Source organism: Nesoenas mayeri (assembly GCF_963082525.1).
Source record: "Nesoenas mayeri genome assembly, chromosome: 2".
Classification (NCBI taxonomy): domain Eukaryota; kingdom Metazoa; phylum Chordata; class Aves; order Columbiformes; family Columbidae; genus Nesoenas; species Nesoenas mayeri.
In genome coordinates, this window is record NC_137543.1 from 98669473 (window position 1) to 98813651 (window position 144179).

Genomic DNA, 144179 nt, shown 5'->3' on the forward strand with positions numbered 1-144179 from the left:
TAGGCGCCACGACACGCTCAGCGCGCCTTCGCTAGCCACCCGCGTCAAAGCCCCGTACGTGCTCCACTCCGGGCACCGCCACCAAGGCTTTCACCGGCCGGACCCTCACCCGGCCCGGGAGCGGACTGAGGGACCCCCGGGAGGGGATGCGCAGGATGTTTTTCTTTTCCGAAACAAACACGGGGGAACAGGGTGTGAAAACTCCATGAGGACGAAGCAACTGCCCTTCAAATTCGCAGCCGGCCGTTATAACGGACTACCGCTACGAGCAGGCTGAACTGCCTGCGCCCCGCTTTCCCGCGGAGACTACGAGAGGCGACAGCTCAGGCGCCGGCGATGGCGAGAAACGGCGGCTCCCCTCTCCCTGCCCGCAGGGCCCGGCCAGCGCCCGCTCCGCCCCCGGCCGTTGGCGGCGGCCCCGCCCCGCCGAGCGCCCCCTGCGGCCCGGCGGCCGGCACGGCGGGGCGGCGGCCGGCGTGCGCGGAGCGGAGCGGTGCGGTGCGGTGCGGTGCGGCGCGGTGCGCGAGGGGTGCGCGCAGGTGTGCGCGGGCTGCGGGTGGTCGGAAGCCGGGGGGGGGGATGCAGCATGGCCGAGCCGCCCGGCGCCCCGCACCGCACCACCGGCTCCACCTTGCTACACCCGCTGAGCGAGCTGCTGGGCATCCCGCTGGACCAGGTGAGGCTGCCCGCCGGGGCGGGGGGTTGTCGCATGTGTGCTGAGGCGGCGGGTCTCCTGGGAGCGAGTGGGCTTCTCTGTCAGTGACCCGAACAGCCCGTCGCTGTCACGCCTCGCGTCTGCCAGCGGGCCCGGGAGGTGCATCGCGGAGGCATCGTCCCCCGCGGAAAACTTTGGGGTAGAAACGGGTTTCGGCGCAGGGAAAGCGCTCGGCGGGGTCGGGTTGAGCCGTGCAGCTGTGGCGAGCCGGCGGGTTGATGTACAGCGAAAGCCCTTTATTTTTCCCGGCAATACCCGGCGCTTTCCGTGCTCTTGCGAAAAGTCGCTACTGCTGCTGGATGCTGTAAGTCACGATGTTGAGCTAACTGCGGCAAAGTTTGAAATGCTTCAGTAGTTCAAGTGCTCGCCCACCTCTGCTCATCGGCTTGGGAACATGCACAGTGCAGGAAGGTGGATGCAATGTGTTGTCCAGAAAAATCATTGCATCAGGAGGCACTGCTTTTGTGGCTACAGATCTGTCACAGAAGTCTTTTCTGGCACAGAAGTTTCTTTCAGCCTGGTACAGGTGCTTGATGGAACTGGCAAAGCGCATGTATGGAGGTACGTGAAATGCACAGGCATGCATGTGAGAAAGTGGTCTTACCGGCGAACAAATTTGTGTAAAATGCTTAACAGCATACCATACCTTTAGCAGCAGTATTGTCTGGTTGTTTATAGGCTCCTAGTTAAACTGATTCCCAGCAGGCAGAAAATGTCGCTTCCCCACCTCCACCTTTTATTGTCTCTCAAGCCTGCGTGCACCTGCTGCCTTCCTGCATTCTTTCAGCAACAAGGAAGTTAGATCTGGAACTTTTTGATGACCAAAAAAAGCCTCCACCAAACTCAACTAGGAGGCTGAGCTGTGCTTTAAGAAAACAGGGTGGCAGAGATGTGCTGGTAAAAATCAACAGAACATTGAGATTTATTTGCTCTCTTCTGTTTGCAGAGTGGCTGGCACTATGTGTCATTTTTTACTACTGTTTGTTTTTGAAGTTTAGTAAGAAATATACTATTTTAAATCTTAAACTCCTACATCTAACCATGTCAGTTTTCCCTTTTTTAACAGAAAACAGTTTTTGATGCAAAAAAAGAGAGACCTATTGCTCAACACTAAAACAGTCAAACAATAAAGGCCTAATATAAGCTAGTACTATAATTTAGGAGAAGGTGCATGAATAGCAATAGCTTCTTTTTTGAGGTATTCTGTGCCACGATTGATGAATATGGGAACACCAAAGAAACCAGGAATAGCGAATGTTTAATGTTCCAGCTTGTTTGTGACAGTATGGTACACGTATGGTATTAGGCTGATTGGGTGACCAAACAATGAATACGTGACAGACTACACTTTTTCTTTCTAAAACTTGTCCTTCTGTTCAGCCAAGGTGATACAAATACAAATTCTCCCCATGCTCTTCCAGGCCTGAGGATGCTTCGCTGAGTCTGGTTATGTGCTGTGTTTGTCCCAGGGTCCTGGTCTCATGGGTGCTGATGGTGGGGACCTATGTACCTGGTGGTTTGCATCTTGAGCTCACACCAGTAAGCAGGGGAGGTGATGTAGCTGTGTGAGCAGGTATACAGGCATAGGTGCTGTCCCTGCAAATGACCCTGCTGGCTCCAGCAGCACAGAGCCCCCTTGCTGGGGTTCCTCACAGAATTGCAGCATAGTTGTTCTGAAATGCAGCTTTCCTCAGCTGAAAATTGCCCTCCTCCCCCAGGATACTGCTTAATTATCCCTGTGAGATTATTCTATCAATCATTTAAAAAATTCTCCCTCACTCCTCTTGCTGCACGGCAATGTGCCAGACCATGACGAGCACCAGAGATTTCTGCTGCCCTGAAGTAGGAAATAACCAGATCACTACATGCAAACGTTGTGCCACCACCATTGTCTCAAATCACGTGAGTTCCGACTCTGAGCCCCTGTGCTAATACACTTTCAACGCTTTCGCTAAGCAGGAGCTCTTTTGCCAGGTGGGTTGGTTACCACCTTCATTCGAATGAGAAGACTTTTGCTGAGTGGGAAAATAATAGTTCACTTGGTCCTCTGTGCAGAACAGAGCTCTGCTTATGAAAAGAGTATTTTGCTAGATACTAATCTGGCATCTAACAGGGACTGGTTCCTGAACAAATCCCTTATTGCAATGTTAACAGGCTCTCTGTGCCTTCCACTCAGTGGCTAGGCTGCAACAGGGGAGGTAATCTCTGGGTTGTCACTGTATGTCAGCATCATCATGCTTGGCCTGTTGAATGATGACAATGTATTAATAAACGTCCCTCCGGTCCGTGTGGCTGGCAGTTCCCCATGGCTGGCCCCAAGCCTTCAAAAATGCCGAGAAATGCCCAGAGAGCAAGAGACAAAGGTGCACAGGTGGAGTGCTGTGAGTGTCTGGTCTACACTAAGTGCAGAGGACTTGTCCCTTTTTTCAGTAGAGATGGTTTTCCATGAGGTCTGCGCTGACTTCAGTCTATGAGAGAGACCAGAAAACAAGTTGGGCTGGAGGTCTGAAAAATTGAAGGAATAATTGTTATAATAATCTTTAATAGCAGTGGCAAAAAAGCTGTAGCAATGGTAGGTGGCAAATGTTTTGTCATCTAATAAGCAGCTATTGTATCACTCACTATGGGAAGTATGGATGAATATGAAAATTTCATTTCTCACATAGATTGTTTTCTTCATTTTGAAAAGCTACACCCTAGGTTTAAAACCAGTGCAGAATTAGAGGGTGCAATTGCTAGCTGCGCTGTTTACCTGGCACACTGTTCACATTTTATTTAGTAGATAGTGTACTGAGTGAGAACGTGGCAATGTTTTCTGCTTTAGATGCTAAAATAATGCTGATGTCTCTGAGTATTTGCATATCTCTTTAATGGATGATTTATCTTTGAATTTCGCATTGAAATATTATTTTTTAAGCAGTGCTATATTCAGTAACAAGATTAATGAGCTTGAAAGAGGATGAAAAGACTGCCTGTGTTCAATTCATCCTCATATCCCAGGAAAGCAGACTTTGAAGTTTAGCTGACTTATGTTCTAAAAATATCTGGCTAGGTCAATGACACACCTCCAACAACATTTGGAAAAGAGTTTTGGTGTGGGTTTTTGTTATTGTTTTTTTTTTCCTTATTATGTATGCCTCAAATCACTGATTCTGGAACATCATCTCTCTAGTATGCTTATACAGTAACTTTTGGCAAAGGATATACTTTTTTTGTCATAGTCACCATTAGTGACCATAGTCACCTAAGTCACCATTTTGGGACATCATCCTCTACCATAACTCAATGAGGTATGGGAAGTTAAATGCTAAACTTTTAATAGTGTAATTTCTCTAAAAACAGTTCACATGTGTATAAATGCAGTGAAGAAATAAATATGCTCAATAAAGGTATATTAGAAGTAATTTTAATGGCATTTTTTATCTATATATAGTTTTATCATGCCTTCCTAAACTCTAGGCAGAAGTAGCAGCCCAAATGCAAAACTTCAACTTCTGTACAACAAACCTTACATTTAATGGTCCTCACCCTGACCTGTGTCAGACAGTGTGTTGGCTTTCAGGGAAATACACTCTGTATTCAAGGAGACTCTCTCAAAAAAATGTAAAAGCATCCTTTTGTGTTTATATCAGAGGGATTTTAACCTCAGCATTTTCATTGATGAGGCTAGCCGTGTTTCTCCAAAGGGGAAAAAAAATGTGCATTTGAACTTAATTTTGGATGCTTTGGCCACCAGTTGTATGCCTTATTTTTCATTTTAATCCTTTCATTGGAGCTAGTCTGCATATTTATGTTTTGGCAGCAGTTTAAATAAAATGCTAACTCTGTAGGGGGACTGTGGAACATGCCTCTGAGTCTTGGGATAGTTGAAGTATTAGAAATGTCTTCCCACTGTTCCTTGAGCTTGAATAGCTCTCTGCCCAAAGTGTACTGGTGATTTTGTTTAAAATGGAGAAAGCAGAGAAAAGTATGTGTATATACATATATTTCACTTTTACAAAAATCAACATGAATTCTCATCCCAAAATCAGGATGGTTTTGTTAAATTTAATGTTTTCCAGCTTTTTTGCAGTCCAGCTTCAGTTTTGCTTCTACGCTTTCTGGTTTAGGTAGTCAGCAGATTTGTTAGTTCCAAGGCTCTCTGCATGACTCTTTAATCCACTTTTTGGACAGTGAAAAGCAAAATAAAAAATGAACGTTCTAGGAACTCAACAGACTTAGTCTGGGAACTTTGAGGTTCCTGTAACAGTTGTCAGTAGAGGCATTAGAAGATGTAATGTGGAGGAAGAAATGTAATTTGCTGAGTATTGGAAAGAGAGGAATGAAGATGGAAATTCAGTAAAGACATAAGTGGGGTTAATAATCTGATTTTTACCTGGAAAGAGTTACTCTGAGGCAACAGAAACAACTGTCCATGTTTGGTATGAACTATGCACGTTTTAATTTCCTAATGCAGTCATTTTGCAATTGAAAATTGTATGTTTTCATTTTGAATTCCAGCAGTACTTGTCAGATTTAATGCCTCCCTGCCTGACACTTTCAACTGCAAAAAGTAAAGCTGTGTAACTTTTAGTTATTTGAGAAACAGCAAGCAAAAATGAAATTTGAAATCAACATCTTAAAATACACTTAGAGATATTACTTAGATTGCCAAAATCAACTTTAATTTTGATATTTTCTGACTTTTGAGTACCCAGATTTTGTAAAACTCTTGTCCTTAAAAGAAATCATTGGCTTTTTACTATTACTATTTTACTATTACTAATGCCATGAGGGACATAGCACTTGATCTAAAGAACAGAGGCATAGCCTTGCTAACGCTGTTTTGGGTCCCCAGTTAAACAGGTACCTACAAGCAGGGCAATTCCTAGCGCTCATAAGCTGCATGGCTTTTTTGTGCCTTTAGGGCAAATCCACTCTCTAATTTGTTGCGCCTGTTTGTGTAGGACCCGGGATTCTGCATGTTCCTGAGACAGTCATGTAGTATTTTCCAAAGACTAAGGTCATCTCCAAAGCATTTCTTGCTGTTCAGGTCAGCTGTTACAAACATTTGCAATAATACATGTTTTCCTCTGCCTTGGAAATGTGCTGCCTTTTTCAACATGTTCTCACCCAGTTTAGCACTGCATTCTTGAACCTCATGACTGATATCTCGATACTACGGGTGTAAATATTTCCACATCCCTTCATACCTTGAAAACAAAGTCTGTCCTATTAAGTTTTTCATTTGGCAAAAGACGAAAGTGCAACTGGATTCAGCGACTTGCATTTTTCCCCCGTTTAAGCACTTTCCTTCTCATTGGTGTTAAACGAGATCTGGAAAAAAAAAAATGTTCAAGTGCTGCATAAAGTTTCCTGAAACCTTCCCTGCACATTAATCATACCAGCACTGATTTAGTGGTGCTCTGAAGCTATTTTGAGACAATATTAAGTAGTGACAAAAACTCTTGGGCTCCAGCCTAGGGGGCCTAGACACGAAGCACAGAGATGGCTCTGTATTTTCAGGGGAGCCCCCGATACTCAGGATTTACTGTGCGTTGGCCAGCCTGACATGGTATTTAGTGCCCTGGCTGCTCCTTGTCTGCTGTTACAGTTCCTGAGAATGGGCAGCGCTCGAGGCAGACTTGCCAAACTGCGAGTGGTGCTGGTAATCCCTGGGCAGGGGAGGCCACAACGCTGGGCTTGGCATCAGCACAGAGGTAGATCTGGCCATCTGTACTTGTCCAAAATCAAGTAAAAAAATCTGATGTCAAGGGACTCACTCTTTGGAGTGAAAAAAATCCCTCTGTACGTGGCGTAGAAGCTACAGGCAACCTTGAGGCCACCAAACCCCATCTTCTGGATGCTCTGGTAGTCTAGTGAAGGTACTTAAGGACAGCTTCCAGAAACCCAGGCTTGGTCTTAAAAGTACAGTCTGATGTGCAAATTTCTATTGTCGTTTGCTGATAGTGGGAGCATTTATGTTGACATGTAGTTTGGATCAGGAGTGTACTTTGGGATCAAATCTCCTGACTGTGCCCACTTAGCACACTTGCTATGTTGAACTGGCCCCAGAGCATCTGTGCAGGGTTGCTCTCTGAGGATGCGAAGCTGAAGGATGCACCTCAGGGGCCTGCAGAAGGACACACAGCACCAGAGTTCAGCTCCTCTGAAGCGAGACCCTCCAGACAAGTCACATGAACGTAGTAGGGTCCTCATTCTCAGCTGTTTTGCTTTTCAGACCTGCTTCTGCTGCAGCACATCGCTAGCTAAGATAGGCATGGCAGACATCTCTGACGTTCAGTTGGTGATTTCTTCAGAGCACAGCACTGGTCAGGCTTGTTTGGTCACTTCCAACAGTGTGGAATCCAGTCTGTTCTGCATGGGGCTCAGCTGGGTCAATCTGTCTACCCGCTACCAACAAGGAGAACGGCACCTGTAGAAAAATGACCAAGGGGAAACCTTTTGGGTGATCCCTCACCAGGGCACAGTGTGATTTGACCGGTGTCCCTTCTTACAGTCTTTATTGGAAAAGTTCATTTTCACCAGAGTTTTTTTTTCCTGGCGTAAGGCATTTTAAACAGCTTTTACAGAATCCTAGGTGAGCACCAAGTCAAAAACAAAAGCACAAGCAATAGTTACTGACGTAAACTTTTTTTTTTTTTGGCTACTTACACTATATTGCATCCTTAGTGGAGCTGGGTGGGAAATAATTTTGGGCTCCCCTCGTGATATGAACATTTCAGGCTAGAAAAAAAAAAAAACCCACCCCCCCCTCCCCCCTCCCCAACCCCAAACAACACCCCCAAAACCCAAAACACAACAAAACAAAGCCCAACCAAAACAAAAAAACAAACCAAACACCCCCTAAAAAAAAAAAAAAAAGAACAAAAACCCCCCAGAAATCTCAATATGAGAAAACAAAATTTCTAAACTTATTTTTGAATCAAAAGACTAAAATATTCTCAGAGTTTGTTCTCAGTCATTTCCTCTGTAAGGTTTTGAAAAATACCCAATGAAAAATAATTTAACTCAAAATTCAAAAGATTGACTAGACAGCTTTACCAACTTGGATTCTTGGATTTTTTTTTCTTTTCTTTTTTAAACAGCAAATTGTAGTCATTACTCTGAAAACTAGAAGAAAAGTTAGTCTGTTTGCCTATAGGAGTACTGTTACTATGCTATTTGGTCCTAGACAAAACAAACACTAAAGATTAGAACAATTCTTCAGCCTTGGTTTCTCTTTCTCTGGATGTTTTATCCAGGTGGGATGTGAGCACTCTCAACATTTTTCTGGTATTCCTGGGTGATTTTGTGACTGGATAATGGGAATTTTGTGGTGACCTCATGTGAATAAACTCAGCAGCATAGTGGGTGGGATGCTGTCTGAAAGCATGTGAGCTACTTACCTAGATGACTTATGAAAAGGGCAGATACACCTGAGTGTGTGTATCTGCCTGGTAAATCCCAGACAAAAATCTGTCAATCATACGGAATAGCAATTTTAAAAATTATTGATCAGTATCAGATTATATTCTGCATTCTTCCAGTTCAGTGGGTGAGTCAGGCTGGGGACTTCTGGGAGGGAAAATACTCCTTTAGATCAGTCTTCTGAATTGCATGCAGAATATTCAAAAATGAAATAACAATTTCAGGCCAAGAGAGAAATGTCAGCTGCTGGTTGTCATGCACAGGCTGAGCATTTGCTTCTTTTATGGGCCCTAGTCTTCTGACAAAAGCTCTAATTGGACTTGAGCAATTTCTTCATCTGTGGTTTCTTGTTCAAGTGCAGTTTGGCACTGGTGTGCAGATAGGGCAGGAATGGGGAACACAAAATGACAAGGCAAAAATCAAGACATTTGAGGATCCCGTGCTCCCAACATTTCTCAAATAACTTCTATGCTTGTTTTCATGCTTGTGCTTTATTTTAAACTTTTCTTTTCTTTTTTTTTTTTTTTTAAAGGACTACTGAGTAGGAAAGATTTAATTATTAACTCTCACACATAGCTTAAATGACATTATAAAGTGGTGAAAGTAGGTTTTTTTCTCTTATCAGTGTAAGGGAGTGTTAAAGAGTAGGACTGTATTGACTTTATTTATCTCGTGTGTGCACACACAGAGGGCAGGTTCAAATCACTGACTGCTGAGGTTTGCAGCAAGTATTTACACCAGCAAATTCCAGCTGATAGATCAATTATGTACCTATTTGAGAGATTTTTAAAATCACTTTGTTCACTTACAAGAAAAGTTTAACTTGTCTTATATTTATACTTCTTATATGGCAGGGATTCTCAAGATGTTTTGTCAACTATGCTGTATTGAAGGTGAGGAAAAACAAGTTTATACAAATGGTTTGGAGACAGTGACTGGAAATTAAAAGGCTTAATCCTTGAGTTAAATCCAGTTTTTGGTGGCAGCATTACACATCCACAGTGAGTTGGTAGGCACTGATAGCACCCACAGCTGTTTATGGCATTGTGTGTATGTTTGTGCTCATGCTAACTCTCTTGAGGCAAAAAATTGTGGTCTAGTTGCCACAGCAACAATAACACTGCATTCAGTTCCTATTTTATATAAGTATGTTGAAAGGGTAGGCATATTGCTGTGGTATATTGTGAAATGTGATAGACTTGAGAGAGAGGAAACGTTCGTGTTTTTGAGAACTTAACTTTAATTTTGTGTTACCTTTTTTGCTACTTCTCTGCTAGGGCGCTAGTGTGCAATTGCAAATGTGACATTGCAGAGAGGGAAATGGGCTCAACAGTTTGGAAAAAGAAACTTTTAGAGACGTTTTGCTGATGCTAACCAGCAAATAAAGTGACAATTAGAACAAAGGATGGTCCAGGACAGAGGGAAATGGGTGACATAATTATGTTTCTGTCTCATTGTAGTTGTTGTAGTCAATTGAAAGATGACTGTAGCTGTTCTTTGCCATGAAACTGAAATTAAAATATGAACAAGATAAAAGAGAAAAAATTACAAGGTAGACTTCTTAAACATGCAAAAGCAAAGTGAAGGAATTGGGTTATTTGCTTTCGGAATGTGACTGTTAAAGAGAGATCATGGTGAAAATATATGCGAGCAGCATAAATGAGATGGGGCTAGGACTTCTTCCCTTCTGTCTCACAGTGTTTCTCCATATGAAGAGGAAAATGTGATAACATTGGAAGGCTGTAGATTTAACAGTGATTAAAGTGAAAGTCTTTTTCATGCAGTCCAGAAGTGGACTGTGACACCCATTTCAACAGAAGGCTGCTAAGGCCAAGAACTTGGCCAGAGCCAGCGAGGACTTGGATGTTTACATGAAAAACATGAGTATCCAGAGTAAGATACTTAATAGCTTAAAAGCAAAAGCTTTTGGAAATACACATTCTTTTGCCAGCTCCTTTCAGGCCCTATACTCTCTGCAGGCACTGGTTTCTGACAGCTCTGCCTCTGGTGTGGCTCATGTTTTTGGGATCCCGAGTTGCTGCTGGCACTCCCGAGCATGGCTGCTCCCATTATGGGTGAATGGGTCTGCCAGAGTCGTCATCCCCTCCCAGGGCTTGGCTCAACACTGGGTTTATCGCTTGAGTTTCTTCACATGGTGATAGAGCAGGACGCAGCAGATCTCTGTAGGGAAGATCAGCCACTGCTCAAGAGTGGTCACTTTTTCAGCATCCTACTTAAAGAGAACCCAAGCTGCAGCTGTCATTCTGTTAGTTTATAGAGGAAGGAACTGGCCCTTTATATGCTTTGCAATTTATTTTCCTCCTGATTATCTGCTTACTGTCTCTTCTGATTTTTAACTGTTGTCTTTTTTGTTGTTTGTTTTTCTTTTTGTCCATATCTCTGTTCAGTTCATGTTGCATATCTTTAATACTGTATTTGAGGGTTTGGTGATCTGCATATTCTCTTAGAAGAGACCACATCAGCAGGTGTCTGGTGTAGTCTGCCTTCATGCTTTGATAGGGTTCTGACATGCTGATCAGTAGTCTGTTATCTAACTGTTTATCAGTCATACAATTTTACGTGCACCATTACCTCAATTGTCTAACTATCTCAGTCAGGCTTCCTGTTGTTTTGGCCTGGATAGACTTGAATCAGGGATTAAAGAATTACTGAGAGAAAATTGATTCCCTATCTGCCTCCTCTTTTTCTTTTTTCTCTGACACTTCAGTGTTTGAGCATAGTCACTAATGAGGGCAATGTACCAGACCACTAGGGAAGACCCTAAACAGCAAATGCTCCTCTGTTCCCTGTGTTCCCTAGAATCAGGTCTTTGCAATTGCCTTTGCTATTTCTGCCTGTGAGACGGTGCTCTCCTTTATATGCTAGCAGGTGAAACTACTGGCTTGTGCCCTGGAGAGGCTTTGAGCAGTCAGTGGGGACCCTGGTCATCCCTTTCCAAGTCTCCTCTCTCTCGTCCTGTATAAAATACGTGCTGCGCTTTGCTCAGGTGCCTTCCAGCGTCAGGAAAAGTCATACGCCTCCACATGCTGTTTTCAGTGCTACAGCAATGGTGGGAAAAAGTCCATCTGCATTTTGAGATATATTAAGTATGCTAAAAATCAAACCTGAAATGCTTTCTCAAAGTGCTTCTGAGATAGCCAGATGTTAGTGGTATAAAACCTTGCGACAGGAAGAGAGATAGAAATAAATTTTGAAAGCCAGCTGTGTAGATCATGCAATGTCCTAGTTCTTTTAAAGCTTTTTTTTTTTTTTTTTTTAGGATTTAGGTGTAAAGGGCATGTTTGAAAGGGAAGTTATAATTATTTATGCAACTTAAAGGACTGTTGAATTTCTTTTCCCTGATTATGTTCAAGTTCGTAGGGTATTTTGAGAAAGGCTTACTTGGAGTTTCTGGAATTTTGTTGCTGTACTTTGTTTCTTGGACAATAAATTGCCTGACACTGCATAGTAGGAGCATCACTTTAATAATTCTAAAATGTAACTGCATTCTTTTCTTTTTTTTTTTTTTTTTCCGCACTGTTAAAGGGGAAAAAATGAGACTTAGTCTTGTTGCATTATGATTGCTGTCCTTTGTAAAGGAAAGCAAGTCAAGTTTCTGCTATTGCTGACTCATAAGCATGGCAAGAATACGCCTGGGGAAAAATGTAATACTGTGGCTAAGTAATGCAAACGTGGGTGGGTTTTTTTTTCCTCCTGATATGGCAGTTATCTTTGGAAAATATCAGTGTTGTAACCCAAAGTTCTGATGTACTGTATGCAAATAGAAGCATGGAACTCTAGCGGGGGATATATAAAGAAGGCAGCATGCTTTTAATGAAGGAAGGAAATGAAATATTTTTTTTCCTCAAATATACTGTAGTGCAAATGAAATTAATTTATAGCAGAATCTAAGTACCTCTTCTTTTTTTATTGTTTACTTTACGTTTCATTATGCTTATGCACCAACTGACACTTGCTCATGCTGTGTGTTTTCCTGTTAGTTTTTGTTTTGATTTGGTTGCTAAGTTTGAAAACAAGGATTTTTTAGGTTTTTTTTTGAGGGGATAACCCGTGGAATTCATTCAGGGCATGACTTTTTGTGAAGGTACTAATGATTTCCAGATACTTCAGTTTAGTGGCAGTTGAAATGTTTTACTTGCATAAAATCCTGAGCACTTGCCATCCCCAAGTTACTTGTTTTCAATAGTGTCTGAAGTTGAGCATCTAAAATTAGACATGCTCCGAAGTTCTGCTTCCAGAGATATTTGCTGTAGATGTAAGGTGCTTGTAACACAGGCATGACTAAACAGCTGAGGCTGTGTTCGTCTTCTTGCATAGTTCAAGATCCAAAATAAATGAACATAAAGTGAGTGTGCTGCAAACTCTAAGCAGAAATAAGGAAGGAAAAACCAGCCACAACAGGATATTGTTGCTGTACATGTTTTAATGGTGGCTTCTCTTCCTGCCAGAGTTCTGAAGGGATTAAAAATAGGTCTGCAGGCCACATGAATGAAGGTTAGATAAACAGATCTTATATTAAACAGCACAGAGCAATAATTTTACTTTTAAACTGTAGAACAATAGGGAAGAACAATATTTCATGGCTGTGAAATCTCAGGATTGTGAAAGTGAGTATCTGAAGTTGACAGTTATGGAGGCTTGCTAATTCTTTACAGTTACTGTTGTAGTAACTAAGATAATTGTGTTTGAATTGAAAAACAAACAAACAAGCAAACTATAACCAAAACAAAACCACCATACACAGCTCTTTATAAACAGGCTAAAAAATGAAGAAAAAGCTATCTAGAAAATGTGCTTACCAGCAGAATCAAGGGCCACGGTGAAAATGAAGGACTCTGCAAGCAAGTGCAGAATAGAAAGTTTTCATTATTTACAGAAATAAAGAGAGTTACTGTTATGTTTGCAAAGACAATTGCCCTAAACAATCTGAAAATCTGATTTCCCAGCCAAATAAATGGCTCTGACTAGAGCTTACTACTAAAAAAGGTGGTTCTACATATATTCCCCGCCTTGTGCCACGTTCCTTTTTCTTCTCTTGGTGAAAAAACTCTCAGTTGTGCATCTGCACAGGTTGAGCTGACTGAAAATCAGTTCTAGAATAAAGTGTTTTGCAGTTGATTTAATTCTGTATGACCTGGCCGAGGAGAGATGGGAACACCTAGGCAGTGGTGCTAAAGGAAGGTGGAAAACTCCTTCCTTCTTGGGGATCCAGAGCTGAGCAGATTTACTGCAGATTTGCCATGGCCCTTACTGATGGCTTCCCAAAAAATTTTCTGTAGTCTCTTCTGCCTGTGAGGAAGTGCCATGTTGAAAGGTAGCTGGGAATGTTTTCTGTACCTCTTTGAGCAAATTCTTTGGCTCTGCAGTGTTGGAAAAGGTATGGTGGCTCCCTGAGATCTGTGCCCCATATTTTGCAGGGTTGGAGCATGGGCAAAAGAACATCAGTCTTCAGCTCTCCGTGTCGATGTACCCTGATGTGATGTTGTTAAGCTCAACTGAAAGCATTTTCTTTGTTGTTCACAAGAGTTTTCCTTCCCTTCTTCTGGAAGTGCTGTTACTGGGTGTTTTGGAGCTGCAAAACTGCTTAGACAAGGAAGAGGACAGGAGGAACTGAGGTTTGCAGCACCTGCTTGCGGAAACAGGAAACTGGGTGCATTTGACTACACCCATCGCGTAGGAACATTGTTACCCTAAAACTCTTCTACACATATCTGCCAGTAGATATACTAGTAGATTTTTTTTTTTCAGAGTGCCTCCTGATTGGCAGTTTCCCCCACCATCCCCTCCAGCTCTATTTCAGGCACTTGAAGTGGGCCTAGTTTATTGCAGAATACCAGCTGCTGGAATATCATAGCATTTTAAGCTGTTTTTAAGTGGTAAACCAAAAAAGTGGAGCGCCAGGAACTGTGGGTCATTTAAAAAAAAAATTCATCTCTTGCAACTAAATGGAAACTCAGTTTCACAGTCCAGAGACGTCTTTTTACTTCTGTTAAGGTTAATGCATGTAGTATGGCTACTGTTCATCTTTGTAAGTCTGCAGTGTACGTTTCTGTATGTAAACTTACTCGTCTAGATTACTCTTATAGCAGAAGTACCTGTTTTAGACTCGTATGTTAGGATTAGATAAATTGCAACCTAGAATTGCCTTTTGTCTACATTGACAATAAAATAAATTTAGGTGGACTAGCTCAGGCATTGATGTCAGGACCTCTTCCTCTAGCAAAGTTCTTGCATAAATTTTTAAAGCATGTCCTAATATACTAATTTTTACAGTGCCCTTGCTTTAAGTTACTATGGGGATGACTGAGCGTTTAAATACAGGATGTTCCAGACTTTTGATGTGTAAGGGCCTAATAAATTCTTATATAACACCATTGAGATGTCTGAAAGGTTTAGTCTTCGATAAACTCACTTAATTCCAAGGATAATGTGCCTAAATTTAACACAGTGCTGACAGTTTCTACATGGGGGAAAAAAAGCCCAGCTTTCTTTTGGTTTAAAATAACTTGTGAAGCTGACACTTTTTTCGCCTTAGTGATGCTTGTTTCTTTCTGTTGTGTGCATTTACTGGGATATCACTGAGATAATGGGAACAAAACTGTTCTATTTGTATTGGTGAGTATTTTTAAAGACCACTGACACTTTTTTGTATAGAAAAGGAACTGAAAATAGAATTGCACAGACATTGCAACAGCAATAATGTGGCAAGTTATTTTAGATGTGCCAGTTCCCATTCAAGTGAAGGATTGCACTTTAAGCCTACTGTTTTATTTTTAAATTGGTGAATGTGTGCAGGCGCAAGGCTTTCATCTGGCCTGAAAGTTAAGTGTGTTTCTGAATTGAGACTTCAGAAACATTGCTATAAGGATCTTGCCATTCCTACATTCATGCAACTTCCATTGGTATTTGAGGAATATAATTTACACTGAAGACATAGAAAGATGTGCCAACAGGGTGTCTGGGTATACATACATTTATCTGTATTGTCTTCCTTCTTTGCACTTTGAATAAATCAACTATGTACTTAGATCAATTACATAGCCAAAGTGAAAAGGTGACTTGCTGTGTTGTGCTGTGTTCTCATTTTTTTTTTTTTAATTTAACCTTTAAATCTGGGGGAAAAATGCGTATCTGTGTTGATGCTACTCTTGCTACTGCTACTTTGAAGTTGTTTATTGAAGAATACAAAAGTAGAAAACAAATAGAAATTTATGGTGCAGTTAGTGCTTGAGGCTGGTGAACTTGAGCTGAATCACAGCTGATGAAACCTGTCTCATTCCTGCTTCTTTTGTGTTGCTGACCCTCTGTCTGTGGTGGGCGAGGTGACAGTGTTGGAGAGCAGGAGTTGAGGAATGCTCTTGAGAGGTTATGTGAAAATAGTTTGAGGTTTGGAAGTGCTCACCAGGTCTGAAAGACCAGTGGGGAACAATATCTATTATTCAATAAATAATTTCTGGGAAAAAGATAGGTAACTGTTGTATTTAGTGGATGATTATGAAAACTAAGGATCCAAGCTCCAGTTATTTGCCTGAGCCCTACAGGTGGCGAAGAAAGGTGAGAACCAGTGCTGTGATGTCCTTAACACAGGGGAGGTTCCTGGAGCTCTAGGGACTTTCAGAGGAGGCTTTGCAGGCACTCAGGTCTCTGCTTTGTTGTTTTATTCTCCTGTGGTTGTTTTCCTTGTTTCTGTTCATTTTCACTTCAGCGTCTGTCTCCTAACTTTACATAAGCTTAAATCAGATCTTCTGAGCGGACCCTGTGAGAAGAGCTGGAGTGATGAAGTAATGCCATGATAAGGTCAGTCTGTTTCTCCTGCATCAGTATGAATCTGCGCATAAGCAAAGAGGTTGGACAGTACGCTATGCCATCTTTCCTTTGAGAAGTACAAGATCCCAATGACTTTCTACTTCCTTTGGAAGCCTTTGGAAAAGCAAGACTGGTAGTCCTGGTGTTTGTGTTTTGTTTTATTTTATTTATTTATTTATTTATTTATTTTCCTGTAAAAATTCCCATTTGGATAACAGCATTTCACTCCTCTTTTTTCTTATTGAAATATTTTCTATACTCTGACCTTCTGGCTGTAGTTTTGCCTCTAGACATGTCTGACATGTTATACCATGTGATAGTATCCCTGCACAGAAGTATATCAAATTATTATTTTTAAAGTACTTTTCTTGGTTTAAAGGTACGGTGATTAGCACTCTACTTCATTGCTAAGTAGGCTGAAGAAATGAAGCAGCTTTCCTAAAAACCTGAAGGCATTCTGGTTTAAAAAGAACCACACCTGAATGACTAAAGGCTCCAGCTGGTTTGATTTTACTGCTGCTCCTATTGCAGGTAAAATTAGTGCTGTCTATCTCGGGTACAAGGGAATTTGATGATGCTATGTTTTGGCATTGCTTACTGAGAGAACAGTAATTACTGAGTTACAGGTAGTGGCAGAACATTGCTGCGCATAAATGATCACTACTTAAAAATCTGTTCAACATGCAGAGTCATTACAGGTCAATGTAAGAGATGTTGACAGCAGGTTGTATTTGGATCAGGTCCACACGTTAAATTTATCAGCCATCAAAGGTAAATATATGGGTGTGTGACTTAGCATTAAAATGTAGATTTGACTTCTCAAGCTTCCTTTTGAGTTAAATGTTGGTTTTTTTTCCTTTTCTTTTTTTTTTTTCTTTTTTAATTTAATCTGTTCTATAGCTATATTTGTGTGTCCTGCTAGTAATTATTCTGCTAGTGGCTTCATAGGAGTAATCCAGAAAGAACATCTGTTTCAAGTTTATAGTCTAAATCATGGAAGGATATTTGACCCTGTAAGTAGAGAAACAGCAGAATTTACCCAGGAAAACAGCACAACAGGCCAAATGCTGTCAGTAAAGTATTACTTTACCAACTCCATATTCTGCATGCAACAGCAACAAAAAAGCCAGGGCTACGAGAACTTAGTGTTGCTTCTGAAGAGGAAAATAATCTTAAATTAGTCCTTCATATATGCTTTTCTCACTCTCTTTCCTGTGAGAGAAATTCTATTTTCAAACCTTTGCTTCTGCCCCCTCAAACTCTGCCGTAGGACTCCTACAATATGAAGTCAGATAAGTGAGTTGTATCAGTATAACATTGGAGATGTGACTTTTCAGTACTTGTACTGGTAGTTCCCCAGTGTAAATGAATTAATTTCCTCTCTCATCCATGCTGTTTGCTATTCACAGTGCCTGGCTGTAGAAAGAAAATACAGCAGCTTGCAAGTGACAGTCAGTTAGGGTTTTGTCACAAATGCCTGTTTGTGCTGGCTTTCAGTGAACTGAGTTCTCTGCAAAGCGGTACCACTGTGGGCAATAAGTGGAGCTGCACAGATGAGGATACACAAATCCTTTTTCTTTGTGGAAGTAAAAATTCTAGCAGTGGGAAGCTTGACATGGTTTCTGTGATACTGTCCTGCTTTTTGGGGGTGTTTGTCCCCTCCCTGTGTGGAGTTAAGCGCTCTCTGCAGAGAATATGTGTTCTTATGGTTCATAACAATAGCCTGGAAGATCAAAATATTTTGAAAAATTTCAGTAAGTATCAGATATCTTTGAGATGATCTTATTAAAGAATATTCCATCTCTCATTCTTAACACACCCATTTTAAATATCACAATTTGGATGTTAGGAAATACTATCCTAACAGCAGGTCTCTTTTTTCACATCAAAGTAGAAATGACTCCAGCAAAGTGAACTTTAACATGTTTTTTGCCAGATGTCTTTGGTTATACGTGCAAAATAATCTTTTAAACAGATAAACCAAGTTATTGCACTTTTGCAGCTCTTACTTTATTCCTTGCAAGAAACACACCATCCTGGAAAATGTGGCTGATCTCTGGCAACGTGGAATGCTTCATTATGCCATCCGTTTTCCAAAATGCTACCCAAGCACTGTTGGACTCCTTAGACAGTGGTTTGACTTGAGAAGGAGTTGCTGTCAGTAGTTCCTGTTAACATGGTTTCTTATGCTTTTCCAAATACTGAAAACAGCTGTTTGGTGATCCGTGGTTAGTGAATAGAGGAAAAAGTCTAATTTATTATACTAGATAAAAAACTTGTAGCAGCCTCCTAAACTTATACTCAGCGGCTCATTAGTAGATAGCAGCAAATACAGAGTATCTTGACCATGGATTCCAACTTCGTCTTTATGCTGGGCCACCATGGGAGGCCTCTGTACACTGTCTGTTGTTCAGCAGATGAAATGCAGATTTAAAGCCTTATTCTCTCATTCAGGTGATAAGTGCAAGGCCTGGGATAAAAGTAAAGGTGTCTTCTGCGAAATCTATAATCTGAGGACAGTCTGCATCATCTGCTGCACATCGAAGTGGGAACGGACCTGGATGCTAGCTGGGAATTCTGGCAGTTTGACTGTGTCATAAAACACTTCTACCTCTGTTTGTGACCATGTGTGAATGTGCTACATGCCTGCTTTTTGTCCAAAGGCTATGTGCTGTTTGGGATACATCAGCACCTTGTCATCAAGCGAGTGACAAGTCAGCAGTGTGATTTTTCGTGTGGTGATTTTCATAGTGAATGAATTATAGCATTAATAGGAACTTTGCTTACGGAGGACTGGGTAATAGACTTAATTGCCACTTGGAGTGTGGAGAAAACTGTGTGGTCAATTTGTTATATCCTCCTAGATTTTTGGAAAGTGAGATCAGTTTTTCTGCAAGTATAAGGGAGGAAAAAAGTAGTAAAGGAAAAGCAAAATATTTTTGTTGTCAAAACAGAATGCAGGATTTTTCTTCCTGATACTTTACTATAAGGAACATGTTAAAAGCACTAGAATAACAGACTATGTGCTTAATCTTGCTTATTATCTTTTCCTAGAAGGTGATCTAGTAACCTTCAAATGTCTGTTACCACTTCTTCAAATAGGGAAATGTGCAGATTCACTTGTGGGATGAGGGGAATTGAAACTTCCTGAAGTGAGTGATTAGTGGCCTACCCTGAACTATACTGTGTGGTGACAAAGATTGTGATGATTTGGTGGGAAACTATAAAGCCAGGTTTTCCCTCTTCTTGTATTCTCTGTTACCATCTCAAGAACTTCTAGCTAGGAAGAGCACTTCCCATTTTCTCCCTGTAAGATTTCTTTTGTGTGTTTTTTTCAGTAATTTTCCAGTGCACCGGATGAGACATTTACCTGTCTCCTTTTAGAAATGCACGATGGCTCCATGACTTTCATGTTAAGAGGAATTTGACAAATTGCTCTTTTTTTTTTAAACCTCCGCCATGGAGCCAATTTGCCACCAGGAACAAAAGGAGATCATAGGTGCCACTCAGTGTAATCAGCAATGGGCTCATGTCCTCCAAATGCCGCGATTTTGAGAGACATGTATTTAATGCCAGGTATTTGGAGCTTTTATTTTGTGACTTGCCGTCTGGCTGTTGCCCGTAAAAGTGCCCACTCCCAGATGGTTAATGGGACCCAATAAAAGATAAAGCAAAACATTTTGTGGTCTTCCTCCGAGAATGGTTAGCAAGTTGAAGAGGTGACTTCCCTGTGTAATATGCCCTGCCTGTTCATGGAGGTGACTGAAAAGGTGACTCTGGATCCCTAGGAGTTAGTATTTCTCCTTCCTACAGTACCAGTCAAACATTTGCTGAATTGTTTTCACACTGTTAAAAATGGAAGAAGGTACAAAAGCTTGAGGCAGATGGAATGAACCTTTTATGTACTTTAAGGACTTTGATTTCAGCATAATAGAATAGGGAGATCCCAAAGCCATTATGTTTGATTATTCTCATGGCAACATCATAGGTGCTTTGTTGGTTGGTTTGGCCTGGTTGCCAGCTTTGTATAAAACACAGATTTGCAGTCTAAGCATCACTTTGAGTTATTGCTACTACAGATTTTGAATGGATAAAGGGAGGAACTGCAGTTTATTTTTTTTTCTTGTTGTTCATACCTCATGTTTACATGCTCTGGATCCATCTGGCCTTTTAAATTTGAGACTATCAGATATTAAAGAATTCCTTAACCAGACAACAATAACCATCAACCCAGTTGGGCTGGAGCTGTTCCAGATTTTCTCTCCCAAAGTGCAGATATCTTGTTTCTGTATTGCAAGGCTGTCTTCAGCTGGCTGTGACTCAGAGACACGTCTTCCAGATGTCGGTACAGGATACTGTGATGAGGCTGCCTTTCTGTCTTCCCATGTTTCATTAGGGAAAATGAAAGTAAGATAGTATCTTGTTTTGGCAATGTATCATGTGCTAATTTTCTTAGGTCTTATTTGCTAAAGTGTGGAAGAAAATGACTGTGAAAAGCAAAGGTGTTTCTTTTCTACTAGCAAAGTTGAAACCAGATATGAAAAAAAAATTGATTGCAGCACTGAATTGATGTGACTAGCTCAAAATGTGGGTTAAATGGCTTATAATGGTGGGTTGGAATGAAAAAGATTAATTCTCATATAATTTCTGTTTCCATGTTATTTTTGTGTGGACACCATTCATCAGTGCTCAGAAGCCCTCAATTTGCTGTTTACAAAGTGTTTTTAGCAACAGTAGAAATAACCAAAAGGGAATAATATGAATCCTTTCCTCCTTGGAAAGGGAGGAAAGTGGGACTGTTACTTCATTTGTGATGCAGTACAATATTTCTTAAAATCTTAAGGCTCTGTTTTACTTAGGTATCATAAATGTCTAGAGTGAAGAAAAAAATTAATGTTAAATGGAGTACAGTAAAGTGACTGTCAGATGAACTGGCAGTCTGCATGTGTACAGAGGTGAATGCTGCATGTGTTGAAAATACCTATAAATAACTAAATAGAGGCGGTAGCCCTGTGAAAAGCTATTGTATCCCTCTATTACTCTGTGGAGAACGGACCAGACCTGATCTGGTACCAAAGTTAGTGCTCAGTTTTGAATATGGAGTTCATCCTGCCAGGCAAAACCGCTTTTCTCAGCACTTGGAAAGCAGCACCACGGTTTTACTGGTGTCTTGACATTTGTGTTACATTCATCACAGTCAAGACACAAACAACTCCCCTGCATCTCTTTGGAGGGTTATAGTTAAGAAAAGATTTGCCCTGCTTTATCCACGCTTTCAGCTTGGCTCAGGTAAACTCAAAAGTGATTGATCTGCAGAAGATTCCACAATTACTCGTCACGTCTAAAAGTCAATTTTGCAGTAAACTATGCACTAGACCTTGCAGTAAGCTCTGCACCACTAAGTTTTGGTCTTCAAATTGAACCCCACAGAAATCAGAGATAATTTTGGTGCATTCAGATTCTAAGTGCAGGTTTATAGGTGGACAGATACAAGAAGTATTCTCCAATACTATTTCCCGTTATTTTTTTTCCAACATGTACTAAATACCTAATGGATGGCAGAAAGATTTGATCAGTAGATATTGTATTTACTTGGCTTTATTGTTCATTGGTATACCTCTCCAAACCCCTCTGCTGTTGAATCCTTTAAAAATGATCATGTGGTTTGTAATGTGTACATGTTATTGTAAGTATAAAAAAAATCCTGAAAGCCTTAATGGTAGACAAAGAAAAACAAATACAGCAGTGCTGTATGTCAGAAAAACGTGGCCATGGAGGAGCAGAACCTGGAAAGCTGCTGAAGAGTTATGGTGGCTGCAGTTGAGGAGGGCAAAGGCATGAAAGTTCTCAGCCGGTGAGCAAAAGTCTTATCTTTCTGCAATTCAGACTGCATTTTTTTGGTATCTGGGAGTTGATCTCCTAAGCAATGCATTGGGTGCAGCCTTCTCACTTCCTTTATGCTATTGTGGTAGGTCACGTAATGTTCAAATGACACCCGCCAATCCTAATGTGTGCTTGTGTCTCTTTGACACCGTCGCTGTCATTTACAGATCCTTAAAGGGATAGTTAATCTTTAGGTTTTTGAGTCAAAGCTGTAACTTCTAGTGGCATTCTGTAGCCATTCCTCTGTAAAGTACTTTTTAACTTCATTCAGTACAAAAAAGGTAAATGAAAACTAGTATTGCTTGCTGAGTACATCGGGTCTGTGGTGTTTGGCTGCTGTGCAGAAACAACCCTTATATTATAGATTGAAGGCTGATTGAAATGTAACGCTAGTGTGTACTTTTGCTTTTATACAAGGATTTACCCCAACTCCTGCAAAACCAGCACAGAGAAGAAATCATCTTGGTTAATTTGCAAAACAAATATGAAGATGTGATAGTGGCCTGGCTGGTGTACCTGTGCTAAGTTTAATCCGAGTAGCACAGGTAACACGTGCTCAGAAGAACTGATAGGACAGGCAAGCAACAGCGTATGTGTGCAAGGCTGCTGTGCTGTTCTGTACTGCATGTTGGCTTGTGATGCAGTCTCTGCTGCTTCCTTTCTGCTGCTGCTGGGGCTACCTGCCTTACCTATGTAAATAGTACCACAAGTGTGCCTATGGTGGGATCTGGCATTTTGCTGTTTGTGTGAGCCTCTGAAGTCCCAGCGTTTTTAACAATCTTGAACTGAATGTACAAGAATTGGATGAAAGTAAAAAGCAAAGGCTTGCTTATCTTGATGGTTTTACTGGTATAAAGCTTCCATGAGTGATGCTGCACAGAAAGAGAGTATTGTCTTTTAAACAATCAGCCACATCAGGTTTCTTGGAGTCTCTGCACTTTCCTCTGCTATACTGCGTCAGAGAGGCTCTGCATACCACGCAGTTGAGCTTCACTGGATGTGCTGATATGACCCTAACTGAGAGCAGGCTGGGATGGGATTAAGGTTTACTGAATTGGCATTGGTGAATTAGCATACATCAGTCTTGGAAACTTGCTCAGAAAGGATGCAGTTGGAGCAGCTCTATAGGGGATGGCCTCTCTTAGCCACTTCTGTTGTACCTTTGGCTGTGGGAAGAGAGAAAGTGGGAGTTAGTGTTTTGAGTGTAACTGTGTGGTAATAGACCATATGAGAGTTTGGAATTTGTACTACAGCATCTGGGTTTTGTGAGACCAGTGCAATTTTTTTCCTCTTACTTTCTAAATTTTGCACAGAAAATAAGAATTGTCTTATTTAAATAAAGTATTGTCATAATAAGACATTGCTAATTACTTGCTTTTGTGTATAGTTCTCTGATACTGTCTGTTATAAATGCTGGTTGCTTACATGAACAAGAAATTAATTGATATTGTCTCTGCCCCAAAGAACTGAAATTCAGCATATCTAAGCATTTAGATTCTTTTGCATGGGTGCCTGCCTCACTGAAATAAAGGAACTGCAACAGTGTAGCCAACAAACCTTTACTAAAAGCATTTGCTTGAACAGCACCACCTTGGATATAGTCCACCAGAATAAAAGCAGTTTTGGGCTGTAGTGTCATGTTAAACACATTGTAAATGTTTTGAAAAAGAAGCCTGGCCGAATCCAACCATCTCCTCTGGACATTCAACATGTCAGAGCATTTCTCAGTGAGATATATCATCGTGGCCCAGACTAATAGCTTTGGATAATCCTCTTATTCAAGTTATTGCTTATGTGGTGCAGCCTATCAGCCTATTTAGTTTTACTCATTCTAGGATGACTTGCTGCTGGAAAGTCAGGGTGAATTAGTCTTTTGTTGTTGTTGTTGTTGTTGTTGTTTCTTTGGTTGGTTTTTGTTTTGTTAAAAAAAGAAAAGAAAAAGAATGAAAGGAAAGGACTGCAGCAGAGTAAATGAATTTAACTTCAGCCGTCTAGGATCCAGGCTTGCATAACCTATTGCTGCATTCCTCTGTTAGAGACAGCTCCTGAGCTCTGTTGTTCTTCTGACTTTTGGAATTTTTGCTCAGTTTGTTAAAGAGAAGGTGCCTTGAAGGAGGCAGCTTGGTGCCAGTTTTGCTCTGAGGATACTGAAGCTTTTGCTTGTCCTTGTGTGTGATAGTAGACTCTAGTTATGGACTGCTTGCCCTCAGCATATGCTTGTCTTGTGCTCCTACTGCCATTTCTGCCTCCTTACAGTGGGGCCAAACTGCTTCCCAGGCTCTATAGAGACGTGCAATAGCCGAAGAAAAATTGAGGAGCGTTTTCCTTTAGCTGTCTGCATTATGGTAGAGCAAAGTTGTTTTATTTGCACTCTTGAACTGCAAAAATTGGTAAATTGAAAGGCTCGCATGGAGGATGCTGTCGAGTAGAGCATTTCAGCTAAGAAGGCTGTCCAGTTCTTGCTTGTGAATCAGCATCACATCAGGATTGTTGATTTTGCCTCTGTTTTGGGTTTTGTGCAGAAAGTCGGGCACCGGGGCAATGCTTTGGAGTACTGGTCTGCTTCCTGGCCTCTGTCTCCCACCAGGAGGACAGAGAGGGGGGTGATATCCCTGCCCTGGACTGGTCTGGCAGCAGAGCAGAGCTCTGCCCTGGAGAGAGCCTGCCTGTACCTGTGGCAGCAGCAGCCTGCTCTTCTGTCTGAGGCTTCGGCTGGCTACATGCTTGTTTAATCCCATCCATTGCTGGCCAAGGAAAGTTACCACTTCTGCTCACCAGTGAGAATGCTAAGAAACAAAAGATTCATTGCGCTCACTCCCCTGTCCACCTCTTTTCCTGGCTCTGCTCTTTCTTGTTTTGAGAATGGAGAGACTCCTTCCCCTCGTCATCCATGAATCACAATACTTTTGTCTTTTACAGATCAATTTTGTAGCCTGCCAACTGTTTGCACTTTTGGCTGCGTTTTGGTTTCGTATTTACTTGGGTCCCAGTCATGCCAGCTCTGCTGTTCGCCATGCATTTGCCACCCTCTTTGGAATATACTTTGCTGTCTTCTGCTTTGGTTGGTGAGTATTTAGTCACCATGTAGACAAGGCTTGGGTAAAAATATTTTTTAAATTCATATTGTCTTTTCTTGATTACATCTTTTTAGTCTTAAGGCAGTTTCTATGTTATGCTAAAAAAAAAAAAAAATCCTAGCCAGCATAACCGTTCCAAACCCTCAAAGTAAAATGAGCCATGAAAATATTTGTAAGTGAAATATTTAATCTGCAATGTTTGTTCTGGAAGTTAAAGCCACACCAGTCTGCTGTGAAGATACCTCTTTTGGAAAAAACACATCCAGTTTGAATGAGCATTTTGAACCAGGCTGCTCTTTCTCCGAATGAAACACATTGACAATCTCTACTTGATAGTATTAATCTATGTAGGATATTCAGGGTATAAAGATGTCACTATGATAATCCCTGTTTACTGATACCCTGATATGACATGACATTCATGGCATTTGCATGGAAAAATATTCCATTGCTCTGAACAGCTACCACTCCAGGTCATGCAGAAATTATCTAAATACTCACTTTGTTGTTTTTAAGGTATTCCATTCATCTTTTTGTCCTGGTGATGATGAACTATGGCATTATGAATATGGCGAGTATTCCCAACATCCACAGGTGAGCTGACATGGCTGCAAGTCTGGAGCTGCCCCACTGACAACTTCTTTCATGGAGATGCATGAGGATTTTTTAGGGCCACGTACTCTTTTTTCCTGCCTTTCCCAGTTATTTGCAGGAGCTTTGTCCATTTAGTTACAGAAACAGCTGTAATCTCAATTTGTGTTTTTTATGTTGATATATTGCATTTCACTATGAAATTACTGGCCTCAGAAGTCAGCTTTCACAGGCTTAACAATTTATGCCCTAACCTCTAGTTTCCTAAACATAATTAAGTCATATTCTCCTTGGTCTTGTGTCCTTGAGGATCGCTTTTGTTAATCCTTTGTAATGTGTTTTCCCCCTTGCTGTTTGGCCTTTAGGTATTTTCCACTTACTCTTGAGTTAGGTAATTCAAATAAGGTCACTGTGGCAGCTTAACTTTGTGATCTATGAAATTAAGTCTTGCATTTGGTACTGGGCTTTGAGCTTGAAAAAGTAGAAAGTACCAGAAATGTCACTGCTTTGAAGCAGAAGTTTACAGCATCATGACAAGTTCTCAACCATGGGATCTTTCTTTTGCCTATACACGTCTCAGAGGAAGGAAGACACCTAGGACTCCTAAAAGTGCTTTATCAAATGAGTGCCTTCCTGGCTAAAAGACAAAAGCATTTTCATATGAAAATGAAAACTACATGGTAGTTACATCTGCTTCTTTTACTGAGTAAGAGGAAGTTCATGTGGAAAAAATTCTGTGCTCAGTCACTGAGCCTTCTCATGTGGGTACCATGCTCTCTGTTAGAGGTCAGTAGGTGGGAGTTTTTAAAATTGTGTAGGTGGACTTCTTTGCTTCCCATCAATCTGCATAACTAGGAGTTTTAATTTGTGAAACTACTTCTTTATAGGAGGCTAGAAGGATGAGCTGGCTGTTCTTCCTACTTTTTTCCTTTTGTGTTGGCTTCCGTAAGAGCATGTGGTTAATACTGTCATTTGTTTTGGGTGTGTTACAGGTGATTTCTGTCTCCATTGTGTCTCTGTAGCTGCTGCTGAATGCCCACATCCACATCAGTGTGGGCTGGGAAATGGAAACCTTTTCTTCTCTCCTCTTCAGGGCCAGGGCTGTCTGAGGATCTAAAACTCAGATAATTGTCTACCCTTCTTTATCTCTTCCTGAGGTATGACCCCTCTCTGATATCCAAATGGGAACCATCACTTATGATTTGTCTAGGATTGTTTAGAAACATGAACCTTAAGTGACAGGTTTGTCTACAGCAGTCACTAGCATTTTGCACCAGCAAGGCAAGTGTGAATCAAGGAGGGTTTTTCCACCCCCTCACAGAGTGCAAAGTCCAGAAATCCAGAGGTAGTTAATAATTTTTTTTTAAGTATTTGGACAATATTTATGAAAGAAATGCCATCCAGACACCAGAAAGAAAAAGCGCTGAAAATGCCTATTACTTGTCACGGGGTCATTGTCCCTTCCCTTGACTTGGTGGAAAATGCAGGAGTTACTCAGGGTGGATCAGAGGAACCAAGTCTGTGGAGGGAATCATCCAATACTTATGTCTTCCTGGAGAAGGTGAGAAGGTGGTAGGGAAATGGGCACAGTTTCAATAGGAGAACCTCTCACTCTTACTGTTTAGCCAGTTAGTTATAATGGAAAAAATAGCTGTACACTGAACACAAATTAAGCAGGTTCATATAATGTCACTGCTGCAAGATAGACACATCTTGATTTGAATCAATATGAAATATCAATCCAACGTGCTGAAAAACTTTAGGAGGCCTGGGAAGATTGGGTTAGGTCTTTTGTACCGTATTCCACTAGCCATAGCAGTGAGACTAAAAGAACATCCACATTATTAGTTTTGGCAGAATAACAGTGTATCCAAGCTGTTTGAGAATAAGCTTGAAAAATATCAGTTTAATGGCTGGACCTCTTCATACAGAGGGCCTGTAAGAGCATTGGATCCTTCATAGTGGGGCTCCAAAACTTGGCTTTTTTCCCTCCAAAATGCAAGTGGAAGTGAATAAATGAAATACAGAAACTACATAATTTAACCTGAATGGTCCTTTCCCTGGTTATTTTCTGCTAGTTTGTTCTCTGGTGAGGTTACCAACAACCTTAAAGGCCTATAAATGGACAAATTAATCCAGCATCAGAAATGCTCCCAGCTGCTGCAGCAGTTCTGTATATCTCTCCTACCCACCCCCCTTTTGATCTAGGTGCTTTACACTTAAGCATTGAGGCTTACTTTAGATGCTTTATCCCATCTATCACCGTTACACGTCTGAGCTGGGTGACTTGCTTTTGGAGGGAAGCTCGCTGTTCTCTGTTGATGAAAGGGAGCCCAAGGATCTTGCTGAGGCTGGACTGGATGCCTGACTGAAATAAAACAAGATAAATTCTGCTCTGAATCTCCTGAAGAACCTGTCATGTCCCCTCAGCCTGCCTTTCATCCAGCTGTTTGCTGTGGGCCGTGTGACCTGCAGGTTGCTTTGTGATCCATCACTGTCACTCACACTGCAGTTTATTAGTCCTCAGGGAGGAAAAACTCATTTCTTTTAAAGCCAGTCATGATTTTATAAAGGCCTGGATTGTTTTCAGAGGTCTGCTGACTTGTCCTCTTGTGTGATTTCACCTTTAGATCCCCACCATGATCAATCTTTCCACGAGTCTGGCGGGACCCCACTTGTCAGTGTGTGCTACCAGCCTGCTTGACCTCCTGTGTCTCAGCTCTGCTGGGTGTGCAGGATGTGCAGTTTCATTCCTTTGTAGGTCTTTGTGTCTTCTCCTCCATGTGGCTATCTTTTCCTGATGCAGGGGATACCAGCAGACCTGGTCCTGGCCTGTCCATATGATGCTAGCCTTTCATTCTGTTGTCCCAGCTCCCTGTTGCAATGTCTAGTTTGCTTCATTTGTCAGTCTTATTTCTGAATATCCATCTGCTCCTTACCTTCCCAGTGTCCTCTTTCTTGCTCAGGTGAATAAGGGAGAAGTTAGTTGTAGTAAAGGCTGCATCTGCCCCACCGAGGTGCTGCAACACCTCTAGAGCTCAGACCTCTCAGCTGCTAAGACAGAGTCATGCTCCTTTCCTGCCTAAAATAATTTTGCGATCATCTTGAAAAACAGAGCTTGTCAAGCTCCACTTAAGGAATGCTTCTTCTGTAAAAGGGCACCTTTCAATATTTATAGCTGAAAACATAAGGCTGCATGTCATTATTTGCCTTTATACAAAATCAGAAGAGAGTATTTTAGTTTCTGGCAGATCTGAAGAAGAGTTATACAGGTAAGTGAAGAGTGTTTACAGATAAAAAAGGCAATGGATAACTTCAGCAACACTCATACAGTATCACCTGCTTTCAAACACTCGAGTCAGACAGAAATTTCAACATAATATATGAGTCTAGAAACTCTGAAATAGAAATGCCCAACTTGAAGTCATCCTATTTCTTCTTTATCTCCACCCTCAGTGTGAGGAGACAACTCTGTAATGTTTCAGCTGAGTACACAAAACATCAGTCCTCTTTGAAAACATCTGCCAGATCTTATAACATAGCTTCAGACTTGTTAACAACCTAATTTATACAAATCAAGCTCTACCACTGAACAAGCCCAAGCCCAGTGTGAGTGATTCTAGTTCTTGTTGGTACTTGTGCTGGTAACTATGTGTTCCGTATGTTATGTTTTTAGGTACTCCTTTGTTGTAGCTATGGGATACCTCACATTGTGCCACATAAGCCGAATATACATATTCCATTATGGTATTCTCACTACAGATTTTTCCGGGTGAGTGAGTCTGCAAGGTGGGTCCTATGTCAATTTGTATTAGTTAAATTTGGTATGTTTTGAGAATAATTTTTATGTTATCTAGGGAGTGCCTGCAATTTTATTTCCCTTAAGCTTTTTCTAAGGCTACTTTTTTACAAGGAAGGAATAAACACTGTGTGATTTTTGCAATGACTCATTATTTCTGCTGTTTTCTTGGTAGGCACTATCTAGTTAGGAAGGTAGAATTTGGTTAGCTAGACTTGCACTGAGAGCAGCCTGGGAGGATGAGCCTGTGCAGTGACTCACCCATGCTGGAGGAGCACTTGCAGGCTTGGTGAGCCATGCAGCTGTGGCTCTGGTCCCTGGTGGTCTCCCCGGAAAGGTGGGGTGGATTGCTCTCCTCGCACCTTACTGAGCACAACCATCAGCTCTGGGTCACCCTTTCCCCTGTTCTGATTTACCTCCATGCCCCAGCTGGAAGGTGTTTCCCACCCAGGGCACTGCAGCAGGCAGAAGGGGAGGGTTTGGGCAGGGGCGAGCGGCTGGGGGACCTGGGAGGTCGGCGAGTGGGTGAGCTGGGCAGAGAGACATGAGATCAGCTTTTGCTGTCAGCACTGGTCTTATGGGTTCTCTTGCAGGGACAGGTTGTGGCTGCTGTTTAAATAGCACAACTTTTATGTGCCGTGCATTTCTGTGGAACAGTGTTTTTCATATATACTGTAGTCTCTGATTTTGCTGAAGCAGTAGAGGATGCTTTACAAAATTACAGACAGCTAACCCTATATATTTCGTTTATTAGATGGAGGTATGCTTTTGCATGATTTAAAAACAATGGGATAATCTGTAGTTGTTTAACTGAATGTCTGAATACAGAGTAAGTAGTAACATAGTATGAAAAATTTCTGTAAACCGCACAGTACCTTGTAAATGCCTCTTCCAAGGCTCTGTCTTATAGGCATCGAATAGGATACTGAAGGGTTTTGCTGTCTGTGTGCATGTGTCTTTGTATGAGGTGGTAGGTTTAAGCATTTAATTTAAGGAGGGAAGGTTCTTCTGAGACGTTTGAGTTTTTATTAGAGGAAGGGGAAGAAATGGCAACTCATACATTTAGGGAAACTTAGTTCTATATTTTTTTTCTGCACTTCTTTTAATACACAAAATCATGTCTTGAAAGAGCGTGACATACCAAGAATGGTATTGGAATGGTAAATGGAATTGAATGGTAAATGGAATTGGAATGCTATAGCTCTGTGTGTGTACAAGACAGAGACAGAGTTGTGAGAGAACATGTTTTTCTGAATAGTGCTTTCAGAAATGCGCTGTGAAGCATATTAGCTGTCTCTCTCTAAAGAAAGTTAATAAAGATCCAACTGAGACTGAGGTAGAAGAAGACGGATGGTGGTTGTTTATGTTATAGACTAGGTAGCATTTTCTGCACTCTTGATGAAAAAGGAGCTACTCCTATCTAATGATGAGCTTGAGTATAATAACAGTACTGAAAGAATAGTACCTAAATTTACTCTGTTATTTGATTTTGTCCTGATGCGTCAAGATATAAACCAATTCCTAAACTTCAGTCAAACGTAAAACTACCAAGCAGTAAACAACTGGAAAATGAAGTATGGATGTGAATTATATCTTCATGGTGTATTTTAAAAACTAAGAATAAATAAAAATATTTTAGTGGTACTAATAAAAACTTTCAATCCAAAGTGCTGAAGCCCACGTCAGCATCATAAATCTTACTTAAAACCTGTTTTCCTGAGCTGTAAATAATATGTGCCCACTGAAGCTTTATGCACATACCTAAACAGATGTGGTAACCCACAGACACAAAATATACTCCCTGATGGTAGTTTTACCATGTATGAGCAGCAACTGGACCTTCTCTTGCTCATTCTGCTGTGTTTGGTGGTTCTACATCTATTGCATATGGTAATAGGGAAGCATTCAAACAGGCTCCTGGCTGGAAGGATGCCCTTAATGTTCTCCCTCAGAAACAACAGAGACAGAATTTATGGAGCGATGTCCATCTCCTTCCAGCCTCCCATCCTTTTTGGGCAAATGTGACTGGGCTTATACACTGAGAAGGCAAAACACTGGATTTAAGGGAATCTTTAAGGGAGAAGAGAAATCCTGTCATCTGCCAACTTTATTTGAGGTCTTGGTATCCCATAAGTCTCTGATGATATCTAATTGCAAGGATGAATCTTTATTCCACATCAAAAAGGCACATAACCAGTTGTAGCGCCATCAGATTCCCAATGTCAGTTCCCTAAAGTGACAAGACAGATGTTAAATGAGTGTTTCCCTGTGTCGGTGCTGAAATGTGGCATACCTCATTTGCTCTCTTGCCCTGCTTTGTGCACTCAACACCTTGCATGCATAATCCTTTTGATGTGTGCTTGCAAATGTATTTTATTGTTATTTAGTAATAGTTGATTGACCTATTTGTTTGGAGTTCCCCCATTTTGAGAGCACAGCTTATAAAATTAAAGTAGAGATGGAGAGAACAAGGTAAATTCTGAGTCATGTCTTAAGTAAACTGGAAGAGGGAAGATCAAACTGTGACTCATCACTTCAAGGTTAAGAAGTAAGGAAACTTGTTCCCTACTGGTGACTAGTTAATTCTTCTAACATGTGCAAAGGGTAGGTTTGGTCACTGACTCCCACAATCAAAACTGTACTCAAGCTGCTTGCAGCAATTTCTGGATTTAAGAGTTTTTTATGCATTGCATAGTCCTAGATGAAAACTCTCTCTTTTTTTTTTTTTTTTTAACTACATGCCAGGTTTTTATGAAAAGCAGTTCCAGTTTGCACTTAATTTTCAATTACTTTTTTTAAAAGTATATGTATTTTATTGAACTTCTTTCATATTATTTCACAAAAATGCAGTGACATAGTTTAGGAATTTTATCTTGACTACTTTCTCAAAGAAAATGTTGAACACTAACTGTAAAATAACTGAATGCTGTGCTTCCCCCTTAGTACAAATCAGTCTTAGAAACATGCATATTTTATTTTGCTTGGTTTGCCATAGCATTTATACATTGTACCTAGAAAAACTAAATCATAACTCTTTTTCTCTCTATTATTTCTTCTTTATGCTAAGAGGATTATGCAGGTAAGTTGCCTGGTTTCTATACAACTTTATAAAAATGGTAATACTAATGTACAATTTGGGGTTTTTTGATACAATACTCAGACTCAGTCTGAGTATTGTAATATTATGGCCTTAGGGAGAAATTGGTTTAAATCAAGGGAACTTGACTGGGATTTTTGGAAACTAGTAACAGGTATGGTTGGAGTCTAGCCAACTATATGAACAAGTGCCATATGCAAATCATCATCTGGATGGAACTCAGAGGAGCTCCTCGTCCGTATGACGTTGTATCTGCTTTAATCCTTTGCTCAACTAAGACCATAGAGCTTTTTGGTTTCCTCTTTTAATTCTTGCAGCGTCCAAGCAACATTTCCTAATATTGCAGCTCATTTAGTGAATGTCAGGGAATGATTGTGCATACGTGAGTGTTTTTGTACCATACTTTACAGAAAAGAAACTCAGTTTGTGAAAATCACCACACACATCGGCATTGCTTTCAACATTCTGTTGGTCTTTGAGAGATCAGAGCTGAATTATCAGGGAGACTCAAGCAGTTTTCCTCCCTACAGATGTCAAATCTGTACCTCTTACGTGAGTGTTCTGATGGACATCGCTATCCAGAAAGAATGGACATCGTTATGTGTTCACTCTATACCAAATGCAGAACTGCAGCATTATTCTCAGCAACCTGCTTAAAAAGGGATGGTCAGTGAAAGAGCCCTCTCGAAAAGCCATATAAACAGATAATTCAGTAACAAGTATCACATCAAGCAGTGAATTTTTGTTGACTGGTTAATGCTTTGTTGCTCGTTTTTCCCCTCTCAGTGGCTTACTGTCAACCACAAAAGAAAGGAACCAAGGTACAATAGCCAGTTTTTACAAAGGAAATACATCTGCTGATGGAAACCTACATGTTCTCTGTTACCGTGTTATTATAAAATGCCATACAGAAATACTAACTGGTCCTGTGAGTTCAGTTGGGGTTTTTTTGTTGTTGTGTCTTGTTTGTTTGCTTGTGTTTGGTTTTGTTGTTTTGTTTTGTTTTGTTTTGTTTTTTTAAATGTACGAAGTGCAATACGTTGCACTTCATATTCTAGCAGCTGTGGGTACCTGTGCTCCGCAGCACATCCCCAGGGGTGGCACAGCAGGGCATGTGCAGGGTGGGCAAGGGGGGGTTAGTCTCTTTGTTGTGCCTGCTCATGCCTTGCCTGCTTCACTGGGCATTTGTCCACTTGAAACTGCACCAAGATCACTTACCACTGGTGACACAAAAGCCCTGCAAGAGCTGCAATGTGGGAAAGAGCCAAAGTTCAAGCAGGCAGTCATTCCTACTGACTCCATGCATCTGGTGCATCCCAGGACTTGTCTCCAGAAGCAAATACTCTTTAAAATGAAATGCTCCTATCATGAAGGCATAAGAACTGTTCTTTGGGAGCTTTCAACAAAAAAAAATGAAGTTACTTTGGAGGTGTGATGTGTTTAGTGAAGTATGTTTCCTCTGTGTGCTTCAGCATTTCTTCATTTTGCTGTCAAAAGCACAAGTAGGAGCCCGCTGCCAGTGATACCGTCATGGTGTCTGTGGCTTGGCAATCCCCTCAGCAGCGTGTTTAATGTCGTAGCAGAGTGCGACTGCGTGAACTTCTCCTTGTGGCTTCAGGGCTAAGGAGATAAACCTGAGATAAATATTCGCTGTTTTGGAAGCTTGCCTGCAGTGAGCCTTTTGACTCCACCTCCTCTCTTAGTGAAATCGGGTCAGTGGAAACTATTTCTAGTGAGTGTGTGCCAGACTCCTCCACAGGATTACCTAAGGTCAGGCAGACTCTGCTTGGTAAATGTCTTTTCTCTACTAAGAATCGAAGCTCGCTCAGTGCAGAAGCTGGCGTGTGATACAGGGAGGATCCCCACAGCAGGGGGACATCTGCTGACATCTTTAGTTCCTGTACTTCTGGGCAAATTTATTACATTGAGGCAAGTCATGTTTGAAAATGACATTAACTGGTATGTTTTCATTCAGAAGGTTTAATTAGGGAGGTAAAACCCACTCCTGAATTTTCTGTTGCATCTTTGTCTAGTGTTATTTTTCAAGGCATCTAATGTAAGCTAAAGAGAGTTTTGTGTGTTTTTTAAAAATTCGTTGAAATTTCCTATTTCATACAGACTCCCTGGGATTATTTATTTATTTATTTAAATTAAAATTTGGCCACTATGGTTTGTGTGTAGGAGGTAATCTACAACTTGAGATAAAACTCTTAGCTAATACATAAATCAGAGGGAGGAAAAAAAAATCTAATTCTGTGCTAGTTTGTAACTAGTGGATGTAGAGGATGTATCATCGTAGTGCTTAGTGTGCAGCTGCAAGGCGATTGGAAGGTGTTCAAATATGACTGAGTTCAAGTCATTTGGACTTCTAAAATAGGTGTTTTATTTCAAATGCCCTCTTTCTAAGGGTAAATTTTAATGCTTCATCTGTAAATGCAAGTATAGTAGGTATGCTTTATTTTAAAAATAATCCTTATAATTTGCCCCAGTCAAAATAACCTGTACATATCTCAAAATTTGGGAGAAAGAAAGATTATTGGAAGTTTTATAGCTTCATCAATTCTTCTTCTTGTTCGTAGCACTTCTGGCTTTTTCCAGTAGAGTCAAAGGTTTAAAATATTATCACGTTAGAGACAGTTGACTGTATGTGATATGATGCTGTATTTTACACATTAACTTGCTCAGTGTTTTATTGCTGTTTAAAATTAGAGGTTACCTGAAAGGCTGAACAAAAATAACCATTCACATGTGTATTGAGGAAATGATTATATTACTTTTCCCCCTAAATTAAATGTATTTTTCTTATCTAATTTTTAATACTGATTCAGGACTTGTGTCCTCACGCGTTGCTCTACAAATATGGGGGAAAGGACTGTTTTTCATTCTGAAGAAACAAAAGCAGTCTTAGACATGCTCTATGTATGTGTGCATGATGAGGAGAGATTGGTGAGTCCCCAGGGAGGAGTGGGAAAAGTGTAGTGTACAGAAGGTGGGAGGGGAGGCCCACACCCCAAAGGGGAGCCGGAGTACGCCAGAGCTCCAGCACTGCTGTTGCTTTGTTGTGCTCTGCCCTGTCCTGCAGTGAAGGCTTGGTCCCCCAGTGAGATGAAGTCAGTGTGGTAATGGTAGACGGGTGAAGGAGGAGGAAGATGCTCCCTGTTCACCTGAAACCTTGCTCACCCTTTGTGTGAAGCATTTAGTGATACTGATCTTGTGAAAGATTTAGAGGGTGTCATCCTGTTGCCATCATACAGCAGGTTTCCACCTTCCCAAGTAGGGTATAGAAGAGATATGCAGATGTGTAATATGATGAATGGCAGGAGAGAGAACTGCGGGTGTCTCAGATGCACTTTGTGGGTCTCCCTTCCACCCATGGTGGTGGCAACATCACTTTTGTGCTCATTTGTCTCCTCTGGAGTTGTGGTTTGAGGGAGGCAGACTGTCTGTCTTTTCTGATTAAAATGCATAAGACTGACTTTTTCTGCTGGGTTACTATGCGCCATCAATGAGGTGATGGAATCCTAATATAGATGAAGAGAACTGTTCCTCTCCTCTCCTCTCCTCTCCTCTCCTCTCCTCTCCTCTCCTCTCCTCTCCTCTCCTCTCCTCTCCTCTCCTCTCCTCTCCTCTCCTCTCCTCTCCTCTCCTCTCCCTGCACTTCTGCTTCCTTCAGTTAATCAGCACATCAGGACTGTTTGTGTTTTGGTTCTCTCTGGCTTATGGTGGGGGCCCCATTTTCTAAGACAAATGTCTAAATTTAGGCCACTTAAAGGCACACAGTTTTGGCTCTGAGCCTGAGGTTTAAAGTTACCCACTTCAATATTGGCATAAAGTGCTTGCTGTAAGAAACATATGCAGCAAATTGCACCAATTTGTAACAAGTGTTAGTGCTCACCCGTAAAGCTAAAAGGTCAAGCACTGATAAAATAAAAATCTGTGTTTATTGCAATAGAACTGCTGGTTCACTGACAGCCTCTGTCTCTCTTAAGGATTAAAAAAATCTGCTTTCGTATGCTTATGGATTGGGGTTTGTGTATCTTTGAAGCAAAGCTAAATTTTGTCTGAATGGGAAAATCTATTTTGAGAAATAGTATGTTGAAGTTAATGGTGAAAAGAGCTTGTAACTAACTCTTCTTGAAAGATGAATTGGAATAAAAATTAGAATGACCCAAAGAGAGCTGCTGAACAAATCCTTATGTTATGGTTGTATTCCAGACTTATATTTAATTATATTTAAGTGTATATTTAAGCTTGTTCTGGGTTTTATATGCAAGCTTTTTTACTGACATTTCAAGTAGAGACTGCTGAAACAATAAAAGTAGTTTCTGATGAAGAAATTGACTGATACTACATGTTGTCTGTTTTTGGCTAGAAAATGCAAGTTATCTGCTCATGCAGAATTACATGCAGACTCTTGAAAAAGATCAGCCATATTTAGTATTAAAGAAAAAGACCACTTATGATGAAAGAATGTGTTTTTCCAGTATTCTTGTGTTTACCATGTTCAGCGTATTAACAATCTTGAAAATTAATTTGATTTATCATAGTGGGATAATCAGATTTCAAACAGTTTATCTTAGCCTTTGGATTTGCATTTAATTGGACCCGTAAATCAATTTTAGTTGAGGATGATTCAGAATGTCCTGGAAATCTCTGCAGAACATGAATCAGAGATATCATTGAATGTAACTATTGCTTTTTTGAGAAATCAGTGGGGAAAATACAGTGCTCAAACTAAAACCAAAAAGCCTTCAGCTTTTTTCCTTCATTGGATTCCAGAAAATATATTACAATGTTTGAAATGAATGGCCATAATATTTTGAGTAATCTTCTATGTCTCTTTAAAAAGTTCCATTTACCTGTCAAACTCTGTAAATAGCCTGTGCACAAACTCGGGTTTTAATTTCTGTATTGAAGACAACATTTGTGTTCAAGCAGAAACCTCTGTATGGTTTATGTTGATAATTTATGAGCGAATTGAGAAACAATTCAATTGAGAAACAATTCAGCAAGCGGCCGAGACGGCGGAGGCGGCCCCGGACCCCGCCGACATCAATGGGCCCCACTTCGACCCGGAGGTTTTCCTTTGTATTAATCCTTGAGATTGTATTAATCCTTTCCATTGTATTAATCCTTAGAGAAGACAAATATCTTCTGTGGAACTGATTTTACATATAATCATCACAATTAAAGCTTTAAAAATCATGGTGTCTCCTCATCACCCATTACAGCCTCCTGGATATTGTGGTTGTGAAGGTCTCCTGAGATCTGGGCGCCCTGTGCTGGTGTCCCCAGTGGCAGAGAGGTGGGGAGAGGCAGCGTTAGCAGGTGCTTATCCCTCATTTTGCCTGCCATGGGTCCTTCCTGATTACAGGTGTTCAGTGCAGAGTTTTGTGATTAGGGCTCCACAGCCCTTAGAAGCTGTTATTGACCACAATTAGCCCTGGAACCTCTGCCTGTGAGAGACTGGTTAGTTCTCCCCATGGTTTTGCCCCCATCTTTCTTCTTATGTACCTCCAAATGCTTCTGGCTATGTCCTTTACCCTCATGGGGACCAGCTCCTGATGCTAACAAGTTGAGTTTTGCCTTTTTTCTATTCCTTACCTGCAGCAGCTCACATTTGCCTACAGGGCTAAGAAGCTCTGTAAAGCTGGTTACATAAATATTAATATAAGCAGCCCCACTGAATGTAATGGCTATTCCTAGGCTGCTTGTTATGTTGGTCCCAAAGCTGCTGGGTTGTTGTAGCCTGTAAGTGTGGCTCAGCTACAGCTAGCTCATGATTTTGGGATGCTCCAGATCTCACATGCCCAAACACTCCCAGTTAAATGTGACATCTTGGACAGGCTGTTGCAAGGCAGTTGCATGGCCAAGAAGCAAGTGGGAAACTCTGCTGTGCTGACTCTGGTATTTGCACGTAGCCCTAATTGATAGGGCTATTCATGTGGGGAAATAAGCATGTATATTGGCAGAGTTGATGTCCATCTCCTCAATGCCCTAAAAAAACAATAGGAGACTAACGGTAAGGAGAGCCATAGTTATGTCACAGCAGTGTTGCTGTATTCTGATGCTGTGTCATTTGGGGCTTGAATTTGGTCTTTGCCTGAAAGGAAGCCCAGTGGACTGCAGAAGCTGGTATTTCCTAAAGCTGGTATTTCCTAGTGGCATGATTTCTGCTGAATTACAATTTGCATTGCTGCAGGATGTGGAGACATAAAATAAGGCTTTGTGTGCACTTAGCAATTAAAAATTCCAGTGCAAGTTACTGTGGGGTTGTTTTGAACCCAGGCAATTGTCTTACGCCTGACTTCCTCCTTCAGTTTTAATTGGATGTTTTCCACTCGTTGCTAATACAGTTATGCCTTTTAAATGGATAAAGACATTCAGTAAGGAAGCTGGGAATAATACGAATTATGAGACATTTAACTGTTGTTCTGTCTTTGTTACAGTCCGCTGATGATAATTACACAGAAGATCACAACACTTGCATGCCAGTTACATGATGGTAAGAAGAGGAATCTCTTTGCATGTCCTGAAGACAACCTTTTTATTCCAGCACATTCTGTCATTGACTTACGGAGTGGATGAATGTAGTTCAGCGAGTCATTCCAAATGAAGAAGAAAAATGCTTTTTGAAGGAAAACTAAAGACTTCAAGTTCTGATCAGTTCTCTAGGATCAAACTGTCTTTGCAGTAACAAAGGCAACTGTTCTTCCCTTTGCGGGCTCTACTTCTTTGGGGCCCAGTTTGCATTTTGACTAGCAACAGTATCTGCTGTTTAGATGCTACAGTGCATTTTCTTTAAGCTCTCAAAAGGTGCATTTGATACATTAATGTAACTCACGCCTTTAATGTCAGTGTAGCAAAAATATCCTATCGCTGATATATTTAGTGATGATACACTTCATGAGTTGGGAGAGACAGAATTCAACAGCTTTTTGCCAGTGTAGGGAGAAGCACAGTTGCAAGCAAAAGAACTTTGCCTTCAGTCTTGTGCTGTGCTGTGACAAAGAACACTATTATTTCCCAGTGAAATGCCTATGTCTAGTACAGCACAAAGACTAGAAATGTCATCAGTGCTGTTATTGCTCATGTCTCCTGATGTTGCAGTATGAACTTCTGATAGTCTGAGGCCCATGGTGTTATAAGTTGTGGGTGGCTGAATTAGTAGCCTTCTATGGAGTTGTAATCATCTAGAATTTAGGTGATGGCCACACCACAGACTGCAGGGTCTGGCATTGTTTTCAGGCCACGTTTACACAAGTGGATCTAATGCTTTTAGCTGTCTGTAATGGGTGCAGCTTGGAGCTCTGTGTGGGCTAATTGACCTTGTCACTGACATTTGTGTTCCTGAGGCTTTTCTGCTTCTGTTATTTAAGCTAGCCAGCTCAGGTACCACTGCGTGCTGCAGTGGCATGCAGCCTAGATGCACATCTAGAATATTGAAGGTAAATGAACAGACAAAAAGGAAAAGATAGCAGCAGAGGCAGGAGCATTTTAAGCAAACCACAAATCCATCAGATTAATGATGATGGAAGAGGCTCATTACATTGTGAACATCCATATACAAAACAGTTGATCAAACAGAGGCAACTTGCTGTTCAAGCATCAGTGACAAATCTCTGTTTCTAAAAATTTAACATAGCTGCCCATAAATGGAAACAGACAAATAAAATATCCAGTCCTTTAAGTAATTAAGTGCTTAATTGTTTCCCTGAAACTCACGCCCTCCCAGTATTTACAAACTGAAATAACAGAGAGAGAATGGGAATGAACAGCTTATCAGCAGTCTTTTTAGGAAATGGGTTTTGTGTGTGTATATTGGTAATTATGGCCAGTATGCTTCGAACAGTAGTGTTGATTGATGCCAGGCCCCTGGTCTTGTGAAGATGTATATATGAACACTCAGCATCAAGTGCTGTGACTCACCCTGTGGTAAGTTGTTCTGCTGAAGCCAGTGGGATTCCTCACAGTGTGTACAGCCAAAGCTTCAGAGTCAAGGTTTTGAGGTATTTGCTATGAGCAATGTCTGTTTATGAGCTGACCATCACACCAGATTTTTCTGTAGTTTTCCTAGGACAGCAAATATGTATCTACCTTTGGCCCCAAAGGTCTTGTGTGCTCAACAGGAGGTCAACCCTTCTAGCCTGGACCTTGTATGATTCCAGATTATTACTGATGTGTGTGTTTAGGATTGCTCCAGCAGCAGGCAGCCAGGCTGCTTCTTCACACCAGCAAAGCTTCTGTTTCCTGAGAGCCCATTTCTCTTCCACTGCCCACTCCTCCTGCTGTGAAATGCTCCATTTCTCAGCAAGGAGCCAGCGGGAGGCTTGTGCCTAAATGAGCCGGCGGCTTCTGGGAACAGAGGTTTTTCCAGCCCAGGGCTGTTAGCAGAGGCTGCTGGGGTCGCTGCCAGTTGGTGGCATGGCGAGTTGCATTGTGTCTGTGGGAATGCTATGGCTGCTTCTCCTCAAAGTGTAGTGAGGGTGAGACAGGGAATGAGGTAGGGAACTGGGTAAAGAGGCAGCATGGAATGTGAATGTACATCACCTAAAAGTTAGGAATTGAGCTGTATTACAACTGCCTGTGACAGCTGTTGCTTGTGTTGAAGCTTATGGCTTTAGAAAGTTATCTGTGGGATGCAAACATAAGGCTTGGTGCATAGGTTTCATTGTCTGGCTTTCAGAAAGCTCTAACATGGCTTTTCTTTCTAGGAATAGGACGACAAGCTGAGGAACTCACTGCTGAGCAAAATCGGCTTGCTGTAAAGTAAGAATTTAATTCCCCTAGTAACTTGTGTTTCATTTCATACAAAGAATTTTAGGGTTTGGGCTTGGCGTGGTGGGTTTTTTTTTTGTTGGTATTTGTTTGTTTGTTTGTTTGTTTGTTTTCCTTTGCAATGCCAGGACCAACTTATTGGCCTAGCCACAAAAACGTTCCCTGCTTCTTCCCAGCCTGCGATAAGGCACAAGATCTACCTGCTTTTTCTGTCTGCTTGAGCACTTTTGTTTTTATAATGCTACTATGAGTGCTCTCCTTACATGTAAAGAGTTTCTCTGTTATATTCCTTATTTCTTCAATCCAGGACTTCTGCCTTTTTCACCTTATGCTAGTTAGTAAAACACTGAAGTACTTGGCAATGTCCCATTGACTTAAATATATACTCCACGTTCCACAAAACTAGTCTTTGCTGAATCAGCTCTTACATTCAGGCTAAGACTGTACTATATGGACTTTTTTGGCTATTGTCTTCATACTATCTGTGATATGTTATTTTTTTCAAGTAGAATACTCCTCTATCAGCAAACCACTGCATAGTAAAGTCCATTTTGGTTTGAATCTGACACATTAAGTACTGCTTTTCTTTGCCATAATTTTAGGACACTGAAATTTTATTTTTCCTGTCTCCCTCCATAATGTTAATACTCATAGTCCTTCAAGTTATGTGATTAGTCTTCTCATTATTCAGAGGGATACAGCATGCTGGTCATTGTTAGAGTGCCTTTTTTTTTCTAAATACAAGTGCAGCATGCAGGTGAATTCTTTCTTTCTTTCTTTCTTTCTTTTTTTTTTTTTTAGAAGAATAATTAGTATTACAGAATTAGATAACCATAACTACTTTTTAGCATGAAGTGTTTGTTTAAGGCCAAGGAAATTATTTCCCTCGTTTCCAAGGCAGAAGATTGAGCCATCAGAAAGTCTACCTGTGATCTTCTAAAAGTAAGAAGGGAGTAATTTCTCAAAAATCAAAAATCCTGTAGGGAGACTCATAGAACTTTCTCTGTGACCCATAGCTTTGTGTCTATCTTTACAGCTGACAGCATAATGTTTAACTGCACTAGGCCCTTATGACCATATGATTAATTCTAGTCAAATTCTCACCAAACAGGCTTTTTTTTCCTTGTACAGTAGATGAGCTCATAATAGAAAAGTACATGCCAATAGCTTAAGTGTCTGTGGCAGACAAGTCATAACTGAAGAGTTTTAAATCCCCTTTGGTAATACAGCCTTTTGTCTTCTCTCCTGGTTTTGGTCTGCTTTTGTTTCTCACTCGTCCTCTGTACATTCCTTCATGCATTGCTCATGTCTCTCCACCCACCCATGTTCAGAATGTACATTGAAATGCCCAAATAATGACTTTATTTTTAATCTTACTGTAGAGCACAAAAGTGCGAATCATGGACCAAATTTTGCAGAACAGAAAAATGACCCTTACCCCAAATTGTTTGCTGCATCTTTCTGTGAAATTTCACCAGAGAACATATCATTCAGGCAGTAACATCTACAATAGCCAGCAGGGTGAAAGCAGAAAATCCTGGCTAAGCTATCTGTTTATTCAAACTAATTCTGCTTCAGAATAAAAGTAGGCAACAGCAAATGTTTAACTGTTGCTTAGTTTTTCAGCTAGAAATGTATGTTTAGGTCTGAAAGAATTTTAAGTGGTATTTGGTTTATGCATGTCCATCTGTGTCTTGGACAGTCTGGAAAGTCTGTGCCCTAGTTTCTTTTCTCATCTGGGGACTCCTCGTTTACCTGGATGGTGACTGTTGGCACATTTGTGGAGAGCACTGTGTATCTCAGTGCAGAATTGAAATGTTGGTGTTTTCTGCTGTATAAATAAAGCAAGCCCAACATTTTACAAATTACACTGGTAGTGAGAGGCCTATGCATCATTTAGTTTTACATCCTACTGATCTGTAGCAAGGACAGTGGATCTTCTTCATTTTACATCTAATGTAAACTCCCCTCGAAGCAACTTGTGGGATTTGCACTTGCGAAATGGAAATAACGAACACAATAGGCTCTCTTTGACTTTCATCTTCAGCTGTCTTTTGATTTTTGTGTTTTCCCCCTAGTTCCTCTTCCCGTTTGTGACGCAATACAGGCAATTACTTCCTTTATTTGGACAGTAGGACAGAATACCTCTTCATTCTCTTCCTCTATGTCCTCACATCACATTGCCCATTTTTCTGAAGGCTGAACTGAAGGGTGGGTGAGAGCTCCTCTCAGGCCTGCTCCCCACCCTGTGGTTTGCACAACAAGACAAGCTACTGCATCACATTGCTTGGTGGGACCAGCGTTACTCAGATTGTGGTCTGCCAGCCCATACAGGCCCCTGACATAGTTGGCAGATGTCCAAAACCTGTTACCAGCTTCTCACTCCTGGCACCGCTGGCCTGTTCAAGATGTGCAAGTCAATGTGTTTGAGAGTGGGTGTCTAAATTTCTCACTGTTTTTAACTAAAATGTTTCTAGTAATAAGATTACAACTTTTCAAATCAGTGGCATTAATTCACTGGTATTTTAAGCACTTCCTTGTTACCCTTGTGCTGACTGCCATCTGCCAGGCATCACCAGGATATAAGAGAGGCTGCGCTTCATTTTCTCCAAAACAGATCTAATGAAGTTTCAGCTGGTGGGGAGGGTGGCAGGAGAGAGTTGAGGACTGAGGCAGAGAGTACAACAAAAAGCATTCGTGAAAATCTTTGCTGTGTTTTACCTAGTTTGTTTTTTTTTCTTTTGTTTTGATGTGCGTGGATGATTTTCACAGGGCGAGACCTTCTTTACTGGAGTATTTAAGCTATCTCCTCAATTTTATGAGCATCATAGCTGGGCCTTGCAGCAATTACAAGGATTATATAGCCTTCATTGAAGGAAGGCATGTGCACATGAAACTGTTAGAAGTGAACTGGAAGCAGAAGGGTTATGACAGACTTCCTGATCCTTCTCCAACTGTAAGTTTTAAAATGGCAAAGATTTATTGTGAAAGGCAGGAGAGTACAGCTTCGTACATGTTTCTCATAATTAAAAACTAAGAAGAAAAAACATTTTTGGGTTATCTTCCTAGTAAAGATTACAAAGGCTTTTTTTTCTTTGAAGTGGCTGCTGTTTCTATCACAGGGTTGGGGTGAAGGGCTAGTGTCTTCCTCTTGAATTCCCCAAATGTGTTTGGCTTGCAAAACGGGTCATTGGTTAATGAGTGTCCTTTGTGCAGCGATGGGAAAGGTCTGCAGGTTCTGACAATGACAAGTTGCAGTTCAGCTCCAAACAGAAGAGGACATGTCAGAAAAAAAAAAAGAAGTCAAATCCCACCCATAGGGCAGGAGATGTTAGAAGTACATGAATCACAACTAATCAGAAACTGTCGCTTGCAAAGGTGCTTTGCAAGAGATTCTCACGCTTTAAGATGACTGAAGGTAATTTTTCATACACAATTAACACTAATATTATTTTATATTTTGTTAATATTACTGAAGACCTTCCTATAAAATGACCTGCTTGTAAGACAGGATAACATAGCATGAGAAGTAGATTCTTCTCCTTTACCTTAAATTGACACTGAATGCGCAGCTACGTGAGTGTGTGCAAAATGTCTCTTCTGAATGTGCCTAAACATACCTGATTCCTGTTGCACATGGTTGTATTTCTACTGACTTCAGTAGTGTTACTTCTGACTTACATTAGTCTGACTGAGGTCAGAATACGCCTGTATTGTGTTAGATGCAACTGAGCAGAGAATATGAAAATTTGCAACATAGGCATTTAAAGACAATTGCACATTACTTTATTCCTGAATATGAAAATGATATAAAAAGACTACTTGAGATAAAAATAAAATGCATTGTTTTTTCAACATTTTGTTGAAAGTGTTTTTTCAACACTTTTATTAGTCTTTTGAGAACATAAATAAATTTTTACATGGTACCCAAGTGCCAGATTTACCTTTTGAATTCTGACTGTATCAAGTAGTTTACTCGTGATGTGTATTTGAAATTGATCTTCTAACTACTGACATGATTGTTGATAGTATTAGTATATGGAAAGCTAGGGAGTGGTCACAGAAAACAGTATGGTGTAGCAGATACACTATATCATGGGAAGGTATATGTGCTGTGTAAGATGTATGCTTTTTGGACAAGTGGTTTTTAGCAAGATCTCTGGATGATAGCTGGGCAATAAGACCAGCTGTTGTACTGAATACGAATGCTTTTGGCTTCCAGAAGGAATCCAGTCTTTAGTTCCAGGAGATGACAGTCAATATAGGGAAGATTTCTCCTTTATGTTGTAGAGTTTGGGTTTTTGCTTGTTTTATTTCTAATTTTAGGACCTTCGCTAAATAATGTAGGACTCCCATGTTAAGTTCATCACCAGTTTTGACTTCTAATTGTCCTTTGTACCTACCTATAAGAAGTTCAGGAAAACAAATTAAACCAAAGCTTTAGCTGTGGCCTTTCCTTTGTTACCTCTTCTAAACTAATTATCAACTTTGTCACTGCTAATTTAATTAGTCCTTGAAGTGCATTTGGTTTGTATGTTATGAGTACTGCCTTTTTTTTTTCCCCTTAAGCAAATATTTCTAATGAATGTTTCATTGATGTTTGTGCTTTTTTAGGGAGCAGTGATGTACAAGCTGTGTATCACACTAGTATCTCTCATTTTATTCTTGACACTTACCAAGAACTTCCCTATGGCATATATTATTGATAATGAATTTCTTGATAAAACACCCTTCTTGTCAAGACTTGGTTACCTGTATGTTGTAACACAGGCAGCAAAACCAAAGTATTACTTTGCGTGGACTTTAGGTAAGTCTGGCTGCATCACTTATTTTTGTAGGCAATAAATAAGATAATAAATGGGGGAGGGGGTCTGAAACATTGTGTGGAAACAAAAATAAATGAAACCCTAGACCTGTAGTTCCCGTGGGAGACATACATGTGTTCCTGTAGGCAGTGGACCACATCAAAGTGGGGAGATGTCAAAAGTTTTGAAAAATGTTCATAAAATCTCCTCTACCTTGTCTGACATCTCTTGCCTCTGGAACCAAATCTGCTTTTCAACTTCTTGCCAGTAAAGACAATGTAACAATTTCCTCTTACTTAAAACTTTGTAATTGTACAAAAATAAGTTGTATGGCAATTCTTAGGAAAAAAGGTTTCCCTCCTCTAAAGCTTTATTCATAATTTGCCGCCTACATCAGACTTCTCTCTTCATGTGGGACATCTTCAGCACATGCATCTGTATTAGAAAGCTGTAGTTCTTGTTGGGGGGCTAAAGTTAGACTTTGTCTCCAGGGCACTGTATGATCCTGTGTGTGTTAGCTTTGAGCGGTCAAGAGAAAGCATTGAAGAACCGTGGGGAAAGTGAGGAATGAAGGAGGTCTTGGGAAGGACCCAAGAATCTCAGCAAGAAAAAGGCAAGGATAAGGAAGAGGGCTCATTATAGAGAGAAGCAAATTTCTTTTATTGGGAGCCAGCTAGGCTGGTGGTCAAAATAATCTTTTTGTATTTTACCTTCTTCCTTTTAGAAGGCACCTTTCCCATCCATGTGTGAGGAGTCAAATCACTTTAAGCCAGGCTGAAAATTGGGAGACTGAATTTTTTTGCTGGTATTACAAGCCTGTGTGTAGGGAAGATCCTGAAAACCCAGCCAGCAATGCATACACCTGAAACTGAGAAGAGTGTCATTGAGATGGAAAGAGCCAGGGAAAATTTTAGGTTAGAGAAGGTTGTTCATTTATTTATTTATTTATTATTAGTCTTGTTGCTTTAAAGTAGGTTCTCTCCCAGATTTTAGAATTCCATCATGAGTTTGTGCCTGTCTTCATAGCACTTACAAAGCAAAGTCAGTTTTCATTTTTGGGAAAGAAATGCTTACTTTTAAAAAGTGTAACTTAACCAGGCTTATATTTTCTAAATGATCTAGAAGGAAAAGCCTTACCTGTATTTTCACTTTCCTTTTGCTTCCAATAATCCTTGGTGTTGACTGCTCCTAATGATCAAGAGATAATGAGTTCCTCCTGTTTTCTTAGTGCTCCGAGAGGGGATTTCCCGCAGGGGCATGTTAAAAGTAGGATTTTGAGACCCAGTGATGAGAGGGCTCCCAGGCAAGGCTGAGCAAGGAGGCAGCTGACTGGCACCCTGAGAAAGAGCAAGAATTGCAGCATGTGAAATGCCTACCGTTACCCAAGCTTTTATTTGCACTTAAAGTAGCTAAGTCTGTAACTGGAGTTACTCAATATTTGATTTGTAGAGATGGCGGGGTACTTAGGGAGGCACTGAGCAACAGAATTAGCAGAAGGCTTTGTCTGTGGAAGTCTGAATGAAAGTCTTAATTAAAACAACGGTGTTGGTACTCAATAGAAGTGGTAAGCATGTCTTTGAGATACTGAAGTTTTCCTGAACTCCGGAAAATGCTGTGACATTCAAGTATGATAATTGATTTTGTGGCATCTCATATACATCTATCTCAGATTGATAATAAAGGCAACATACAGGGAAAAGTGATTTTTATCTATTGCTGTCTTATTTTTATTTTATTATCTTATTCCTTCTGCCCAAAGAGTAGATAGTCTTTCCTCTTGAGGAAATGACTCTCGTGTCACCTTATAGCAGTGTCCCTTTGCCAAGAGGAAGCTTCTCTTTGGAGGAGAGAATGCTAATTGCTGTAAAACTGAATTAATTGTGTGTTTAGTGTCATACTGACTTGTAAGAAAACACGGCTCCTCTAGCAGTCTGATTTGACCCGTTTTGATTTGATGTTGTAGCAGATGCAGTCAACAATGCAGCTGGTTATGGATTCAGTGGAGTTGATGAGAAGGGCATTTTCCACTGGGACCTGTTGTCCAATTTAAATATCTGGAACATTGAGGTGAGTTAAAGGAGTGGCCGCATTTGTGTAATTATAGACAAATGGGCATGATAATGAGGAGAAGCTTTGCTGGAAGGAAAATAGGTCGATGCCATCAGTCCACACCTCTTTGACATGGGGAGGTTTTGTATTTTATTTGTTGGGCAGATAAGAAGCATCTGTCCCACAGCCTTCATCATGCTCTGTATTCAGGTTGCATTTCTAAATAGTTTATAGAGGGTTAATAAATGATTAATCAGATGTTTAATAAATGAGCAGTCAATTAGAGTAGATTGTGGCTGAGTTCAGCAGGTCAATAAACTGCTCACAGCTATGATTCTCTACCATCTGTAGTGTATTCTGTTTATTTACTTCTAGCAGTCTTCCACTTTTGTAACCCAGTTGAGATGGGTGGCAGCAGTGAAAGAGGCTGCCACGACGCTTGCAAGGGCTGGGTCCCTGCACGTGCTGGAGTGCCTCTGGTAAGTGGAGAAAAGCAAAGGTCAGAGAGATCACAGGCACAAACTGAGCAACCTGCATGGGAACTGGCTGGGCCACATAGAGCTTAGATGGCTGCTAATCTACAGCTCCATCCAGCAAGGCGCGCTGTTTCTCAAAACATCTGTCACACATGTTTCTTGTGACTGCAGGATGCTTTTGACATCCATTAGTCTTTTGTAAGCTATTTATGTTTGTTTCTCTAGCGCGAAAGATGGCCAATGTAATTTGTTTGCCCTGAATAATGTTTTGTGAATGCCAGTGGGATGTGAAAATGTTTATGTGTCTGAGACTGCTTTCTAAAGGCTTCTTTTCTGTAGAGGTAGGAGGAGCTTCTCCCTGTAATTCTGTAGTTATGATTTTAAAAGGAAAAGCAGATGAAAGCAAGTTGACTGCTTTATTGCTGAACGATCTGTGACTAAGCGAATTTGCTTTAATAGCTCTGCTCAAAAAGGAAAGAGCCCCTATAATTCTTCATTGAAAAACATTGAAAGATGTCAAAGGTGGACATATCATTATGTATTTTTCCTTTCTCTATGTTTCTTTTTTTGGTGGTGGTGGTGATGGTGGGCTTTTTTACCATAATTAATCCTCATTACACATCTCTCCTTGAGTGGTACAGAATACACCGTCCATAGTGCTTTATACTCCTCAATGACAGTAACACCATAGATACCGCTCTAAGATCATGAATCAATATCTGATTTGGTTTGGGGGCAGGAGGCGATTCCTTCCTTGATGGGCTGAGGCAGTTTCTACTTGAAGGAGGAAAGCAAAGTGCAGGCAATGCTCTTAAGCCAAATTATGGAAACAGGAGCCTTTGCTCCTTTCTACGCACCGAACTGTAAGGACCCTTGAAACTTTTTTTCTTTACATGGGAAATAGAGATCAGAGTGGAGACAGTATTTCCAGGATCACAGAATAGAGCTCTCCATTGATTAGATCACGTGTGCAAAGACGAAAAGAGGAGCTACAGACACCATTACTTCACGTAAGCCTTGAACTCGCACTTTATACCCAACAACGATTCTGGGAATTGAATGTGTCATTGTGCAGTGCATTTTAAGCAGGTATATCCACCTACATAGGTAAAATTTCTTAAGAGTAGGGAACCTGAGTGCTAAATCTGGCTAAGAAATGGCCTGATCTGTAGTAAAGATAAGCACATGGCAGGATTTGTGAGGGCATTAAAATGTGACAGGAACTAAACGCATGTGGGGGACTTGAAGAAAGCCTCGGCAGCGTGCATGTTTTGACAGCCAATTACTACTTTCTCTCTTGTTAATGTAACAGGGGAACTTCAAGGAGGCCCAAAGAGAGTGACAATATTACTTGGAAGAGAAATTATATTTTTCTTGGCTTCTCTTGATGCAGTAATGCTATTAAAATGTGGCAGTGCTGCACTGGGAATTGCTAATCATTTTAATGCTTTAGACACAGAGGATGGAGTGCTAACTTTCAGGATTCTGTGTGGAAGTGTAAAAATGCATATTCCCCTTGGACACCTTTGCCTTTGGTCCATCTTTTCAGTGTGCCCTTTCTTTCGGCTGATATGTGAAAACAATGCGGTGTCACTGAATCATGTCCCCGCTTGGTGAGGAGGTCCTTGGAGGTTTCTGTCAGCAAGTGAGGAACCAAGGGGGAGCAAGGATGGGAAACTACGAGGTGAAGTTGATCTGGATTAGGCAAACTGATGCTGAATGGGGTCTAGCAGTCCCTTAAAGCTGGTAGAACTGATGTTGTGAGGAAGTACAGGTGGTTCTCCCAGGACCCTGGAGTCTACTCTGGTTTCTCAAGCTGGGAAGTCGGCTGAGAATTGGCTTCTAAATTTAGTCCTAATTTTTTTGGTCTCTGTTTTTTAGTCTTCCCCCTTCCTTCTCCAAGTAATTATGCATTTCTTTAAGGTTTTTTGGTAATACTTTGTTTTCATAGCACTCTAGAGAAGCCCAGGCTGTGTAATGGGTGGTGACACCTTTTCCAAAAAAAATGAAGCTGTTTATGAATGGAAGGGAAGGCCAAGCATATAAAACAAGAAAGTTCTTCATATTTTCCATTATTTTAAAAATAACCAAACATAGTATTTAATTTCACAAAACAAAAGGAGATTTTACAGCAAATGCCAAGTGTTAGCAGTGACCAGTCAGCCTAGTTAATGTCCCTCCCAAAACATGTAATGATGGACGACTGTGGCACAGTCTTCACAACAGGTAGCTACTGGCATTAATATTTTCCATGTATCTCCTCTCTAATTTAAAATGAAAGTATCATTTTACAAGTTTCATTGCTAACCTTTCATGTGAACTTCTTTCTTAGACTGCAACAAGTTTTAAAATGTACATTGAAAACTGGAATATTCAGACAGCTGCCTGGCTAAAACGGTAAGAATAGTGAAACAGTAATGTGCTTGTAAAACCCAAAAACTCTAGATGGCCTGGAAAAAGAGTGACTGTTGAATCTCATAAATGTATAGCTTCTTGTGTGTCTTTGTTTCCTGTGTCTGCAACAGTTGGTGGAATACAAGTGTATTTGGTGCTGTAATGTTTTATTGCTGCAAATTTAAAATGCCCACATTTTGTATATGAGCAGCAAAGCTATAAACAAACTGTTCAGATCTTCCATAATAAAATGTAATAGCATTTTGATGGCATCTTTTGGGCTTCTGTTTGCCTCCGTTATTCTTGCTGTATGGTTGCACTTTGCTATGTTATGTTTTCCATGTGTACTATCACTGGATGCAAGCCTTGTGCCACTGGGATCCAGTTCAGCTAGAACTGGAGAGAAGTTGAAATCTTCAGAGCCCCAATGTAGTCTGGTTTGGAGTTACCAGAAGATGGTTGCTTAGAGGGTCCCTGTTAAGGATATGAAGAAGAGACTTGCAGCACTGAGAAGATCTGATTTTAACCTGTGACTGTTAAGACACTTAAAAATACTAGCATAAATCCAGGTTTTGTAGATTGAACTGTCTCCTGTTATTTGTTACACCTTTTGACATGATTGAAGGTCAGCGTACAGTCAATGTAAGATCTGAAATACAGGCACGGATTTATTATAGTTATCATAGCTATTTTTGTTGTTAAATATATACATAATACAAGTCAATGTCTACTATTTTTCATGATTAAAAGGATGTTGCTGCTAAGAAGTGCATTATCTTGACTTCTCTCTTTTCAATTAAACCTCAGATAGCTAAATAGTTGTGTTCTTGAACCAGTGTCATTAGCTGATGTCTTTGGAGTAAGATTTCAGGCTGCTGAAGTTAGCAGGAATCCCCTGCTTTGCAACAGCTTATGACACTCCCTGTTGTTCCCAGCATCTGCCAGCTAACAGTGCCTAAAAGTACTTCTGTTCACCAGTGAATGGTGGGACCACATCTCTGTCCTTAGACTTGCTCTTGATCTGCCATCAGAGTTTTGAAGTGCAGTGGTGCAGTGTGTGACTCCAGATAGAGATATAAAGTTGAAAGAGAGAAAGAGAGGTCTCACCTGCCCTTTCGCCTCCTTTTTTTTTTTTTTTTTTAAAATGCTATGAGCACCAGGAATATTTGTACAGGTGCTCTTTGGACACCTAGTGCCTAAAAGCATGTTTCCTCCCCCCATCTAATGCTCCATATAAACAAGAGTGTCTCATGCCCTTGTCTTGTAACTGAGGAAATATAAGACCATTAAGACAACAGAATGAGACCTTAAAAACAGAAAAATATTTAAGTGCAGTGTCCATTGTTCAGTTGTGTTCAGGTTCTTCTTATTTTGTTTTTGTCTTTGCAGTGTCTGCTATGACAGAGCTCCCTGGTACCCTACAGCTCTAACGTTTATCCTCTCGGCCCTGTGGCATGGTATCTATCCTGGATATTATTTTACGTTTCTTACTGGAATCCTTATCACACTCGCAGCCAGAGCAGTATGTACCCTTTGTTGTTCTCTTCTAAGACCCATGCTAGATACTATCCAGCTGTCAACTGTGGGAACCACCCTGACATGGTCAAGCAGCTTGTCCCTGTTGTGAGACCCTCTTTCATGCCTTTGTAAACTTGAGGTTCACTGAAACTTTGTTTTGTATTGATGCTAATTACAAAGTACCCCCAGCAGTTATAACCAGCCCAGTTCTGCACGTGCTGCAATGCCGTCCTTGGCTGCCAGAGGAAATGTTGCTTGTGTGTGTATGGTTAGAAGTACCACCAGCTATGTCAGATTAGTTTGGGATTCAAGGTTAAGCTTGAGTCCAGACTTCTGCTAGGTCATGTTTTCTATATACTGGCATGTAATCAGCTCTGGACACAATGTTTCACAAGAGGCTGTTATGGGTTGAGCACTAGCTCAAACTTTAACTGTTTAATGTGGATGCAACTGATGCAGTAAACTGGTCTCCATGTTTATGAGCCTCATTCTTGGGTGCGGTCACCAAAGAGAGAACAAGTTTTATGTCTCTCACTTTGTTAAATTTATTACTGCTGATCTATCAAGCTGAACCAACCTGTGGTGCAGGGTTAGGAAGCACCGTCGTTGTCTTTCGGACTTGGACTATGGATAAATAACCAGGTCAATCTGAAGGATGAATTAAGCTAGTGATCAATATTAGCTGCTGTGGCTACAGCAGGTTGCTGAACATACAGTCTTAACATGTGCTTTGCTTCTTATTTATGAGGATTTCATAGATGTCGAGATAAACCAAAATCTCTAGGGAGCAAACGCTTGCAGGTAGAAACACATATTTATTCATTTAAAGTTACTTTGTTTCACCATTGATAACCATAAATAAATTAAAGCCAGGAGAGAGGAAGATCAAGTCATACCAGCTCTCCTCAAAGATATTGTGCCAGATACCCAGGATGAGAGTCTGCTCCCATGATTAGAACCATAGAATGTCCTGAGCTGGAAAGGGCCCACAAGCATCACCGAGTCCAACTCTTGTCCCTGTATATGACAACCCCACAGTTCACACCATGTGTCTGAGGGTGTTGTCCAGTCTCTTCTTGAACACTGTCAAGCTTAGGGCTGTGACACCTCCCTAGGGAGCCTGTTCCAGTGCTCCACCACCCTCTGGGGGAAGAACCTTTTTCTAATGTCCAACCTAAACCTCCCCTGGCACATCTTCCTGACATTTCCTCGGATTCTGTCATTGGTCACTAAAGAGAAGAGATCAGCACTTGCCCCTCCTCCTCCCCTTGTGAGGAAGCTGTAGACCCATGAGGTCTCCCCTCAGTCTCCTCTTCTCCAAGGTGAACAAACCCAGTGTCTTTAGCTGCTCCTCCAAACCCTTCACCAACTTTGTAGCCCTCTTCTGGGCACTCTCCAGTAGCTTTATATCTTTTTTATCCTGTGTTGCCCAGAACTGCACACAGTGCTCCAGGTGAGGCTGCACCAGTGCAGAGCAGAGCAGGACAATCACCTCCCTCACCCAGCTGGCAATGCTGTGCTTGATGCACCTAGGACATGGTTGGCCCTCTTGGCTGCCAGGGCAATTGGGGAACACTTCTCTATTTGCTGCTCATTGACTGTGGGATCTTGGAGATGCCAGTCAGTACACTTTTGTCTTCCTACTCTCGGGGCTTTCTAACCAGAGTATAAGCTTTTCTGTACTAGTGGTGATGATAAGTGGAATGTCATCCACTGCAATGTGTCCACGTGACTTTGCCTAAGAAATGGATTTATATAATCTTCTGTGTACTTTTCCATAACCTGCAGGTAAGAAACAATTGCAGACATTACTTCCTCTCGTCAGTGCCTCTCAAGATAGCCTATGACGTTGCTACCTGGGTTGTCACTCAACTGGCCGTGTGCTATACTGTTGCGCCATTTGTTATGCTGGCTGTTGAGCCCACAATTAAGTTTTACAAGTAAGTTCTCTCTTCTTGACTATTACTCTCCAGAATGGCACAGGCTTTTGTTAAACAACCCAAACCACTCTGAAAAGTAGTTGACATTTCATCACATTTGAAAGGAATCCAAACAGGATGTTTAATAATCTGTAAGGGTTGATTTTTGCACTTCCATAACTTACTGAAATGATAATAGTAATAATAATGCTAAGGCAGAGCACTTCATTTCTGCTTCTCAGTCTTTCTATGTCCTTATGTGACTTTGTGTATTTGGTTCCCTTTTTCAAAACAGTCAAGTCTGAGCCATTAACAGTGGCCAAGGCAGGAGAGGTTAAGAATAATGTGAGTTAGCAGTAGGAAGGACTCGATGAGATAAGACCAAGATTCTAGGTGCCAAGTGTGTAGAACAGGAGATGTGATGAGTCAGCAGGAGATAAGGAGGTTGCTTGGTAGAGTATTACCTCTTGAAATGAGTATGCTTCTCTTTTTGAATACTTCCATAAGAAGTGAATACTTCCTTAGGTTCCTTAAAAATAAGAAAACACTGGTGTAGTGGAGTATATGGGATATACTCTAATAAAAATAATTTGAAATAGAGAAATTGAGAAAATAATTTGGAAAGGAAGACTGGACTACATTGCTTTACTTTTCTTTCATTCTTCAGTAAACTTTCAACACAGAGTAACAGATTTTGGTTAAGACAAAAGACAATTAATTCCTCTATAACATAAGATATAAAACTGGTAGTCAGGATAGCTGCTGTCAGTAAGTCTGTTCAAAAGGGATTGAATTTTGATGTTTTCTATTCTTATTTCTTAAAACACTTTATTTCAACACAGAAAATGTACTGTACAAAAATTACTCCAGATCTTTCTTAGTTTCAGTAAGGTGCATTCCCAACTACCTTGCTAACATCTAATTTTTCTATAATTAAAGACAAAAGTAGCAAACGGCAGTCAGAACAAAAAAAAAAAAAAAAGGAGAGAAAAGACTAAAATATTAAACCAGTTTATAAATTTACCCCTTAAGTGAAGTTGGTTCCTTTTGTGCTACAATGGATCATTCCATGTAGTAAATATTAATATAATTCTGTGAGATTACATTGCTAACATCAAAACTACAGAAATAAATATGTATAAAGAACTTGCTAGTGCTATGCCAGCATCCATGAATGCAGAGATGTTACTTTTACCAAGGTTCTGAACAAAGAAAATTATTTTCACCCCTTGCCCCAAGTTGGCTCATCACCTTAATATTCTTTGCCCTGGAGTATTAACTTAAGTTAATACTTAAGTTTAGAAACTGTTAAGCAAGGAAGTTTGGAGCACTGCACACCTGGCAGTGGTCTTAACCACCTTACAAAATATTAGAACTATGCTAAGAAGCATAAATGAGGCCATAGAAAGGTGCATCGCTGTGTTTAAGAGCTGGACCATACTTTTCCAAGATGTAGTCCTCCCCAAGTTGCCAGAGCCTCTTGTAATAGGTTTAAGTATTTTTTATTTCTGTTCAATCTTATGTTTACCAAATTATTTGAAATAAAAATATTTGATATTTAATAAGATATCAAATTAAGATACCTTTGAGTAGTTGCCTTCAAAAACACAACCCTGCTGTAAACATCACTACATGACCTTCCTTAGCTAAAAGTTGAGTGTTTTGATTTATTTCAGATCTCAACACAGCACTTGGAATCATTTGTGTGTATGTGTATTTGTTGTTTTTTGTTTTGTTTGTTAAACTTGAGCAACTTTTATGTCCTAAGCATGAAGGATGTTTCTTCAGAATGTAGCCGTGTATATTCTAACATTAAAAGAGAGATGGGCTGAGTAAGTCTAAAGTTGAATTACATGGGTTAACCTGAGCTGTCAGACTTCGGATGCTGGAATTTCCCAATTTATTCCTTGCCTTAACATTAACATCCATGGCAACATTTTCATTTATGCCAGTGGATGCTACATGCATAGGCTGTTTGAAATTCAGGGATGTATTTTTGTGCTTTCTAGGTCAGGTTCATACTGTCCTCATTTATCACTTAGCATAAAATTCTGCATGGACTTATTGAGGTTGCACAATTCATGTTATTAGCAATAAAAATATAACATTCTCTTTCTGCTTTTGTTTCCAGGTCAATGTATTTTCACATGCACATTCTAAGCATCCTGGTGTTGCTCGTGTTACCGATCAGACCTCAAACCCACTCCATGAGAAAGCCTCAGAATCAGGCCATGAAGAACTCTATTAAAAGCAAAGACAAATGATGCCTCCAAAGAAAATTGCTGACATTTGGAAATCGAACTGTCATATTGGAAACAAACAAAGAAGAATAGAAAGGGTGGGATGAAGGTTGAAGTAGAATACAAGTGGCATTTGTATTAGATTCCTTAAAATTTTACTGGACAGGGCAGAAAAGAGCCTGAATGACTGTATTCCAAATTATTCCAGTTAAGAGAGATTTTTACAGGCAACGTTTACAGGCTCATGGGGCATTTTTATTTTTTAAATAAATATTTTTATGAAGTGTTTTTATATATTTAAACTTTTTTACACAGGCATTTTTGCTCTTTTACAGTAATATACAATTATTAATCAATAATTTTGTGATTAGAGGGCCAGGTAGTGGCTAGTAAACAATTAGACCAGCTGCCTGGTAGCCTGGTGCTGTGGGCAGCTGGCAGGAGAAGCTTTTCATCTCTTGGCTATGGAGAAAGATGGTGCAAGTAGAAAACTGAGGGACATGAGGTTGCTCAAGGTGCTGGCACTGACTTCTGCCCTGGCAGGGAGCAGAGGGAGCAGGGCTTTCCCTGGCAATCCCCAAAGCAGGGACTGCAGCCTGAATTTGGCAGCAAGAGTATTTCACATCCTTCATGACACCTGCTGGTAATGAGGGTGAGACAAGTCCCTTGGGAATAGGTGTCTAGGAATACTGGCAACTGGCTCAGCCAAAGTCTAAAGCCAAGTAAAAGTGAAACAAACAAACCTCAAACCTTTAGAGTAAAAGAAGGAACATGCACCCTGTGATGTGTAGAGTTGTGCTTCTCTAATGACGTAGCTGGTGCTCATTGCTACATCAGCCTTACTTTGCAGTTTTAGAGTGATGCAGCGCTTCCATTTTTTCAGCATCAGAATAACTGGGGAGCTGTGTGGGTTTAGTATTTTAAGCTCACAGTTAGGGGTTAAATCTGAAAAAGGTTTGTAATGGGTCAGACTGTTCTACTCAAAAACATCCCATCTTGTGGAGGGGTTACATTTCAGCAGGATAACACTATGAAACCTGAACAGTAATTATCATAGTCATAAGTCATTCTCTACAAAATATTGTATTGTGATATGATCATCACAAGAGTCAAGACTTGAGTCCTGTATGATCTTGATGTGTGACTTAGCCTGTTGATGCAAGTTTCCCTGCTTATAAAGCCCTTGGCTTAGAGGGATGTTTTGAGGCTCAATTTCTAAGAGCTTATTGTGCATTGAGATAACCTGCTGCTAAATGCTGCGTCAGGTTTTATTTCTTTGTTCTTTTTTTAAATCCACTTACCCCAATAAAACAGGCTGGTATGACACATCAAAACCAACTAAAACATTTTTTAAAATGACTGTTTTCCAGGAATGTTTTTATCAGGATTTTGTAGAAGCAATTCACAGAATCACAGAATCGACTGGGTTGGAAAAGACCTCAGAGATCATCAAGTCCAACCCTTAATTCCCTTGTTAAAGTACTGGTATTGCTTTATGATCATTTAACTGACATGTGATTGAGCAAGGAATCTGCTGGTTGCTGCATTCTGATTTTTGTGTCAGATTAAAATTTTGCAGAATCCTAGCATTTTGGGAAGAAACAAATTGGTGAAACCAAAACAGGTTCAAAAAAATTTTCTTTTCTCTGATGGGAAGTTTTTGTTTTGTGACCACCTCATGATTTAGAGCATAGTTCATGGAAGAGTTTATTTGGTAATTTATTTTGAAAGTGAAGTGGGATTGGAAGGTTGATCTGAATAAACAATTTGCTTTGTGTCACCTCCTGGCATTACTAATCACATACATCTAATGTGAAAATGGGTGAGCAGGTGTGAGATTCCTCACACTTGTGAGGCAAGATCATAGAATACCAGGTTGGAAGTGGCCACAAAGATCATCTGGTCCAACCTTTCTTGGCAAAAGCACAGTCTACACAAGATGGCACAGCACCCTGTCCAGCTGAATCTTAAAAGTGTCCAATGCTGGGGAATCCACCAGTGGAGATTATTCCAATGTCTGATTGTTCTAATTGTGAAAAATTTCCCTCTTGTGTCCAGTCAGAATCTCCTCAGGAGGAACTTCTACCCATTACCCCTTGTCTTTTCTATTTAACTCCCTGTAAAAAGGGAGTCTCCATCTTCTTTGTAGCAGCCCTTTAAATATTGGAACAAGGTAATGAGGTGCCTCCCCTAAGCCTTTTTTTTCTCAAAGCTGAACAAGCCCACTTCTCATCTGCTGGATTTTACAGTCAAGCTGGGCTTTACAGCCTGCTCCTGCTGAAACAGAGACAAGATGAACCCCATTCATTTTTGTGGAAGTTTTGTCCTTAACTTGGCTGATCCTTACTTGTCCTCATTTATGTTTTCTCCTTATTGGCACCAGCCTCACTCGCATCTAGGGCATCCAGCATTTCCCTCGAGGTCTGGCTGCACCAGCCCTGTTGCTCATGGCAGGGAGCCAGGGTGCATCCCTGGTGAGGATGGTGGTTTGGGCGCTGCTGGATGTGGGATCCTGTGCGCTGAAGCCAGGCTGTGTTTACCTCCCAGAAACTGGAATGAATCTCTACAAGTGTTGGCAGAGCGAGCCTAATGCATATCAACTCCAGGCTTCAGCAACACCGCAGAAGGCCCATCTTTCCATCAGGTTGGCTTTAGTACCTGCTCTGGAAAATAAATGGACTTGATGGGGGTTGCAGGTTTGTATCTGCTGCTTTGCACCTGGAGATCTGCCTGCACAGCCCGTGTGCTGCTCTGCAGCCCTTCCCCAGGTGTGCCTTCAAGAGACGACAGATATTATCTGTGGGGTTTCTTTTCTAGTATTTCATGTAAGTGGAAGTTGCTTAACTATAATGCCATCAACTTCTGTTGTAGTTTCAGCTTCTACAATGTGATGGATTAGTCAGGGCCAGTGAGCAAACTCTTACTCTGCTGTCATGTTGTCTTCTCAGCCTGAACTTCTCTCTGAAAACAGGAACCCTGGGATTCAATTACAACTGGTCATGTGGTTTATGTTACACAAATTAAAAATGAAATAGTACTTTTTAAATGGTGCATTTGCAGGGGAACTTGCTGGTTGAATTAGTCTTAAAGTTGGGGGCGAAAGAGATTGTCAAAAGTATTTGCTGTGCTGTGTTACTGTGGACTGGGCAGCTTACCTAGACAAATGTGGCAGCCCTGCAAAGCTAACACAGTTTGGGTTTAAATCGCTGTAAAATATTCCTTTGAAAAAAGGATATTAGCTTTGGTACTACCTTTTTCAATCCTTTGTACTAAGTCTTTCTCTCCTTTTCTTCTTCTCAGAGGGAGAAAATTTGGTTTTATAGAGAGACTGCAAACAGCCAATACTATTTAGAGGAGACTCGTGCTAGTAGCATGCATCTACTTTGCACAGGAGTATGTAACTCTAAGAGCCAAAGTAGACATTCAGGTCATAAAAGTGTGATGTTGGGAGCTCAAGTACTAGCTTTGCATTACTTGGTCTCTACTTGGAATACTGTAACTTTAGGGACTGCTTCAGTGATTAAAATCCATGATTGTGATTATCAACATGTTAGTAGTTTCTAATCCGTCTGTGGTCCTTGTGCTGCAAAAAGCTGAGGAGCTGGTGCTCTTATGGAGATTCTGAACACAAACAATCTTGATGGTTTGTAAAAAAGAAATATGGGACTATCAGACAGAAATTTAAAAAGTAGATTGTATTGGGCTGACAAAGGTTGTATTTTAAATACAGGAATACCAAAAAGACACCATGACCATCACCCCCTTGGTTTGAAGGCAAATTCTAGGGGCTATTTTTCTGCACATTCTGCTGCATTAAAACTAAAGTAGAAGTTGAGACACACTTAGGAGAAAGGACTGAATGAAGAGTAAAACTTAATTTCAGCTTAACTGTGAGTCTGATATTTAAAGAAGCAACAGCTCAGCAATTTCCTTAGTGAGATGGAAGCACAAAGTACTTTCTTTGCTGTCCTGTAAGCTGTCCCCCTCCTTGAGTACATTCCTGCATGTCCCCTTGGAGCATGCCGAGCAATGCAGGCAGCACAGAAGTGGGATACAAGGTAGGCAGATATTTTTCCTCCCTTTTTGGCTGCTCTGTTCTGCATGCATACATTGTACATAGCTGAGATGTTTTGCATCACTTAAAATGAGGTAGGCGGGTAAGAAGGCCGTAGATTTTTAGCCTGTTGATAGGTGTTCACATAAACCTGCACTTGCATCTCTGTATATATAATATCAGGCTCAGCAGACTATAACTGGATCCTTTCTTAGAAATTACAGGTTGAAATCCTGACACCCAAGGTAGCCTAGCGATAAAATTCCCATCACTGAGGTCAGTGTCTCTGATATTTATAGCCCTTATCTCCCTATTCCTGAACTGCAGACTTTAGAAAAATATTCTGCTGTCTGGAGTAGCAAAGGGACTAACTGGAAACTTGGCTTTAACATTTAAGAGTGTGTGACAAGCATTGCCTATGATCCGTGTGTTGTGGACAGAAGAAGAGCATGGCTTTCCTCATTCTTACCCAAGACAAAGTGGTATGCACAGCAGCATATTGAAATATCAAATACCTTTGGAGGTACCATTCTATTTCCTTATGTCACTGAACTGATGTGCTTCAGCTCTCAGGTGCTAGAGACTTTCCACTGCGATTACAAAGTGGGAAGCCTTGCATGACATCAGCGTGAGTGCAGAAGCACAGTGTGCACTATACAAACGTATTCTTTTGTGCAGCATCAGCCTGCTGCTCCCTTGCTTCTTAGAGATGACAGGAATAATATGCGTGAAGCATTTGAATTCACTCTAGGTGGAAGCCGCAGCCTTCTGAGCGCTGATGTGACATAAAGTGACGGCGCATTCGCTCGGTTACATTTACGAGTAGTGCCCTCTGTGGGCGGCTGGACCTCGGCGAATACCCGAGTGAAGATTAAAGTGCACGGAGGCGGGGATGCTGCAAAGGCGGGAGGTTTTGCAGCGTTGCAACCCAGATAACTGCAGGACAGCTGGTGGGTTTCGCATCTGTGGTAATAAATGTGTTTTGCTTTGGGGCAAGAGAGCAAGACAAATTGAAGATCTAAGTAGACTGGAAAATAATATTGTTACTGGAGGAAATACTGCCTTGCTGGTAGCAAAGATGGTGTTTATATGCCTTGAAAATTTGGGGTACACTGTTATTCACCTGACACGAGTACCATCTGTGGAAAGAAACCACAGGACGGGGAAATATCAGTTCTGAGAAGTGCCCTGAGACTGCCCTCAGGACCTGATTTATTGTCCATCCACAGAGCAGTTCTAAAAGTGGGACCCCAGGCTTGCCTGGAGGCTTTTCTACTTCAGGGTGGTTCCCTCACACCTGGATGAGGAGCCGTCCAGCTTGACTGTGTGCGGCAGGCAGCAGATCCAGGAGCGTGTCATGCTCATGGTCAGTTTTCCTGATCTCTCTGTCAGATGCTGTACCAGTAAATACTGTGTCCAGAAATACTGGGAAAAGAGTGTGGAGCATACCCAGGCTGAACCAGTTGCTGTGGGACAGGGTGAATGAAAATACTGCCAGGACCCCCAACATGCTAAGCAACCGTTGCCTTGTCCAGTGATGGAAGTGGGTACCCCATCTTCAGCTGGTGACATGGACCCTCCTCTGAGACACATGGATTTCTTTTTGTTCATAAAGATGCTTATTTATTCTTGTCTTGGTGGGTTCCGTATTAGGGCACATTAGTTTTCCTGCTTTGTTTTGTTTGTGTTTGAGGAAAATGGTGTTACATGGCTATTTTTCGCCTGATCAGGGAGATACACAACTAAAAGCAGCCTCAAAAGATGTGGTATATAATGTGAGTATAAGAATAGACAACATGAACACATTCTAAGTCTATTACTTGATTTACCTGTCTGTGACTCTGATGCAGGTTTTTTTTCTCCAGCACTCTTAAATGACAGCTTCCGGTGTGTAGCAAATGATGTAGGTTTCCCCTGGAGGTGTTCAGAAGGCAGCTTGGACAAAAAACTCCATTTCTGACGTACACGGGTTCCCCAGCTGGCCTGGTCCATGGCTCTGCCAAGGCAGTCAGCTGATGGACCGCACAGGACACTTTGGGATAGCTCAGGGTGCCGCTTCCTCCTTCTCCCATCCCTTGAACATGTGTGCGATCCATGGCGTGCACTGCTTGCAGCCTCAGCCCTTGATGTGCAAACTCTGGTGCAGGGCCCCTCAGGTATATGAAAGAAGAGACAATTCTCACACAAATCATGAGCAGAAAGGCAGGTGGCTTTGGGCAGCAGACAGCAGAGATAATTGGAACTGGGGCTGTTTAGCCTGGAGGAGGCTGAGGGGAGACCTGATCACTATCTACAACTATCTGAAGGGAGGTTGTAGCATGGAGGGTGTTGGTCTCTTGTCCCAAGTAGCAAGTGATAGAATGAGAAGAAATGGCCTCAAGTTGTGCCAGGGGAGGTTCAGATTGGATATTAGGAAAAAAATCTTCACAGAAAGGGTTGTCAGGCATTAGAACAGGCTGCCCAGGGAAGTGGTTGTCACCATCCCTAGAGGTGTTTAAAAGGCATTTAGATGAGATTTCCTAGGAACACGGTTTAGTGCTAGAGTGAGGTTATGGTTGGACTCAATGATCCTGAGGGTCTCTTCCAACCAAAATGATTCTATGATTCTATAACTGCATAGGAGGAGACCAGAAGTACAGAGAGATTGTTACAAAGGACTACAAGCAGACAGCTTGTGCCACTAGCAGGAGCAAAGGATGCATTTCTGAAGTACCAGCCTATGTCTTCATGTGTCTGCCACCAGAGATTGTGTGAAGTTTTGGGAGGAGCCAGGATTGGACTCTGCACCCGCAGAACTGGACACAGCAAGGCTGGGAACAACCTGCCATGGTGTAACCATGGGATCTGTCAATCACTGGCAGAGGGGACTGCAGCCTTGTCAGCTGCCCCACTAGCTGGGTACATGCCTGTGCCTGATTACCAGTTCTGGCTGTTTCAAATCCTGGACTGGACACTCCCATGCTTCCCCCCACCCCAATGAAGTCAAGAGATGCTCTTAAAATACAAAATGTCATCAAGAATCTTTAGTATCTTTATATTTGCCTTCTGGTCTCGGTGCCTTTGAAGCCTGTGCATTCAGGCTGTTCCCAGCTGCAAAGGCCAGAAAGGCTTCAGGAAACCGTGGCTGTCAGTAAGACCGTTTCCACGCTGCACCCAATTCCCACGATGTACTTTGCAAATGATGTGAAGTCACATTGGGCACAGGACCCACGCTGGGCACGGGAGCTCTCCTTTCTCCTGGCTCCTTCCTGCCCAGAGGTTTGGCTGGCAGGAGGGACGGTGACAGAAGCTGCCCAGAGGATGGGAAGTGGCATTATCGGTGGCTTTCAGAGAGCTGGCTACTGTGGAGTAATTTTGTTTGCAGCCAGCCGCCTGGTCCCAGTGGCGTACTATTGGCCTGCCTCAATTAGACTTCTTGACTGATGGCCAGTTTAATGAGCCTATGTACAGAGGGTCATTCAACATGGCAATTATACCTATAAATCTATTTGCAGCAGGGCTCAAATAACTTTTTGCACACAGATCTTCATAAAATGACTGTCTGATTAATTAACATTAATTTATCTGCTGTATGGAACCAGATGCAGGCTGTATGAAAGCCTCCGCTCTGATGTGCAGGCGCTGTGTGAACTGGCAGGATTTGGGGATAGGAATGGCTCTGATGTTGTTTAAAGTCGCTCTTTTAAAATTTTTTTTTCTTCTTTCTTCCTCTCTCTCTCTGGTCCCAGTTGATTAACATTCCAGGGCAGTATCATATAACAGGGGGCAAAATTCAATTAATTGAATATGAAATATTTATAACCCTACTCTATGTGTCTATCAGAGAAGGATCCTTAATAGATCTTCTCATTAGCATGGACTGGTGACTCACTTCTCTGCTTTCACAGTCATTTGGAATTAAAATCCAATTAATCTAATGTCCCTGTGAATATTATTATTAAACTATTTGGAAAACTGCATAGAAGAGATATGAGGCAGGGGGTGAGGGGCTTAGAGAAGAAGAGGGAATATGTCTTGAGCTCATTTCTTGTCTGTTAAACATGTAGTCTGGAAAGACTAATTCCCTGTTTTCTGGAAAGTGGATAGCTAATTCTTAATATCAAAAGCTTGAGAATGGAAAAATAACTTGCTTCCTACAAGCAGAACTGTGTCATCTTTGAACAGGCAAAGAAATACCCTCACCTCCTCCTACTTTTCAGGTTGCTCCTACTTCTTGGATGTTACTATTAGCCTGAAGCAGAGGACAGATTTGCGTGAGGTGTTTAGGCACCACGAGATCATTTCAGGGCTCACTCCCAGCTCTCCAGCAGCGTAGGGCTGCCTTAGGCTGTGGGGTTGGCTGCGTGGCCAGAGACTCCAGCTGCCTGTCCTGGGGACCTGGAGGGCACCGCCTGTCCTTTCTGACCCTTGCAGGGAATGTCCCTTCCTGTGGGAAGGGTTGCATTGGGAGAGGATGGGTGAGACATTCACAGAGCAAAAACAGTCAGGGCAAGCAGATCCCCAGGCTGGGGAGCGCTCCTGAACCACCTCATACAAACATAGCCTAGAGGACTATTTAATTGTTAAGTATCTCTGTCTCTTCAGCAGATAGGGCACTGACCTGAAACTCGGTGAGGAGGGATCTTAACCATGAATTTCACATGCAAACTTCAAGCAGGAGGCAGGTTTCTAAATTGAATATTCCCCTAATGGGAATGACTTGAGGACAAAATCCTTTAATGACTCAAAGGAATTCAGAGGCTACTGCGAGAGCGTGTAAGTCAGGAGATAAATATTTCTGAGCTGGAAGAATATTCTGGCTATTCAGATACAAAATGTTCTTCTTCTATTTTAAACCCAATAAATTAAAAAGATCTGTCCTTGAAGTTTGATCTGGTGTTGTTTATTTAGTTTTTCCTTTGAACACTGCACCCCCTCCCCCTTTTTTTTCTCTGTTAGAAGCTTAGTCCAAACATTATCACAGGATATAAATACATATTAAGATATAACTACTATGAATCTCAATGTCTTTATGAAGCCTTATAAGCCAGACTTTGGAGAGACAGAACATTGTTCACCTGTCAGAGAGGTACAACTCATGGGAGACAGCTGCATAGTAATGCTGCTGCACAGACTGCAAACCTGAAGCAAGGATTACTTGTGAGTATTGGGAAGAGGTCAGGCTCAGTCACTCCTGTCCTTTGGCACATCTGGAGCTTTCATCACTCCTGTATCAACCTATTCCAATTTATTTATTGTATCTGATAAAACTGCAGGCTGTGACTGTGTGATACGGTGAAATATAACATGCAAACCTCAGCTGCTCTGGACTTGATGCAGCAAATAAACCACAGGTGAAAGTATATATTTTTAATTTGCTGAGGGAAATATATGTTTTATGTGCCCCTTTTCCCATTACTGCAACCCCCAAAGTCATCTAGACCTTTTTAAAGTTGCATAATTTACTAGTAATGAGAATCTCATCAGCAGTTTGGTTTGGTGTTCATCTGCACCAAGTCAGACCCAGCAGAAACATACTCCCATTCACCATAACTGAGTGAGAAGCTTCTTAATTCAAACCACAGCTTTTGAGGGAGCAGAAAGCAAGAATTGAAATCTTAACCCTCTTAATTCTGGAGAAACCACAGTACCTGAAACCTGCTGGCATCTCACAAGACAAAGCCAGAACACCCTGAGAATGCACTACTGGTCTACTGAAAACTGGTGCCACTGCAAAGGCTGCTGTTAGGGCCCTGGTTGCATTTCATACCTCTTTTGTTTGTCCATCAGTCTATATTTATTTGTTTATTGCTGGTGACCTGCTATGGAGGATATAGGGACATGGCTGAATCTGAACTACAGGCCTAAGATTTTATTATTTAAATTTCTAATTGGGTTTGCTTTTGATATTAGAAGACATCGATCATGGCAAAACTCTTGAGTCCAACCAAATTAAGAGAAGAAACAAGTTTTTTCTGTTCTGTAACTCTTTGCTTTTTCTGCACCTGGTCATTGGATATTGCCACCAGTTTATTTTTATTCCCTCTTCCACCCTAGCCAAAGGTAAGTGTGGCAGCTCTTCTCTGTGGCTTCCCTCCCCCTTTGTCTATTGTTTATGGTCTATGCCATAGCTTAGGCTCCAAGCCCCAGTGGTCAAGGACAAATGGTCTTGATTGCCCCTTTCCCTGGGATCTTTGGAGCAGGAAAAGAGAGAGAAAGGCAACATAAAGTGCACTTGTTCTGTGCCATGAAGATTGGGCTCCCACTTTGTGCTGGTATGAAATGACTGCTGCTGCTGAAGAACAGTGGAAAATCAAATCTCTGGGTCATTTTTTCAGTCTTCTATAGTACCCTGCACACTTTAGGCACTGTATTAATCAATTATAATTTCTTCCACATTGCCACTTTGTGAGCTTCCTTTGAGCAGTGTTTTCTGTTTTGTGCTCTCTTCCAGCAGGCTCCAGCTTTTCTGGAAGCGGTTGCCTGAGCTCTTTCCCAGGGCGAGGGTATGCCAGCCAGTGCATCAATCCACTTTTGTTTTTGTTATGCCAGCTTCCTGTGAAGTTTTCAAATTAATTTTAATGCCTCCTTCAATTTTAAGGACTATAAAAAGACTTTGGTTCTGCCTACCTTGGTGAACTGGGACTTTTTCAGGAATCCGGAGGATGCTTTTGCCTTGGTGCCATGGGTGACTGTTTCCTCTGCCCACATTCAGGGGGTTCCTGGCACTATCGGTGTGAAAACATCCGGACACTTCCCCAGCACCTCTCCAGGCCAGAGCGTGGGGCGAAGCTTCAGATGTCACACCTCTGCCCCACACGGTGCTTGGTCAGGCAGTGCCAGTGGGGCAGTCCTGAGCCTCGCACCTGCTTCCCTGTGCTCAGCTGGCTTGTTGGAGCCGGGATTGTTGCATGGAAGCCCGGCTGAAGCTGGGGGGCAGTGCAGAGGCTGAAGTGACAAACGATGTGTTTTTTCTATGCAAGGTAAAAAAAAAACAACAAAAAAAACCCCCAGTTTGGTCTGCATCTGGACTGCAAGTCAAAAGGGTGCAGCCTATGCAGACTTACTTATATTACCTTTACCTTTGAACTAGCTGACTCTGTAGCAACACGGACCTCAGTGTGGGCTCAGAGCTGGTAGGGAGGATAAGGACATCCTTGTGCCCAGGAAAGCCATCCCTGTTGCATGCTAAGCTTAAGGTCTATGACTTGTGGCTGCCGGTGGGTCTGTGGACAACTACCAAGAGCTCTGCGAGGAAAAGGCAAACCTGATGCTAGCCTTACTTTTTTGATGTAGGCATTGTCAACACCAGTGGAAAAATGTTTATTGTCCTATGGAGTGAAAAAAAAAAAGCTCACCATGGGGCAGGGTGTGAGATTGCACTGAGTAGCCCCTCTTCTGCTTTTCACTTAGCTTTCTGCTAAGTATCTTTAACAGCTCCCCTTTCTGATGAAAGAAAGATTGTGTATGGTAAAACAGCCTGCAAATTATTTCTCTTGCTTGCAACAGGTTGCTAAACCCATTGTCCCAAGGGCCACCCTCTAAGAGCTATCCCGTGATGACAGGACTTGAAGGGACAAACTGAGCTGCAGAGGTCTATGGCAGTGGAGATTGGCCATGGGCTGCAATAAGCCACAATGGAGCCAAATAGTCCTCAGTCACTTTGCAGTCACAAAAGTAGCATAAAGGACATTGAAGTGATCTCTGAACATTAGATGGTCCAGCCTCCTCTGCCACTGCATGAGGCTGACAGAGGGAGGAGGGAGGAAAAGAGCAAAATATTGAGGAAAGGGTCCCACAGCTGTCCTTCTGCATCTAGTTCTCCATCACTGACACCAATGAGAGACCCTGCTGCTCAAGTTGGCAAAGTGGCACTGCCAGAGTTTGCCTGTTGGGGAGGGAAGAGGCTGGAGGAGAGACTCCTGCCCTTTCTCTACTCCCAGGTACCTTTCACAGTTCAGTTGTTTTAAATAGCCGAATGAGAAGAACCTCCTAAAAAATTACTATTCACAACAAAGAAAGAGAAGAAGCTGCCAGTTTTGCTACTGGCTAAAGCCTTGTGGGCTTCACTTGGATGTTACCTGGTGCATCAGGAGGCTTTCCCCAGTCAGTTGGTGAAAGCAGCTCCTCTGCCAGCACCCACCTGGCCATCCAGTATTCCAGCTGAGACCTGGGTGGCTGAGCGATAGCCTACTTATTCTTTTTTTCCTTCCCAGCATCAGGCTGCAAATGAAAATACCTTTTCAGCCCCCGTATTATTACCCATATGGATGGCACCTTCAGTGCGTGCTATTCATTGCTATAATAGGTGCACCTGTGTATAGCACGCGCACTGGAGCTGTGGCAGCTGTGAACTGTAATTGCAAAACATTATTTTCTGTTTCTCCCTGAAAGTTTTTTTTTTTTTTTTTTTTTTTTTTTTTTCCTTCTTGTTGCTGTGAAGGTCCATTTATAATGACTACAGACCTCTTTCTTTCCGCAGGGCTCCCTCTTCCTAGCACACCTATTTCTATATGCTGAAATTCTTCAAAGAGCACATGTGAGCGCAAGTGCCGTCTCACATTGGATGTGGACCCAGCAGCCTCCATGCCTGTGTCCAGCAGGAGGACGGGGCACTTGCTGCAGGACATGGTGCGTTTGGTCAGCTGAGGGCTGAGGCCATGCCTGTCATCACTGCTGCTCTGAGCCATGGGCTTTTATGCAGGTTGGCATGGAGGATCTGAGATGATTAATTCATTTGTTCCTTGAATATTCTGCCCTGGGTGCCCGCATGACTGTGAAGCAATTTAGTACTTTTGGGCCTGGATTAGTGCAAGTGCCGATGGAGAATGCATGTGAAGGAGGAGGGGGGATATTCAGAACACAGCTAGCAGCTCTTAAAAATGAAAAATACAGAGATGGAGTGCTTTGAAAAAGAAAAATAAAAATCCTCATTTGTTTTTCAGTCCTCTGAGCTATCACGCTGAATTCAGTTCACTGAAAGGCAACCAGCTAGGCAGTGTTTCAGGTTGTGCCTTATAAATCAAGGCCGTAGCAAGGAATTTTAAACGTATACTGATGCTGGCTGTTCTCTTACCTCCTGCTGTAATGAATTCATGTCTGCAGACAACAGACACAATTATTATGGAAATTACACACACACACAAACACTCAGAGGAAAACAGGGATTTTTTCAGAGCTCTTGCTCTGCTGCTCCTAGCTTAGGCCTCCAACACCTGACTGGGCTGTCATGGCATGTGGCAGGATTTTTCCCACCTTCTTGGGTAGCCGCTGGAGGACATTGCTTGTGCTCCTCCCTGAGCAGGTGGGTGTATAGTGGGTCAGCAGTGCAATGGGTGGTATGGGGAGTAACTGGGCATCCACCAGTCATGCCAAGGAAGGTTACTGGCAACGAAGCTGGTGAAGGGTCTGGAGCACAAGTCTGATGAGGAGCAGCTGAGGGAACTGGGGCTGTTTAGCCTGGAGAAAAGGAGGCTGAGGGGAGACCTGATCGCTGTCTACAGCTGCCTGAAAGGAGGTTGTAGCATGGAGTGTTGGTTTCCCAAATAACAAGTGATAGGACAAGAGGAAATAGCCTCAAGTTGCACCAGGGGAGGTTCAGACTAGATATCAGAAAAAAAATTCTTCACAGAAAGGGTTATCAGGCATTGGAACAGGCTGCCCAGAGAAGTGGTGGAGTCGCCATCCCTGGAGGTTTTAAGGATGTATAGACAAGGTTCTTAGGGACGTGGTTTAGTGTTGGAGTTAGGTTATGGTTGGACTTGATGATCTTCAGGGTCTCTTCCAATCAAAATGATTCAATGATTTTAGGATAATTAACTTAAATAAATAAAACCAAATCTCACTAAGTGGCCAAGCACAAAATTTGATATTGTGGTGAAGGGCCACAAACTGGACTGATGTGTTGGGAAGCTGAGAAATCCATGCCCCCCAACCCTCCCATCCCTTCCACTGTGTTTTCTACGGAATGGCAAAAATCTTGCTCTTTCAGCAAAGAGCTTTCCTTGTCAAAAGCAAGCCTTACATCAGAGGTGTAATAATCCCACGTCCCTGGGCAGCGAGGTGGGGGGCAAGCATGGATTTCCACCCCCAAACACACAGTTAATACTTGGATGCGGTGTGAGTGCCGGAGACACTTGCACTTGGTGCAGGGAGGATTGGGACAGGGGGTGCAAGGGGGTCACCGCTGCCTCCGCGCTGCCCCACGCACCCCGCGGTGCCCGGCGGCGGGACCGGCAGGTGGCAGTGCTCCCTCAAACATTTGGGAACCGGCGTTTAAAATCTCAAACGTAGAAACAAGCAATTTCCGCGCACATGCGGCTGCAAACCCAAACGAACATGAGGTCAGAGCGCTGGGATCCTTCTTCCTTTCTTTTCTGTTTTTATTTTGTATTTTTTTTTCCCACAGATAGACGTAGAAGTATTCAACTTTCCTTTTTCTCTGTGTTTAAAATAAACTCTGAAAATTTCCTTTCTGTGCCTAAAAGTAAAAATGAACAGACCTTCAGCTCTCCAGCAGGTTAGATGTGAGAAGGTACATATATATTTTCAACATTGCCAAAAACTAATGATGTACGGTTGTCACTATATTTTGTATCAGTGAAAGGATACTGATGGCTAAAATACTGCAGCTTGCACATAGATGGATTTAGTTTTTCTTAAAGATGCAAATGCATTTGTTTCTCCTCACGCCCCAAAGATAATTTTCACAGCTTTTTTTAAAACCTCAGGTTTTGTTTTGTTTGTCTGTTTTGTTTTGTTTTTTCTTACTTTTCCGTAAGCGTTTTTGGTTTTGTTGTTGTTTTTGTTTTTGTGGGGTTTTTGCCTTTTATTTTTTATTTTTTGTTTTTATTTTTGTTTTTATTTTCTTATTTCCACAGCATTATGGGTTCTTCTCTTGGTTAGTGCCCCAAAGGTTGAGGCAAGGGTAAGAGTACAGTGCAGGTGTTTCAATGAGGCAGAAAAAAAAGCCTCCCAAGAAAACTTGTCTAGATAATGATACATCTGTGTGCTGCATGCAAACCCTCCTTGAACTCCACAGTTTCATGAGAGTCACTGTACCAGGAGATATAATAGAAAATGTTAGTGTATGGAAGGGTTTTTTAGGGTCATTTACATGGAATTTTCCTGAATCCAGACTTTTCTGGGTTGCATGTGTGTGTGAAGGCTGTTCTACAAGTGCAGATGGGGCACTGAAGGGGTCAGATGGTGGCACAGTGTGAAGGGAGAGGTGAAATGTTATATGTGCTTCACGACTGCCTGTATTCCTGACCCAAAAATGCTAAGGAGGAGCCTTTGCAAATGTTACCTTTTCTCTCAGGTCCTTGGAAAGTGGCACCCAAAGTCCAATCTAGAAATTTTCCTGAAGAGTCCAAACACCTGTGAGGGACAAGGCTGGGAGCTCATGGCCAGCTGGAAAATGCTGAGAAATCTTCCTTGTGGTGGGGAACAGCTTCATCTGGATTTCAGAAACTGTTCCGAGTCTTTGAACTTTCTCTTATTGCCGCTCACCTTTTTCTGTGTGCTGAGTAATTCAGTTAGGGGGAGCCATAAACAGAGAATTCAATTTCCTTGAAAACATTTTTTGTTTTAATACATATTTCCTAATTAAGAAGTGAATTACAAGACAGAGCAAAACACCGGGTGTAAGCCGGCATTACCAGTGGGTTTGTGTGATCACAGCTTTTTCGTGCCTTTATTTCAGAAAGGAAATCTGATGAAACAGAGGATGGATGAAACGTACAGAGTTTGATCGTGATACAGCAGTTCTCACCTCCATGTTGCTGGCTAAAACCAGCTGAGCGCTGCGTGGATAGCTGTTACCATCTGTCAGTTGTGAAATGATTTGGTGGTTTCGAGTTGGGTTTCTATGGGACGAGTTTCTATTTAACAAGAAAACAGCAGTGAAACAGGCACTCTTGCTGATCGTTAGAGAGGCCAGAGATTGAATAGATGATGGAAACTGAATTTCTTTCTCATCTAGCTCTTGTCAACACTGCATGAAAAATAGAGCAGGCCTCGATGCAGGACAACAGCTTCATCAAATTTTGAACTTTCAAAGTTATTTTCATTGTGCAGGGACCAGAATGGATTTTTTAAGATTTCTTGTGAAATAGGCCACAGCATCCTTTAATTAAATTTCTTAGCAGAATAACTCTTGAGATATTTAATTTACTGAAAGTTTTGGTTTCTTCTTTTTTTATTTTTTTTTTTTTTCTGGAGAGCAAAACCACTCAGTAGTAACTTTAGTGCTAATTTAGTTAAAAATTATGACAATTTTTTGCTAAAAGCAAGGAAAATCTTGAAAAGTGACTTTTTTTTTTTTTAACTAAAATGTATTTAATGCAAAAATTCTCTGTTGTTCCCAGGTGAAAAATATGTCCCAGCCATCAATGAATGATCGTTCAAAGCCAGGTTTGGGTTTCCTAAGCTTTTCTTTTTTTTCTTTCTTTTTTTTTTTTTTTTCACGTAATAATTAGTAGCGACACTGGAAATCAGATCTTTAGCTGATGTTCATCTGAACTCCCTGCAGTTGCCTGCCTTTGAACATTTTTCCAGATTTTGAAGTGCTTACACCTTTTTTTTAAAATTTATTTTTATTCCAACAAAGCCAGCAGACTGGAGTGAGGATTAGGATCCTGTTGTGAGCAGTATTGCACAAGTATGTAGCAAGAGCCAGTTGCTGTCTCGAAGGGTTTTATAATCAGCATAGTGAAGAGAGACAACATTCAAGAGTGGAAACAGGCAAATGGAGACAGAGGAACTTGTCCAAGGTCAAAGATTTGTTTGGGCCCTGACTCCTGACTGGCTCAGCCTTTCCCACCCTGACCCGTTCTCCAGCATTTTGCAATTGTGTGGGCTTTTCCTCTGGCCTTCCCTCGTGTTTTGCACCACCTTTTGGGGAGCCATCTCCTTTGTGGTCAGACCTGAGAGGAGATGGCGGCGAGGAGAGGTCAGACATCAAAGGAGATGGCTCCACAGCTGGCTTGCTGAATTCTGAGCCCTGTCACCAGCAGTTGTCAGAGCCACATGCTTCAGGGGGACGGAGGAGAAACTCACAGAAGACAGTTATGAAATGTCTTACCCCTGGGAAAGTTTCCTTTTGAACTGCTGTCAATTAAAGGGTGTGGCCTCAAGCATTCTTTTTTTCTTTTATATATATTTACTACTTAAATTCTAGATGTTCTTGTTACCCAGACTTGTTTATGCTTCATCTGCTTAATTTGACTTAAAATAGCTCCTCAGGGCAGAGAACTGGTCTTCTTAAGTTTTTAAATTACCATGTCCCCCTCCTAAAGTTGTGTAGATTGTAATAAATAAAATAGCAGTGATGGACACTTCAGGGTTTAACTAGCCATTCCCAATCTTTCCTTCTCTGTTTGGTTTTGGTTGGGCACAGTTCTTGGGTTGAAACCACCTTTGGCCCAGACTGTAAACCAAAAGAGAGTTGTACTCAAAGAGAACCAAATCATATTCAAAGAGGTGAGGGCCATCTCTGGGATGTATTTCTGTTTCTGCAGCCATTTTGGTTTGGGCACTTGAAGCACCAAAAATTCCTCAGCAGTGAAATTCAGGGTCAGGAGTCAGACCTTCAGCCAGGATAAGCCAGACTGCTTCCCCAGTGGCAGGGGCACTTCAGGGCATGGCACCTTGGGGGCTGCTCCAGGGCCACCTGCCAGGCAAGACTCATTTTGGGGATCCAGGGAGGCCATGGCCCTTCTCCTACCTGCTCCTGGCATGGTGGTCAGCCAGGCTGAAACCATCAGGTGAGAGGAGAGATGGATAAATCTGCTCCTCCCCAACCAGGTGAAGGAGATGTATAGGTTCTTTCTCCAGCTGGTATTTTTCAATGACTGAGGTTTTCAGGCTGGAGATGCAGAGAGCATCTAATACCAGCTAACCTGGAGCTTGAGTGGCTTTTCCCTAAAACTGGTTAACTGCTCAGGAAAGTGCTGGTAAACCTGATTTGTGCAAGCATTTACAGCAAATTACTTGTGAAACGTACGCCATAGCGCTTAGCAGGCATGTGTGCTGACAGTAAAAGCAGCCACCCCTGCTTTTGAAAATGAGAAGGTACCACCACACCCGGGAGACTAATGGTGCTGATGTAAGGTGTGCTTAATATCAAGAAGGGTTTGGCAAATTATCATAACTCCTTTGGACCATACACCTCCACCACAATATTGTGGATGGCTTTTTCTCAGAGCAGGACAAACAAAAAAGTTTTTTTCAGGACAGCATTAGTTTATTTGATGAGGTAGCTTGAGTTAAATTTCACTGTGCTTGTCTAAATCTTGCTAACCTAGCTGTGAAGCAATCGAGGAAACTTGTTACAGCTACACAAATGTTGTGAATTATAAAAAAACAAAACCACAACCCAAATCCAACTCTCTCTGTTCCAGCCTTATTGAGAAAAAAATACAATAAACAAAACCTCATGTGAACTCTGGCCTAACCCTTGTCCCCAGGTCTGGCTGAGGTTGGTGATGAGTCATTTACTGTGGCACCATGGTGAAAATGAGCATCTGGATTGGGTTTCTGACATGCAAATCTCCACACTGTGCACACTGCTGTCCTGAACGTTGAAGTAGGATGTAACACTGATTTTTTTTTTTTTAACAAGTGAATTGCTAGAGGTCTTATCCATCTCCCTTTACCTCTTTCCCTTTCCTACAGCCCCACAGACCAAACTGGGAGACATGGACCTCCTATGTCCTAGTGGACCTCCATGGACCTCCTACCCCAGTGTGTTTTAGTTTGCATCCTCGGAGAGAAGCAAGCATGCTGCCTGCCTACTTGAGAGTAGTGTTCAGATGTGAGCTGTCACCACAGATGGCTGCAACTGAATTTTCAGTTCGCTGGGTGTGTTATTTCTACCCTGTTTGAACCAGAAATATGTTTGTTTAAATATTTTCTCTGAAATTTCACTTTTGGAAATTTGCCTTGTATCATTTCAGAACTAGTTCACTTGGTGATTTGTTTAATTTGGGAGCTAATTATTACAATTTTGTCGTATTCCTCGATGTCAGTTATCAGAACTACCCTTATGTAATTTGTAAGCAATGCAAATGGTATAAAAACTGAAATGAACCACCTAAAAACATTTTGACATCAGATTCTCGAATTTCATTTCAAAACTCCAAAATCTGACCTCGAAATGCCAACATGTTCTGGGATGAAAAAGCCTAATTCATTTTTATTTCATTTCAGTATATCTTTTCAATGGGACTTTTATAGAGATCATTACTAAAAAGACTAAATTGGGTAAAGCCTTCAGATTTTCACTAGAAATTCACTCTAAAATTCTGTTGCCACTTGTGTGAGGTACATGGCTCAATTGAGTCTGGGTGAGAGGCTTTTGCCTCTGTCTTAGAGATGTTACAGACAAAATCCTGTTCAGAGTTTGATTTAAGGCTGCAGTAAATTTATTGTATTGTGTCTTTATTTTTTCAGACCTATCTGGACTCACGCTTTTGTCATTAGGGGTAAATGCTCAGAAACTGTGTAAGTCACTGCCTACTTACATGTTATACCTGCCTGAGCCAAGCCATAGTGTTGATATTAAATATGATGTGAGGTATCAGCTTGTAGATATGGTGATGGAGGGGACAAAAAGAGGGCTCCTGTCATATTACTATGTCCCTTTCATTATGTTCTGAGAGGAGCATGGAAAGAGCTGAAGGAGGTGTCAGAAGACAAGGTTAGGAGAATGGGCAGCAAGTATCTAGGTTTAATGTTGAAGATGGTGAATCTTGAGGTCATTTTAGTTTCTGGTGGTGGTAAGTTCTGTGCCACATAAATCATGGGTCCGTGGGAGAGTGGCCAGGCGCTGCTGTCAGAAGGAGATGGATGGGTGGTGGTGCAGATGTGCAGCTCTGCTTTGCACCAATGCATCCAGAAACTCTTCTCCTGACTGGACCACACCAAGTGCCATCACTGGCCCTTCACATGAGTCTCCTCGTCATGGGACAGCAGCATGGTGGCAGGGCTGTACTTCACATCGTCACACCTCTGGTTGTCCCCTCCTATCTCCACACTCCTTGCCCTGTGCTGAGCAGAATAGCAGACTGAAGATAATGATCCTCATTTATATCAGTTAAGGTCTCAGCCCACTCTGGAATTTACTTCATTAGGGCTGTAGGCTGAATTTATTTTAATTTCTCCTACACTAGTGCCTTGCTGCAGTGTAACTAAAGCATCTCTTTTTTTAGTGAACTAAAGTAGCAGAGGTGTCTCTCTTCATTTAATTGTCTTCCCCTTCCCTTCTCGCTCCCCTTTCTTGCAGGTTGTTTACCCACTATCACCCAGCCTCTGATACCAGGCATCATCTGGATTCATCAGCCACCAGCAATAAAAAGGCAGCAGACAGGAACACCTGCCACACCCAGGGGCTAGGATGAGATTGCCCTTTGGGAGGGTGTCCCATCTGCAGGGAGGCTGGGTCCTCCCCTTCCCTCTTACTCCTGTTTGTGCCTCTGAAGAAGGAAAAGGAAGCAGAAGGACACTTTATAAGAGGCCTTTTAAGGGTTGCTGCTTCTCAGAGCTTTGGCCTCTCCAAGTGAGGGGCATGGAGATTGGGGGGACATGGTGTGGGTTGTTCAGCTTGGAGAAGAGAAGACTCCCTCTGAGACGACCTTATTGTGGCTCTTCAATACTTAAAAGGGGACTATAAGAAAGATGGGGGCAGACTTTTTAGCAGGGCCTGGAGTGGGCAGGACAAGGGGTGATGGTTTTAAAGTAAAGGAGGGGAGGTCCGGTCTAGACATGAGGAAGAAATGTTTTACAATGAGGGTGGTGAAACACTGGGACAAGGTGCCCAGAGAGGTGGTAGTCACCCTATCACTGGAGGCATTGAAGGCTAGGCTGGATGGGGCTCTGAGGAACCTGATCTAGTTGAAGATGTCCCTGCTCATGGCAAGGGGGATGGACTAGATGACCTTTGAAGGTCCCTTCCAACTCAAACTATTCTATGATTCTATGTTTTTTTGTGGCAGTAAAGCCCTGTGCTGTGAACAAGAGCTGCAACAGGAGCAGAAACCCCAGAGGAGCCCACTCCAGGCAGGCAGCCCATCCCCAGCAGTGCATCTGCAGTGTCCACAATCCCCCTCCTCCTCTTCCCTCTCCTGGGAGGCTGTTGTTCTCACCTCACAGGTGGTGGGTCTGTCTCCCTGGTTGTGCTGCAGAATCCCCCCAAGCCGCTGATAGCACCAGCGTGGGTGCCACAGCTGTGGCACTTGTTTTCAGGGAAGGGGACACTGCAATGTACGAGGTTATTGCCAGGCTTGTGAGGTTTTGTCTGATCTCTGCCACGAGACTGGTACCTCCTTCCCTTCATTTTCATCCAAGCCTCAATGCTCCCTCTGCTGGGAAAAGTAAAAAGGTGAAAACTAACATAAAATAGGCAGAAGTGGCCTGAAAAGTGTTAACACAATACTGCACTTTCTGGTCTGTGACACACCTGCACATCCATAGCTGCAACAATGTCATGGCTACTGACTTGCCTGGGGACTTACACAGACAGTTCGTGTGTGTGTGGTGTTTTTGTTGTTGTTTTTAATAGGCTTCCCTGTGAGTCTATGCTTCAAAAGAGATATAGGGCCTTCTTTCACAACAGCCTGGCTTTAATATAGCTTGCCCAGCCCCTTTGTTTTCCCTAACAGAGGACATTTTCCAAAGCCTGACCCTAAACTCAGGGTGCTGGGAACCTGTGGCTCAGCACACCCATCACTTCTTGCTCTTACACCTGGTATAAGATCCTAAGAAACTCCCTTGAGGCAAAAGATTCGTTTACTGGGGCTAACCTTGTGACACAGATTGGCTTTTTCAGTAGCACTGGTGCTGCATTATAGCACTAGAAATACCCGTTTTTGATAAGGGAAATGACAGGGTTTAAATGTGTGTGTTTGTGTGGTGCACAAGCAAGTATTTGTGCATGTGCTATCACTGAATGGGGATAAAGTGTCCGCCCAGCTTTTCATCTGTTTTGGAGATGGTGGCAGCAGGTTTGCTTCTATAGAGAGCTTTATAGACTTGTTTCCCATCAGTGGGCAGCCCTGACTGCATTAATTCCTTCCATCGAAACAAATGAGCCTATGACTGGATCTGACTGCATGGCTTTCAAGGGAATTCATTCTGTATCTTTCATGTTAGCAGTATCTGTGGAAAACAGGAAACTGTTTTCCCATCTCATTCACATAATAGATAAGATGAGGAATTAGCTGCTGGATGAGCATCCTGGGGGCTGTTCATTTTGTCACAATAAATAAGGCTCTGCTGCTGCTGCCTCCTGTGCACACACACCACACGTACACGTGCACATACACACACACATGTGCACACACACTCACACCATTTTTATCTCTCAGGATCACCTTCTCACTTGAGACCAACTCTATCTCTTTGCTACAGACTCCCTGATTTGGAAAGGTTTTTCTTCCTTGGCTTCTTTTCTCTCTTGCTTCTTCCCACAGCTGATGCCTGTGGAGAGCCCAAGCTCATCACAGCTGGCTGTGTGCAACCCCAAATATGAAATATTTGGTTGGGTAGTGGATTTTCACCCGTATGACACAATAGATAACTGCTCCTGCTTGCCACTCTTCCCTCTTCCACATCCAGTGGCAGGGACCAGATGGGAGCCCCAACATGTTGCTGCAGTGAGCTGAGGGTGTGCCCCAGCTGGCCACCCCTTGGCTGGCCTCCATGGCTTGACAGCAATTATTTTCTTCAGCTCGATGAGAACCACACAGTCTTTCTGCACTGCTCCCTCCACAGGCAGTGACAAATGCCATGGCCAGGTACTCCCGTAACCCATGGGCCACAGGCAGCACTGACTTTCTTTTAAGTTTGCTTTTTCCACCACCTCACGTTTTTACCACTTATAGACAGTAAAATGAAGCCAACATCAGGGAGAATTAATCCTGTTCAAGAAATGCAATTAGTGTTTAGGATGAAAGAAAAGTATTCCTGGGCAGATACTGGAAAAAGAGAGGGTGTTTTGCCCTCCGAGCCATCTTCCCACAGACCCAGCTTGGAGCAAATTTGAGAAAAGAGAAGTGTAGTCAAAGCAAAGGTGTTGGGTGGTGGTTTGTTTATTTTTTTCTCTCTCTCTTTCTTTTTTTTTTTTTTTTTTGGTGTGTGTGTTTTGTTTAATGTTTAGAAAACTAAAGAAAAGGAAATCAATTATGAGGCCACCTGAATTTTATTTCCTCACCAAAAACCAAATTACTCAGCAAACTTATCGCTTGCTATTGCAGGCCTTGGTATTAAAGAAAACAATCAGGCCAGCAGGATTAATCTCTGACAGCTGCCTTATCTTTAACTTGCACCTTTGTTATTTTCTGATGAGCTTCTCTTTTTTTGCTGCCACGTTGTACCATACCTCACTGGTTCCTTTCATTTTATCATCAGGCAGGAGTGGAGGACCTTTCAGTTTATTAAAAAACCTTTATTTGTGAAGAACAAAGAGGGGAGAAAAAAGGCAAACAATGAGGTCAGACAATCTCCTTCTTGCCAGGAGTCACTCACCTGTTATTTAGAGTGTTATCAGTTAGAAGGGACTTGCATCATTGAAAATCAGTCCCTGACAGCATACTCTGTTAATGTGCACACCCGCTTGCACACACACACACACACAAAAGCCCCTTATGATTGACTCATACCAACCTCCAGACATGGTCCTCTCCTGCCAAGGCTATAATATTTTCACCAGGGGAAGTCCATTTTTGTTCTGTCTTGAGTGTGGTGATCACGATCTGTGATGCAGGAATACAGCTCTGACAAGTCAAGCTGCAGGAGGCTACTTGAACTGTACACAGTGTCCTCCACCCCCCAGGAAAGTCTTCTGTCCTAACCTGCCTTGTGCTCTTCTGGCAGCTAGTGAGATGCAACGTGACTTTGCGATTTGCCTTTGTCTTCTGCTGGTGTTAATCATGTGCCGCTCCAACTAAGTTTGCTTGTGATGTTGACTCTGGTAGCACCCAAAATTACTTTGTCAGGTAGGAACATGTCCTTTTCCAACTGCAGTCCTCAGTGCTGTGTGGACGCTGATCTCTTCAGTGGAGGAAATGCCTCCTGTCTTTGTCCTGCTGGAGAGTTTTGCTGTTGAAGGCTTCACAGAATCTCATAGGGACAAATTGAGCTCTGATAACAAAATATAGAGCTGATTTCCCACTTTTGACATAACAAATCCAGCTTGTAATGGTTTTTTTGCTTCCTTTTCTCCTGTTGATGTTTGGACTTGTGGGACGTCAGCTCACAAATCAGTGAATTTGAATTAGTGGCATCGCATTGGCCCCACAGAACTGGAAACTCCACCTATAAAAATAGAGTTATAGAAACAGACTTCTCTTTCTGGAGTTTGTAGAGCAAACTAACTTTGAAGCTGTGTTTGAGGAGGAACTTGTTGAAGACATCGAGATTATTGATGACTACTTTGTGACAGTGGCAAAGGATTATGGGCTCAGTAAGACTGTTTTACTTATAGCTCACCTTGATGTGTGCACTGCACATGTATGTCAGTCTGGTTTATATAGTGTAGGTGAGCTGGGGGATACTTGCTATGTGTTTCCCATAGGCTTATGGTCATGGTGGGAAAAGTCTCTCTTGAAGGAAGGAACGGAATCAGTCTGGGATGGGGGTTTGGTTACAAATGTGTCATGAGACAGAGTTTTAAGCAAGACTGAGAGTCAGACGGGTGATTTTTAAAGTCCTTTTAAGGCTTCTCTGTGTGGTTTCACAGCTAGCCAAAGCCCACGTGCATGTTGCAGGAACTGTGGAGTTAATGCCACTGAGAAATGTTTCAGTATTTAAAAAAAGCCAACAAGAGAAATGAGGAGAAAAAAACAATGCATAAGTAATCATAGTAAAATGGTGTTACTCAATCCCCACAAAAACTAAAAATGCTTGGAATGCAAACGTGTAAACCTATGGCCTCATACCTTTACCTTACTATATCTGTGTGATCACACGCATAGTCATGTACATGACGATAGAATACATGATGGTCTAGCAGTATAAATGCTTTACTGGCAGGAGTTTAAATTGGTCTGCTGTAAATCATGCTGCCAAGAGTGGTGCATGGCATTCTTGTCCTTTGCCTCTCCTCTGAACCAGACTGGGAAGCAGATGGTATAAAACTGTTTCTTCCAGCACTGTGCCAATCCCCATCCCAGAAAAAAACAAAAAAAAAAAAAAACCCCAACAAACAACAAAAACCAACAAACCCAAACCCTCTGCTGCCTGTTTGAGGTGGCTTTCATTCCCCTTTACACCACTGGAGAGCAAAAATCCCTCAACAAAGCTTTTCTACAGGTAAAGAAAGGACAGTTGAAGAGGGCTGACTTCTCATGTCCTTTCCTTGTTAGATGCTTTGGGGAGCTGGGTTACTTTCCTTTACTGGGTCTTGGGTTGAGTTCTGTGGTGTGTTTGCCCACGGTTTTATCCCATGAGCTGCAGTCAAGAAGTCTTCTCTGCCGCACATGGCTACAGAACCTGAAGGTCTACAATTGTCATTGCATACTGAAAAATGACCGTGTGGCTTGTTTATTAAATAGAAATATGCACAGATCTCTAGCTAGGAGGGATATCATTGTCCATAAAAGGAGTAGATGTGTTTCCAAGCTGTGAAAGCACACAAAGAAATGCTTTTTGCAATCATGGTACCTATATGTGTATATATGCACATACATGTGCCTTTAGACAGAACCGGCTATATCATCTGAGACCCTTGGTTATTTTCAGCAATCCGCTGCTCTTCTTTCTAGGTATTTTCATTTCTTCTCTGGAAGCATTATTCAGTTTGACGGCTCACTTCAAATCTGCCACATACCAACCTAGTTGAAAAGAACCTGAGACAATGAGCAGAGACAGCCACACAAAAGGAGCATGGGGGGGCACTAAAATCAGAAGAACAAGAAAGGTAGGATAATTCTTTGACAAAAGGGTCTTTGGGATCTAATGCTCTTGTGGTTTGTTATTGTGCTCCATGCTTTGTTGTTGTGGTTTGATGTTTCTTTGGCGTTTGTTTTGTGGTTGTTTTTTGTTTGGTTTTTGTTTTCTGTTTTTTTGTTTGCTTGTTTGTTTTGTTTTATTTTGTTTTGTTTTTTCTCTTTTGACTTGTGTCTTGGTCAGTATCTCTGTCCTTTTCTCTCTAGACCAACAACAGTTGCATACTGCAGTCAACTGTTAACGTGAGCTTGAAGGACACATCAGGTCCCAAGAACCCCCTTGCAAGGAAAAAAGCTGGTGGCATCCTGTGGCTTGAGCATACAGAGGTAACCTGGCTTACTCCCTTTCATTTGGCCATACTTACTTAATTTTTTCCAGTGTAGCAAGACTCTACTCTTGTCTTTCCTTCCCTGGCTCCCCAGTAAACAGAGCTGGCCTGAAGCAATTGTAATTATTTATTTGATTTCATTTATGCTGAGCACAATCTTAGATTGCATTAGCTACAGTAAAAATAAAAACAAATCAAAACTCATACCCCCTTCTGAATTATACTGCCATGACAACAATGAAAGTAGAAGTATCCTCATCAAAACCTCCCTTCCTAGCCCACCCCAATATATTAAAGCTTGACAAAAGAGACAAGTTTTGCAATGTGCCCTGAAGGTTCACCACATAAGGAAGCAAATTCAAGAGCTGTGGGCTTTTTCTGCTGAGAAAAAAAGCCATTTCCAAATGTGTCACTCCAGGGACTGACGGTTCAAATGCCTTGGCTCATCTCAATGGTGGACCCAGTGTTTGTAGGCAGAGGCAGTCTCTGGGGTACGGGCAGGTTCAAATCACAAGGAGATTTAGAAACTAAGGCCTGAATTGCACCTGGAAATGAACTGAAAATTGGCGCAGCCTGTGTACCATCTGCACTCCATGGTTTGTGTCTGAAATGTGGATATGTAAGCAGGCAGCTGCATATTGCAATTAGCTGAAGTTTCTGAGTGGTCCTCAGACGTAGTGCTGAGCAGACCACATGGCAGAGATCCAGTCTGGAGATGAGAAAAGCACAGACAATGGTGGCACAGTCCAACAGGACAAGAGGTTGAAATCTCCTCACCAAGTAGATAGGAGAAGGGGAAATAAACACTCGTATCTCCTGTTGCCTCTGGAACATTCAAAAGCATCTGGAAATCCAGGAGGTCTTCTCTAGCCGGGCAAAAAAGGGCAAGGCTTCCCTCCATCCAGACAGCAAGCATCACTTTTGCCATCTCCCCCAATTATTTCTTGCCACCATTATAATTTTGATTTCGTATACAGTCAGCTCTTGTCTTCCAAGCCCTGGGTTTGGATTGAGCCTGAGAAAGCCAAATGTCTGCAGAAACCTGAAGTCCCATGACAGGAGTCACAGAGCTGAACATCATGAGCATTTTGATGGTGCTTTTTTCCAGCACTGTCATGGTTCCTCTGTGGGTATCACAAGCCTTCTGTGGAAAAAGTAATGAAATAACCCTCTGATAACCCAAAATACATGCAATTTTTTATTCAAATGTCAGAAGCTCTTCACCATCAATCTAGTGAGTGCAGCATATAAGTCCTAAGTACTCTGATGCATGAACCCTGTTGTGGAAGACTCTCTCAAAAGTTTGTCTCAAAGATGATGTGAACAAAACCTATTTGAGTCCTCCTGGGGACATCATATCCAAGATGTAGAAATGTGGCAAATTTTAGCCCTAGTTATAGAAATGAGGAAGACTGTAGAGACTTTTCGGAGGGAATTTTTTTGGAGGAAACTGGTGGCTCAAAGTGGGAAGCTCAGGTTGGAGGTTTACTGTTGGCCAAGAGTTGCACTGTTCTGGGAACCTAAGTACACAGTACTGAGAGTGCATGATATCTGAAAGAGAGGACACGCAGACTAGTTAAATTACAAGATGACAACTGTGTTACCGTGAACCCAGTGGGTCTGACCTGCCCCTGCATTGCAGAAATTTTAGTCTTCCAAATTGACTTCTCTCTGCTGAGGCATCCTGAGCAATGCATTGCCCTGGAGCTGTGTGATGATGCAGCCACTGTCATTTCTTGAGCCACAAAGAGCAATTGTGCTTCCAGGGGTAAATAAGTAGTATGTCTACACCTCACAGTTTAGACAACAATGAAATCTAATGGCAACTGTTCATTAGCTAAAAGGAATTTTTTTCAATAAAACAACAAACGTGGCAACTCAGACAAATTCACACAGGGAACAGATTCCATTTTTTTGAGAATGATTGCATGTCAGGAATTGTAATGTGAAAATCCACCTTATTATTTCACCCAGGTATTAAAGGTTTGACTTAAAGTTATATTTTCTCACTGTGCTGTGTGGAGGGTGTATTTGTTTTTTTCTGGGAAGCATTGAATAACCAACCCAGCATAGGATGCCCTGCTTGGTTTTGTTCTGACACACCCAACATCCCAAGGACTGGCAGCCAATTTCAAACTGGAAGGCTTTGCTTGATAGTGGTATGTAAGACAGAATGGCAGCACAGGCTGAGGCTGTTTCTGACAGTTAAAATAATAATCTCTTTACTAGTGAACTGTGCACATTTGGTCTTTAGTCACTGAGAGAAAACAGCATGAAGAGAGCTCCAGGAGTCAGTTTACACAGTGCCCTTTGTAGTACAATTGCAAGGGAGACTTGCATTTCATGATTTCTGCTCACTTGATACCAGCTTTGATTTTGCTCACAGCACAAAGTATGCCTTGATTCAGATCTGCTAGTTCTTATTTACACCTAGGAGAAAAACAATGCAATAGTATCAGTGTAATTATCTGCGAAACAAATTTGGTAGTCTTGATTTAAAAATTCTATTTTGGAGCTGTGTGACCTTCTTAAACTTTGGGGGCATGCTGTCTACCTGCCCAGATGTCCCAACACATCAAATCACTTGACCATCGTGACCGAAGATTTTTATGGCATGTTGTGTTGAGCATACCAGTCTGTCTTGAGGGGTTCCCTCCACTTACTCGTCTTCCCTATATATCTTGGTTTTCAGTGCCTGATTCCCCATCTAGCACACCACTGAGTCAACACCATGTTTTGCATACTTAAGAAATATCTACTTCCACCTCCAGTCAGACAATTTTCTGGTCTCTATTGCTCATTTGTTAAATTTTCAAACAAGTGCCTCTGTGTTTTCTTCCCTGTTGCCTTGTTAAAGTTTCAAACAACTGTCTCTCTGTTTTCTTTCCTTCTGCCTTTTGTGCTCTAGATGCATCCCCTGCAGCCAAATCCAAACTTGCCTTATTATCACTGTCCAGCATGCCTTGAAACTATCCTTTATAATGGTATGTATAAAAGGCTGGACAACTGCTCATGGGTGTGCTGGTTTGACTGCTTGTCCAGCTGACTACTATTTTCCTGTTATTTCCTTCCTGTCTGCATTTGCCTGGAGTCATTTTTCTCCCACTAACCCTCATTTAGTTTAGACCATTTTCTTGTGTTGTGATTATACAGTGTATGGCACAACGCGAGCCCTCCCTGTGGCTAGGGCTCTTGGGCACAATGGTGGTTGATATCAGGTGGAGATGTACTGCTGGGAGAGAGGCAGATCCCTGTGTGTCCTGTTGCTAACCCTAGATGGTGTGGGACACCCTTCCTCAATCCCCCAGCATGGCTGTGCAGCCTCCTGGCACTCTCCCTGGAGTCCACCCTACACATTTGAGATATAATCTGCAAAATTTGGAGGAATTTTATAGGGAGGTGATGTCATGCTGCAGCACAAAATGTTGTGACATCAAGTCTTTCCCTGATGCAAAAAGGACAAAATGCTATTCCAGCTGATGGAGGCACAGCCGTGGTACGTCAGTGGAAAATGAACCCCTCTGCAGAAGGGGTGAGTGCTTTGGGGTGCTTCCTGTTTGAAGCAGCCACTGTGGGCTTATGGTTGTGGCAGAGAATTTGCACACTTCATACCAGGTCAGAAAGGGGAAAGAGGATATGGGGAAGCAGGAAGGGTGAAGGAGGAAGGGGGAGGAGGGAAGGGGGAAGAGAAAGAGAAGGAGAAAGGGAAAGGGAAAGGGAAAAGGAAAGGGAAAGGGAAAGGGAAAAGGAAAGGGAAAGGGAAAGGAGATGAATAGGGGAAGAGGAGAGGAGAGGAGAGGAGAGGAGAGGAGAGGAGAGGAGAGGAGAGGAGAGGAGAGGAGAGGAGAGGAGAGGAGAGGAGAGGAGAGGAGAAAAGAAGAACATTGTCTGGAGTTATTGGCCAAATATGTTTTAAAAATACAGCCATATTTTCTCCACCTCAGTGGAATATGGAAATTCTGTAAAAGTATTTTAAAGATAAGGAACAGTTAAGTAGCTTCCAAATAATAATATTTTTCTAGGAGCTTTATGTTTCTCTTAAGTCCATTAGTAGATTACATTTTGCCAGCCCTGTTCATGGATATTTGATCTTTGAATCCTTTCAAGAAAATAAATGAGTAGCTTTCCAGCTAATTAGCATAACGTTAATAAAACGTATATTGGGGCCAGGTTTGCTGGAATCCCACACTGCCTCTTAGAAGGTCTGCGGGGAAGGTCAACAAGTTCTTCGGGTGCAGGGGCAGGGTGACCTGCCAGGTCCGGGGGCTGCAGCATTTCGGGCGGTGCCGAGGGGCTCGGGGGGGGGAGCGGCGGAGACCGGGCGTGTAGAGACGGCCTCCCCTTCCCTGTTTTATGCCCCCCCCCCCGCTCCCCCTCGCTTTCTTCTTCAAATCAAAGCCGCCATCTGCTGTGACAAGTGTTCCCATTCACCTTTTCCCTCTTATCTTCTTCCTCGCAGGGAAGTGCTCTAGAGGCTGACAGCCACGTCTCCCTGCTGATGCTGCATTTCTGCAGCCATTCCCGCCCCCACCCTGCGTCTCTCACCGTCTGCCCCCCGTTAGCGGCGGGGGTTCAGGGCAGCACAGTGGCGGGGAGAGGGGGCTCCGGGGTCCTGGGGCAGAACCGGGGCTGTCGGTGTGCGGGGCGAGGCGGGGAGGTGGAAGCGCTTCGTGGCCCCAGGGTGCCCCACCGTTCCGCAGCATCTCTCAGCATCTATTTCCAGGTGTTTGCCCCCCGCTGTGTCACTCTCACTTTTGAGGCAGATGCTGGGGGAGGAAACCTTGCTTGTGTTTGTCTTCGCCTTCTTTCCTTGTGAAGTTGCAGAGCTCACTGCTATTTCTCATTTGTTGGGAGGAAGTCATTTGGGTGACTGAGAAGCTTAAACTAAAATATGTAACAGTGCCTAATAAATCACGGCAGTAATGGCAATGCAGCAGTTCACAGAAATGCTGGGGGTAAATATTTTTTTCTTTTCCACTCAGTCAGTTCATACCGACATGCCTGTTGTTGCATAGGTGTCAACAGAGAGAAAATTATTTCCCTGTATGAAATAAACCTGAGAAGGGAAAAAAAAATGACAGAGGAAGGGATAAGAAGGTCCTGCAAGTACTTTTTTCCTACTGTAAGAAAAAAAAAAAAAATAATTCCCTTTGTTTTGTTCTCGTGTTTGGATGTGACATTTTACATTGTTTCCCTTCTACTCTTCCTTATCCAATTTTAAAGGCTCTGGCTATCTCACACAAGCATTGCTGTGGCAGGCTGTTAGCCGCACTGAAGGCTGCCAGTGTGGGCAAGCAGCAGCAGCTCTGTCCTCAGGGCTTTACCCTTGAGGTGGCACAATGCTCTCGGGAGGATATCGAGTGATTTCTTAGAAGCTGATGCTGATTGCTCGAGAGTAAATGCTGCTTTCTTGTAGAGTTAATTCCATCCAACCTTTGGCTCAAACCCTGCAGTCCTGGTGTCTCCCCGCATGATGAAGACTTTCAGTTTGTTTGAACCACGGGAGGGTGAAAGGAATTTTCAAGTTCAGGAAATATGAACAGTAAAATAACTCTAATTAGAGGTAAAATAAGTCATCAGTTACAGGTAGCCGGTACAACAATATCACTAGATACCAGTTTATAGGAGCTGTAGATACTGGAAGATAATTGAAAGTAGGTGGTAAGCCTGCCATTGCTAAACCTGTCTTGATACTGACCACAGTTTTGTTGCCTTTTTACTCTTGTATGTGCTTCATGCACGGGAAAGTGTTGGTTGATGTTCTTTTATTCAGAGCGGATACTTAATGGTTTCACCAATCAGCTAACAATATTTGGGCTGATGCAAAAATATTTAGGTCATTCAAAGCTCCTGAACGATGTGAGGAACTTTAGAGTGACTTGATAAATTCAGTTTATCTAATTAAAGAAAAAAAAAAAAGAGGAAAAAAAACCCCCTCAAGATGAAGAACAAAAAGATCTGCAATATGAAAGGACTGAAGTCAGCTGTGGAAGTTGGTAGGGATGCAGAAAGACAATTTTGGAGAGAAGGGGGAAAAATGCATGAAATCTGGAGTGGGCCAGAGACTTGTGAGGTGCTCACAGAGGTGAGTGACCCATGGGATGCCTGAAGGGGAAGGAGAGCTGCACCCTGCACAATATTAGAGATTATTGAACCTATCAGTGACATGAACCTAATGATCCATGGCGTAACTCAGAGACCCACAATCTAGCTTCAGAAGACATTTTTCAAGTGAGGAAGTTATTTCATAACCATCTACTATGAATTGCTTTGCCTTGTAATTGAGACAATTCATACTGGTCACTTGTGGAGGCCCAATACTTGTCTCCACGGCTACTCTGTTATGGGATATAAATTGATGTCTCTGTACCAGACCTCTAAGGTGTCTCAGTGAATACATTCCTTAAAAAAGGTTTGTAATATCCTGGCACATAAATATCCTTGAAAATTGCATCAAGGACTTCTGCCCATATACTTGGTGCTTTCTTCCAGTGCACTGTATCCATGTGGGCACAGCCACATGTCCCCATTTGAATGAGCCAGCAAGTCTGTATGGGAGGATGCAGAACTGGATCCAATAAGTGCTTTAAAATAAAAGAACCTTTCCCCAATAAAATAAAATGTGTTTGGCCAGTACAGTGTCAAAGCGCTGAGCAGTACAGTTTCTGAGCTTGAAACAGATTCACAAAAATTCCCTGTCTCGCTAGATGGGATTATGATAAAGTGCTGTGGCTTTATCACTATTACTGCTGTGCTGGCTTTTTGTTCATTGGTTTGTTTAGGTTAACATTTGTAATGTTGCTAAAAAACAATTCTCTGCTTGTCCCTGATTCAGCTATTCTTCTTGTGTGTGCCAGACTATGGAAAAATAAAAGGATGCAGGGTGGGAATATGGTGAGCTCTGGCTGGCGTGGCTGGGGTGGAGGTTGAAGCATGGGACTGAAACGTCTCCACTATCGCCTTATGAAGTGTGTATGTGTCTTGCAGGGCTTTGACAGAGCTGCTAGATGTCTCTAAGCACGAAAGGTACTTCTGTTGAGTTTCAGGAAGCTTCTCTACCTTGAACTGACTGGCAAAAGTTAGACTAAACTTTCCATGCTGATTAGTAAAGTCTCTGTGGATGGGGTCCAAGCCAAACGCGTGAACAGTCTCTATCTCTGAACTCCAGTTTGTTACAGCATTTAGATTAACTTGCAGAAAGTGTGCTCATAAAGCGTTAATCTAATACTCTGAATTATAAAGCAGTTGCAGTTGAATGAATGTCTTTTTACAATCAAGTCTTATTTTGATATCCCTTATGTTCAATTTTGTGAAAAAAATCTCTTTTCTACCTAAAATTCATATATCTGGTTTTTTGACAAATCTGGTAGAACTGTTTGATGGAAAGTATGGTGCAGATTAGCAAAGGTATTTCACAGGCTTAGGCATGTAAAATGAGTTGCAGTACATATTTTGCAATATCTTCCTCCGTTTTAAACTCATGTCTCAACGTTGTTGTATTTTGGAAGCATGAGCCCAAAGTGAGGTGCAGATTGCAAACATACATCCTGTTGTCTTTGAATTTAAATCAGTTAGACAAGCAGTAGTTTAGAAGTTTAGGAACAAGTGAGTTTAGGAACAAGTCAGTTCAAAGCTGGAACATAAATTTGGCATGGATTTACAAAGGTGAAACTGTAGGCAAGCATCAGGCAAGCATCTTATTAGAAAGACAAGTTGAACTCTGCAGGGACATCCTAAACTAAGGGAGCACTGGAGTTAGAAGCCTGTATAATCCTAATACTGAATGTATTCAGATTCACTTCTGCTTTCTGGTGGCAACAAGGCAGACTGGGACCTTTACACTTCTCTGCTGAGCCTTATTCCAATCACTTTTTCCATGTAAAGGAAATATCTGCTGTTTATGCACTAGGATGAACTACATCTCAGAAAACTCAGATTAAAATCTGGGAGTAGACTGTCTGACCACACTTTTAGGTAACCCAGATGAGACAGGACATCAAGATCATTTGTGCCTGGCCCCGATTTTAGAGGGTCCAAGTAGTACTTTGTACCTAGAGCAAAGCTACAGTAATAAGTGACTTGAGATGTTTGAGGAGTTATATGTTCATTAGGTAAGTATATTTCAAAAAAAATAAAATAACCTGTTCATGATGGGAAAACAAAGAGGACATAAACTTGAGGTTTTTATTGCTCCAAGTGGTTGCTGTGCTAGTGAACTGCAAGAGTAAAGATTTAACATTACAGTATTTGTCAACAAATTGTTTTCCCAGCCTGCTTTGTTTATCAGCTACTTATTTGACTCACACTGTCAGTAAGGTGGAATCATGAGACAGCAATGGGGATAGAATTATGATTTTGCAGTGATTTTCAATGAATCCCTTGAAATCTTCAGACTGACTACCTCAAAATACTCCAGGAATTTTATAATTGGTTTACTAACTGCAGGAGAAAAAAACAGTTTGGCAAGTTACTTTTGTAATTATATATATATATATATATATATATATTCTTAATATCCAGATAAACTTCTAATCTTACTGATTTTTTCTTCAGTGATATCTGTTGACAGCTCCAGAAGTTACTTGCATGTTGTATACAAAGAAATAAATCCTTTTATCAGTTTTCAATTGAATGCCTTTCCATTTTTTTTAGCTATCTCTTGTTCTTTCATTATGAGAAACAGTAGATAGTGCAAAAGCAGATTTTGTGTGTGTGTGTCATGCAGGCTAGTGAAGGCCTGTTTTTGTTACTTCTCTAAAGTAGAAATCCCATTCTTTTCAATCTCTCTTCCTATGGAAACTTTCCTCATATTTCTAATAATATAGCATTGAATTACACAATGATGGACTGAAGCAGGATGTTGCCAGTTGTGTAATTAACTTCAATAAGTAGGTCTGCCAATACTATTGACTATCAATCGTCACTTTATATCAAGTACTTGGGGTTCATGGCTGAAGTAGACTGACACCCTTCCTGGTGGGAAAAGGCCAGGAGGGATTTGCTTATCTAATTTTGGAGTGGATGGTAAGCAGCACTGTTACAGAGGCAAGGTGCCAACTTCCTTCAAAGAAGTAATTGTTGGGCACTTTCTCAATAAATCATCTCTTGTTTCTGATAAACTCACCAGTATTTGTTCTGCCTCTTCTTTTCCAAGCAGGAGCATCAGGCTAAGCAACACCAGCATTATCTGAGACTTCTGCCTTTCCAAATCCTAGTGAGGTTAGTGAGTGCCCCATGGGAGCAGTGCTGGCCAGGCTGTTCTATAACACTACAGAGGGTCAAGTTCGTTGACCAGGTTTGTGCAGTATGGTGCACACACTTCTCAGAGAAACAAACCTTGTGACTGTGGTATTAGTATAAGCTCTGTGCTGAGCTATAGTTGTTCCTAGACTTTCCCTGGGATCATCTACACCTTTGGTGCACCTTGCTTCTGTTCTTGCTCCTGTCATCTTCAGAAACACAGCATTTCTGGGCCACACCTGTCTCAAGCTGCCTCCTAGTTGAGAATCTCCCAGATGTTTCCTTCTGTGCCCACCTCTGCCTTTCCCAGTCAGTCTACACCTGTGGCCCAGTAACCCTTCAAGCCTTATCCCTTGACCAGGCACTGTCCTCACACCAATTTCCTTTCCCCATTGCTCATAAATCCCTATGGTATCTTGCTTTGCCACCAAGTCCCACAAGAAGTCTTTTTTCATCTTGTAATAGGAGGACTCAGATATGCAGAACTAGCGCAGAACAAATGTTTTGGGAGGTATTTCTCAGGAGTGTTTGGATGTTGTCCGGGCATTTTGTAAGACCAATGATCTGCCTGCCAAGAAATCTGCCTTTGGGCAATTTTGTGTCCAAATTATGACTACTCACTTCCCCTCAAACTGTTCCTTCTCATAAAGTAGGTGAGGAGACTGCTTCTGTTGCCTTGTTTACTACTTATAGAAATGTCAAAAGTAGTCTTGACTAAAATGTAGACATTATCGGAGACAGTTCTATAGTGGCCTTGAATTAGTGAAACAAGATTTCATTTGGTTTAACTTCCAAGCACCTTAGTTTTGATTCAGAACCTTGGATCTGGGTATGTTTAATTTGTATATACCAGGATACTTGGGAGATGGGGAGTTTGCTCTGTGGTGAACTGATTTTAGGCTTAATATGGTTGTTGATTTGCACCATAATGACAATAAAATCCCATTACTTAATGTTTCTCAAACTTTTGATCTGGCATGAGTAAAATAGTGATACTGAATTCATCTGAAGTCATGACTTCTGCCTCCTGTATTGTATATGTGAAGAAATGTCCATAGGGTATTTTTTTCCTATAGACATAAACAAACTTGTGGTTTCTAGATTTCACCATGAGTATACTGCCTTAAATACTGCACACAGAAAAGCATAAAGGCCAGAAAAGAAACAGAAAAATGTCACTATCACCCCCTGTATGACCCTGGTAGAAGTAGCTGCAGGAATGGCCCTTCAGTGCATTGTCTCAGGCTCCTTAGCTCTGAGAGCATATTCTTCTAAAGATCACAGGAAGGAGGAGTTATTGTACAGACAATAAGTGAGAGAGAAAGAGAAAGGCAAGCAGGAAGGGAAAGGGTTTTTTTAAATTAGTATTTTAAGTGTTCTGTAATTTGCAGCAAATCAAAACACACTATTGTATTAATAATATATAAAGAGTTGATAATATAAATGCATGCTACATTTCCGTATCTGCACACTCAAAGAAAGAAAATTTGAGTCGCTACCATAATTTTACCCATCCAGTTACCTTAAAAATCTCTCTTCTCTCACATCTGTCATTATAGTATCTGAAATAGAAATATGCATCCAGACAGCAGTATCTAGGTAGACTGCAGAGAGGTTTCTGCTCTTCCCCCACCTGTGGCAAAATAGATCTGTGGCAAAATGCGAAAAAAAATATCACTGTTGGTTTCAAATTTTTACATTTTAATTTTACTGTGACCTGCTTTGATAGTATTGTTTTCTGTTGTTATTGCTTCTTCTTTCACCTTGACTTGTTTTTCTAGTGAAGAATAAAACAGGGCTGTGAGGAAAAGCAAAAGAAAGCACAGAAAGAAGCAGTCTTCACTCACCCCTAATTTTGACATAAATTTTTAGAGAAAACAGTGAATGGATGAAAAAGTTTGTCCCAGAGCTGTCAAAAGGAAATGTTACTGGAAGCTGTTACAATTTTTGAGGAATTTGAATCAACTCTGCTTGCAAGGGAGCAATCAGCTGCATTTGCTTAGCAATACTGTGAAGTTTCTTTTTCCTGGCTGTTGATGCTGAATTATTGGCATTGTTCAACTACTTTGTGAAATACTCCATTCCTAAGGTACAACATTTTGTGGGATCCTAAATGTAGTACTGATTTCTGTAAATTAGATTTATTTTGAATGCCCTGGTGAAATTCATTGCTTTGGTACAGAGGTCTCATCTGCTCCCTGCTTTTAATATGCACATTCCACAGTTGAGAAACCCATTGTTCTGCCTTAAACCAGTGAGGGCAGAGATTAAGCTATCCCAAACCAAAGCACTTAATAGGGAGTAGCCCTCAAAATATGTGTTTGTGCTTGGGAAGGTGTCTGTATTTTGTGCAACCCAAATCTCTATAATTTTTAAAGGGGTGAGAATCATTACTTTGGAAAACAGAGTGTGAGGGGGATGCGATACTGCACTGTTCATGTTGCAGCACAGGTGGCAGCGCTGCTCAAAAACATCTTTGCAAAAATACCGGACCCAGGGATTTCAATGTCTTTAGTGTCACCAATGCACAGATGCTGCAGATAGAGGTGTATGTATGCAAGTGGATTTTTGATGTTTGATTATTGATGTTTAAATGCATATGATTTTACAGATAGGACACATTCGTGCTAGGCAAATAAAAATTGCTAGATTGCAAAGTGTCCTTTGCTGGACACAACAGGGAATATTCAACGAAAGACTTTTATTATCAAGTAACGTGCAATGCCAGAAGATAAACTTTTCTTTTGTGTCCCCTTGTCTTGTGATGCTTCAGATGTTAAGAAGTTTACAGCCATCCTTACCTTGCCTAATTCTGGCATTATATTTGACATCAAACATCCATCTCGAGGTGGGTCCTCGACAGTCTTTAACATGACAACATGATCTGGGCTTCCTGTCATCCAGTTTAAATCACTTTTCTATGCATGCATAAAAAACTCTCCATCACAATCCATGATGGCCACAAGCAAAACGTGGCTGGTCCCAGTCTAACCCTCAACTACATGGTACTGCATTGTCATAATAACTGGATGCGATAGATTTTCACTCTGCTTTACTAAAATTTTGTTTGTAATTGAGTAAATGTGCCACTTGCAATTGAAGGAAAAATAGCCTAGAGCAACAGCAGCATGAGTATTTTTTAAAAGTGTGTGTGCTTTTCATATACATACATACATATGCCTATATATAAGCATACATATAAATAAAATGGAAAAGCTGTATGAACAGGTAAAGTACCTACCTAAGATTAGAAAAAATCCCCTTCATTGCTGAATGGCATCCTGAACTCCATTTTCTCAATGTGTGTTGTACATTTCCCCCCTCAGAGTGTAGACTGTGGCATGGGGGAGGGTTTTCTTCCTCACATTTTCTAGTTCTGTCAAGCCACCCGAGAAGTTGATATGAGAAGGGCATTTTAGAATAAAGACATTGCTCTGACAGCAAATACAAATGAAATAAAATTGGCCTAAGGCTTTGATGCCAGAACCTGAATGGAGAGCTGAGACTTGGCAATGTGCTCGTTTAATACACCAGAGAAATAGAACTAGAATAATTTGCAATGCAGTGTGATGAAAGAAGAAAATACAACAAGCCCAAGGATTAAAATAGACTTTCTAGCCTGTATATATTCACATTTTACACTCAAGTTGACCCATAAACATAGCAAGAGAAGTAAACCTGCACTATTTGCTTCTTTTGGAACAAAGCTGTTGGACATGGGGGGGATATCAGGTCAGAAGCTTGGCCACAAGGCTCCAGAAGGAAGGAACTGAGGCTCTTGCAATCTGTGGATGAAGTCTTCTTTGTTGACATCTCCTGACTCTGAAAACAGCCACCACCAGCCGCATGAAGCCATCTCTCTGGTCTCTTAACAGACCAGCAGGCTTCATGGTGGAAGAGAAGGAATACTTGAGAGAAAGAAGGCACTTGTACATGCCATTATTATTTTTTTTTTCCTCTACATGAACGCACACATCTCTAGCTTCCTTCTAATCCAATTATTGTCCTTAGTGTAAAAACTCCGAGTTAAGGATTATTTGGGGTGCCATGCTTCATAACCAGAAGTGATCCTTTGTGTTGCCACCATGCAAAGAGAAAAAAATAATAGCCAGTGGGTTAAAGACCGAGTTGGTTTGCATTAACATGCAGGTCTGTTTATTGGTCTTTAATGTTTTTCAGGTTTGTATGACTCAAATATGAATTGTTTGACTTTTTTTGCAATAGGCATTTTGGCAAGTACTGAATTAATTTTATGGTATTAAGTCAGCTGTAGAGAAAAATAAATAAATTGTTGAAGTATCAGAGCCAATTATGGGCACTGGTTCATGTGCTGTATTCTGCGTTTCTCCTTTAGATATTTAAATTATTCCAGTGCACAGGCCCAGTCATTCCAAGTCTTTGGATGTATTTAAAGCAATTGAAAATCCCTTTTCAACACAAAAGTCAAATACTATTATGATTGCTTAAAAAAATACTAGTGGTTACCTTAATATTGTGGTAGGATGTAAGTTTTAGTATAAAATTCTATTTGCTGGTAAAGGAGTGTCTAAGTTACAGCAGAAAAGTGCCATGAAGCACCACACCACCACCACCACCACCAACTCTGTTTTTTAAAAAAATCTGGGTTCAAAAACCAAGCCATCCTTACTTTCTGGTATAAGTCACTTCATCTTCTTCCAGTGTAGAGTCTGATTGAACAGAGAGTGATTTGCAGCAAATAAATGTAAGCCAGGCAGAATTATACAGTGTTCTCCTAAGTGGAGACTTTGCTATCAGCTCTGTCATACAAACTGTCCTTAGGAAGAAAACCAGCAATTCAAATAAAGCAGTCATTAGTTTGCATCTAACTGGTAAGTCTGAATCCTCCAAGTCATTAATTTTGGGTGGGAAAGGCAAGAGTACAGCTACTGTCTGATTCTGTCAATAGAGTAAGAAAAATAAGATAGCGGTGCTATCTAATTCATCAGGAATTTATGTACATTAGAAAAGCAATAAATTTGTCACAAATATACAAACTATCACAAGTAAACAGCTTCTTCAGGTCTGATACAAAAAGTCACAGTATGTCTTAGCAGCAGTGCATTTGTTTATTATCAAATATAGTTTAACCTATTTTATATTGACTGTCTGATTTTCTGCTTTTCACACAGTTATGAAACATCCTAGGTTAGGATGTAAAGGAAGACGAAGCTTGTAAGCAAGAGCTGGCCAGCTGGTGATGGAGGTTATTAACTGAGGACAAAGCAGACATTTACAACAGTGGAGCGGAAAAGGGAGAATGAAACAGAGATGTTCAGTTACATTTTTCTCCTTCAGAAATATCACTTTGTCTATGGCAGTTCAAACACTTGGGGGAAAAAAAAAATAATATGAATGTTTAGGCTTCCCCTAGGCATTTTCCATGCTCTAGATATCCCCAGAATTTAATAGAGCATCCTAGCTCACCACTGAATAATGTCTCAAATAGGCCCTTCCCCTGGCTGGCTAGAGGGACTAATTTATGAAGAGAGATTAAAAGAATTAAATATAGATAGCTTCACTAAGTGAAGACTACAGCAGGACAAAAGAATAGCCTACAAATACATGGAGGGAGCAAATTCCTGGGGGAGGTGAATTATTTAGGACAATAGGAGTTGGTTTTAACTAAGAGTAATGGGATAAAATTAAGAATACGACAAATTAGGCTGTATATATAAAAGAAACCTTCTTGTCAGCAACATCTATTTGGTCATGGATGTCTGGCCCTTGGGAAGTGCTGAAAGACCCATCGTTTGGTATATTCAGAGGCAGACTTTGACAAAACATTATTTAATGCACTGTGGAAAACAACTTTCAGGGAAATATGTGAGAGGCATTGATACGTACTGTTGGTCTCCTTAATCCTTCTGTAACATGTATTATCAAACCAACCCTCCAGCCCAGTGAAATGACTTTGACATCACCACACTTGAGCCACATGGATCTGGTGACTGCTGCACCATCAGCATCCTGTTGCCCAGGAGGAGGCTGGTAAATCTTGTAGGCTCTTCTCTTGGCATGAATTCATTTGGCAGGTCAAGCTGTGAATGATGGCTACCTTCATCATAGGGCTCCTTCTGTGCTTTCAGATGTTGAATTATCCTTTCCCTCCCACTTACCTTACACCACCCCATGGAGTTGCTGCAGCAGTTTTTTCATTTTTAAAATCCTCCAGTACACGTGGTTTCATGTTGGGAGCTTCCTGAACCTGTGAATACTTGAAACACCTTCCTCTCTTTTGAATGTGCATTGGGAAGATAGTTCTCACTGCCACTGCCAGTGACAGCAGTAAGCACTGCAGATTAAGAATCACATTGCATTTGGATTTTGCTGTCTGTTATGAAAAGGTGGTGACGGCTTCGTCTTATTTTTAGGAGAAGAAGAGATGTGGTTTCTGTAGCTAGCTGCAGGATCCTCTACCTGTCACGTGCCTGGGCATAAGAAGCAGCTGCAGTATCATATAGTTCGTACACACATTTGTTATGATTAAAACTGTGTTAAATGAGGAGACATGAAGTCCATTGTTTTTAAATATGTAGCACACAGAACTACAATCAACTTGGCTTCACTTGTTATTCAGACCCTCAAAACAGGAATAGTGTGTTGTGATGGAAAGGTGTGACTTTCTAGATGCATCTGATTTCTATTATTCTGAAGAGCTCCACTTCGACACTTTAAAATCATTAAGTCTTCCTAGTTGAAATTTCTGTATTACCCGTGCAAATCTCTCTCACCCAAAGTCTCAATGTTACCCCGTTGATTCCCAAGGACTGTGCCACCATCCCAAGGGACGAACACCCTGTGGAAAGGCAGCTTTGAGAAGCACCAGTCTCGCACAAAACAAATTCAGCAACTCCAGTTTGTCATTTTGCCCTTCTTTTGCAGGGAGAAAATACCCACCACCACAAACAACAAAAAAATCACACTAGTGATTTCTTTTGACTTAAACTAGGCATTCAAAAAGCTGTTTTTATTAATGAATCATATTAAGCCATCAGTGAAAGGCTCCCTGACTCTGTTCAAATAACAGGCTATGATTCCTCCCTCCCGCACCCCCCTTCCCTTTGGCTCCACTGCTATTAATTGAGGAGTTTCTTTGTTTCTTTTCTAATGAAGCTAACAGAACACATCTGTCAGGTGCTTGTATTCTTCACCCGTCTATAGTACGTAATAGCCCAGCTGGAGGCTATAATGCTACACAATACCCCTGGCCGTTACAGCAACTATTTATTCCTGGGCTTTTCCTCAGATAGGGATTTGAAAAAAGTCTGAAATTTGGGCCTAATTGCTATTTACACAGCGATAGACACCTGTTCTAGCTGAGACACTGGCTCATGAATCCCACACCTGAGACCTTAGGGAAAGCGAAGGGGAAAATTTCAAGCAGCTGCCAGTCCGGTTCAGAAACAGAGAGCTTTTCTATGTGATATGTACGTACGGTACATAAATTTGTTCCTGCCTATTGCCATAGCTACTGTTTCATGGCCAAATGTTCATTTAAAGGCTTAACATATGCTGGTTGTGTGGACACACGTACACAACTGGGAGGAGAGAGTTTTCTGCCTTCACTTCTACATTTTTTATTGGACTCCCCCAAATTCGTTTGTTGTGCCAGGATTTCTTTCTCCAAAGATCGGTGGCCGCTGGTTGCTGCCAGCCGCTGAACTTCCACTCTCGCCTCATGTCGTGCAGCACAATCGCTCCATTTTCCCCTTGTTTATGCAAAGGATCCTGCTCTTCCTCTTCACTTTTGTTCAGGGGAGTTTTCTTGCCCGCGCTCCTCAGGAGCAATAGTCCATGGTGATGGTGGCAGCAGAGGCTTTGTTATCATAAAGCTGCTAACGGTGGGGTTGAGTGTAAAACTGTGCATGAATCTATTATAAGTTAGCAGCCTCTCCAATGCAGTTAAGAGCTCAAATTGATTAAAATGCAATTAGCTCATAAAACTCCCTGTTTATTACCTCAGATGTTTGTCGAAGACACAGAGCCGAAGAAAAGGTTTCTTTCCTGTTCTGTCCCCTCTTGGTCATTCTTACCCCCCCACCCGCCCCCATTTGTTTCTGTTTGGTGCCAAACAGCCCCATTACTTAGGTGCAGGATGGAAATAAAATGTTATTGCCCTGCCACCTTGTTAGATGACAACGTGTCTCCTTCCACTGTCAGGAAAGGGAGCTGGGGCGCCTGCTTTTTACAAAACTTTTCCCTGCAGTTAGAGGGGGCCTCTGAGCTTTGTGGTCGAGACCTCTCTTTTGTGGGAAGACCTTTAATTCAGTCTGTTTCTTTAATCCAGTGATGTTCTGTCATCCTTAATGCACCTTTATACTGCTCTTGTTTGAGGGGAGGGGAGGGGCAGAAGAGGTTGAATAATTAACTGGAAAAATTGGTTCTTATGTCATGCAAAAGACATCTGAGAGCTGCTGAACATCAAATACAAGGGGGAAGGTGAGGAACAGGAAGGTTAATAGATGATTTTTTAAAAAAAAAAACGTGAGAAAACCTCACACGAGGGACGAAATAAGACTACTGAGTCTAGACAAATATTCTAGGAGCTTTTAAAAACATAAATATCAGGAACAGAAAGATGAGTCAAGGAGTCAGCAGAGCTTTTAAGATGGGGTGGGGCATGCAGATTGGTGAGAGATGAAGGGGATACTGCTAATATTAATTATTTGCCACAGGGCTCACAAAGCATTTCAGTAGCTGAGGACAGAAACACAGATTCATTTCCCAGAGGAGGAAGACAGAAGTAGTGAGTGATCTCAGGGTCACTCTAGGACAGGTGATAATGAAATTAGAGTTAATGAAGATTAGGAAGACACTAGGCCCAGATGAGCCTCCATCCCAAGATTATGAAGATGATGCTAGTAATAAATGCTCCCTGCATATGAAGAGGAACCTTAAAGGTAGAGGGAAAGCATTGGCTGCATCTGATTTAACAGGAGCTCTGGGATAATAATAGACCCTAACCTTTTTCTTCTAAAGACTGAAGTTTTACTAGCTGCTGAGTACCTAGGATGACAGACTCATCCTGGTAATGCACCTTCTCCATCTCTGGAATAGCCTCCAGATTAAAGGGAACAGGTAATACAGGATGGGTTAGATGTAATTTCCTTGTGATTTTGCCCTTTCTTTCTGGTGAAACCAAATCCTTGATCTCTAATAGAAACCAAACCATATATACATATGTGTATATATTTATATTCTTTACTGCAGAAGCTGTACATGCTCATGAATATAAAACACAGAAAACAAGGTGAAAGCAAGTGGAACAGACACAATAAAACAATGAGGTGACAGGTCTGTCACACCACTGGCTTGTGCCAGGGTGATTTAGGAGAACACTGCCTCCCGCTGTAGCCTAGCCAGTGTGTAGGGACCCAGTGACCAAGTCTCCACTGTAGTGGCACTGATTTCAATTGCCTGATATAATTTTATGTTCAACAAAAGTGCTGCCTGCAGCAGCTTTGGGGACATGCTCTCTGTTCTGCCACCTGGGTAGCCCACTGGGGATGGTTGTGGGGTTACTTAACATCCACAAAGAGAAGAGTTTTGGTCTGTGAAACTTCCTGAACAAAACTCCTACTAGATTCATATCCCATGTCTAGCAGAATACACAGTTTTTAATTATTTTTAAGTGCCATGTCAGGATGTTAGTGTCCTGCCTGCCTCACCTATGTTTCACCAGTGTGATGTTTTTACAGGTCTGTTCTGGACTTGTGGTTTCGTCCGCAGTATCAAGCTCACCCACTGGTCCTCCCTATTAGTGCCCATATATGCCTTATTTGACTTGGTTTCATATATGCACCGCTTCTTAAATTTTTGTTAACATCCCTTGCATGTATTGGAGATCAAATCATCTTCCTTCCCATTTTTGTTATATCACATGTGTTTTCACCTGAGCTACAATAAGCTGGTCCTCAGAGCAATCATTTGAAATGCCTTTCTTCTGCGAAAGTTTTGCAGGAGAGGGCTCTTTTTTTTTTTTTGGTAATCAAGTAAATGACTTCCCAATTGAGAATGAAAGCATTATGCTTTTGAATAAGTGGTAGTAATCCTCTCGTATAAATCAGATTTTTGTATGATGCTGCCTCAAAAGCTTTCTTGTCGTCTAGGTAAATAATGCTCAGTTTCCTCCCATTGATTCTGGGTGTTAGTTCTGTGATGATTTCTCTCAGCTTTGTCAGCGATAATGTTTCTTAATAAAGATATGCCTACATCTTTTATTGCACTAAGCCCCACTGAATATTGCGTTACTCCAGCTCTGTGTGGCTGGTGTCTTCCTTGTTATGGAAATAAAATTTACAGCTGTGAAATGGTCTTTTTAATCATTTGTTCTACATCTGAGTTTAGCAGTTTCTGATGCTCACCTCGCTTTCTTTTGTTATCTCTGTAAGCAAAATTACTATATCAGGAAAACATAGTTGTCACAATGCCATTCCTGGCTCTATATTCTTTGTCATAGGTTAAACCCTTCTGTGCTATATATGAGTAGCACTGGCCTCAGCAAATGTAAAGAATTTTTTAGGCAAGCAATGCAGGTTTAGGCTCACCAGACAGTCTGGTGGTAACATCATCATTTTGGTTCGGCTCACTGGTAAAGGGTGAAGTTCTAGATATAAGGGAAAGAAGTAGTTAAAAGATTTTAAAAGTTAGCTTTGTATGAAGGTTCCTAGTTTCTGCTTGTTGGCAGTCAAAATAACTGGCAATAGTGGTTTATTTCCAGCTCTGTCTGGTTCTCAGATTTCTGTCTAAACTTGGTTAAATCTGAAACACAGGTTGCTTCCAACTTTTCCACCGTATTCTTTTTAATGACAAAGTATAATAAAAGTAATTTGATCATTCAGAAGTTTTTAAGTTAAGTGAAAAGGTTTACAAGGCTTAATCACAGTCTAAAAACCATCCAATGTTGAGAATTATTGCAAGATTGAGAGCTTTGTTCATGTTGACAAACAGCCTTTGAGAAGTTATGCTTATTTTCAGCAGCACTAGTGTGGTGGATGCACTCAACCCCCGCCCCCCACCCAAGACAAAGCACAGTTAGTTTTGGAGAGATCCTTCTCTGGGAAATATTCTCTAGACCAACATATTTATGTCTGTGTATAATTTGAAATAGAGAATATACATACCTACCCAAATGTATGTATATGTGTGCCTTAAAAAAAAGCATGTAAATCTGTGAAATAGGTCTCCTGAAAACAGTGAGATGGTTCATGGATAAAGGTGTTGCATGATGGATGCAAAGGTAGCAGATTTCAGAACTTTTAAACCCAGCTCTAGAAATCAAACTAACGAATTAAAAATAGATGGGAAGAAGGTAATGAGGGCTTCTCAGGCTGTGAACCGTTTGGACCCAGGGCCTCACAACAGTGTGTGTTTGTACCCTGCTTTGTGCAATAAGGTTTCAGCTTTTTGGCTGACTCTCAGGCAGTGGAAACGATTAACAGTGACAATATGTTTCAGTGAGACTCAGTCCTTCCCATGTGTGAATGTCTGGACACACAGACCATCTCCTTCTTACCAGAAACTGCAAAACATCCTTGCAGCCACGACACTAATTGCTTACAGAGGAAATTAATGTGTTTGAAGATGCCTTTTAGTGCTATTTAGCAGGTGGAAACAAGGAAGAGATTTAGTAGCATGTGAACAGTCAGTTCTCCATAAACCACCTAAACGCTGAAGCAGCTGAGTTGGGCTATCAGAGATGCTTCCAGATGTTGTGCAACAGCATCCATTTGACCGATTACGTGGAATAATAGTGGAGCCCAGATGTGATCAAGCTACATCTGAGTTCTTAGGGAAAGAAACACGCCTACACATGATATAGATATTATATGCTTGCTTGGCATAGTCCAGGAGTTTATTTTACATCCAGCATTTAACCTCTTTTCCCCCCAAGGTACAAATGTCAATATTGGATTTTCTCTGGTTGAATGAATGTGTCACAGTGCAGATTAACCACTGGCAGTGATAAAGGACTTTCACTTGCCAAAACGAAATTTCTCACAAATAGATCAAAACAGTCTGAGGTACAGAAAAGAAGACAGGCAGGAAATCTTGCCAAATTTAGTCATGATGGTTCATTAAACCATTCTTAAGGCCTCAGTGTATGTACTTTATCCAGGAACTCCTGCTTTCAGCTGGCGGGAAGCACAGGCTTGTGTGTGCTGGCGTGTCCGTGTGCAAGTGCACATACACTTGAGGATGAGGTGGCAGTGCAGTAGCTAATGAAGCAGATGAAGCTAACACTTATCGTCACAGCAGAGTTCCTCAAAAGCCCATTCCTCTCTTCGGTTATTCTCATTTTCACAGTATAGACTGAATTTCCCCTTGCACTGTTCCACCATTTATTGTCACACTTTGTTAATCGCAGAGTGGTGTCCGAGGCACGTGGGCTGCTGGAGGACCTGGTCCCCATGAGCCAGGCTGGGCGGAGGCCCTGGCTGTCCCACTGCACTGGGTGTAGCTGGCCACACACCTGGATGTTTGAGCACCTTAAACACTACGGCTCCTTCCCCCACCCCATAAACCTGAACAACATCTATTATTCTCATGTAAGGAATCCATCCCTTCATTTACATCGTAACGTCAGTTGTTTATGTCAGCTCAGCTCATCTCGGATTTAGCTCTTGCTGGAAAACTAACCTGCCCTTGTTATTTATTATTATTTAAATTTTTGTGCTCTCTGCAATGCTCAACAGCAATAACTTTATATGTTCTTCTGGTTCACTGATTCTTTTTTTCCTTGGTATCATTTCAAAGGCCTTTATCAGTTTTCTATGTCTGTGGTTTTTAAGTTTTACGTGTTTATTGCCTTGTTAATGATCAGGAAAAGATGAAGGGAGGAGAGGAAGGAAAGAAAAAATAGGATACACACACATCTGTTATTAATATATAATGGATATAGTAATGTCATAATTGTTCACCACCAAATGCTAAGCATTCACAATGGTGACTTGCAAGGCAATGTGTTACTGAAGTGTGGTGAGTGCAAGACTGAAAGCACAGATTTGCTTTCTGTTTTCTTTGACTTTACACGACTGTTTGCTGGGAGATAATTGCAAACACAGACATCTAGCAGGCAATGGAAAAGGATATACCAAAGACCTGTGTGTCTGATTTTTCTGGGCTGTTAGAATATACATGTAAGGTTAGAAGTGGTTTTGCTAAATTTTAAAAACATCAAAAATAGTTCAATATTTTAAAATTAGCAGTTTTATATAACTCGAACTTAAGACCTTTTAAAGGGTTGGTTGAGCCTTTCTTGTCTTTGAAAAATGGGGGAGCTCCAGTAAAGTGGGAGAAGGTCAGGATTAAGATTCCTCATTCGATCCAGGTGACTGAAATGACCTTTAGCTTGAAGATGATTCTGGGCCACTAACATCAGGGTTGTTATGGATGTCAAAACATGGTAAAATGAGTATTAAGAAAAACTATATAATGGCTAATTATTATTATTTTTTTTTTTAAACCAAACTTGATACCTTTTGGTTGTGAGATCTCAAGTGTGATGGCTAAAAGTATCTGTAATGTCACAGTAGGCATCTACAAAGTGCTTAATGCTTGGTCCATTTTGATCGGTTCAGAGGACTGTCATGCCACAGAGGCCTGTGTTGGTCCAGCTGGATGAGCAGTGAAGCAGAAGCTGTGGAAGTTGCACCAACTCTTGTTGCAACCAGAGCATGTCTTGGATGAAAATGTCCTGTCTTAGCTGCAAAACATGCACTGATCTAAAATTAGTACAGCACAAGTAAAATGGATTAAATTTTTCTATTTTAAATAACCTAAAAGCAACTGTATTATTACTCTAAGTTAGGTAGTGGTTGGTATGAATTATTGGTATAAATAATAGATTGTGATGATATTTTGATTACAGTCATAGTAACATAAGAGAGTCAAACAGCCTGATAAATCCAATAATGTAATGGGGAATCAGTATCTAGTTGATCCTAAAAGGATCTAGTGAGAACATCCCACGGGAAGAAGAGAAAGTAGTTGACAACAGCAGTCTCTGATCCTGGTGGTCAAGAGCTGGATCAAAAGCTGTGAGCAGCTCAGTGCCCTTCCTCTAGATACCAAGAAACACAGGGGAAAACAATGAAGCAATGCTCTTTCCATTTAGTTGTTGTTTTGTTTTTTTTTTTTTCCTTCTATTGTGTTTACATATCACATTCTCTGTCTATGTCAAGCTGACAGCAAGCAGACAACTGTGGTACTAACAGATTGTTTGGATAGTATTTGTTCCTCAGGAGTGGTGATTTACAAAGTTTTACCAAAGTCCTGAAAATAGTACAAGCAGGAAATACTACCCTGAAAGGTAGAAACCATGCAAATGAATGCAAATGAAAATTCAAATATAAAGGAGAGGAGGAGATGGCCAATAACTAGGAGCTATTCCAAGAGAGAGGACACAGCAACCATCTCATGCAAGGCAAGAGGGAACTTAAAGCAAGAAAATCTGGCATAAATCAAGAAAACCAGCAATGGAAGAGCAGCCAAGCTGACTGTCTCCTTTGGATGTGTCCAGTCCAAATGGCTGGTGCACACTGCAGGATGCGCCAGGTCCCAGGTCCCCACGCCAAGAGCAAGGACTTAAGCAAAGGGTGCTGTATACCCATGCAGACCCACGCACCTGATTTCCTTCTCACAGGAGTGCAGGAGGTGTTGGGGAGAGGTTTGGTCTCAGGAGGGGTCTTGCTGCAGCATGAAATGAGATCCAGCTCTCTCTGATGTTGCTTAAATTAGCTGAAGTTTGATCTTGAGATGATATTATGACATTTTGTTCTTGTGTAGCTGCTTGCAGATTTGCAATTGAATGTTTGACCCTGACTGAACAGCACATGAGGGAGCTTTTCTCCCTCCAGCTTTTATCCATCATGTTGCTTTGCAATAAGTGTGTCTGGTGTGGTCTGTTGCTGAAAACTGAGGTATCCTTTGGGAGGAAAGGAAGTGGTATAAAAGGCAGCCGTAGTGTCTGTCACCTGGCACAAGCTGTCTCAAAAGGTCTCAAAAGCGGTGATGTTCTCTCTGTCAGCCTGCCCACCATGCCAAAATAGTGCCAAGGAGTAGCTCATTGCAGATGTGAGGTAACACCTCTTCAGCAACACCTTGGTTTTAGGGTTTGGTTATGATTTTGGGAATATCTTGGGTCTCTTGGCTCAGTTGAGGCTTACAGGAGCAACAAGGAAGGTTTGGCTCTGGCAAGCGGTGGGTGCTGGAGAGGCAGGTCAGAAAGCAACAGGGCAAGAAGTTCTGGTCTTGCCATGTGGTGAATGAGCCTGGGCTCAGCATGAGCAAGGGAAAGCTGTCACTGCTCCTGGTGGCACTGGCAGGCCCTGCCTGGGGACAGGTCCTTCTGTTGTATGGATGGCATTGAGAGCATCAGGCAGGTTTTCCTCTTGGGAAGCTCACCCTACTGCCCTAAGTGCAGGCAATCAAGTGGCAGCTCATCTGGCCACCTCTCCCAGCAGAGAGTGCTGCAGCCCCATGTTTTTACCCAAAATAACCCCGAGGTGTGCAGCGCAGGTGCCCTTGCAAGGGATGATGAAACACAGACAGTGCATGGTTTAGGAGGTCAGTTACAAGCCGAATGTATAGCCTTTCCCCTCTCATTTCCTCAGGCCTGTCTGCCTCTTGCAAGCCGTATCTGACCTCTTGTGTGGTTTCTTCACAACGTGTGTGCAAAGGGCTTGGTCCAAGTCCTACAAGCCCTGAGCGCTGTTCCTCTGAGGAGCTGCAGCAGGCTGGGTGCATGGGGAGGTTTGCTGTGCTCGGTTTGCAATGAGAGCCCTTCCCTCTCCCAGTGCCATCAGCTCTGCTTCTCATTCAGCTCTCAACTTGCATGCAAAAAAATTATATTGATAACTTAAAAAGACGACATCAATGATTGGAGTCAGAGCAATAAAAGTGAAGTGCATGGCTTCTGCCAGGCTTCTTTCTAACTCCTTGGTGTTCTGGCTCCAACATTCAAGCAATAGATTTAAATATAAAACAGATCATTAACGGCTGGCTCAACATCTGCTAATATTATTTTCCTTGCATTGTCTGTGCGTCTTTGTTTATCTCAGTGTGCTACTTTGTTTTTCCCCTTTTATAATAAGGATCATTCCTTTATTTTAAAGCGCCACATCAATTTTCAATTGCTTGGGCTCTTGGAGCCTCCCACTCTTTGCCCACATGCTTGCACCGCGCGAAGAGGTGGAGAAACAAAGAGAATGCGAAGCGTGGGATAATTGTTGCTTCAAAAAACAGTAATTAAGAATCTGTTAGAAAAATAACAACTGAGTTTAATAAGAGCTTAACTTAGCTGCGTGAGCTGGACAGAGAGAGACTCCTGGGCTGTTTCATAGAAACCAAGCAACTTGACTCTTCAGGAGTCTTTCAAATGACATTGAAGTGAATTCATGGAACTCCAATAAGAGGCATTGTTCTTGTTTCTATTGGAGAGATGACTTGCTTTTTTCTTTAAAAATAAATCATAATAACTAGCATTGTAATGAAAAATTCAAATACAAAAAGTGAAAACTTTGGTATAAAATCTACCCTTATACTAAGATAGCTGATTTATATCAACAAAATCCTGGGCAATTCTCAGTTAAGCCCCAAAGCCTGTTGTTATTATACATATCCCTCTGCCTCCATACCATGGTGCAGATGATACAATATGCAAAATCACCAGCTGTTCAGATATTCATAGAGTACTTAAGCTAAGTGAATTGAGGATGGAGTGTACTTTTTTACCTTGAAACTCATCTATATTTCTTTTGTTCCTACTCTCCCAACTTCATACCTCTTGAAGTTCATCACATTTATCCTGATGGAAAAGAACTAAAGAAAGAAATTACATTTGTAAATACCTACTGAACATAACTTCCTGTGTAGCAGATCGACTTATAATATGGTATCATATAACTAGAGCTGTCTTCTCCTTAGAGTTGTCCAAGAGGATCTCACTCCTTAATTGCCAGAGACAAATAAAGAATACCATTCAAGTAGTCTTTCCTTTTCCTTCCTCATAAACAGAAGCAAAAAGCCCCTTTCTTCTTCCTAGATCTCAGAAGGCCTTCTATTACTTCGAGAGGTCTTTCACTGCATGAGAGGGTTTCTGCTTGTCCAGAGAAGCCCTTATCCCTGAAAAAACAGGGAATCTCTGCCACTTCTAAGACACTTTCAGTTCAGGAAATCCAGATTCAGAACCTCATTGCTGATCCCAGGTTGAGAAGTGCTGGGGCTGTCTTGCCTGAGGCAGCAATTTTGAGGTGCTAGCATGCTTGGTCTCCCTATCTCAGAGAAAATTACCAGAAGATGACTGTGAAGTGTGGTCAGACTTCCTTGATGTACCCTCTATTTCTTCAAAGATGTCTGTCGCCTGTTTGCATCATCAGTGCTTGCTGGGACTTTGCTGGGACTGGTAGAAATTACTGCACATCTGCCTTAGAAGGAGTGTCCCACCAGTGTAATACAGGCACAGACTGTTCAGTGTCACCCTCAACAGTCCTTCTCTATGGTAACATGTTGCTTGATGCTGCTTTTAGGGGCCTTAAATTTGCACTATATGGGAGAGGTGACAGTGGAACGCTAGTGGTAAAAAACAAAACTGCTCTGCCTCAGCATGACTATTTCCTTTCTGCTGCCTCTGTTGTACTGGGGTTTTCCTTGGGAATGTCACAGTTCCAAAAGGTTTGGTCAATAAAATCTTGCCCTGAGGTTTATGATAGCTGGTAGCCACGTTATGCCAGAGAGATGTACAAGTTATATTATCCATTGTCTCCGGGTGGTTGTGTGAGAGGACAAATGGACCACTTGCAAAATCCATCCCTGGAGTGACAAAATTTGAAACTGTATCTTGTGCTCACCCACCCTTTGGCTTAAGAAGGTATTGCAAGACACTCCTCGGTGGTAACTTAAATATTACCTCATTGCAGTGAAATGTTAAGACAGATACTAGTTGCAGTAGCCCAGTAACGATAACTCAGTAGTCTGAAAATTTCCTTTGGGTATCTCACACGAAACACTTCAAAAGCTGAGGCACGTCATTCACAGTGTGAAGCAATAATTTGAAATACTGCAGATCCAAATGCTGACTTCCCACTGAATTAATTGTAAATCACATGTATTTGTACTGTCTAAATCTGGGCAAAAAGCTCTCACCCGAGGAAACAAGTTATGCTCAAGTCTGCATAAACAAACCCACACACCAAGCTTACTTCACCAGGCAAAATGTCCACTCCTAAACACAGGTGGGGAAATCAGACTGTCAACTTTTCTCCTCAGAAGCTAGGAAATACTACATTTCATTGCCTGGAAAGCCATGATATCTTCACTATGGACCTTCAACTGTCACCCGTCTGGCTGGTGTTTCATGGTTTGCATTCACACAGAAAGTGGTTTTGGGTCAGGGTCACTGTTTTTCTACAAGCAATTACAAAGTGCATGGCATGCATTTGGACAATGCATCGAAGTGGAGGATAAGGTTCATCCCTCCATGAAGAAAGAAGGTTCATTCCTCCATTGGAGAAAGATCATCAGAGCTCAGGTGGATCTCAAGCTGTTGGAGTCCATCACTGACATGAGCAGACCCCATGAAATAGCATCAGAAGCTGATGTTTCCCATCTGCTTCAGGGCTGGCATCTGCCTCAATGCATGACAAAACTGAGGCCATGGCACCATTTTGCTTCTGTGCATCTTCAGTGCTTCTTTCATGTTTTAAACAGGCTTTTGACTTCTGTCTAAATGCAGTTAACTGTGAGGAAAAGGAAAACTCGAATTGCCTTGCAAACACATGGAAATAGATGATAAATAAATAAAGTCTGCCTGATATTATGTGGTAACTGAACTTGTATAAATCATAACTATTAAATCTTTTATTAAACTAACAGGATTGAGTTTTGGAATACACTTTTTTTTGAAGAAGGTTAATAGTAATTTAGCTATGGTGAAGATTGGATCATCCACACCAAATTTGTTCTGGCTCATCACAGTCCAACTTTTCATATGTCAGCTGTCGATGATTTTTCAGCAACCAACCTTGAATACTACCTGAACTTCTGAAAAAATAGTCTGCTTCCAAAACAGGTGAAAGGCTTCAGCATGCAAATAATTGAGAGCTCCTGGACAAAGACTTTGAAAGACCCTAAATATTTCTGCTGCTCTGAACAGAGGCTGTATGTCCCAGACTGCTATGATCTGTAGGTCCTCCTGAGTGGGCTCTCATGAAGCAGGTACCTGTCCGTCAAGCTCTCCTGGCTCTTCACAAAAGCATATTTTGTAATTGTAGCAAAGGATTTTAGAGAAAGCTATTGATGTATGCAAAGAAACTTCCTTACTTTTGCTACCAGCCAGGTAGATGGAGAAGGTTAAGTCTAAAACCCCATGGAGGTTTCCTGAATAATTGAGCCTGGTCTATTCACAGCCATTTTTTTGCAGGGAAGCAGACACTTGCTTTGAACTCTGACTGTTCTCATACACACTTTTTCTCAACTGGGCAGATTCTCTGGGGTTTGGCACCACACTGGTGTGGCCACATGGTTCTTCATTGGCTTGGAGTGTGGTCAGATCAAGCTTGAGACTGCCTGCAAAATGCTGTGTAGACATAGCCTTTGATGTGTTCCTGAGCCAGATGTAACACTTTTCAGCATAAGGAATGTGGAATAACAAGTTTTATGACATCTGGCAGTGCAAATGTTACCCCAGATTGAACATTGGTTCCTATCCAAAATTATAATCTCTCTTTGTGGGCTGCACTTATTTAAGGTCTGTATAACCAGAGCTCAAGTGTTTTCTTCACAGCTTGCGTTTGCCTGTGCAAAATAGATGGTGCTTTGCATGTATATGCATGCAAACAGTTGATCTGCAGGTGGAAATGAACTATTCCTAATAGCTGGAAATAATGAGAAAAATGAAGAATCACAGAGAAACTGATATTGTTGTGTTCAAGGTCTTGTGAATAAAACAAAGCAAAAAAGTGGCAGCATATGTAATAGGGCTGTTTATTGTCCCCAAGTTAAGGAATGTTTTCTTGACTGAGCAATGTTGCTGCCAAGTGGCTCATGAAGAGCTTTGTTGTGACATAAATTGAATCCAGGGAAAATCGGTATTGTTACAGGCATTTTGATCTGTCATGGACTTTCTGCAGAATGAGTGGACTTTGTGCTGTACAGTGAAGTACATATGTCAGCACTCACAAATTAATGCAGACTAGGGAAGAAGCAGGATAATAACAAAGCTGTGAAAACTTTTGGAAAAGAAGCTGAGCAGAGAGAATCTGTACGTGATGTCTCTGGGACTTGTGAGTGCTCAGCAGCTCCGAAAAACCAAACTGCTGGTGGTGGTGCTTAATGTATTGACTTAGCTGCTGAGCTGCAGGCACAAAAACTTAGAAGTTTTTTGGGGGATCTGGCAGTCTATGCTTGTTTGTCCTCCTTGAATGTGTGGCAGGAGACTTCTAAGTACATGTTTGTCATACTGTAAGACTGCTTGGAGGGAGAAGGCGAAGTATGCAAAGGTTTTTACGACCTCCAATGTAACTTTTCTGTTCTCAGATGACTGTGCATCAGCTCATGCTATGCTCATTTACTTTCAGCGCAACGTGGTGTAGGGTGGTGTGGAGCTGACATGAAAAACATATGAAGCCAGTCAGGAAAAAATATTCTTGCTATCTTGAATACTCCTGGGAAGCTGCGATAATCCTGATACAGAAATGTCACTGCAGACACTGTTGGGATAGGTACCCAGGAAAATCCTGGAAACAGATCAAATGTGGTATCTTGTCTTAAAAGTGCTGTGTCAGGTGAGCACCAATACCTCTCATCTTGCTGATTAAATGAGCAAGCACAAAGGGTACCACACTGCCCCTCCCAAACTCAACAGCTGCTACTTGGAAGAGGCTTTTTTTCACCCATAATTGGTATTAGATGATGATGATGATGCCACAGGCTTTGAAATATTGGAAGCCAGCACTGATCACACTTACAGATAGCTGAACAATGCAGTGCAATGTAAACTAGGCAAACAAATCCATCTGGGTTGCCAGAGAAGGCAGTGAAAAGCTCTAATCTTCTAGAAGCAGCTGTTGGCCAAGCTGACATTGAAAGGCATTATTTTTAAAATAAAAGCTTCTGTACGGGTGATGAAAGCTGCTGGATTTCTTGCTTTGGACTGGAAGCACTTGTCAGTAGCCCAGACAGAAATCAAAATCATTGAATGCTGCAGAGCAAGAGCGATAAGCAGGACCATCTTCAGTGGGTAATGGATTCCTGTCCACACTGGGACACGGTGGGTTTTGCTAGGAATAGCTGCTTACTGAGACAGGGTGGGAGCAGTGCTGAGCCAGGGCAGGACAGCTGATGGTGCACCTGAGGCCTGTGGTATGCACCCTGCCTCGGATGCTCACCAAACTGTACAAGGCAAGGGGTAGGTATCCCCGTCCACTTCCTCATGGAGAAGTCCTAAAGCACAGGGAAGCTTATAGCCAGATATTAGCCCATGCCAAGTACTAGGGTGGACCTTGTCAGGATGGTTAGGTGAGCAAAACCTTCCTTAGGTAGCTACATCCTGTGGCAGCAAACAAGCAATGTCAGGAGTGTGGATGTGTTGCCCATGTAAACCAAGACACCTCAGTCAAAGTAGCTTTGTTCCAGGACAAGTGAGTAAAACCTAAGGCTTTTGCCAATGTAATACTATAAAGTTAGAGGGAAAAGCCCCTAAAATTACATGGTCACACTGGCAAGTGCACAGTGAACAAGTGTACAGTGAACAAGTGTACAAAGCTGCCCAGGGCTGAGTCACCATCCCTGGAGGTGTTTAAAAGCCATATAGATGAGGTTCTTAGGGACATAGATTAGTGCTAGAGTTAGGTTATGGTTGGAATAGATGATATTAACGGTCTCTTCCAACCAGAATAATTCTATGATTCTAAGTGTCTTTAGAGGCCTAATCTTGGTACCTGAAAACTTCATTTAAAAAAAAAAAAAAAGAGAGAGAGTATAATTTCATTTATTAGGATAGCTTTATTAGCATCAATAAGTGTGTGGAAAAGGAGAAGAGATCTCCCATGTGCACAACACTCTCAGGAGCCTGGTAGTAGGTTACCAATGGCAGTAGCAGCAGGCAAAATAGTTGTAATTTGTGTTGGTTTTAACAATCTGTGATGCCTGAGGGATGCCGCAAAGATCTGTATTTTTCTTTTGTGCACTATGACTGCCAGAAAAATAAAAGCCACCCCTACCAGGATAAGTAGCATTATTATCCATGCTGCAGACAGGGATACAGGGCCGCAGAGGGGTTTGCTCAGAGCTGTATAGTCACAGCAGGGCTGTCAGACTTTAGCAGAGGCAGGGTCAGGACCCAGGCCTCCTTCACAGAGAAAGAGACATGGTGCTGGAGGACGCTGCGTCGGGTCTGTTGTGAGCAGTTAGAAGTTCCCTTGTGCATGGCAACCGATTAAGAATTAAATTTGACTTTAGGCTTCTAGACTTGGAGGCTGGAAGGAGAAGAATAATATCCAGGATTAGTGCTAAGTCCTTCTCTGAAAGCCAGTTGTCCTTTGGGCATTGGTGCTGGTGGTTTGCCTGGCAGAGCAAAAATGAGAGTGGAGGAGCAAGTAAAACATTTCATTATCCTCCTTGCTAGAGAGCTGAAAGAATCTGACAGGGAGATTTGTTTAGCTGCAAAGCCATATAGACCATATTGTCTAAATAAATTTTGTTTTCCTGTTAAACTCCATTTATAAGAGTGACAAGAAAACTAATAAAACCTACTAAGAACAAGGGTGGTAATTTAGCACTTGGAGAGTGAGAAAGAGGAGTTCAATCTGAGGATTGTCTACGCTGCTCTAATGTCTTCAAACCGTGCCTGAAGTACAGATATTTCTTCTAGTGAGCTATGAGTCTGCACAGGAGGCTTTTCTTCTCTCACTTTTTTTCTTCTGGACAACTTCTACTGCCTGTATTCTGAGACTTTTCATACAAAGTTGTTGCCAGCCAGCTTTATGAAGATAAGTTAAAAGGTTCAGTAGGTAATGCAATGTTCTATGAGATGAAAAATGAACCACCCCAGTCTCAGTCATAGGTTACATTATATAAGAAGCCTCTCCTCAATTTGCACTGGTTTTTGGTGACTTCCATCACAACCTCGTCAATCAAATATCAGATGTCACCTTTTTAAAACAGTGTCCATCAACAGACAAGAGTGGGTCTAATGTGCCAATCATCTGCTTGACAATGGCCAGTCAATGCACTGCACATTCAGATGCACCTAAACATAGTGCCAAAGATTTAATGCAACAAAACTCTCAACAGCTTTGTTCTTTTCCTATTTGCTTTGGCCTCTTAATTTCTCCACACAATTTTTGAAAAAGATAAACGGTGCATCTGTAATGAACATTTAAAGAACTAATTCAATATTCTTATTTAAGCATGTAAATGTAAGTAGTGAAAAACAAGGGGGAAAACCACCAAAGAAATAAAAACAAAAACCAAAATATGGTTTTGTGGAATGACTCTATGTCCAGACTTGAGATTTATGCAGTTATATTTCGGTGCCCTAATTTTTCCCTGTGATTGGCCTTTACCTTAATAATTCTTTGCCCAGTGTTGCTATAAGGTCAGGCTGTATGCGGTTAAACAGCTGTTGTACTCCAAACAGAGGTGGAAGCATTTCCATGATGGTCTGAAAAGAACTAGTGTAAGGCATTTGTACAGCTCTTTGGGGATCTTCCTGGATGAAAGGAACTATTATACGGGTAAGATCATTATCATTATCATGAAAAACCTTCTCAAGGAAGCAATTCCACCTTCTGCTTCTGACACCTCATTTCTCTGTTGTCTCAGGAGCCTCTTTTGTATCTCCTAGGAGTGTCAGTTCACATCTTAATCTCTTTGTATGTAATCTCATTACAGATAATCCCATTTGCTGGAGATGTCAGTACTTCTTCACTATGTGAGGAAGGATTTCCACTCAGCTCATTTTGTAACTGATCCCAGCTACCTTCACTGTACAAAACAGACTGGCTATAGCTGGAATCTCCCTTAGGTTAGGTTTGCTGTGGGCAGAGAAATTCAGGAAGGAAAGGAAAGGAAAGGAAAGGAAAGGAAAGGAAAGGAAAGGAAAGGAAAGGAAAGGAAAGGAAAGGAAAGGAAAGGAAAGGAAAGGAAAGGAAAGGAAAGGAAAGGAAAGGAGAGGAAAGGGAAGGAGAGGAGAGGAGAGGAAAGGGAAGGAGAGGAGAGGAAAGGAAAGGAAAGGAAAGGAAAGGAAAGGAAAGGAAAGGAAAGGAAAGGAAAGGAAAGGAAAGGAAAGGAACTATTTTCTGCTAATAATATCTAATGGTTTGAGTTTTTTTTTTTAGGTTCATCTCTTGTTTACATGAAAGAGGAGTTTTCCCTTAAAAAAAAATCAAGGTTTATAAAAAGATGATAACAATAATTTAGAAATTACCTTCACAGCCATTCATCCTTAGGCGGGTCTACGTGGTAGAGGCAGATGCACTGTGAGCTTTCCTCACTTTGATTTCTTGCCTTTTAGTAACTCTTGTCAATTAGGGAGGATATAGTCTACTCTCAATTCATTAAATGCACCACAATTGTCAGTTAGTGACAGGCTCAGGGGAGGCCAGGACTAAGTAAACATAGAGGATAAATTATACAAGAAGGGCATGGTTTGGAGAAAAGTGGGGCCCTCTTTATATAACAGGCTTATCCTTAAACTCTTGAGTAAGCTGCTATCATTGATAAAAGTCCAAACCCTCATATTCTTAAAGGGAAGAGTGGGGAGAATAAAAACCAGTCACTCTCCTTTGACGGTTTGAAAAAAGAAAAGATGTTTGTACCACTCACTGACTGGCTAATGAATAATCAGATTTCACAGCTTGAGTGCTGGGGTGGTAATTTGGTTGCACGCCATGCTCCAAATCCATGGAATAGTGCTTCATTAATGTGAAGACCTGTATAATCAAACAATTAGCAGTCTCTCTGCTGCTAAAGCAGCTTTTCATCAGCATATATACTTCGTTGTAAGATGAGTCTCAAATTACTGGATCTGACAGCAACTAGTCTTTTACTAAATCACAGCAATAGTAAAGTAGGGTGGACAGAACATTCATTTTTTAACCCATTTCTACATTTGCGAGACGTTCATTCTATCTATGCCATATGCTGTACATAACTACCATTGGGAAGGTGAAGACGTTATATAGGTGACCTGAAATTTCATTTACATTAGTATATAACGGAGTAGTTGCTTGTTTGTTTGTTTGTTTCAACAGAATGTTCAAGTGCCATAAATTAGCAGTGATACATTGCTACTTCTCACTTCATCTACTTCTCACTTCGCTTATCTTCCAGGAAGGAGGAAGAGACTTCTGCCCGTATTCTGGTACCTGAATGTCACCCTCTTCCCTTCTATGTACAGGATTTAACCATACAGGCATAAGGAAGCACCACAAGTTTCAACTTCTCTATAATTTGACATTGGATTTGACTGAGTTCCAAGAGCAACTGCCTTCTGCTTTCCAGTTCTTTTGAAAACATCAGAGCTACGGGAGAGGAAGGTGGAAAAAGTGAAGATGAGTCCAGACTGCGAACATCAACTTTCACTTATGAGTATGAGTCTCACACTTGTTTCAAACTCAGAAAGTCCTGGTACATAGATTCTCTTATGCTTCCTATCTCTATGTCATCTTGGGATATCATTGGCACCTTCTAGGGGACGAAAGCATCAATACGGGCCTGAGCAACTGCTCATGCACCTGCTGCCACCAGACTGGTGGGCAATGGAGGTGTTCACTGGAAGGATGGGACAATGCAAAGGATCAAAGCAACCTAGGAAAGTATATGGAAGGATAAAGTGTTTTGTGTATGGATGGTTTTTTAGAGCATTCCCATGTTCTAATTACTGACACTTTCTCTCATATTAGCAAATAAGGCTTAGTATTATTGATTTATGTACATGTTACATGGCTTTTTTGTTTCCTTTAATATTGCCTTCATTTTTCAGGAAATCAGGTGAAAGTCTGTGAGTTTGTTTTGTTCTGTGGCCCCACAGGTGCTAGCTGTTGAGTGTATTGGAAACATCTAGCAAGTAATTTGTGATGTTGGTGTAGCTATTATGCTAGAACCTTAGCTTGTGTGAGGCAGTGAAATGAAGTTCGTTTGTGTCAGCTGAGACATTGACCCATTACCCTTATGATCTAATTTAGCAATAGCTGATCTAAGGTGGAACAGTGTTGGATTCTTTCCATGGCTGCAGTGTTTTATTTGGTTTTCTCTTCATTCCTGTTTGTCCAAAAAAAAAAAAAAAAAAAAAAAAAAAAGGTTGCTGTACTTGTTCTGGGACCCAAACGACTGAAGTGCAACTCGCTGAAAGACTCAGTAGCTCAAAGTACCTGTTAGTCTGCCCTGCCTGAATAGATGTTTTCTGAGTATCAAATGAAGAAGTCATGATGAGTTCAGGTTCACCATAGAAAAGAGCAATTCTAAAACCAGACCATTTCAGAGAAGATGAAAGGAGAGGTCTCCTGCTTTCAATATCTGTGTCGGTCTGATACCAGCTTGATAAGACTGTGCTGGAGAGGTCATCCTGTTTTTTATATCAGAAACAGAGAGGCAGAAACTGGAAAAGGCAAAAATATCCCCCAAGCTGACCACCCAGTTTTCAGCAAGAGCTATGAAGTACTAATGCATAATCTCCTTTAATACAGCTGGTCTCCACCAGCATTTTCACCAAAGCTATGATCTCTTTTTGACACCCAAGGCTCTGTAATCACTGAATGCAGAAAATTTGTCACACTTCAGTGGTTATTTGTTGATTTGAGAATTGCCCTCACTGTGAAGTGCACAGGCAAACAGAGGACAGGACCCAGCACAGGATCCAACCCCTGCTCCTTGCCTGTATATGCTGTCACTGATGCATGAGAGGCACTCTTGTGTCAAAATGGGCACATTTTCTACAGAAATGAAATCTTAAATTGAAAAAACAAGTAGTAATTTTCCTTTTTTTTTTTTTTTTTTTTAAATAGTAATATGTATCCTAATGCCTCTCTCCTTTTGAGCACACACCAAACATCTCTCTGGTACAGGCTGTGCCTCTGCCTTTGTATAAATAATGCATCTGTAAAGAACCGCCCAAATGAAGATATGCATTTCAGGTCATGAAGTTGGCTGGTTTGAGAGATCTAATGTCTGGATTTAAAAAAATAAACGTATCATAACTTGGAACTTTGAAATGCTGGTGAACTTTTATCTTTGTAATGGTATAAGTCATGAGATCACATGTGGTGTTCTCTTCATTGTCACAGGCATTAGAAACAGAGTCCATTACTAGACACTAAATATGCTCATTAATTTTCTTAAGCATTCATCTTGCTTATAACAATTCAGATGTGTATGCTGAAACTTATGAACCCATTCATAAAGCTAGTATTGCTTTGTGAAATGACATTGTGACACATTTCCTCTAGAAACAGTTCCATGTCCAATCCTTGCCTGAAAAACAATTAGCATTTTTTCTGTGGCATTTCCCTACTAATGTCCTCTATTATTATTTCCTTGATGGAAATAATCCAGAAAGGGCTCTAATCCACCTGAGAAGGGGAGAGCCCTAGCCCTGGGGTGGGCACCCTCTATCATCACAAGCAGAGGGGAGGTGGCGGGTTGTCTTCTCTAGCTACCCTGCACTGTTGAGCCCACCATTTACCCCTCTTTTGGAGGGACTCTCCTAGAGGGGATGGCAACCCATCACTCGTGCCCGTCAACAATAGCCCCAAAAGCTCCACTCAGGGCAACAGGTGCTGCCCAGACTTTCTGGGGTCTTCCGCAGGAGGCTGTGGGAAGAGGGCAGAGCCATGACTACCTGCTGATGGGCTATGACGCAGCGAGCTCCAGCAGGGGAGCATTTATCCTCAGGAGGACAGAGTGTGAAAAAGACCCAGGAAATTCATAAGGAGAAGTAACAGAGGGCTACAAAGATGATTAGGGGTCTGAAGCATCTGAAAGACTGAGAGAGCTGGGTCTGTTCAGCCTGGAGAAGACTGAGAGGCAGTCTTATCAATGCTCAAATACCTCAAGGATGGGTGTCAAGAGGATGGGACCAGACTCCTTTCAGTGGTGCCCAACGATAGGATGAGGGGCAGTGGGCACAGAGTGAAACACAGGAGGTTCCATCTGAATATGAGGAGAAACTTCTTTACTTTGAGGGTGCCAGAGCACTGGAACAGGCTGCCCAGAGAGGTTGTGGAGTCTCCTTCTCTGGGGATATTCAAAACCTGCCTGGACACATCCCTGTACCATCTGTGAAGGTGAACCTGCTTTACCAGGTGGGTTGGACTAGATGATCTCCAGAGGTCCCTTCCAACCCCAGCCATTCTGTGATTCTGTAAGCTTTAACAAATGCCCTAGGGTATTTAGACATCATAAACTCTTGGCACAGAAGTTATGTGCCTAGAGATCACCAGTGCTTTTATAGTCACACCCTCAAACTACTTACTTGATCTCAGGTTCACCCTCCCTCCCTGAAAACTCCTAGAAAACAAATCAAAACAAAACAACAAAAAGCCCACAAACAAACAAACCAAAACAAACCCCAAACAAACCAACCCAACCAACCAAAAAAACATACAAAGCCGATGAAAGTAGGGACACAATGACTATGTTTTCTCCTTGCTTACAGAAATAGCGGGTGTCCCAGAGTGGCAGGAGATGCAAACCCCTGCCAGGATATCCCCCGACTGCAGCAGGAAAGCAAAACCAGTGCTTTGCACCTGACGTGATGGTTTCTGTTTCTGGATGCTCTTCCATGAGACAGCAACATACACTGCAAGTGCGACACTGTATATGCAGGTAATGCATGTGAATTTATAGTATAGTATTAAATGCACACACACACTCCCCCTTACCATTTTTAACCAAACATTTTTACCACAAACTGTACCTTTGTCTGTGAATTCCTTGGCTGCAAAACTCTTTTCCTTGCATGAGATCCCTGCCCCTGTCATACCCCAGGAGCCTGTCCTGCAGACACTGCTGTTTGCATTCAAGTACAAGTGTCTCTGCCAGCATAAATCTTGGAATAAGAAAAACATACTCTAATAGCAGTAAAAGGCAAATAACATGAAATAAAAAATATAAGTGTTGCAGGAATAGGGTCAAAAGGGATGGAAATATTCCTATGTTGCTATAAAAGATACAGTTACATGAAACTTGGATTGTAAATAAATAAATGTATGTATTTTAGAAAGTCAGTTGCAGTCTATTGTAGATTGATCACAACAAATACAAAAGCTCTAAATAAATGTGGTCCAATATTCATATGAAATGAGTCTCATTTTTTGTTGATTTATAAATAATAATAATAATGCTGTCATTTTCAGGACTGTAACTAACTTTGTCAATTCAAAATAATTTTAAAGTCCTACCTTTGTATAAAGATATTAATTTTACCCTTTTTTTTAAAAAAAAAGCAATTTAGTTTTCCTTTTATTTTCCCTCTGTTTCATAAAACTTGTGTTTTAACAAATCACTGCCATGAGCTAACCCAGTTCTGAATCCAGAAAATGCTCTCAACATTATCCTTCTCTGTTCACATATATTTGAAGTAAATTACATCAAATTGTATTTGAAATACCAAACTGGCATTAATGGAAGCTTTTTTTGCTCCAGGCACCATTTTAAAATAGATGAGCATAAAAATGCAGTCTGCATCATTAAGTTTATATGAAACTAGTGAGAATAAAAATCACCATGTAAGTTCTAATAAGATGTGTTTTTCATTCCAGTTTAATAACCCAAGACTATATTCATCTTCCAGTATAATAAATACACTGAAAGGAATTCATTCTTTTGTGGTTTTTAACATGTTGAGGGTTTCAGAAGATGGGAAGCTGGGTGAAGAAAATTCTTTAATATGGCAGTGCAGAGTATTATTATCATAAATAATTAATGTGCACAGCAGAAGAAAGCCTAGCTTCATTAATAATTCTTATTTTTAGTTGGCATAAGCTAGAGGTGCTGTATCTTCTTTCATCCGATCTATGTCAATTTCCCCAGTTTTAATTTACTAGATGTTAAAATTTTAAAGGTATGCTACATTTTGCAATAGATTTTTTGTTTGTGACTTTGCATTAATATCCTACTGCTAATACTTCCCCATTGAGATATTTTTAGTAACAAGCAAAAAAGGAAGAAAAAAAATAGTAGCAGACAGGCAAGGTAGAGCGGGCATCAGTGTCAGCTCCTTTCATCTTTCATTTCCCTTTGGGACCAGTTAAGATGCTTCTTTGATTAGGACCTCAGGAAATATTAAAAAGCTCTGCTGTGAATTTAAACTCATCAAACTTGTCTCTGTTTATTTTTTTGAATACCGAGATAATTCACCTCCCACATTTCAAGAACGCAGGTTCCCTCCAACCCAACCGCCCTTCTCTGATCAGCTAAGTCACTTGTCAACATTGCTGAATGTCTCTCTTAACAAATGTTAGTGCTTCATTAATGCAGTGCCCCAGTCGGAGCTGCTCCTAAATGTTCCTTATTAGCACAAATGAGGAAATAAAGATGACAGTATAGATGGCACTGACGTGGCGTGCCACGAAGCAAGTGCAGGTTGCCCTGGATTAAAACAAAGGAGAATGATGTGACACCTGAAATAAAAAATGCAGAGCAGGGGGAAACCATTTTATCTTGTTGCAAAATGTACGTGGGAAAGAAGCTATGACTCTCGTTGCAACTTTGGAAACAACAATACTGTAGAGATGCAATATTAACCTGCATTTGCAAATGTTCTTGTTAATCAGTGCGAATGTTAGAGCTGATTGAAAAGTGATGAGGTTTTTCTCCTCTTAAGTATTTCAAAAGGAAATGTGTTTCTTTCTTTTTTGTCCTTCCAAACTGTATTGAGCTGTCTGTGAAAAAATAAGCAACACCTTCCTTCTGATTTTTATACTTTTCTTTCCTTTTTAACAATTTACTTGCTTTTATTTTTCTTGAGACCAAAAGAAGAAAAAAAAAGTGAGTTGCAGAAGAAGAAGAAAAAAGATATCACAGAGACCATGGGAGAGGGGAGCACCCTGTGAAAATAATAACTTTAAGGCAGAGGGAAGTAGAAAGCCAAGAAAAGGAAAAATACATAAAGTTGTTCACTTGGGAAAAAGGGCATTTTAATCTCATTTATTTTGGGATGAAAATTTTCAGCTACTAGCAATACTTCTAGCATCTAAAGTAGCCCAGGTAGTCGTTTCAGCCATGTATCACAGCATCTTCAGTCAGAAACTAGTGTTCCTTATGAATCTATTTCTTTTTAAGCCATTTCACAGTTTTTTCTCGCAGTGGTATGAGGTTCATGTTATTTTACATAAAGATGTGCTTGTGTTTGTTGCTTGAAGACCCAAGCTGTGCAAGCCTGAGAAATTAGGCTCCTGTCAGTGAAATGCTAATGCCTCTGTGCATACGTGCATGCATACACCCCAAAAATGAGTGATATTGCTGATCCCGTATACACAAACTCAGAAGGTAAATTTAGTCATGATGAATTAATTGCAGTTGCTTTGACATGACCTCCCACGTGTCCGTCAGAAGTGCCATGTGGAGATCTGCAGCAGTTGGCAAACATGAGCTGGAACCTGGGTGCTCACGGATTTGCAGGTTGGGGACACAGAGCAGCCCAAAAGCCCCCAGAAAGAAATGTTTAGAAGAAGCCTCCTGTGATGTGCAAACCCAAATGGCAGCAGCCACCCCTTAGCAGAGGAGACCCCACTCCCTGCTTTGCTCCTTCCCTGAGATCCTGGCTCTAGTGGGAATGCAAACACGGATCTTCCAAAGCAAACAGAGCAGTGTCCAGTGTGAGGCACCACCACACTGGGCAGCGGCAAATGTCTGGCACAGGTTGTCCAGAGCAGTGGTAGATGCCTCATCCCTGGAAACATTCGAGGCCAGGCTGGATGGGGCTCTGAGCAACCTGATCTAGCTGAAGATGTCTGTGCTCATTAAAAGGCAGCTGGACTAGATGAGTTTTGAAGGTCCCTTCCAACCCAAACCCTTCTATGATTCTCCCCAGAAATAATTATGGTCCCTGTACACCATGCATTGTTCATTTTTTTTTTTTTTAAACAAAGAACAAGTACCACATGTTAATGGTGCACTTAATATCTTACCTTCCTCACTGTCTGCATGGAATAATACAGTGAGAGACCATATATCCATATGGGACTTGCTTTTGCTAGACTTCAAGTCTGTGTTTAAGGTACATAGTTACAAAAATTTTCAGCTTTTCTTTTTTCTTTTCTTTTCTTTTCTTTTCTTTTCTTTTCTTTTCTTTTCTTTTCTTTTCTTTTCTTTTCTTTTCTTTTCTTTTCTTTTCTTCTCTTTCCTTCTCTTTCCTTCTCTTTCCTTCTCTTTCCTTCTCTTTCCTTCTCTTTCCTTCTCTTTCCTTTCCTTTTCTCTTTTCTATTTTTCTTTTCTTTTCTTTTCTTTTCTTTTCTTTTCTTTTCTTTTCTTTTCTTTTCTTTTCTTTTCTTTTCTTTTCTTTTCTTTCCTTTCCTTTCCTTTCCTTTCCTTTCCTTTCCTTTCCTTTTTCCTTTTTTCTTTTTTCTTTTTCCTTTTTCTCTTTCTCTTTCTTTTTCTCTTTCTCTTTCTCTTTCTTTTTCTTTTTCTTTTTCTTTTTCTTTTTCTTTTTCTTTTTCTTTTTCTTTTTCTCTTTCTCTTTCTCTTTCTTGTTCTTTTTCTTCTTCTTCTTCTTCTTTCTTTTTCTTTTTCTCTTTCTCTTTCTTTTTCTTTTTCTTTTTCTTTTTCTTTTTCTTTTTCTTTTTCTTTTTCTTTTTCTTTTTCTTTTTCTTTTTCTTTTTCTTTTTCTTTTTCTTTTTCTTTTTCATTCTTTTTTTTTTCTTCCCTTCCCTTCCCTTCCCTTCCCTTCCCTTCCCTTCCCTTCCCTTCCCTTCCCCTTCCCCTTCCCCTTCCCCTTCCCCTTCCCCTTCCCCTTCTCCTTCCCCTTCCCCTTCCCCTTCCCCTTTCCTTTTTTATTTTCTCCTTTCCTTTTCTTTTCTTCTATTTTCTTCTATTTTGTTCATTTCCCCCCTCCTTTCTCTTAGGCAAATGTCAGGTTGTACCATTTCAGAACAGCATCACATATCTGTATTCTTGCTTTCTGAGGCTTCAGGATACTATGGAAAGCTGATGGGCTATGATTTTGCTGCACTGTTGTTTTCATGACCTGTAAGAGGTGACATTCCTATGTTTTGTTCGGGTATTTGGTATGATCAAAAGGGAAAAAAGTGACAAAACTTTGTGTTCCAACAACTGCATATTCACTAATCAGCAAATGCAGACCAACTACACAATAGGTGAAAGACATGGGCTTGCATGCTAAAATCTGTATTTTCCTGCCTTCTTTATTTCCTATTAATCCTCTGTGACAATGGGTTTATTTTGCAGGAAAATATGCAAATACCTTAATCTGGTAGAAGAGTATAACAGCCTGAATGTGGGTCTCTTCACTATACATTGACAAACACTTGTTTAAGAGGACCAGCACTAGGAATATGATAAATTTCTGAGTGCAAAATCAGAATCTCTGCAGAAAAAATGAGTAGCCCTTTGAAAAAAAAAATAAGATGGGCATTGAGGAACAGTCTCCCTGAATAATATATTTTCATCTTTTTTCAAATACAAGGTAGGTGAAGGAATCTGGGATCTTTTGCCATTTTCTTTTTGCACCAACATAATAAAAAACCCCACTTTTTAGAAGGTTGGTTGTCTCTTTGTTTTATTTTATACATTAATTATATAGTGTCAGCTGTTGGAACAATACTTCTAAAATATTCCTGTAAATGTTCAAAATGTATCTGCTGAGACTTTTTGATTTCTTTTTTCAACATCCTAATTTGAAGAGTGATTTAAGAACTGATTGGCAGTTGGCAAAAAATGAATGATAATGAACTCATTTCGATAGAGATGGACCAGATACCATGCCGGCTGTCGAAACTTTTCAAAGCTGGTTTCTCTCCAGTAAATGTGATCCTGCAGGCTCTGTCCATCTGCCTACAAGAAAAGAGACGTTTGCATTCTGTGAGAAATGCTGCTGAGAAAATACCACTGAGAATTATCAATTTTGTGATCGCTCATTGCTCTCAGAGAGGAAACTGGATGGTGATAAACACCACAGCAAAACAACAGTGCTGAGCTCCTTTTATTTTTTTTCTCCTTTTTTTTTTTTTTCTTTCTTCTCCTTCTCCCCACTCCCACCCTGCTTTTTGCATTAGCAGGTAACCAGCATGCTTCAGCATGGTGAAGAGTATTTATGTCTGCCAGGTGGAGGAGTAGCAGCTTGAGCAGGGCTGAGCTCTCCCTGCACTACGGTCGCTCTGCGGTGACCTGAAGCTGTTGCTTACAAGGAAGGTTCGATTTTGGCCTCACCCTAATTTTTGGCCAGAGTAAACTGAGTTGCAGCCACTGCATTAAACAGCTGAAGTGAAAAGCTACGCCAGCTGTTAGGCCTCTCTGGTTGCTCTTCTGTTGCACGAAATTAAAATAGCTCTGGGATTTAAAGAAAATAGCATTAATTCACCCCAGACACAACGCCTGGGGGGCAGGCTCTTCCTTGCCCAGAGCACACCAGCCCACCTTGGTTACGTCCAAGGTGGCCAGTGCTGGTGGAGGGCTGTCCGAGTGATGCCTTCCCATGAGCAGCAGGACCAGCACAGGTCCGCCCCAGCCCCCAGCCCCAGGGACGAGTCGTCTCACAATGCTCATTTCTCAGTTATTTAATTCCTCCTCCAAAACCTGCCACATTTTGCGCTCTTCTCCCCCTCCAGAGATGGTTCTTGTCTCTCCCTTGCATGTTTCCCACTGCCGCCAAGGTCCCAGTCCTCATCCTGACCTCCTTCCCGCCGTCAACTCTCCCCGGCCTCTCTCCGTGCCTCTGTTTTCAAAAGTGTCTCTCAAATAAAGTGCCTGTAGGCTTTACCTTTACACAACATTGCTGCTAAATTTTTAATCAGTAGCAGTGAAACAAAGGAAATGAAGAAACTCTCACAGTGTTTAAGGAACAATGTGTGGTTAAACACAGTGCCTTATCCTGGCTTACAGATATGAACAGGGCAGCAAGCACCTACCTTAGGAGCCATTTAACGTTCCAGGAGGTTTTGCTCTGGTGCACAGCACTGCCATCATGCAACTCATGTTAATATTAGGTAGTGTTATGGTGTTAGGTGGTGTTATGGTTGGACATGGCCAAAATAAAACAGAGAGGAAGTACTTCTGCATATAATGCTGAATTCTGTGCTACATCAGTTGTTAATTAAAAAACTTGGCTTGTTTCTGTCCTTTTACACGATTGGAATGATGTAAATAAGAACCTTATCCAAAAGCTTTTAAAATTCATTTTAAAAAAGGCTGGCTGCAATATTTGTACAATATTTGCAGCTGAGCAGAATGAAGCAGGGAATAACTACATCTTCAGCTTTCCAGTTTCCACGCACGGCCACTGCAGCCAGGGGCTGAGCCAGTTTCTGCGTTTGTGAGGCAGGATGCTAGCAGGAGGCTCACACCCGCCTTCATGGGCAGCATTTAGTACTAGCCATTTCAAGAGGCAGCAACCTGTGTGCCCAAGGTCATAGTCTGATTCATGTGAGCAAAGTCAGTGAACCCAGTTCTCTTGATTATTGACATGTACGAAGCCAAGAACGGATGTTTCTGTAAGTAGACTAACATTCCATACCTCAGCACGCCTGGCTGACAGTCCTGCTCCAGCTGGGGTGGCCTTGGGGAACGTCTTGAATGGGTGATGCTAACAGGGGTTTGAATTTGTAGCACAGAGGCCAGAACACTGCTCGTTGCTCCTAGCTAATTCTCAGGACTATGAAAGTGAGACCCTGCCTCCTCAATCTCTACATTTTGCTTCAAATGCTTTATTACTTATGAAATTCTCTGATTTGTGTGACAGAGAGAGATAAAGGAGTTTAAGTCAACTGGCAGCTTTTGAAATGAAACTCAGGATGCTAAAACCACTCCATTACAGCCAAAAGGCTAGGGTATAATGATTTATTATGCATATTAAGGTAGCTCTACAAGAACTGAGCAAAGATTTGGGTCTTTTTGTGTTTTATTCACTAGTAGGCATGTTAAAAGCCATCAGAAGACACATCGCTTGTCCCAAAGGATTAACTCAGCTCTTACTAACACTTTCATTGCTGCGTTCCTACAGGCATATACGGAAAAAGCACTCACAGGCTTCATTTCACCACACCTTTGAGGGACAAAACCTGCTTAGGAGTTTTTCAGGGTTTTTGTTTAACACAAGAAAGAAGCATAGCACCATCTCACAAAAAATTTATAAGCTTCTCGTTACAGCAAAGTGTCAGTCATTGGCGCAGAGGTCACAGAGCAAGCATGTGTGATGTGCTCCCCACCCCTGTCTTGAGACCTCAGGGGAAAAATATGCACTTTGTCAGTGAGCGGCATCAGAAAGGACACTGGCAGTGGAGATGTTTCTGGGCTGTTGACTCTTGGTTCACACGGCTGCTGAGGACTGGTTCCCTCATCTCATGGGGGTGCATTGCCCTTGCCTGTTCAGAGGAACATTCACCACCCAATCACCTCCCATCATTAACGGGGATGCAGGCAGGAAGCCTGCCTGGAAATATTTTAACGATTGAGACAGGAGAGAATATAGTATCCCTGTTTTCCCAGGAAAACCTATTTCCTTGCTTCTTTTCCATCCAACTGGTATTTTCTGCCATTGTGAGAATGAGCCAGGGCCAGCACTGGAGACAGAGAGGGGAACTGCTGTAGTGTGAATTCATTAAACCCATCTCAGCCCATCTCTTTTTTTCTTTTTCTTTTTTTTTCTTTTTCTTTTTTTTTTTTTTTTTTTTTTTTGGTAGTAAAGGAATATGGAGTAAAGCAGGGCAGAACGAAGTGTTCTGGGAAACTGATAATCAAATGGCCTAAAGCTAATGTTTACCTTTTTGAATGTTTTACAGCAGCATTACTTGGAGATGTATTAAAAACAGGGAGTGAGAGGGAGGGAGCCTAATAATAGCCTTCCAGTTACAGAAATAGAGAAGCAGCATAGATATGATAATTGAATTTGGTTTGGATGGGTGATAATCTGCCTTTATGCTACAGCTGTAGTTGTCAGATTTGAGCCTTGTTGGTGGCAGGTGTTGGGCAGCCTCCCCTGCCATGGGAAGGCTCCAGCATCCCACACCCCTGAGTGGCCCCCGGTGCTCTCCCTGTGCCTGTGGACAGATGGCTGCAGGGCCTGTGTTCTTACCCTTGTGGTTCTGGTTTTTCTCTGCATTTATGGAGTTGTCCTGAAGATGACCTGGAGCCTCCCTTGCCTGCCTGGCCTGGAAAAGTCACCGGCAAAGCTGGAGGGGAGCTCTTCTTCCCAGCAAACTCCATGCTCAGACACTGTCTGTTTCTCCTCCACCCTAAATTATTCAGCTCCACACTTGGGGAACTGACACTGCTAGTAAACCGAGGAGTTATATATTTTTGGTTGCACTTGGAGATTAAGTGCCACTTGAGTTATAGTGTCTAGATTCCCAAATATTTGTGCAATTTTAGATTGTGAATTCTCATTCCTGACTATGTTTCGTATAAATATTTATTCACACGGCTCTGTCTGTTAGATGCCATGGAAGAAATTGGGGGAAGTGGGGAGGTGCCTCCAAGCTGTCTCTATCACAGGCATGGGTCCCCTTGCTGTCTTGTCTCCTGAAACAAACTCTAGCCTCTCTTTGCCTGCTTTCTGTGCTTCATCATGGGAGATATTCTGCATAGGGTGGGGTGGGAGGCAGTGGGTGGGATAACTGGGCTGCAGTGGGTGGATAGCAGGACCACCCACTTTCACAAGGTGACCTTAAAGGTTTTGTGCCAGAAGTGTGGGGCTGGCTGCACTCTGCTGTCCCACTAGCAAGAGGAGTGGGAGAAGGGTGAAGAAATCAAAGCAGAAGAGAAAGTTACAGTGTCCTTCCTGGGTGCCTTCTGTCCTCCTAACAAAATCCTCCAAGAAACTTTATCAGTCTCTTTTGTTCTCTTGGTTTGTTTGAGAAAAAGGCGCTTCTGAAGGAAAAAAACATTAATTAATTTCCTCTTCATAATAAGACGTGAGAAGATTTTGGTTTCTTCAGGCACTGAATTAAATTCTGGCTGTGAAAGAGTTTGCATTTTTAATGGAACTGTTTTTCAGGTCACGAAATTGTTCCCCGTTCAGCCGCTCTCATCATCTGGGTCATTATGACGGATCGCCACAGCTGATGCCTGGATCCAACTCCCGCAGTACTCAGCTGGCACTCAAATGTCATCTCTAATGATAACAAAGGGCATGATGACTGCTCTAGCACCTTTTCGCCAACTATCTCAGAAGAGCTATATAGCTGTGATTAAATTAGCCTCGTAATGTCATTGTGAGGCAGATAGGTAATGTGTAAGTTTTGCAGATGAAAAATCAGAGGCATGAAGCAGTATGTCGCTTAAACTTCGCAGCAAGAGAGGCCAGCTAATGAATGAGGGCCTGGGCTATGGGCTTTGACAACACAGCTCAACTAAAAGCCATTTCTGCAATTGGCAGGGAAATTAGTCATACCTATCCCAGTTTCCAAAGTATTTTAGATGAGGACTTGCTTGCCACACAAGAATTCTTTAGATTGTGCCATTTGTGCTGCATCTTCAGTAAGCATTCTCGCTGTTCTTAGCGTATCTATGTAGGCTCAGCTCTCCTTTTTTTTTCCCTTCCCTTCCCTTCCCTTCCCTTCCCTTCCCTTCCCTTCCCTTCCCTTCCCTTCCCTTCCCTTCCCTTCCCTTCCCTTCCCTTCCCTTCCCTTCCCTTCCCCTCCCCTCTCCAAAAGACTACTTATCACCTGAAATGTGTGGTTTGGACTTGGGACGGCAAAGTTTTGGAGACAAAAATGTCAGCACATAGCATTGGTTCAATGCTATTTGCTTACACTGCTCATTAATTGCTAGCCAGACAAGAAATATCCGCTATATCCTAAGAGCATATATCTAAGATCAAATAGAAAATACAAAGCACATCTACAAGCACTTCTTCCAGTACTCAGGAAGTGTCAGACTCTTTCTTGTCCAAATTCCAGCTTTGCATCCCTGGAAGTGAAAAAAAAAAAGAAAAAAGAATGTGTTTTCTCCAAAACAGTGCCTTGCAATAGAAATGGCAAGCCATCCCTTTCAGTCTCTGGTTTTGATGGATGTCTTTACATTCTGAAAAAGATCATGGTAGATGCCGTATTAGAATGATATTGCAACATCTTGACAAGCAACTTCAGATTTATATGGCAGCTTTCCTTTTTATGCCAACAACTATGTAATACCAAAGGACTGCAAAAGGCATTATGCACTTTTCTGATTTTTCTTTTTTTTTCTTTTTTTTTTTTTTTTAATGGAACAGTTGTTTTAATCCAAGAATCCTTGTTTTGTCTTTCCTATTGCTTTGTGGCACCTTTGTCAGTTTACATTCTTCCCTCTGCAGTTGTTCCCCACAGTGCACACATCTATCTTTTCCAAAACTAGAGGAAAAATGGTGTGAAAATAGTCTCTATGCCAGCCTACGATTTGGGTATTCCTCCTTTGCCACTGACTTGGCCAAGCCCCCTGTGGTCTCTGGGCTCACACTGTTAACTTGTTAACTGGGAAAAAACCCTGCATTCACTTTATGGTAGAGGTAGGGAGGAAGAAGTACTTTAAGAACTGTTACTATCCAGCTTTTATGGCAATGTTAAACACATCAATACTTCAGCTAAGGTAAATCTGGAGTTAGTGGCAAACCTTCAATTTCTGTGCATGTAGCCCAGTGCATCTGAAATGGTGTATCATTCCTGACCACTGGTGGGCAACAACACCTACCTCTCCCATTAACATTTTCACTCTTCACTCAGAAGAATGAGTGAATCTCCTGTGCAAACATCAGCTTTGAAAGAGGTGAGGAAATCCTGTTTCACCTAACCTGTCCCTTTTCCCTCTGCTATCTCTGCTCCTCTGGGCAAATTACAGACCTCTTTTGAGAGACTGTGAGCTACCAAAAGTGCCTGTGGTTCTATGGTTCTGGTAGGAAGACAAAACCTGAGCTGTGACCCTGCCTGGGTGGATGTGCCATTGCATCAGAAGTGACAGAGATCACACCAAAATCTCTCTCATCTGGACTGAAGATGCCAAACAACAGGAGTTCCCCACTCCTCATCCTGGAACATCACTTCAAATGTTCTGTCCTTCCTCCTAGTAAGGGAGCTTTTTTATGGGATTTGATGAGCTTTTGATCAGGCTCATTTCAGTTTCTGAGCCCACCTAGTCTCAGAAATGCTAAATACTGGGCTCACTTACAAAAGTCAAGATGCATTTTCCCTGGGAGCTGGACTAAAATCTTCAGCTATTTCACATAGGGAAGTGAACTCGCCATCAAGAAGAAATGCTGGAATTACTGCCACCAGAGACTTAAATTAAGACTGCCAATACCATAGAAAAACCCAAGGTATTGTCTGATCCCTCCAAGTGAAATAATATCAGAAGCTGTAAGAAAACATGTGTTATAAACAAGGGAGAAAACACCATTAAATACACGGGAACAAACAGGCCCAATCCTCCATCTTACTTCGCTCAGGACACCCATATCCTGACCCAGGAGAAGACCTATTATCCTCTGGTTTATTGTAATAGCCGCTAAGAAAGTATTCCTACCACTCACTCTCAAAACCCTGCCTTTCTTTGTCACCCAGAAAGAGACTGCATTATTGGTTTTTAATCTTTATGAGAATAATTATTTTTTGAAAGGGAATCCAGTGTTCAAGTACAGAAACAAATTAAGGTCAGAAAGAAGCACCTAGCTTCATGTAAGTGTTTAGTCTCTCCTTGTGAAGTGGCTGGTTCTGCATGAATTACCATTAATAATAAAATGTGCGTAAGATAGTGACATTCAGTGCGCATGTTCTTAGTTCCCCATTAAGCTGTGTTCCCTAAAAAGGTTTCCAGGTTTATTTAAACATGCAGGAAAGACTTTAATATTAAACAGAAATAAGATGTAATAGAATTATGTCAAAACACCTGAGGGAATTTTGGGTACCTTTAAGGAATGAGCTCTGAAGTGATTCATAGCTAGGGCAAGTGATAATTTAGCTGCTATATTGAGAAGAAGGAAAAAAAAAGGGGGGAGGGCGGGGGGCAGAAAATGAGTTAATTCTTCCACAGCTATGAAATCCGCAGTTATGAAATGCTGTAGTCTGTAGACTCATCAGGAGTCTTGCCTCAGTATAGGCGCTATTTTGCTTTCTGATGCTGAAAATTAGTGTAGTGATCTTGCTAGCACTTTTGCATGTGCTTAGTGTAAGCACATGACTAGCTCCCTGGGGTCTGGTGGGACTGCCTATGTGGGGGGAGTTAACACATAATATAAGTAATCAGAGGCTTGGATGCTGTTCTACAAATCTTGGAGACAAATGTGTGATTTACTCATAGCCTAAATTACAGATCTCCTTACATCATCCTTGAGCATTTTAGTTTGCAGAATTGCATCAGATCCTGTAATGGGGTAAAAACTTTACCCTTTATAATTTCTGGAAGTTTGAACACAAAACAGACATTCCGATTAGTACCAAAAGGGCCAAAGCATAAGGCACAGAAGTTTGACATATTTGCATCATAATGCAGCTATAGACTTTATGTAAGGTAGTCCTATTTAAATTAATATTTTCTGTGTCAGTTCAGCAGTATCAGCACACTGCTAATGATCTCCATATCCATTAAGATCAGTTCAAATGCACCTCAGTGTAGCTACCTTACTGTATACCCCTGGTGGTATTTTTTTAATCTGATCTGTAGCTTATTATTTTTATTATTCACAAATGTCACAGGCTTTTTCTCTCCCTTTTGGGATTGTTCTTCTCCTATTTGAGGTCTTTTCCTTTCTTTTAATGTTGCTTTGGAAAAGCTCTTGGGATATATAAAGCAAAAAAGACAGATGCCTTCACCTACCAGATTGTTGTGAATAATAATAATCACCTCTTATATATCCCTTTTCATTTTCAAAGCACTTTGCAGCAATTAACTAATTTGCCTTTACAACAACCTCTGATAAATAGGTAGAGGCATTTGCATAGTGGCAATTTATTTATTTATTTATTTGTGTGTAAGTTGTAGTGGTGGTTGTTTGTTTTTTGTATTTTTTTCCTTCTTATTTTTTTTCTTCTTTTGCTGGATATTTTTTCTGCCCTTCTTTTTTTCTCAAAGGTAAATTGCTATGGGATTGTTATGCCCATTAGCACTCCTAATCATTGAACCTAATTAGATTCTCATAGATATGAAAGCACACACCAGCAACAGATGAACCACAGATTCTTTCAAGAACATAAGCCATATATCTCTGGCAGTCAGGTGTGGCCGCAGAACTGGGAGACTTAACCAAGCTACGTTTAAGACATCTGGTTCAGATACCAGCAAGAGAGATGATGCTGGTGCAATCTATTCCTACTCAAACCACTTGCACGGTCCAACTTGCTGAAGGCATTGACCTACAGAGAATGTGAAGTAAGAAATGTGAAAGTCTGCACTTATGGACTAAAATCCCAGAAATGTCAGAAAATACGATGCTGAAACCCCAGTCTATGATGGAATTGCGAGCCTATTTGAGTCAGTAGAAAAGTGTACCCAAGCACCGGGTCTCGGTGATTTCTACAGCCCAGTTCACCAAAGAGAAAACTCTTAAATAAGCAGTGTAGGCCAGACAATTTGATCTCTCTTGTATCACGTTTTCAGCCTACTGCACACTACATTAAGTCCATAGCTAAAAACACGACACTGTATTTTAGTTTGAAATATGGATTGCCACAACCTAATGGTACTGGTGTGTCTGAGGGTGACAGCAGTCTCCTACAGCCTCTCCTCCACAGCCCATCCCTGTGCCACTGCTTCATCCCCTTTTCTTTGACTCTTCCCATCTCTGAATGACTCTTTTCCACCTTATCTTTTGTTCTCCAGAATGGAGCAGGGGATTGGTACGAATATTAACACCAAACACAGTCATTGCGGAAAATATCTTTAATGTGTCTTTTACACCTAGCAATGCTAATGGCTTTTGTAGTAACAAAGCTGCAGTGAAGGTTTTACTGGCAAATCCTGACTTACACGAAAAAGAGCAAGGAAGCCTGCACTGTACTATCTTCATAAAGTGTTAATGCAACAGGGATCCCCCATACTTTGGGATAATTGAACCATAAAATAGTTCAGCTTTATCTATAAACTCTCTAGCGCAATGCTTCGAGTGTGTAACCATTTATATTATTCCCAGAAAATTAGGTCAGCTTTTCACAGTGAAAATGTCAAAAAAAAAAAAAAAAAGGGAAGGCGGGAGGGGGGAAGAAAAAAAGAAAAAGAAAAAGGACTTCCTCTTAAAGAACTTTTCCACCCCAGATAGGAAAATGTCACCATATCCTCCCAACAGCATCAGCCCTGCTTGCGAGCCAGGAGGGAGCAGGGGCCGAGGAACAGTGGGCAGCATCCACGCTCGGCTCCTTTGAGCTGGAACACAGCTGTGTTATGGCTGTGTCATCACTGCAAGTGAATTAAAAGAAATGGAAACATTAACTCTGTGGAATCTTTTCAGAAGCTGGTGGTGACTAAACTGGGAGGCACTAACAAAGGAAAGCTTTCAGCAAGTGTTTGGCATTTGGAGTGCAGCACGCTCTTTCCATTAGGCTGTTGTGAGGGTTAAAATTAATCCACATTGTAAGGGGAGAAGGCCGTACAATGGATGTTTATTGTGGAGTAAGGCACCTGCAGATGTGTTGTGTTGTCAGAAGACTTAAATAGTTTGATTCCAAAATTTCACAGCCTATTAAAGGAACTGCAAGACTCTGGCAGGGAATATCCCTGAGATCCTGAGCATCTCTGCAAACCAACTGAAAACACTTGGAAGACAGTGGTAGCCCTGCCAGCAGACTCACAAACTCAGTCACAGGTTTGGTCCAGTATGCAGAAATGCAATTCCTGAACCCACAGCAGATGCAAGCAGATTGCACCCACAAGCTCAGGAGTGTGAATTCAGCTGGTGATCTGCTCCTTACTGCAGAGGAGCATCACCTAGTTTGGGCTTGAACCCCATAGCACCTCCCCATTAGAGGGAGAAAGCATAGTCCCAGAGGGAAAGATGTCAGGAGTGCAGGATGCTGCAACATTTGGCTACTCAAGACACCACTTCCAATTCCAAAGAGCATGGAAAATGTGAGAGATGATGAAAAGGGAAGGAACAAATTTGGAGGGATGCATTACCTGTATGTGGGACACACACTGTTCCTGTGCACTGCCCGACTCTCAGCTCTGGAAACAGGCCTTGTAGGGTGGATGGGAAAAGACGACACATAGAGGCAACTTGGGCTATTAGGATCTAGCCGCAAAGTTTTTGTCAACAAAAAGTCTGACGAAGCTTGTGCTTGTGCAAAGGCTGGCCGTAAACTTCGGGTTGCAGAGCAAGTATCTGTTCTGATCCTGCATTCCCTGGCTTCTCAAACATCTTCTTCCTCAGGTACTAGGTTGCATTTATGGTTTGTTTTTGCACGACATTCAGACTAGTCTGACTGGCTCTCCTTCCTCCCCCGCCAGCACCCCAAAGCAGTGGTTGCTGTACAGGCACAACCATCACCCCAGCGCTCAGAGGGAGCGTGCAGCTCCTGCCCACAGTTTGCTATGACTGGGCTGAGGCTTTCCGCCTGGCAGCCAGCGTGCTCCTGCCTTCTTCCCAGCAGGTCCCTCTTGCTATTTAGTAGCTCTGACACAACTGGGTATGGTAGCCATGGGATCACCAATGGCTTTGCTGTGCTGGAAAGGAGCTGGCGGTGGACAGAGGCATCACGTTCAGGCGGCTATCACTGTGTGTTGCTATGGGCACTGATGCAGAGGCAAAATGCAGGCTAAGCCATCGCTTGATTTTCTATTCAAGCAACTCTTGAATACTAAAGGAATGGCCATCTGCCAGTGTTTATAATAGAAGGTCAGTATACACTGACATTCAGCAAATTGGTATTATATGCATTAGATCTGTGCTTTATGAGGTTTTGCTCCATTTTGGAAACGTGCAAATTGACTGAAATCACGACTAAAAATTTTTGAGTTGCCAATCTACAGCTGCAAGCGTACTGACAGTGCCCCAAATACCCAGGCAAGCAGCAGGGCCAGATATTTAAAAGACACAGAAAAAATTGAAAACAAGTAAGCATGTCTGCTGCGAAGCTGACACCAGCACCAAACCCGCTGCTCCAGCTCACTACTGTCCCCAGGTGGGACCCTTCCCTTGGGCAGGAGGTCACACAGTAGGGGTGGGCAGTGCCCCCCCACTCAGATGATTGCAACTGTTACATGATGGCAGCAGGAAGAGAGAACTCTACATGGGGCTATCTGGAGGGTCCTATGTGAGCTTACCAGGTGTCACATGGAGAGCATGAGGTGTCCACGGTCTCCCATGGCCCCCCAGCCCAGACAGCATGGCTGAGGCTGGCACTGTGAGGCTATACTTGGGACCTTGGCCTCAGAGGTCTCTCCATGCCCAAAGCATACTGCCCCATTGAGATGTCTGAGCCAGACCAGAAACAGGTATGAAGTCTCAGGTTTTGGAGTAGGTCTGCTTGCTGGAAGTTTTTGACAGCAAATATGCTAAATAAGTTCTTAAAGCCAACATTCTTTTTTTTTCTTTAAGCAAGTTATTTCCCTCTGCTGTTTCCCCTTGGCTTTGAGTATTTGATGGCTGGCTGGAGTGCAGCTGCCGCCCCACCCTGCCTCCAGATCTGCATTGCCATTAGTTTAAGGGAAATAAGTATCCCAAGGCTGGAATAGCAAAGGCTGCTCCTCCAGGACCCTGGTGGCAGTACTTTCCCAGTGTCGTGCAGAACATGGGAAGACAGGAGAATGAGCTTTCACCTGTTGGCAGAGACAGAAAGTCCACAGTGGCCAACAAAGAGTGAGTTTTTTCTCGCAGGCAAGCCGGGCTGAGGCAATGTGGTCCCAACACGGCAGTTGATGTGGTCCCAGCACAGCAAGTGATGTCCCTGCATCCCATCGTCCCTTCCCAGGCAGTGTAGCGGTCTGTGCTGGACACACAGCTTGTGGTACGCACTGTCCCCAGCATGTGGGACAGTGGCTTAGCAATTCAGTTTCAATATTACGCTCGGTTAACTTAAAGTTGGGCATGATTACTGATTATCTTTCCTTATTTTGTCTGCATGTGCAAAGTGAGCAGTAAGAAGCAGAGAGGATTCCCTGTTTGCAGCCTGAGTGGGCTTTTGGGACATGACTCTTTCATGGGATGAAAGTGAGCTGGTCAGTGGCACAGAGAATACGGTTCTTTCCTGAAAGCTGCTGCAAAGACAAGAAAGGCACTGAGTGACAGGAGTCAAAAATTATGTTTGTCTGTCTTTCTCTTTACACACTATGATGAATTGCATATTATTTCCTTCATTAGCTTTAGTCTTCAACCACTTTGCAGCACAGACATGAATAAAAATACCCGAGTGGTTTCAGTCTGGTGATGATTTTATTTATTGGTGCTACATGTCAGAAAGTAGTTGTATACCACTTCCTCGCTCTGTGAGCTTTTCAAATATTTCACAGGCTGAGTCTTCCATTAGGTATCCTTATAAAAAGTCCTCTGTCTCTTCCTCAGAAAAGCAATTGTTTAAGTGGATTAGTAGCTTTTCCTGGAAATGTGTAGGGACCGACATAAAAGAGCAACACGACTGTGACATTCTCATTCTGACCTTAGGTTGCTAAGATCATAGGCTGCTCCAATTATTGTCAAGAAAAATTAATATAGCATTTTATTCCAGCCAACACTCATTGGTCAGGCCAGGGAAAACACTGTGATACAGAATATTCCTCCAAAAACAGAGAAACAAACCCTGATGAAAATGTTACATCTTAGTGGGTTTACTCTGCCAAGTCTTCTATTCTTTATAGAAATAATTTTGTGTGCTGTTTCCTATCATTGTGACTTCATATTAATTAAATGCCCTGCCTCACTCTGGGTCCCTGAAAGAAAAGTGTAATAGAAGACGATGCAGCCCCTCTCTAAGAGCTTGCAGCTGTAATAGGGCAAACACATTTAGCAGACAAACTAAAAAATATGAGCATTCAAAGGTGAGAGAAGATAAAGATATTGGCTTTGACGCTCTTCAGCCTCTCTGTGCTGCTTGTAGTGACACCAGTAACATTTTTACATCCTCTTTAATACATCCTTCAGCTTCAAGACAAAAGACGGACTAAAGACTGAGGCTGCTGGTTAGTAATGGAAAGGTAAAGACCAGCTGTTATTCCCAAAACTGATGTTTTGCTCTGCAGTCATTCCGAAGGTTGTATGGGATTGTTAAAAACACGTCAGGGATTTTAACTCCGCTTTTCCCTCATTGCTAGTGAGATGTCATCCAGGGAAGAGCTTGTGCAGACACCAGCACCTCTGCAGTATTTGGTGCTTTATGCTGGGTGGAAATAATGGTGCTGCAGAAGGAGTGGCTGTGGGGGAATTGGCTGGGGCTGACCTGTGAAAACACCAGCAGGGAGTCAGACAAACAAGCAATGTCTGTGGAAATTGATATCGTAGGCATTGCGATGAGTAGCCTCAGTACATTTTTGTAAAGATTTCACGTGTCGCACAAATGTTTGATATTCCTGATATATTTCAATTTAGAAATTTAATTTAAGAAGTCATTAGTATTTATTAAAAATTCATAGGGTGGCTACTTCTCATTGCTAATGTTGGACATTTAACATCTAGTATTAAAGTAGTGACATGAAAATGTCTCTCCATTTGGATTTTGAATGTAAGGCATGTATTCACTCTTATCTCCTTTGCTGGATGTATTCCTGGTATGGCCCAGCCCTCACCATGCACAGATGTTCCTTAACCCAGGGCCCATTTGCGTTTCAGCAGGATCTTCAGAGATCAGCAGACTGCATTTCATTTTCTCATGATTTCCCTCCCCTTCTGCTCTTCCTGCATCTGTGTGTCCCTGTTTGCTTCCTGCTGCCCTTTCAGTTCATGCCTCTGTCCTGCAGCTGAGATTTGAGCACAGCAATGCTGACTGTGCCATGTCCCAGGGCACAGGGTAACATTTGCAAGGACCCTAGTTCATATGGAACATCTCACTGCTTTTCTTCTCTTTGTGTAGCCACAATTTGAAAACAAAACAACAGAGCCCAAACAAACAAACAAAACCCAACAACAAAATAACCCCACCTATTTGTAGGTGAAAACATAATCTCTCTCTTCCCAGGGCCAAAGGTTCATGGTCAGCCCTAGAAGATGCTTGTGTCCTATAGATAAAACTACAACAATTTGCAGCCAGCAACAAAGGACAACTTGAGGATCCTGAGCATACGTATGTGCCCTCTGTCAAGGTGCAGCAAAGGAAAAAGGGTGCTTTGAGTTAAACAGCCTAGTTTCCCAGACTCTTGATCAAGGTTTGCACCTGTGATGAAGCAGTAGGCCTCCCTTTTCCATGCTCCTTATTGGGCTAAGTGCACAGAATTGCTGCTGAGGCTCCCGTCATGCCGGTCTCTTCTTTTGAATGTTTTCTCTCCTAACATCATGCCTGGCATGCTCAGCCAGCTCTGGGGACCTTGAGAGCTCCTGGGGCCACTGCCTAATGTGCTGCATTTAAGAGAGGTTGTAGAGGTGAAGCAGAACTGTGAAAATAAGCAATCCTCACTCTGCTTGCTGGAAACGCTGATGTCCCTTTTGTTTCTCTAGTAGCTTGGTCCCCGATGTGCTTGTACACGGTGCAACCCGTGCTCTCCTGGGGGATCCATGTGACGTTTTACTCCAGTGGTCACCTTGCTGCTGTGCCAAAACCCTCCCTGTTACTTGCTGCACTCATGTTCCTCCTAATGGTTTTGAATACGTCCCTTAGACTTTTGTGGTGCTTTTTCGAGTAGAACAGGCTGTGCTGAGGTTTCATCCACATGAAAGTCATAGAATAGTCTGGGTTGGAAGGGACCTTCAAAGATCATCTAGTCCAATTCCCCTGCAATGAACAGGGACATCTACAACTAGATCAGGTCGCTCAGAGCCCCATCCAGCCTGGCCTTGAAAGTTTCCAGAGATGGGGCATTTATCACCTCTCTGGGCAACCACCCTCATTGAAAAGCATTTCTTCCTCATGTCTAGCCTAAGAGACACGTAACTTCTCCATACATCTTGGGATGGATCCAAGTGTGTGTTGAAGTATATATTCAGATGTGTGGAGCTGGCACTCTCTTTTATTGCAATTAATTGCATTAGTGATGCCAGACTCTGAATCTGAGGGGATTAAAATGGCATTAATATTGCAGGGGCTTCATTGTACCCTTGGTTTTTAAGCAGAACTTCCCATTTATTGCAATAGGGACTTTTATGGGTGGCACCACACTGCCCATGAAAATTAATCTTGTATTCTTTTAAGTTTCCTGGACTGCAAGGGGAGGATGGAGTGTCACCTCTCCTGGTTGTTTGTGACACATGATTGTGTCCCTCACACAGGCATTGGCAGTTTGCGTGGTACCGAAAGCAGGGAAGCCTAGCAGGATCTGCATAGCTCACTGCTTATCAGGAATATACACTGGCAGCCATACTGTAGGGCAGCAGCAGAAAAACAAAGCAACAATCAAGGGAGCCCTTTGTGATGGATTAAAAGGGTTTAGAAATGTCTGAGCCATGCAGTTTTCAAGCATTGATACTGCCAATGACTTCTTGACTGAAAACTAGAAAATGTGCTTACTGAGTGCACAGCCTGAGTTTTGCTTGTTTTCCCAAAGCCTGCCTTTTGTTAACAGCCTTTTATCTGAACAAAGTTTAGACACAGTCGCTTCATAAAGTGACCCTTTCTTGAAATAAATCAGGTTAATAATATTAGAGCACCACTGCCTGTGAACTGAGTGAAAGGCCTGCATGTTTCTCTATTATTGGGGCATAATTTTCTTTTACAATCCACACTGCAGCTCTTTTGTCCTCTGTGTGGCTCTCCTTTGTGTGCCCTGCACTGACTCTGCAGACTTTGCTCCCTGGCATGGGAGAGTGATGGGGGAGACAAGGGACCCGGAGCAGCGACAGTCATCCAGGGGAAACCCCTGTTCCCACCACTTCTTCTTTTGATTGCTGGAAAAATTCATGCATTTGTTCAGTGTTGAGGGCTTAAAACCACCCTCATCATCATCCTGAAATTTTCTTCAGCCTGAGCTGACATCACTGAGGTATCTTTAGCATCTTAGGAGGGGTGACTCTTAGGAGCATCTTACGAGCAAGGTGACTCACCACCGATACAACATGGTTCTCCCCTATCCTTCCCTGAGTGGGACATCAATCAAGACACTCTTACCCCCATCTCCCCTGGCTGACACAGCAGGGGAAAGTGGGGCCAAGGGTGCGTGTTCAGGGCTTGGACCTCAAAGAAACAGGTCTCAGTGGCTGTCACTTGGGGGAATGCAGCCAGCGATGGTGTCTCTGCAAAGAGAGAGGTCCCCAAGTCCCAGGCCACCAAAGACTCTTAACAGGATCCAGGACCATATTCAGAAGCCCTCTACAATGTCTCTAAGCATTAAGATTTTGCAGTTCTTGTGGTGTTTCATTTCAAGAAACCTATGGATGACCCAGGGTATCTGTTCCTCAGGATTTCCTGCAAAATTAAGGTACATAAATGGTTGTGACACTTGTGATGAATGGTCTGAATATGGTCTGTGCCCTTAAACTTGACTCAGCATTTAGTCAGGAGCTAGAGGAATGAATAGAGAAACAGGCGGTTTGTGCTTGCAGTGACCCGTGCTGCTGAGCTGGTCAGCTGCTGTGCTACAGACGTATTTTTGGCTTTTCCAGGGAAGCTCTTTTGTTATCACATCAAACTCTTCACTCAGCTGGCAGAAGGCATTTGAGCAGCTGTGAGTCTGGAAGAATCCAGCATCCAAGAGATGACTGCAAATTTGCTGTTTTTCTATATTTTTTTCCTGTTCTTGAAAGATATGTACGTTTTTTAAAGCATATATTTAATATGCATTTCTAAAATAAGTCAATTAGATAGCATTAACAAGAATACTGGCTATAAACTGACAAAATCATTAATCTTCCCAGCAGAGATTATAATTCATATAGCAGAACTTCTTCTAAGAGAGAGACATTTCATTGCGGCAGGAAAAAAAAAAAAAGCTGGGGCTCCAGGTGGCATACTTGGAAGCAAAAACAGGTAAAGTAAATTTTCTCCTTTTACTGTAAGCCTTGCAAAATAGAACTTGCATTCAGAACAACCTGGTTAGGCAAGTTATATTCTAGTTGGTTAGGCAGGCAAAGTGGAGTCTATATATAAACAGATTGCCTTGATTATTTTCAATTTCAATTTCTATCAGAGTTGCTATGGTCTTCTTGGATAATGTGGACAAAATAATGGTCCATTTCCTTGGGAGCCTAAAGCACCAAGAGTGAAGAAGACATGACTTCAATTACCTCTGAGATGGGCAGAGCTGGCTTGTTTAACTTACTACCTTGGGAGCAATAGCTAGGTGGAATTGAAAGAAATGGGTCTGTCATTGGAAATTAATGGAAGGGTGATAAGTTCATATTAATCCCTATATGTTTTCTTCCAGGGTTTGACCCAGAACAGTTTCAAAATAAAAAAGAATCCTTCAATTATGCTTGTGTAAATCTTCCATAACACCACCTAAATCAGTGGGGATTGGTCTGCAGCAACGCTTGCGCACCTCAAATCAGATGCCATATGTCAGTGAAAGCTACTTTGCATGTCTTGAAGGCACTTGGGAATAAGTTACACTTACATAAACCTTTATCTCCTCTTTCCAAATCCTTAAACCTTCTGACTTGGAGTTTGAAATGCTGGGAGAGAAAACAAATGGCTGTGTCCCCGCTTTTAATGAATCGGTTCTTCCAAGGACAAGCTGTAAACTGAGAGTTCAATGCATGAATTAACAATTCTCCATACCTTGCATCCCAGTCCTGCTGAATGGCTAGGAGACACTGGTGTCCAAACAGAGGAATTGTCTGGAAGCTGCAGAGATACGTGCAATAAGTTCTTTAGCCTATACATTGGCCC

General features: G+C 41.7%; 1 protein-coding gene across 1 annotated transcript; it reads left to right on the forward strand.

Moving 5' to 3' along the window:
* Positions 1 to 586: 586 nt before the first annotated feature.
* Positions 587 to 56602, forward strand: MBOAT1 (membrane bound glycerophospholipid O-acyltransferase 1; the record flags this gene model as incomplete). The annotated part of the gene is made up of 13 exons (XM_080340575.1): positions 587 to 676; positions 24755 to 24900; positions 25429 to 25506; positions 29180 to 29275; positions 38849 to 38904; positions 41114 to 41168; positions 43950 to 44133; positions 45792 to 45984; positions 47946 to 48049; positions 50840 to 50904; positions 52291 to 52423; positions 54208 to 54359; positions 56470 to 56602. 13 exons carry the CDS (start codon positions 587 to 589, stop codon positions 56600 to 56602), a joined length of 1485 nt encoding a protein of 494 aa, XP_080196701.1.
* Between the last annotated feature and the right edge of the window lie 87577 nt (positions 56603 to 144179).